Source organism: Bombyx mori, chromosome 22 (assembly GCF_030269925.1).
Source record: "Bombyx mori chromosome 22, ASM3026992v2".
NCBI classification, from domain to species: Eukaryota; Metazoa; Arthropoda; class Insecta; order Lepidoptera; family Bombycidae; genus Bombyx; species Bombyx mori.
The window spans coordinates 5,380,053-5,516,310 of NC_085128.1; the positions used below are offsets into that span (position 1 = coordinate 5,380,053).

The window sequence follows — 136,258 nt, forward strand, 5'->3', positions numbered from 1 at the left end:
TTTTAGTCGTCATAAAATAAACAAACCATGCTCGAAAATTAAGATTAGTAGTATAACTAATAATTCCCGACAGAAAACAATTGACATCGCATCGAAAAAATTACATTAACCTATATTTTATGCACGGCACGCAATGTAACATGATGTGAAATCTGCTGACCCACGAGATTTACAGTCTCGCCCGAACTCGAATTATGAACACCGCCACATTGGTTTTACATTTCGGCTTAACGAAATATTAAATCACTAAAATTTTATACCAGTTTAGTAACTTCCAATCAGGTCACGTTCTTGGTGCCCGAACAGTTCACGATTATTCAATCATGACACATAATATATACAAGTTCGTTAAGGAAAAAAAAACCCAATCTATACTAATATATAAATCTACAGTGGTTTTTACGAATGTTCCATAATAACTACTGAACCATGCATCCTTTGACTTGAAACTTGGTATTCATATAGAAAATATATGTACTTAATGGATAGGCTAAATATTTATATGAGTGTTGGACTCCCTAATAATAATGAAAATATATAATAATGTTAATTTTAAATGCCCAGCGAAGCGGGCGAGTACGGCTAGTTATATTATAAAACTATATTGTTTGTTTGGCATTTTAGTGTCATTTGAATCTGAGAACAGCCTAATGAAGGTTATTTGTGTAATTATAAAGGAGCAGAAGTCCAAGGTTTCTAAAGGGTGGTAACAATGTAGTACAAACTGTCAAAGGCCTTATATCCGGCCACGTAAATGACGGCCTAACCACGATTCAAATGCGGGAATGTAGAAAGGCAGCCCGAAACTTTTGTTTGGCTTGGTTGGTTAAAAGCAAATTGACGAAATTCTGTAACTTTTTACAGTAGGTACACCCGCAAGAGAAACGCTGATTCATAGAAAGCCCTTTCGTCGGACCATTAGACACACAAAGAAACTAAACCCGCTCCTGATTTTTCAAGTGTATTTGTAAAGAGAGATTCGCGATTTGTTTTTAACTGTAGGTAGAATATTCGTTTTCTAAAGAACGGTATATTGAATTACCGAGAGCTCTTTCAGTCAGCCATAAAAGAAATAAAGCCTAGATTCGAAGTATATTAGCAGACTCAAATTATTTCTTCGTATATAAAAATCATAATCTCCCAAATTTATCAAACATGGCACCGGTCAAACGGTTTATCAAGACTTGGCTTAATATACCGGTATGACATACACCGTGGAAACTTCTTTTACATTTTCTAGTAAAAAGATTAATACTGTATGCACAGGCGATGAAAATTGATGTTATCAACATAACGTAAGGTCGTAAGTCGTATTGTTAATTTCGAAATAGCGTGGTTGGTGTCCCTGTCGAAATTGATTAGGGCAATTTGGCTAAGGTAAAGTATATTTATTTTACTTTCTCCATTTCATCGACGACAAAGTACTGAAAGTGCCTTTGTGGATGTAAAAAATAACCTGTAATAAAATATGTAAGTATTAAGTGAATCGAAGGTTCTGGGTGGGGGACGAGACTATTGGCAAACTTATGTTAAATGATTACTGGAGCCAATTGATACTTCGTGTTTGCCGCCACCTGTAGTCGTTTTTCGTCAGAGGTAACAAAAAGGTAAGGGTATATACATAAATGTCGCAAAATAATAATAATCGTGCAAAGATACCTACTGCGCATCACGAAATGATGACAGTTCCGAGTCAGTTTTCACTCTTCTTAAGTCAGGCAACGATGTTTTTCGATTTAGCCCGAGCGATGACACCTCGACTCTGCCGAAGCACAACACCCGGTGTTTGACGAGTAGTTGCGGTACACATTCACTAGGTTGCACGCTTTTGCTTCGATTATCGTGTCCAGATGCGACATACTTAGTCTGGCCATAAATACTGTTACAATTAAAAATAAACAAAATATTACATTTGAATTTGGAATCTGTCATTTTTATATGATTGTTCATTGAGTTTTCTCATTTTGGCGCCAATACATTGTACAATATTTTGCGATATTAAAATGGAGTGGGGTGATAAAGAGAACTGAATCGCTGTGATTGCATTACACAAAGTAGGTATGGAGCCAAATGCAATTTTTAAAACTCTCCATACGCTTGGTATTAGTAAAATGTTTGTGTACCGGGCTATTAATAGGTACAATGAGACCTCCTCTGTTTGTGACAGAAAAAGATCTGGCCGTCCACGTAGTGTTCATACGAAAAAGGTGGTCAAAGCAGAAGGGAAAGAATTCGAAGAATTCCTATCCGAAAGCAAAATATTTTATCTCGGGAGGTGAAGATAACACCTAGAACCATGTCGCGTATTTTAAAAGATGACTTAGGACTTGCAGCCTATAAGAGACGTACTGGTCATTTCTTAACTGATAATTTAAAAGAGAATAGGCTGGTAAAATCGAAACAACTACTGAAGCGGTACACAAAGGGAGGTCATAGAAAAAAATTGTTTACGGATAAGAAATTTTTTACAATTGAACAACATTTTAACAAACAAAATGACCTTATTTATGCTCAAAGCTCTAAGGAAGCTTTCCAATTAGTCGACAGAGTGCAACGTGAGCACTATCCGACTTCAGTGATGGTTTGGTGGGGTATTAGCTATGAAGGAGTGACTGAGCCATACTTTTGTGAAAAAGGTATCAAAACATCGGCACAAGTGTATCAAGATACCATTCTTGAGAAGGTAGTGAAGCCCCTTAACAACACCATGTTCAGTAATCAAGAATGGTCCTTCCAGCAAGACTCGGCGCCAGGTCATAAAGCTCGGTCTACGCAGTCTTGGTTGGAAACGAACGTTTCGGACTTCATCAGAGCTGAAGACTGGCTGTCATCTAGTCCCGATCTTAATCCGCTGGATTATGATTTATGGTCAGTTTTAGAGAGTACGGCTTGCTCTAAACGCCATGATAATTTGGAGTCCCTAAAACAATCCGTACGATTGGCAGTGAAAATTTTTCCCATGGAAAGAGTGCGTGCTTCTATTGATAACTGGTCTTAACGTTTAAAGGACTGTATTGCAGCCAATGGAGACCACTTCGAATAAGCTTTTTATACTTTAAATTGTTTTATATTTATGTATTAAACTAACACACTGTAAAAGTAATAAATGTTATTTGCAATAAAAAAATTTTTCTTCCTTTGTCTCAGTATTTATAGCAAGACTAGGTATAAATGCCAGCCATATCAAACTTCTGCTTCCTCCCGATCCACGAACGGTGCTTTTAGGTACCCCAAGCACTTTCGGCGCGCACCGCGGTACCGTAAGTTTCGAGTAGTCGGTGTGGTGGAGCTCGATGGGGTTTAGTCGGTAGTCGTTCTGCGGGGAAAGTGCTTCCGCGCGCCTTTTTCAAGGCGTAGTCTCCTGTGAGAAATTGGGGGAGGTGGAGGACCTCGGCCCTTCTCTTCTCCCCTTCTTCCTCTTACGAGGCGCCGGAGTCCGACATAATCCGGTCCGTTACCCCCCTCGACCGGGTATCCGTAAATGGATTCCCCAGCGTTAAAAAAAAAAGGTACCCCAAGCACCGTGCAACGTTCTCGTCGAACCCGTCGCCTGCGAAGAAGGGCTCGGCGAGTAAATTAATAGACTCTCAAGGCCAACAGAGAGAGAGAGAGAGAGAGAATACACTTTATTGCACACCAACACAATTTACATTTAAAAAAAACAGTCAAAAAGCACATATGTACAATAGGCGGTCTTATCGCTAAAAGCGATCTCTTCCAGACAACCGTTTAATTTACAGAAATTCTGTAAAATATAAAAAATATAGCAGGTATGTTGCGGTGTACCATATACAATACATTATTATAGAAAATATATACATATAATAAACAGATATATACCGTTTACATAATATAATATATACCAATATACATACTTACATACAATACATACTAATATACTTACACACACATAATAAATCAACAGTATGGAAATTATAAATGATAATGATGCAACAAACAGCACTAAGCAGATAAGTAGTGTTCCTTCACCATTCTTTTAAAACAGTTTAAAGTTGGAGCACTTCTCACTGCATCCGGCAGAGCATTCCACAATCGAACCGCCTGGACGGTGAATGAATTGTCAAAGAATGATGATGAATGCACCGGCATTAGCAACAGCTTAGGAAGGAAAAAAAAGAACTTCCCTACCTACCTCGTAGCCTCCTACCTCGCCTACGTCCTGGTCTGCGTTTCAGCCTATCTTCATATTCCAGTCCCAAGACTAGATAGATAGGCTAGTCAGTTAATTTCTCGTCGATTGATTCGTGATTTATTGTAAAGAAAACTAATTACTTGGAAATTCTTCAGTTAGTATGAAACAAGTTTGACACTTAGTTCCTTTTACTTGAGCATCTAATGTGGTTTGTGTAAGGAAAAGTTCCTCAAGATACAAAAACGTGGCGCGAAATTGTACGTTTTGATCTTGAAACAGATTGGGCCCAACATTTAGTTACTTTTATAGTGATTACCAGCGAATTTTCGTGATTCCCAACAGGGCGCTCAGCGTATTACGCGAGGCTCCCCCTCATTTTCGTGTGTTTACGTGAAACCAGACACAGTTTCCAGAAAATTCCAAAAGAAACATGTGTATGGAATGCATGCTTCGAGATCGACACTTATTTTATACCCCCAGATATAATTCGCCTAATGAAATGAGTAGTGATTAGTGAGCATATTTCACAAATTTATCAGTAACGTCGGCCCATTTTGTCCACTGGTATACATATACATATGTATATCCATCCCAATATACGATAAAATACGTATACATCATGACATGTTTCGTCTATGGCCCTATATAAATTACTAAGAACATATTATGACACATGCTCCCTACAAAAATGTACAAACAAACCTTCATCAATATAACTAGTCAGGTCATAAGTATTGTCACACAGTAAAAACTTTTCTTTTAGAATGCTGGCCACAAAAAAGGTTATTGAATTCGAATTTCGAATTATTCATGAAAATAAAAAGGTATACTTTTAGAATTTTACTCATTTTTAAATAAGGAGTGGACGCTTAAAGAAGACCGTGTTGCAGTTATTGCGTTGCATAGTTGCGGTTACGCGCCAATTCAAATCTTTAACATACTGAAAAATTTGAATATAACCAAAAGATTCGTTTATCGTACCATCAAACGATACAATGAAGACTCTAGTGTAGATGACAGGTCAAGAAGTGGTCGCCCTCGGTCTGTTAGGACTCCAGCAGTGATAAAAGCTGTGAAGGCGCGAATTCAAAGAAATCCCAAACGTAAGCAGAAACTGTTGGCCCTTCAGATGGGGTTAAGCAGAACCACGGTGAAAAGGGTGTTAAATGAAGACTTAGGGCTTCGGGCATATCGAAGAAAAACAGGATATCGTTTGAATGCTCGTCTAATGGACCTGAGACTGAAGAGATGCCGCGCTTTGTTGAAGCGGTACGCGGGAAAAAAATATCGGGAAATTCTTTTTTCGGATGAAAAAATTTCATCCGGCACGAAGACTGGCCCTCCTCTAGTCCAGATTTGAATCCGTTAGATTACAAGATATGGCAACACTTGGAGGAAAAGGCGTGCTCAAAGCCTTATCCCAATTTGGAGTCACTCAAGTCATCCTTGATTAAGGCAGCTGCCGATATTGACATGGACCTCGTTCGTGCTGCGATAGACGACTGGCCGCGCAGATTGAAGGCCTGTATTCAAAATCACGGAGGTCATTTTGAATAAACTTTAGTGTCATAAGAATCTATGTTTTGTTAAGTTCATTTTGGTATATGAATGGTTACATAATGAATAAACTTGTTTCAATTATTTTACATTACACATGTGACAGAATTTATGACCTGACTAGGTATATAATGCTCGTGAGGCGCATAACATCTACCCACAGCAATTATACTGAATGACGACCACGACTGCTCTGATAAGAGTGATATGACAAAGGAATAAAAAAAAAATATAGTAACGAGAAGCACATATAGCAAGCACAATAAAACTATTATACAATTATGTTTGCAATCATATTGTTATCACACTATTTTTCAATTATCGTATGTTAGTGAAAGCGCAAACATACTTAAAACAATAGAATAAGAGAGTTAAATAAATTCAGAGAATATTTTTATTTCATATTCGACCCTTAGGTATATTCAACAATTTTAAAGGAACATCGTCTCATCAATTTTGATTAGCACGAGTTTATTGACTTTTTAATGGATTCAGAACAAACAAGAATGAAAAATGGCGTTTATACGTATATTGTATACATTGGTACATCAGCAACATTCAGTTGTCATGTTGAAAATGTTTTTTTTAGCTCACGGCCCAGCTGGTATTATGTGGTTACCGGAACCCATAGACATATACAACGTAAATGCCACCTTGAAATATGAGTTCTAAGGTCTCAGTTTTTATAATACAATTAGGCAAAAATACATGAAAAGAATTACAAGTATTTATTTATCTATGTTTAAATTCTTACCACTTACGTGCATGTCGTAGCATCACTTGAGAACGAATCGACCAGTTCCACTGATTTATTTCTTAGTGTATTCGTAATTACCAGGACAAACTTGGTATGAATATATTTATTGGAAAACCCATCGAGAACTACACCGCAATACACTTGCTATACTTTTTTCAGAATGTCTGTAGATAAACGGTTGTCTGGAAGAAATCGCTTTTAACGATAAGACCGCCTATTGTACAAATATATTTGCCAGGTGACTGTTTTTAAATGTAAATTATGTTCTGTTTAGCAATAAAGTATATTCACTCTCTTTCGCTCTACACTCACACTGGAGCGTGGTTTTTCATTAGTTATCACAATATGCAATTTAAAATATTTATTAACACGACAGTATTGTTTATATTGAATTTATATTCGGCCAAATGGGTCAGGAATATAAATTTGCGTTAGCAAGTTGATAAACCAAAATACCTTTGTATGAGTGAAGCTCACGTCCCGAAGATTCTGGGTACAAGTTAAGGCTCTTCGTACATGGCTACCCAACCCTTTAAAATGAATGTTACTCATGTATTAGGTATAATAAAACATACATGTAAGCTCAAAACAAAAACAAAAACTTTAATAATTTAAATGTCATTACAGCGATTAAGATAGCAAAGGTTTTCAAGTGAAAGCAACTAATTATTAGTTAAATCTAATTTAAAGTACTAAATTACATTCGAACTTGATGCTTTTACCCGTTCCTGAAGAAAACAGTCTTGAGTATCGTCACGTCATTGGTCCTATGAGGGTTCCGTCTTTTCCTTTTGACAATTTGAACCTTAAAAGCAAGAAATTCTTCATAGTCGTAGTCTTCTAGTAATTTAATTAATTTAGTAATAAATTGTAATGTTATGATGTAGTACAATTTCATTTTTAAACAAAGATGAGCAGATAAACTCGTGACCTACCTGACGATAAGCAGTACTTCTAGCGCATCAAAGATGAGTTTAATTTTATTATGATATTCCACCCAAACATAATCATGGCAATAAAATCAGCTAATAATAAAGGGTAAAATAAGATGGCAGACAAATGACAGACAAAGAAATACCAATACGAAAAATCTTCATAATTATGTGATTAATAATAAATTAGACAGAACAGATTGGGATCTTACAAGGCAACCGTTGTAAGATCACAATTGAAAGCCAAGACAGAGTCCGGTTTTCTTTCAGATAGTCGTGTAAATACTAAACAATATGTTGCAGTAACAAACGTATGATTAAAAAAGAATACAGTTCAAGTATCAAAGTAAAATGTTCACTATCTTTACAGGACCAAATTTTAACACAAACCACTAATGATAAGCTTCGATATCGAGACTGTTTGACGTCATATATGGAAGTGGGCACTTTTACTGTTCGAGTAGGTACATTAAGTTCGATAAGGATTTTCGTAACCAATAAACATAACACCTCAAAATAACGCTATGCTCTTCTTCAAACTAGTTTAAAAAGTCCCTGCTCTTCTTAGCAACACTTACCGCCAGTGCAAGCCTTATGTTCATTATTCTATCGGCACAATAAATCAAAAAGTACTTATTTAACTTATAAACGTTTAAATAGTAGGTAAAACAACAAAGATTGCCAATCCAATTAAATATTGCGTCCACACGCTTATAATATTACTGGACCTGACTACAACACATACATATTCAAGTTTATGCAGGGAAGCAAGGACTACGGGTGGCTGGAAAGTCTTTCCAGTGTCAGGAGGACATGAGCTCATGTTTCAAGGTGAGTGGCAGCATATAGGTACACACATACATTATGCTCGTAGCTTCATCCATATACCCGTCTAAGCTATAAAAAACAATACAAATATTGGACACCTTCTGCACTCAAAGTTTAGGTTTTCTGGTTCAATGTCGAAGTCTTGCACCAATACCTACAAAAGACCGCCAATTGTACATTTTCTTTTGTATTTAATGCTTCGTATTGTTTCTTTTGTTGGTGTACAATATAGAATACTCTTTCTCTCTCTACAAGAAAAAATATATTAGCTTGGAACCTTCGATCAGCTATAGTACTGCTGACCGAAGCTTGGAACCGTTAAGTTTGAAAGGTTTTCATTGGTTTCTCAATTCATTTTAATTCGCCAGAGTCTATACATACATAAATACTATACTTAATAGAAGGTGATTTTCATTATTTTTATGACAAAATTAGCAAATCGTATTATTAGCGTCACTAAAAACGAAATAAACGAAATAAAATAAACAAATTAATAAAGCATTTATTCAAGATTTCACATAGAAAATTACATCATCTATACGCCCGAACAGTAATGAGATCGGAATTATGTAACTAGTCCAGAATTTCATCGTATTTCGGGCATTCTTTCACACATTTATGAGCGATAGAGTCCCTTATGAGGCCAGGCTTGCACCAGCAGTCACAGTAGTGTTTCCTGTTTGAGTGCGCGCTTCGTAATGCACAGATTGTCTCGAAGGCGCAATTTGGACCCGGATCATATTGGTCTGGTGGACATTCCGCTGCAAATGACAAACACATTAACAATAGTACAGAAACAAAAAGAATATCATCAATGTAGTCGAAGTCAATTAAATATGCTTTATTAAGAATAACCCGATAAGTACTGGTTAAAACGTGATAAAATTTTATTGGGATCTTTAAAGAAGAAGTAGACGTTTTTAAATAAGAAGAAAATCATCAAAATCTGTTCTTCTAAAAAAAACTGAGGTAACACAAACAATACAGTCCAATTGAGAACCTGCTCCTTTTTTGAAGTTGGATAAAATAGGATAAGCAAGGTGTATTGAAAACGTTGTCGAAATTGAAGTAGGAACAATCTACTACCCGAAGGTCAACGGAATGTAGCATCTGATTAAAAACTAATCATACTGGTCGTTTTAGCAGAACAGAGCACGCTACCGGCGCAGAATTCACACGTACTATCTGGAACAACTGAATTCATCCAGGGTGGGTTTCCGGAGATCTTTTTTATCATGTTTTATTTTTACCACATTTACTTCTTCAAGTCTGAGGAGAGTCATCAGTAGTAGGCAGCGGCTTTGCTGAAGTCCATGAACGATAGTGACCACTCCACATCAGCCTAAGTAAGCTCGTAAGCTCGTCTGCTGTACGACAACAAAAACTCCAAACACTACTTTAAGGGTAGGTGGTGCATAAAATAGATAACTATACGATAAGCAATTACTGAAAGTTTTGATCACTAACTATCGCAAGTTTTTTTAAGGGATTTTGTGACCTGATTACTAAGGCCTTTAAGTCATGTCTTATTTTAATTTATATAATCTTATTTTTATGGAAAATGATAATATGGAGTGAAATGAAATGAAATGAGATTAGATGATATGGGATGAAATGTAATCTCAGTAAAATGGTGGTCATTTACTGAGATTTTTTCAGTGGACTTTTTGGAGGATCTCGAGAAATTACGCCCTGCGGCTTTGTTTTGTTTTCCCACATTTGTGCACTTTCACAGATATTAAACAGTTAATAAACCACCGTTATTACACATTTAAACCTAAAGAAACACTAAATAGGCAAAATAAAACAAATCACACAACTTCACTCCTCGCGTTCCCGCCAAAAAGTCACTACCACAAGTTGATGTGTTCCTGCATTATATATTATATAATATTTCTGAAAGTGCACAAATGTGAGAAAATGAAACAAAGCCGCTAGACATACTTCACGGGATCCTCCAAAAAGTCCACTGAAAAAATGTCAGTAAATTATCACCATTTTACTGAGATTATTTATCATCACATATCATCTCATTTAATTTAATTTCATCCCAGTTGATTAATGTCTCAAATTAATCATATTCATTTCAGTTCACTCCATGTTATCATTTTTCATAAAATAAGAATATAAATTATAATAAGACATGACATAACGGGCTAAGTTACCAGGTCATAAAAATCACTTAAAAAAAATGTTAATCAAACAATTGGCTAAACGACGCGCACACACATACAGCATGCACCACAAATAAAATAATAAATATAATTTTATTATAAATTTGATATAGTGCTATGAAAGAATACCTTATTGATTGAGAAAATAAACAGAGATAATTTAAAACAATGGATGAAAAAACCTTCTTCCTTACAAAACAACAGATGTCGGTTCTTTTATCATATTGTTGATTTATCATAAAGTCTACTACTATCTTTAATCAAGTCATTTATTCGGGAAAGTTGCATGATTTTTCTTCTTTGTAGCTACATCGTGTATTTCTCCATCAAATCATTTCTCTGAGACTCGCGAATCGTATTATTTTATAATAAGTATCTACAAGTATTTTATACTCAATAATTTTCATTAACGATAATCAATTTTGTTTTTTTTGTTTTGTTTATAATTAATAATCGTTAGTTTTTTTTTATATATATTTTGTTGCCTAGATGAGTAAACGAACTCACGGCCGACCTGGTCGAAGTGAATTTTTCAGCTATAAACAGATCGGACCTTTACAGTATTCGTATTCTAGATAATATCTACTTCTAGGTAATACTGGCCATAGAAAGTACTTATATTGTGAGGCCACACGGGTAACATACACGGGGCTCCTTATCGTAATCATAAATCAGCTAACTACAAAATTATAATTAAAACAGTTTCTTAGGAGATGGACTTATCTTAATAAGTACTTCCTATATTCATAAGGTTAAGTAAAACTCAGTACGTACTTGGCACGGTCTGTTTACAAAAGAATGTCTGTTTACAAAATAATAAGTACCTAGTGAACGAATCATTACGCTCATTGGGTTGAAAAGGTACGCAATTTTATACTTTATCGTTAATTTCACATTGTCCGTTAACTACTTATATATGTTAAAGCTGTATATATTTTGTTATCAAAACTAAGTTACTGTAGTTAGGATTTATAGACCACAGGACATAGCAAATCGCGTTATTTATATACACACACAACTCAATACACAAGCCGTAAATGAATATAATATTCATAATTCTGTTAGTACCTACCTACTAATTAATCATTTTATTCCATATTATGTTAAGCTTCTTGTAAGATATGTTTTGAATTAAAATAATTGTAAATAGACATGCTTTGATAAAAACCAACTTATAAATAGAAAAAAAAAGATATTCCAAAACAAATTAATATACACTAAAAAAAATATTCATCGAAATCGGTTGGCGTGATATTGAGTTATTGAGTGATTCATCTATTTGTCGCGCACGTACTTAATGCAAATTTAAGACTTATGTGGTTTTCTCATGGATACCATTATCAGAACTTGACTAAATTGAAATGGGACCACACGGGAAGCGTCAGCTTTCTAATAAAAAAAGAATTATCAAAATCGATTCACCCAGTCAAAAGTTATGAGGTAATTAATAAACACAAAAAAATAGCATAGTCGAATTGAGAACCTTCTCCTTTTTTTAAGTCAGTTAAATACACAATAAAACATAAATTTGATTGTTTGTATTTATTGTACCAAATAAGTATACTGAATGACGTAATCATGAATACGTTAATTTTTGTAGAATACCCAGAACCCGAAACAACGCAACATTTTATTTATCACAACATATTTTGTTCTTTTTTTGTGTCGAACAAAAACTTACCAGAGCTAATTCCCAGACACGAAATAATGAATAACAAAACAAACCAAAGATTCATCTTGCCTCGTTTCACTCACAGCGATGACTACTTCGTTTATCATCGTTTGTATACATTTTATTTAACCTTCAACACTTTATCTGTCTTACAACTGTATGTATCTAGTGACATGGTTTAATTTCTTTTAGTAAATGGGCCGTCACGTCGAAAAAACATCACTGGTTTTCATGTAATTACCGAGACCCAAAAACATCGTTATGGGTATGCCTTCACTCACCTTGAAACATGAGGCCTATCTCTCAATTTTATTCGCACAATATCCTTCAATTCGAAACACATGACTGCTTAATGGTAGACATAGCTAGAGGGTGATGGTGCCTACCCGTGCTTCCAGTATTGTAAAATACGCTCTACCTACAACCAGTAACAATACAAATTAGACATGTTTTTTGTGGGTTCAACTTTTATTACAGTGATTTTTCTTCATCGTAAACAAGAGTTAATTACATTTTTTTGCGATCCTTTATATTTCTATTACAGTAGTACCTATAACATTAGTGCAATTAGGTAATTGAGGCATTAACTGTGCTCTATTTAGTAAATAGAGTACTCGTTATACCTATAATTAAAACCATTTAGTTCCAAGGAGTCTACAAGTACACATATAGGCTCACAGCCCACCTGATATTAAGCATCACCGAAGACCGTAGACATCAACAATGTAAATGCCGCCACCCGCTTTGAGTGGGGCAAAGTCTCAGTTAAAATGGCTGTCCCACTCTTAATAAACCCAACGCAGTACTGCTTGGTGGTAGAAATAGGTTGGGTAGTGCAGTGCAGTGTGCTTAGTGCGAATTTTTTAACGTTCTCGATAGCGTAAAAGTTAACTCAAATTTGTATGCAATTAGAACGCTAAGAAGATCCGGCGAGAAACTCAGTGGGCTGTGTCTATGGGTTAATTCGCTCGTCGAGCCCTTCGTCGCAAGCGACGGATTCGACGAGGACGGTGACCGGGACTCGCACTAGGCACACAGAGCTTATATGCAAAACAACGTCGTGCACCACTCACCCTGAGATATGAGATTGAAGTGTCATTGTACCCAATAACGGCCGTCCCACTCTTCAAACCGAAACTCATGATAGCTCCGCGTGAGAAATTAGAAGGATGGCGGTACCTACCCGTGCGTTCGGTCCTAAAAACACGCCTTATCACAAGCTAAAAAAACAACTTTTAAACGTAGGTATTCGAGTTGTTGTGTAAGTATAGTGGTGCTCTAAGATAAATTAAGAATAGAAATTTCTATCAATTTATGAGAATATCAACAGCAATTAAAATTTACTTCAACTTACGTAGTAGGTAGGTACTTGTTAGACACGAGATCTGATGTAAAATTCCGGTGAACTTGAAACCGTTCTGCATCAGAGCTCATGACTACACGATGAGGTATAATCAATTACCTACTGAGTATGTGTTATTTTTGCGCAGAAACGTTGTTATTCTGATAATAATCACAATTTTTCAAATCAGTTTGTAAGCTAACAGAACTAAAATGTAATTGCAGATCGGCCTAAAACATTTTTAATACGAACAAAACATTGTTGTGATTATGTAGTCATATAATATTTGTTTACGTTTAAAACTCCAGCAGTCACAGTGGCCGATAAGAATATAAATCATTACACGCGTACTCCAAGCTAAGCACAACTGACCTATGAACTATCTCGGGCATTCTCGGGTCAACCGCACTGTTGTCGGATTTCTTCAGGGGCAAACAAACTATTGACTCTCGTTATCGATGTTCATGGTTATGAATTAACCAAGGGACCAACCAAGATACGGAACATCTCAATGGTAGCTCATACTTTGATTGAATCACATGGAATGCACTTTTAATTAGGTATTATTATTTTTGGAACGAAGTTGGGAAGGGGTACCCTAACCAGGAAAAAGCGTCCGTAACGTAAGATTTTTTATTAGTAATGCACACAGTGTACGACTTAACTTTGTAATAACGTACAAAAATAACATATTTTTTTTATCATTTATTGACCACGATCTCAGAGCGTTCGTTTGCGCAATACACTAACTCTTATGCAAACAACCGTGAATGAAGTGTACCACAATAAGTTCGCACGTTACCGAATGACCGTGGGTTGTTGCGAAACCTCCAGTTTTATTTTCTTTATACCTCGAATAGAACTTAAAATTAATATTTTTATAATAAGGAACTTCGTTCCTATCCGTGTGTCCCACGACACCACACATATTTTTTTATTCGTCCAACCTTGCTGCATAAGAATGACTTCTCATCGAACAAGTCTGTAGCGTTAAACGTGGTTCACGAACACTTCGATGTCTGCCATCAGGCCTGAAACTAAATAGAATGAAAGCCCTTAAACATATCTTCAGAAGTCGTTAGAATACGATAGCACAAATAAATGTACTTGCATGTGATATAAATTTTGGATTGACCATTTTATATCTCGCTAGTTCAAGACATAAAGGTCAACTCATATCGACTTGCTGTTTTGCATTTGCACTTTGCATACAAACATTCAGATAAGGACTCTAGTTGTAAGTATGACCTATGATTTATTAAAAGATATGTTTGGAACAGAAAAGTCGCACTCGGTCAATTTTATAATTTCTGGACATCTCCTGGACTATGCTCCTGGACAACTCCGTTTGCATTTCAATTTGTGGGTGAGCATGTTTATTTTAATTTTGTGAGCAAGTCTTTTTTAAAACACAAGGTCAAATTACTATAAAAAAAATTGAAAAGTCAAATCGTTAGTTCGCTCTAGTTTCGTCATATAATTGAGTTACCGAGAATTTTAATATCGAGATCCGGTGTGCCGTTCGATGTGACTTATCGGTGGTTGTGACGAGCTTTAAGCTCATTTAGGAGGTACAGCAGAAGTCGTTCGGATTATGATGATGATAATGAAAGCAATCTTTAAAACTGTGCATAGTCGGTATCATGTATAAAAAAATGATAAACTAGAAAAGACGGCGTATGTTCATATTTGAGCTAATTCTATCACAAGTTTTCCCTCAATAAATTGAAGTGAAAAAGTAAAATTGGTTATTAAAATCTATTTTATTTAATTCCTTTGTAGTATATAGTTATAAAAACAAAATATTTCAGCTAATTTAAGAATTTTCTAAATTAACTACATATTGCGTGTCACACGATCAAAATGATTCCCTCCAAATCTGTGTAATGTATTTGTAAGTACTAGAAAATGTTTACTTGATTCCCTTTTGACGTCATAATACCATAAATAACAGTTTTTTTTTTAGTGCTTAAATGGGTCGATGAGAACACCGCCCGCCTAATGTTAGTGGTTACCTGAGCTCAGACGTCAACACAAAGAATAACATATATGCCGCCACCCAATACCGTCTTTACCATAAGGGCACACGGGGCCTGTTTTGTTTTTGCCATTTTGTTTTGATAAACAAAACGGCAGAAATAGGCAGGGTGGTAGTTCCTACCCATGCGGGCCCATATTATTTAGCAGTACTTACCATTACTTACTTCATATTATTATATATTTTATTTCTTGTATTTTGACTAAACTTTATTAACATTTTATTTATTACATATTTTTCCGGATTTGCTCACAGCTGTAGAAGGTCACTGATTTAAGTCAAACTATGCACAATAACATACAAATGTATTGATTTCTTATAAAATGATTCCAAAATTCAACTTGGTTAAACAAGCTATTTTTTTTTCTTAAATCTTATTGGTAACGGAGAAACATACAATTTAGTACATCTGGACCCTGAATACCAGAATAAATTTAGAAATATAACATTGTTTCTGACTCTTAAGCAAAGCCACAATACAAGAGTCAAATACTTTTTATGCATTGCAAACATTTTTAGTAGAATGAGTCAGGAATATACAAGTTTTATTATTAATTTTAAAGATTTTCACAAAACAGTCTTATATGACTGCTCTTTCCACTTAATTACAATTTAATCTTTATAATTACTTAAATAGACTAAGCTATCTTATCTACGAACAGAAATAATAGAATGTAAAAACTAAAATACACTGTAAATACAATAGTTATTGCTTTTCAAGGCATCACAGTTGCTAATTACTGTTAAAACTTTTACCAAGACTTAAAGCTACTAAAAATACTTGTTTACCCTATGTATTATCTATGTTTATATTGAATATATCTAAATATTCTCGTAGTCAACAGAATTAAAAATCAAATTTTATTATTAAAAAATTTAAAATTTTATAATATAGGTCAGGAAAATATCTACATTATGTAACACTGTCTATCTATACATAAAAATAATTCCTTGGCTATTTTTAAATTATTGATCACAACAAAGATGCTGTCCATTTCATCAAAAACTTGCTTAGAAAATATTGATTTGTAGGTCATTATTTCGTGTTTTGGCGAAGTTGAGCCCACGGATCTTCCAGCATTGAAGGGTGCAAATATGCATCTATACTAGGCCCATTATCTGTATTATAGCTGTTGTTGCTATCACTCTGAAAAAAGAAACAAATTTAGTGCCTGTATAGAATGTCTTAATATATAAAATGAATAAATTGACAAGACAATACACGTGAATAGATATATATGTCATTTTATTATTTAATATCATCCATATATATCACATTATCTGACTTTTACTGAATCAACTGGTGCTGTAGTTAGCACCGCTGACTTGTGCCTGACTTGTTGTGGGTTCAATTTCCAAATCACACAAATATTTGTGATGAACATGTGTTTTTGATAAAATGGTTTGTTTATTCTTTGTGTTTGGGTGTTTATTATTTATATATGTATATATAGAAATAACGATGTAGGTCAGTCAACACACAGGGAATTCTAATTTGGAGCCCGATTACCCCAAAGGTTTAACTTGGAAAAATATAGCAATCTATAGCATACCCCAAAGGTGCTGTTCCTTGAATTGTTACCCCATCGGTTATAACCACTGCGTCTATGACCGTTCTGAAAACGATTGTTCTGATAATTCCTTTGATTTTGTTGTTTTCCAGGTTGCCATTTATTTTGCACCGGAGTGCTTTGATTTAACGGAATGAAGCCGTCTGACATTGTAACAATTGCTAATATTAAATGTTAACCAATCAATCACAGTGCACAATATAGCAATACTCTAAAGTTTAAACGGTGATTTAAATGGGTAGGTGAACTGACCCCCTGTATTTGTTATTTATTGTAGATTTTCCAGAGCAATTAGTAAATGTTTTATTAAGCTGCTCAGCAACCCCAGTTACACCACGACTGCTAGCCAAACGGTTTATAATTTATAACTTTATAATTACTGCGAGTCTACTCTACCAAGAAGAAATTTATCGTGTACGAGTCTACGCCGATAAAAGTTGAGAATTTTGACATAATACGATTCATAGATACCTATATATTTTTTTTCCTTATTAGGAAAGGCAAAGGGAGAGTTCATAGATAATACACTTAAGTGACTTATGCAAATGCATTGAGTAAATAAGTACCGTACCTACTGCAAATGCTATTGTCATGAGCGTCCATGGAACTTAATTTTTTTTAAAAGGGTTTTTATGATCTGGTAACTAAGACCTTTAGGTCAATTCTTATTTTAATTTATAAATATTCTTAATTTTGTGAAATGTGAAAATATGAAGGGAAATGAAGTTTTGGGATGTTTAACGACGGAGGGGAAATCTTCCACCGAGCGGGTGATATTGCTCGATAGACCGACGGTCCGAATATTGTTATTCGGAACTTGTATATATGCGCTTTATCTTGAAAATGTCGTAAACGAGATTCAGGCATCTGTCAATTGTCTTGCTTTGTATGATGGCTACCGCCACAAAGTCGTCGTGGCCTAATTGAAGTCGTCGTGGCTTAGAGGATAAGACGTCCGGTGCATTCGTATCTAGCGATGTTCAATCTAGCGGGTACCAATTTTTCTAATGAAATACGTACTTAACAAATGTTCACGATTGACTTCCACGGTGAAGGAATAACATCGTGTAGTAAAAATCAAACCCGCAAAATTGTAATTTGCGTAATTACTGGTGGTAGAACCTCTCGTGAGTCCGCACGGGTAGGTACCACCGCCTTGCCTATTTTTGCCGTGAAGCAGTAATGCGTTTCGGTTTGAAGGGTGGGGCAGCCGTTGTATCTATACTGAGATCTTAGAACTTATATCTCAAGGAGAGTGGCGCATTTACGTTGTAGATGTCTATGGGCTCCAGTAACCACTTAGCGCCAGGTGGGCTGTGAGCTCGTCCACCCATCTAAGCAACAAAAAAAAAAAAAGATAAGACTTAAATAGCTCAGAACTTATGGCCTACCCGGTGCTAAGAGGTTGTTAAATCTCATTAACTGTTTCGTCTTCACTGAAACATCGGTTAACCTACTTTTTAAATACTTTCATAGGTAAATACCTATGATTATAATGATTGGTGGTAAGGTGTTTTGTGCACCCCCATGGGTATTACATTAATGAAAAAGTTGTTTTCCTTTTTTAAGGACCTGAATATCCTGAATTCCATACACGTAATACCGTCTACCGGCTAAGAAACTAAATGCTCCATATTTTCACACTGTTCGTGGTAGGACTGGTGTTAAGACCTCCCATCTGACAAGTAAAAAAAAACAAAAAGCTCCTTAATATTTCTCCATATTTTATGTTTCACCATTAAGGATGAAGAAATTCTTTCTTTGTAATTGTCCAAGCCCCGTTCCCACACACGAATAATATTAGTTCAGCAGACTCGAATCTTATCAGTTCTATTAGGAAGCTTGGACACCAGAATTGAAGGTCGCTACAAGCCATAAGGTATAGCAAGTACAAATAACACACCTGCCGTAATTGGAAGTTATTGGCGAAGAGAAAAAAATTTCTTCACAGGCGTACAGTATAACACACAAAAACACAAACATGAAGCTTTACGAAGATTCAGTGATTAACCTGTTTTTCTTTAAGTAATTTGATGTATCCATGGAGTTAATAAGATGGATGTATCTCTATTAGTCTGTCACAGCTCTCTCGAATCGCCTGTCAGCTGTCAAACTGAACAAATGCTAAATTTGAAGTTTTATGATTCGGGTTCCATTCAAAGTAGATTTTGTTCGGAACTGTGGGGAATTGATTATTTTTACAGAATAAAATAACACATGCTTAACAATGATTCAGTGGTAATCGTAAATTTTCTTTACATATGTGAATTATTATTCAATCCGAAATGTGGATACCATCGAAAACTCCGAAACTAGCCGTCGGTAAGTTATGATTTTAACTCGATCAACAATACAGCTTAGAACACATCCTGCCAATTACAGCGGAAACGAAATAACATGACGTGAATTTTAACTATAAAGCGCACGACAGGAATCATTTTATGATCTTTTATCAAATACTGTAAACTGTAGCATTGAATTAATAAAAAAAAAATAGATTTACTCATGGCTGTTTGGAAACAAAAGCTTTTTTGTTGTGGTTTAATTATAATGAATGAAATTAATGGATATATTATGTAAATTTTTACTATCATAATAAACTGGATAATTTCAATGTAATTGAAACTCATCTTAAGGTGTGTGACATTCATGTTTGATGTCTGTAGGCCCAAATAACCACTTAATATCAGAAAGGCAGTCATAAGGTTGTCCCATCTTGCAGCGGTAACAAAAGATGACATTAATTTTTTACCTAACATATAAAAATTATATGTTGGATTTAGTTGAAGTTTTTAGAGCATAATGTGAATGTAATTTTTCTTTTTCTTTAGCGGTCTACAACTGGAAAGGGGATGTTCGATCAGGTTTACCTTTGGAAATAGGTGAAACTGTACAGATATTGGAGGAAAATGGAGGTAACAAAACTTTAAAAATATTAAGTACACATTATTGATTGCCTTACAGTTCCATTAGAATGTATGAACATTTTGTGTATTTGGAACAATAAAGTAATAAGGAAAATCAAAATAAGAGTAAACTCCAGATTAAAAATAATTAATTAATTATACTCATTATTACTAACTATACCCAAATTAGATGCCAAACAAAAGTCACAGATATTGGTAAGATAAGATAGCTGATTTGAAATGGAGCTGACCTGAACACTTAGCAAGGCGAAATTATGATAGATAGAGCAGGACAGTGATAGAATGGTGCCAAGCTTAGGATGTAGAATTTCGAGACCCATGGGGCAGTGGTCTAATGACATATGACGGCGTGGAGATGTAGATGAGCATGATGGGCGATTGAACATTATGACATAAAAAAGGGGAGGCCTATGCCCAGCAATGGGTATTGAAGGACTGAAGATAAACTATACTAAAAACTTATATTGCCTTTGTTTCAAAATTGTAATGTTTACATAATTAATGATGCCTTGTACAAATAAAAAACACATTTAATTTTTTAAATAAAATAAATAAATTAAATTTAATAAAAATATTATAATATTTATTTATATATTTACTTATATAATAATATAAAATTTAATAAAAAATTAAATTTAAATAAATAATTTATGTAAAATCTTAATAAATTATTTTCAGCTTGGTTCCGTGGGTTCAGCACAAAAAACAGATCAACATGGGGTATTTTTCCTGCCTGTGTTGTGTCTCTCAGACCGTGCACTGTGAAAGGCTCTGGGGCAACAGCTGTTGCTGAATTGAAGGATGATCCTCTAGTTCGTGAAATTGCATGTGTATTGAGAGAATGGGCTAGGCTTTGGAAGAAATTATATGTGGTAAGTTTTACATTTTTCAAATCTAATTGTTGTTAATCAATCTGATCAAAGTATATTTTTTAAATAACTAAGTTTTCAATCAAATACACATCTGTAGGTGAAATACATATTACCTTTATATTAGAACTAAACATTAGACTGTTATTAAACAAACTATCAAAATGCTGATTAAGCTATTAATTGTCTGTTTTGCATTTCAAATGCCAATATTTTTTTTCATCTTTTCCATAATTTTTTTTTTTTGTTTTTATACTCCAATCATTGGAATGCATAGTCATCTTTTAATTACTTAAGTGTCTTATGGAGATAAATATTTTCAGCTGTAGTAAGATAACCTATGTTTTTAAACTACTTAGTCAAATCAAAATTAAATATATAGTGGCACATTATTCTTGTGTGTATTTACATTGTATTATAATTGTGGCAATCTCTTTCATTGGTACACTAGCAGAGAAGGTTTTACAAACTGCCTGCATAAAAGTATTCTAGATAGTGGAACTAATAGACTCCAATCTTTTAATGGGCTATTCAACTATTTGCATTGATTGCACACTACCTATCTATCTTGCTATCTTACCCATTGAACTAGAAACCACATTTGCATTGTTCTGAAAACAGACAAATTAAATATTGGTTTTGACCCAATAATTTAAATTTAAAAATCTTTGTTTACAGTTTAGAAATCTAGATTAAAGCTGTAAGATTCTACAATCTAGATTATGAAAACAAAGCTTTGGTTGAAGATTTAAGTGAATTGTAAACATATACCATGGCTTCCTAATGATGAGAAACAGACCCAGTAATTATGGTTGTTTTTGTCTTTAGCACAGATGAATTTACATTTAAAAAGACTGAGTTCATTTGTTTATCATTGTTTAAACTATGAATCATGTCATAGTGAGTGGATATTTTTGCAACTCCAGTTCTTAGAGATCATAAAATAGAATGAATTACATTATTTATTTATTATTATTATTTTGAAAAAAAACCTAATCAATTTCTTTTTTGCAAATGTAACGGCAAATATATTTAAATTATTTAAAACCTAAAATAAGAAAGAAAAATTTTTTAAAGTATTTTTAGGGTTAGCAAAACTTATCACAACAATATAGGCACAAAGTATTTAACGTAATTTTAGCGGTAGGCAGCGGCTTGGCTCTGCCCCTGGCATTGCTGAAGTCCATGGGCAACGGTAACCACTCACCATCAGGTGGGCCGTATGCTCGTCTCCCTACAAGGGTAATAAAAAAATAAAAAAAACGTAAATATTGATCTACAAAAATGTTGCGGATATTGAGATAGTATTGTCAATTTGCAATTTGCTGGCGTGCGTTGTAATCTTTTTGTTTAATATGTCAAAGTTGCAGTACATATTACTAGGATACCAATGTACTGTTGTACTCAAATTGTCCGAGTGTTGTTTGTTTTTTTTTTCAAATTCCCACAGTACAAATATCTGAAGAGCTTAGAGCCCGCATAGATTAACGCCATCTACTTGTTAGTAATTGTGTCCGTGTGAAGGGGACATAATCTGTGGGTGTGCTTTTTTCAACTATAGTAGAATTATTTTGTCCGTGCAGTTTGGGTCATAAAAAATCGAAGAGGTGCAACGAGTATTTCGCTCTCTCTTCCACTAACGAGCCTTATGGACCGGCATAGTGATGTGCATTATTGTTGTCGATAAGCGTTATCGATAGTGTATTTAGTTTTGTCATTTTGTAGGTTAGTGATAAAAATGAAAGAAAAAACTACTAATCGAACACTTACACCACATATCGCCGCAGCAACTTAACGAGAATGGCAGAAATTAACACTTTGCAACTTTGCGGGATCTATTCTCATTTCAGTGAAATTTTTTAACACATTGTTGATAATAACATGTGCTTTTGCTGGTATAATTTTGCCAACAAACAAAATATTTTAATAAATTCTGCCGTTTTGGTACAAAACAAAGGAGAAGCCATTGTGTCACTAAAGAAATTCAGAGAGCGAATGCACAAAATCACATTTCTCTTCGACATAATAATATGTACTATAATTTTCAGGTAGGTACAACAAATGACTCATAACATAACAATGTCTCACCACTCTTCGTATACCACCCCGTTTTTTATCGAGAATGTCGATCGATTTTTGTTTTTATCGATAATGGCGTTGCGCCCGCGCAACATGCTCACCGCCCTAGCCGGGCTATGTTTTATGACATGGACAAAATAATTCTACTATAGTAATCTAAAGTAAACGGTGCCTAAACTAATTCGAATGAGGCTTGCAGTGGTATTATACATTTATGTAGGCTTAGGACTCCCATTAATATTAATGCGCATATTTATATATAAAACACAGCAACACGTTTCATATACATTAATCTGTATATGTATTTATTCACTGTTGGCTGTTAACAAGATTATTTTTTTGGGACTACACAAACATTTATATCTTTCGTCCAGAAAAAATACGCGGTATCTTTTTGGTCATCTTAAAGCTGAATACTAAAGCAGAACTGCATCTCATCGGCGCAGTCTCACTTCAGCATCTCAACGCATTACTGAAAAATTCACATCCAAATTTTCTTGCCCTTATCCCATTATGTGGGGTCGGCACAGCATGACCACTTTCCGTTCAGGCGTATCATACGTAATTTCTGCACTAACACCCTTCTCACGCATATACTCTTTGTCGAAGTTTTTTTAGGACGAATAGAAATCTATACTATATATATAATAATATTATAAAGAGGAAAGATTTGTTTGTTTGTTTGTTTCGAATAGGCTCCGAAACTACTGGACCGATTTGAAAAATTCTTTTTCCATTAGAAGCCGACATTGTCCCTGATGAACATAGGCTACTTTTTTTAATTTTTTTTTTTTTTTTTGGTTTCGTGTGTGTTTTAATGTTTCCGAAGCGAAGCGAGGGCGGGTCGCTAGTAACCAAATAAAATAGAAAAAATCTACGTCAAAATCCTTACAAAAATTTATATAGTGTACATATTTTATGTAAACCCACGGTGAATGTAACGCAAAAAAAAATTAGAAAAAAGCTTGCTTACGATTATATTAAAAGTATAGAATACACGTAATTTACTTACTTTACTAACTTAATTTTTACGTAATTTAATTACTGGTGGTAGGACCTCTTGTGAGTCCGCACGGGTGGGTACCATCACCCCGCTTATTTCTGCCGTGAAGCAGTAATGCGTTTCGGTTTGAAGGGTGGGGCAGCCGTTGTAACTATACTTGAGACCTTAGAACTTATATCTCAGGGTCGGTGGCGCATTTGCGTCGTAAATGTCTACGGGCTTCAGTAATCACTGAACACCAGGTGGGCTGTGAGCTCGTTAACCCATCTTAGCAATAAAATAATAAAAATGAAATAAAATTGTAATTTTATAGGAACGTGAAACGTACAGATTCAGCGCAGTTGCGAAGGTAATGAGGGAACTGTTAAGTGGACGGCGTGCTCTTCTCGCGGGGACCCTAACACAAGATCAGACTAGGGCGCTAAGACTGAAGCTTGTTTCTAAACTAGATTGGGGCAATAGGTAAGTACTTAAAATAATGAGTGACAAACACTTTATATAATCTTTTAAAAAACAGGCGGATAAAAAGGTATCCTCAATAAAAGAAATTCATTGTCATCGTGAAATCTTTTTCATTGCTTAAACTGGTGGATGAGCTCACAGCCGACCTGGTGTTAAGAGGTCACTAAAGCCCATAGACATCAATAACGCAAATGCCGCTACCTACTTTGAGACATGAGTACTCAGTCATGTTTCTCAGTTTTTACAGCACAACGGCTGCCTCACCCTTCAAACCGAAACGCTTTATTGCTTCACAGCAGAAATAGACAGGGTGGTGGTACCTACCCGTGCGGACTCACAAGCTACCCTACCATCAGTAATTACGCAATTATTTTTGCGGGTTTGATTTATATTACACCGTGTTATTCCTACCCCGTGGAAGTCATTCATGAACAATTGTTAAGTACGTGTTTCATCAGAAAAATTAGTACGTGTCTGCGGGATTCCAACACCGACACAGTCGCATCCTTAGATACGAATTCACCGGGCGTCTTATCCTATAGGCTACGGCTAGTTAATTTTTTTTTAAATTTAGTTTTGCAGAAAAAAGTATTCACCAATAAAAAAGGATATTATATACATGTATAATATGTATGTATGTATGTATGTATGTATGTATGTACATGTGTAATCGTGTGACTTCTTAAACCCAATTCACCACCAAATAAACCTTGCAAAATGTAAACTTAATTTAAAAAATAAATCGTTTTCATCCTACACACAACGGGAAACTTGATAAATGCCTGTTTCTGGTCTCATCAAAACTGACGTAATATGAAGAAGCAAAATATTTTTTTTTATTCCTTAGGTGGGTGGACGAGCTCATGGTCCATCTGATGTTAAGTGGTCACCGGAGCCCATAGACATCTACAACGTAAATGTCGCCATCTACCTTGATACATGAGTTCTGAGGTCTCAGTTGTTACAGTAATTAATGACTAATATACGTACAAAAACATTGCCAAATAAAATATTGTGGTTATGTACTAGCAAAAGTTATCGTTCAATTGTCATTGCTCAATCTTAGTAGCCTTATTCAGAACTTATTTTTAATGTTTGTGACGTATTTCGAGGCCAAAATAGCCCACGAACCAACCATAGAATCGACGTTAAAACATCAATCGTCATATCATTAATATTTACAAAAACAGTCATTTGATAATCGTTTTATTTTAATTAACAATCTTTATAACGACTTTTTGATTTCTATTGTTTTCGGTTAGCGGTTGTTAATTTGATTTCGACCTTAGAATATTTTATTAATTAGGCGTGAAGTTGCGTAACGAATCTGATTTAATTTACGCAATTTTGGCGCTGTGGGCAACTACGAATGTCGCATGTTACTAAAGTTACTGACGTGGTCTATTCGACAATTGATGTCGATATTAAACTGAAATTGAATTACAGTCGAGATATATTTTTTTTTGTATGACAAGCTACTTATAAATAGGAACTTCTGCGCCGTGATTCGAACTGCTGATGGTGGTAGAAGTAATTTACGAAGGAAAATTATTTACAATTCCTTTATGTATTAGAGTCGAAGTGAATGAAGTGAGTGAAGGTCAATCCTTTCTTTAATTTTTACAAACACCAAGAAACGAATTAATTTTTTGTTGTGTTCAGAGGCGGATTATAATCCGTATAATCTAAATCTATAATAGATTATTCCTATTTGGCCTATTTCTCAGACCAGAGAGGAATCATGAATTTCGATGTTCGTTCTGTCGTCCCTCTTAATTTCTTCACAGCTATAACGTCATATTTCATTCGCGTATTAGCGTAAGTACAAGGGTCCTGGTCTACTAAAGTCGAGAGTTTTATGATACATCGTCATCGTAATTGCAAAAACAACTAGTCAAAATTTATAGTATTATGATGCCGGTACAGGGGCGCCGTTAAAGTGATTGCCTAGGGCGCTCTGGACCTTTAAGCCTTCGTCAAACAGAACGCGTACTTAACGTCGCGCTCTTCAAATTGACTAGATGAACGCTCCTTGACGCAACGCATTCGCCAAATCATAGTGCCTTTCGATAGCAGTGTGAAAATTTAAAAGTATTAAGAAATCGAGTAATTCTATCTAAGCAATAAAAAAAAAAAAATTCTGATTTGGCATTGTATAAGCATGGGTATTTTCTAATTTTTCGGGCATTATCTATTATTTTAATACACATTCACTCGGACGCTAAAATAAAATTTGTAAAAAATTACAACGCCTGGGGTAAAGCGTCCTAACGCCGCGACAGAGCGCTGCGTACTTATAGCGCTGGGGCTCTGTTTGACGGTATGTTACCATAGTAGTACCCAGATCCGATAACCTTTGCACTAGACGCCTTCAGCTCTAGGAGCAGGCTTAGGGACCTCGGTAACCGTACTCGTCGAACTCGACAAAGAGTTCGCCGTGCAACCTAACCCATGAATCAGCTCGCTGAGTTTCTCGCCGGATCTTCTCAGCGGTTCGCGATTCCGATCCGGTAGTAGATTCATTCGCGAAGCAGCTACTCTTGAGTTGTTAGGTCTCCTTCGGAGGCGCTCGGGCAGCTGTTAGCAAATCCCACCCCTTCTGGCTGAGCCTTTGCTCGCCCACCTGTCCTGGTGAAACTGGAAAGGCCTCCGGGCCACCAGTAATCCTTCAATCATAAAAAAAAAGTAGTACAACACATCTCGGCGTCCTAGCGCGGCGTCAGCTTAGCGCTCTGACGCGCGCTGATTACGCGTTGATAAAGTTAACGAGCCAACCGGTGCTAGTGGTTACCGGAGCCCATTGACAACGTGAATTCCACCACCCACCTTGACACATAAAGTCGAAGTGTCAGGTGTGTGGTACGGGTCTCTCACCTTACGAAACGTAACGCCTGACTGATTCTCTGTATAAACAAGCAGGATAATAAAGCTCATCTGTGCGCGTTTACATGTCGCCCTGTCACTGGAAAATATCGTTTGACGACCTCAATGTGCTGGTATAATACTCAGTATACACTTCTGCCTAAATTTCAGTGAATCCTTTAGTTGCATCCTTCAACCCACGAGAGATGATGAGTTGACGCTATTGTCAGCCAAAGAATGTGTAAATGTTATAAGAATATATTTTGTGGAAATATACAATTGCTTAGAAAGTAGTCCGATAGATGTGGTGTTAACGAAACCACTAACGACATCTAGTTTGTGTTTACTAATTTGAATTTACATGTGTGTGTATGTGTGTGTGTTCATTCCCTTCTCAAGCGAAGAAATACATGTTAGAACTCACTCAACAAATGCGAAGTTATTACTAAATAGTAGTACAGTTAATAGGGAATAAAAATAAATGACTAATATAATTATATCTTTAATATCGAGACAATATCGGCCAACGGCAAAGTTTTACATTTGTATTAAAAGCAGTCTTCCTGTTTGTACGTAAGCAGATCAGCGAATACAACCACTGCAGGAATGATGAATAAAAATTTTTAAAACATTATGTTTTAAATCTTAACTACATAAAAAAGAAAACTAAAAATAATTGTCACAGGGTACTGCAATGTTATTGTGTTATTTAAACTAACTCTACATAGTAAATTTTAATGGCATTTTTAAAACTAATACACAGATGTAATCCTATTATACTTGAGAATTGTAGTTTTCTTTCCCATACCAATAATTATTAGTACATATAAAAATGCAAAAACGTTGACTCCGAAAATTTTATCTATTATAATGGCACTATGAGTATAACATCACTAGTCATAAAATACACTTATACAATGTCACACTCATTCGCAACTTAGATAACTATGAAGTTAGTAAAATAAATTCATTTTTTTATTATTAAAAACGTCTTTCATTAACCGTCTGATAAGCAGTTCAACTCGAAGTTATAATTAAAATGTAGATGGTGAAGAAGAAAAATAGGGAAAAAAAGCACATAAACATTGTAGACAATATATCATAACATTAATAGATTTTATTGTCAATACATACTAATTGAAGATCACTAATGACTACTGTACTTATATACTAGGAGAGTTCAGATAATATGCATCAAATTATTAATTTAAAAAAATGGAACAAAAAGTTTTTAAAGACTTCGAATGTGAGACAATAGCCATCACGGTTCCTTGTGAAAACTTATTTAAGAAATTAATACGTCTTTTTAAAACTATGATATACATATAAGAAAAAAAAATACTTAAAAACTAGTAATTCAATGTACTCTAAAATAGTGTCTTTCAAAAAAGATTTAAAATAGTGAGAGTCTTCTGCTAAAACAATAAATTTCACTAATAAATTTTAATGACAGTCTTAGTCAAATCGTTATTAAAAATCGTATCAATTCTTTATTTACCTACCTATTTTCTTTAATTTCAATTGTGCCCGTTAGACAAATTGAATATTGTAAATCTAACAAACAAAAAAAAATATAAAGCTGAGACGAATGTTTTTTTTTTCATACTGAGATAATTATTAAAATGCGGAATGTCATGAATAGTTGCTTACATTTGAAAAAAAAATCGAACGATCGTAATTTCCAGAACCATTCACAGTAAATTACATTCAAAGTTTCGTCCTTACTATTATTTGAAAGTCAAATACATTTAGTAGTGAAATATTAACATTTAGCTGAACTGTGACGTAAATGCTGAATATAAATCTTAAAAAACTATAATATTTCATCGAGGAACATGCTAGTTTGCCATAGTCCAATATTTCTAACTAAATATATTCAAACTAATAAGTGACATAAGGTGGTATAGTTCTGATTTAGAATGTAATCTTTACAGTGGATTGCTCTGTGTGTCGATTAAAATGACAGTTACGTTTCGGTTTCCTTAGAATACTTGTCAATGTCAGGATAAATAGGAGCCATCTCGAGCGTCGACGGAGCTGACGGAGCATGGGAACCTAGATTAAGTCTTCGTGATAGCTCATCCAAAACTTCACCAAACACTCGCAACGACATATTCTGGCCCAGCAGATGTAGAAGCAAGAAATCGCCGACCTGTAAACCGTATTTTACTAAAATCCAGACGCCCAGAGATTACGTCATTCGAATAAATTAGTCTTAATGGTCTTCATAATTCCGGTCAAGACCTTTGCAATTTAGTGTTATTGATCGCTGGGATAAGTACCTGTGTCTTCCTAACGAGCGCTTCGACGCCGTTTGGTGTTCCGAACCGGAATCTTCTTTTGAGTATAGTCTCACGAGTGCTTGGCAATAAACATACCGCAGCCGAGTATACCAGTGCCAGTCCGGAAACCACTGACAGGATGATGAACCTGAAGTAACAAAAAATATAAATAACTTTTTTAATTGCTTAGATGGGTGAACGAGCTCATAGCACACCTGGTGTTAAGTGGTTACTGGAGTCCATAGACATCACCCACATTGAGATATAAGTTCTAAAGTCTCAGTATAGTTACAACGGCTGCACCGCCTTTCAGACCGAAATGCATTACTGCTTCACGGCAGAAATAGGCAGAGTGGTGGTATAAACCCGCGCGGACTCACAAGAAGGTCCTACCAAAAGTAAAAATCGCGGCGCAAACGCTGTGTATTATTATATAAGTATTGGTTTGTTGAAAGATTTTAATTAGCGCACTCGGTATTTGTAGATCTCACAATTGTCCATAACATAGACTCACCAGAACCACAGGAAGATGAAAATTTTCTCGTTAAGAATATTCAAAGCGAGGACGCAAAGCGCGTCGTGTTTTTGTATCGTTCCAGAGGCACCGAACTTATGGAATGTACATTTAGTAATTCTCGGGAAAACTTCGATCTGAAATAGGAAGATGGAATGTTGAAAATATGTTTTTTAGATGATTTTTTTTAGAGAAAAGGTTTCATTGAGCTTGGTGTAGACTCACCATTGGATCTGTTCGTTGCTCTTGATTCATATTGGAGAATCTGACTACGTCGGTGCCGTAGGTCAAGAATGCGCCGCCAAGGAATGTGTCCAAGAAAAATATGTTTCCCACCTAAAATAATGAATAGTATAAGTGTATTTTTTAAATTTCTGTCGGTAAATTATACGAAATCCATGAACGTATTCGTAAGTATAATACGATATTGTATACTTACGACATTAGCGAAATTTAACACTTCGCAGAAGAAGTAACCGAAGGAGTAAGTGTTGTGCATGTGCAACGTATCCAACAAATATTGAACGAGTCGATTCTGTAAAAGAAAATATATAATATTTTTATTAGCTCCGACGGATGGATCAGCTCCAAGTTCTACTTGAAGTAAAGTAGTTACTGAAACCATAAAATTAGGTCAGAGCAGCGTGAATGCCGCCGCTAATCTCAAGACAAGGTCTCAGATGCATTACGAAAAAGCTTTTTTATTACTTCAAGCTTAAATAGATACAAACGCTTTCTGTGTGACCACGAAAACTGTACAGTATTCGGAACGTCGGAAATAATTTAACACCTTGAGGTCCAGAGTCACACGTATTGGACATAATCTTACATTACATTCGTCTTCCGAGCGCAAAGGGTTAGTGACAATAAAAAATGCTAGATTAAACCGTCAAAGTACTTTTAAAAACGTTTACGAATCGCGAAAATGGAAGATGGTACCAGATACAAAATTGTGTTGGTGCCTACCTATGGTTTGCTCTTAAGATGCCCTACCGCCAATAAAAATACTAGTTATGTTGCTGAACTAGGAAGAATGGTATGGTAGGCACCTCAAATAGGAATTCTAAAGTAAATGGGTACGACGTTGTATTATATTAAAAATATTCCTTTTATAAATACGAAATAGATCCAGTCGTATACTTGTTAAAGACGTTAATCGAGCTTAATTAGTCCATAGATGTATCTCAGTTGTGCCACTTTATTGAGTAACAAGATATCATTGCCCATTAAAAGCATTCCAAGTTGTTGAGCAAAGCCCGCGGCGTTCAAATATGGGAAAATGTGTATTTTTATTTCACCTGACGATTGTTTTTGTCATCAGCTATACTGGCCATTGTGCCTCTCATGCCTTCTGAAATCAGACGGACTTTTCCTTCTTCCCAGTTCTTCCAAATCCAATGAGGAATGTAAAAAAGTAGGCCCTGAAAATAAAAAAAAAGGTTATATGGAACTTTAATCATAGGAGCTTAGTTCAATGAAGATTTTTTTTTACTATTTTTGGATTAAATCTTTACCTGGAAGAACAGCATGAACGGTACCCATTGATAGTAAGAGTGTATGCGTTTCTCATCATTGTCGTCGCCGAGACCAGGATGGGCTGCGGTTTTAGATGTAGTATTCGGCATGGTGAATGTGTACGTGATCCAGCAGAACGTATTGATCACGTGTCCAGGGTTAGCGCCGTCACTAATGCAAGCAATGGGTTCACCTGAAAATATAAACTGACACTTAATTATTTTCGTATTAAACAAACGACTTTCATTACTATTAGGTAAAGTTGATTGTTGCTGGTCATGACACAACCAAAAAATACTTTTGCGTCATTCAAAATTGAATATCGAAATACCTTTCACTAAGAGATTTCAAGTCAGTAAATGTTTTCATGTTCGTTGATTACGAATCCTCCAATTCGTTGATCGAGAAAAAATACTAACAATTCTCCTCGTTAAATAACTATTGCACCGTTATATCTGCGAATGACCCTAATAGTTGACATTGCATCTGTCCCTACCTACTTCAATTGTAACGGCCGTGACTCAAAATACCTTGATCGTTGTTGAGGGCTTTATTTAAATCTTTATAACCAATGCTATTCGTATTTAACTAGATTTCTAAAATATCCACAGCAGAATTGATCAACATTGTGTACATGAGTATTTATTTGTCATAGAGAAAAATGTTGTTTCATTATAGTGTTTCATTATGTCGACAGAGAATTAATTATATTGTAATTGCTATACTCCAAATGATTTTAAATTAAATTTTAATTAAAAGACTGAATCGGGTAATGTAACATTGTGCTTGTCAATTGTGGTAGCTTACAAGGTTTCATGACAATCAAAGGAGGAAGTTAACCATCGAAATTCAAAAGAAACAAACGAATAATGAGATCGATCTTAAAAAAAACCGCCATTTTTGTTTTCAAAATTCCAATCAGCAGATAATTTTAAAGCGGTATTTTCCTTAAATCCAATGTTTGTAACTTGGTTCTTAGAAATCGTTTCACAACAATATTTAAGAACGGTATATCGCGAGTCATTTATGTTCGGTTCATGTTTGCAAAGTAGCGGCCGGCGGCAGATTGCCTTAACTCGTATCTCCTTAATTTGCTGAATAGGGAGCGTCTTGTAAGTGCCGATATTAGTATCATGGAATTACTCATACCCGATCCGGTGGACCGAATGGTAAACAGTCAACGTCGCCCTAAACATGTCATTAAGGATCCTCCCGATCCATTAACGGTACTTCTAGATACCTCAAGCAACGGTCACCGTCCTCGCCGAACCCTTGCGACCTTGCTTGCGACGAAGGGCTCGACGAGTAAATTAACCCATAGATACAGCCCACTGAGTTTCTCGCCGGATCTTCTCAGTGGCCGCGTTTCCGATCCGGTGGTAGATTCTGCGAAGCACTGCTCTTGCTAGGTCCAGTGTTAGCAACTTTCCCGGTTTGAGACCCATGAGCTCACCTACTAGTTCGGTGAATCTAGAATAACCCCTTGAGGTTACTAGAATAGGTAGAGAAAAAAAATTGAATTTTAACAAAGAAATGAAAGAAATCACGTATAAGCTACATACTTTTAGTTTTCCGAAAAATAACACTGAACTTCTTCGAAATTGTTATAGGTAATATCAAAAGAACGCAGGCCGTTATCAGTTTTTTTTAAGAAGTATTACTGTGGATCTAAAAGCGTTAATATGATAATACAAGTTATGGTAATCGCTAGGAAATTATACCATAAGAGGCCGCCACGTGTCATACGGTATAACGGTACCTGCGTCTGTATTCTGTTTCGCTCATATACTTGGGACCAAGCTATACTAGGTCACGGTAAACGTCGTACTAACAGCATTTTAAAACTCTACAATATCTTTATTGAAATAAATTGCTGCATTTTTGTTGCAGGTAAATAAATGCTCCTAGTAAAATTGAGCTCTTCTAAAATTAATCCTAAAACTTCTAGAAATTTTCATTTTTGGCTTAAGTGCTGTTTAATTTATTTTCTCTATAGGTTAGTCAGTTTGCAACGTGTTTTGTGTTCTTATTTCAAAACACCTTACATATGCAATCTGATTACAAGCACCTGAGGCATAAATGTGATTGTGTTTGAAATCATGTTTATAGCATTAACATACGTACTATGCGCGGTTTTATGTCACGAATCGCATAATACAATTCAACAAAATGTTAACTTTGATTTCTAAGCTGGTTTTATCGATATTGAACGTGACACAACTCAAGCACATGCGGTTTTTTTTACGTGCCGAGGAAAGTATGAAATGTGTTCTTTGGAAAGCCACAGACAATGAAGTACAGTCTAATGACGCGTCAAGTGATATCGGCCACATAGTAATGAAAACTACATATGGTAGTTTAACCCAAGCTAACCCAAATTATTTAAAACTTTTCACTGTAATGATTACGAGTAAGATATAAGTAGCAATTAAGAAATTGTTCTGTTTATGTAAGTAGCTGACTAAATGAGGGGCACGTGATAACGTAAGCATAAACATCGGTTATGGCACAAGCTCGAACGATAGCTTCGGAGCCACTTAAAGCGCCCGGATCACGTATCTAAACATCATTACTACATCAATGATCGCGTATCGTGAGTTAAGTTATAATTTTTTTTTTAATTTCCCTATCTACTACAAAACTGTCGTCTGCATTTTTATTAAAATTCTGTATTAGAACTAAACGTGGTATGCGGTTTCATCTGTCTTGAATTTGTAATTCAGAAAAAATGTCAGTCAATTTATGATAAACTTGTGAACTTTCACAAAATACTATTTATTATAGTATAGAATTAGGTATCGAAGAACCGATCTTTATGTTATTGTAATGCATCTACAGAAGTGACGTTGAAAAGAAAAATTATAATTCAAGAATAACGATAAGAATGGCGATCTAAAAGATACGATGATTTAAATTTCCTGTTCATTTTACGAGCAAGACGCATCGGAATTTTAATCAACCCGAATAGTTGCCTTACAAAGACAGTAACTTTTATAATTACGTAAATATAAATTTTGATATTTGACATCATTAACGAGACCTAATTAAGGAACCCGTCACCCAAACACCACAACTATTTTATGGTCGGTGTTAGTTCGCTGACCCGTTTTGCTCTACTGATTTCATATTGGGCTTATCAAATGCGATACAAACGCTTGTATTTATTTGTACAATCAATTTTTCGTGACGACGTATATTTGGGTAAATGTTACGTATACGGGGTTCATACACTGAACGATGACCTGAAAATGATTCATAATTTAACAGTAGTACGAGATTTTCGTCTCGACGTACTGTTATATCTATTTAAGACCCTGTATGTTATTTGGTCTTTAGGCTAATTCTCTAAATGTGAGCGAATTTCGGTTAAAGCATCTGAAACATTTTAATGAGCTACTACTTTCGCTGATTTAGTTTCTCGGTGCACTGGAAAGAAACCGGCAGAAGATATGAAAATGCTAATTATGTATTTTTAGAAAAAAAAAGGCTCCCATGATGTGTACAGTTTAGAGCTAAGTATTTTAAAATTCAAATGAAAACGCTTCCATTGTATGGCTTAAACTAGAAAAAAAAAACATTCATTATGTGAATGTAAAATTTAAACTATCGAAGAATATGTATGTATTTCTAAAATTAGTATTCAGGATATTCAAGGTACTCACCGATCAGGTTATTAGCCGTAACGAGTATGCAACAAAGAAACAGTATGGCCGATGTGATCCGATAGTGCATACGGAACACCATGTTATCGATGACAGCCTTGTCGATCAGATAGCGGACTTTCACGAAGCCCGCTACTGATGATACCAAACCGAAAACAGCCATCCCTTATGATTTCGCTTACTATCCTCTGAAACAAAGAAAGGACCAAATTAGTCTACATAAAACAACTATCTAAGCGTGACGCGCGGTCACAATACTAAAAATAAATGAATTCGGGTAAAATAACGTGACAAGTGCCGTCTGTAGCTCATACCGAATTAGAACGTAAACGGTAAACGGTTTATTGTTGTTTTGATTTCGTCCAATAGTCCAATGTGTGTAACAGCTGTGTCTACTCCCTAGTCGGCTTTATGTCTTTATTTTCATGAGAACGTGTACCGTGACGCACTACTGATCGAGCACTCCGTCTTTAAGCTTCTTGAATTCGATAATTTAATGCACCGTTATGAAAGACTCACGGATACTAGTATCGGCGACGTGAACTGTTCAATCAATGACCTCATATGAAAGTTAACTATGCAGCTACCTCTCGCCCACGCCTCAGTTGTAACAATTTTTTTTAACTTATCTATACAACATAAGAAACGTGACTTTTCTCATTGAAAACGGAAGAAGTTATTCCAGTATTCCAGACAATTTATGATTAATGGATCCAGCCTTGACGACTTGATCCTATTCCTACGCGTGTTCCTACATGACAAGCTAGGACAATGTGGGTCACCGGCGGGGTACATGGAATTTATGGAACGTTACAATTGATAATGAATGGATCGGTAGTGTTGTAGTTGTAAATTATTCGTTTCTTTATTACAGTTCAGATAGTTTTCTTTTTAGTATTGCGCTTCACTTCAATAAGAGTTAGAGAAAACGGACAAAGAGATTCAATAAATTCGCTAGCATTACTTATATCAACCTGTGTTGGAGTAACGTTAAGCTGGCACAGGGCTGGCAGGTCATCGACCGGCGCTGCTCGTGCGCCTCCTGCGTTTTCAAACCCCCTCCCCTCTGCACCTCGCATCTTTACCTTAACCGACCCTGTTTGATGCATCGTCCGGCAACGCGAATTTTACGCGGAAACCAGTTTAGGCGACGTCAATTTTGACGGATTCACACGTCATTTCGACAATCGATTATTATTATTACAAAAAGTACTTCGACACGCTAGATTCGTTGAAAGCTTTTGATTAATCTTGGTACACTTCAGTTTTACAGTACACTCTGTAGCATAAGTCGAGCAGTGTACCGATTAATATACGACTGACTTGTAGCTAATATTCTTGAGTGAACTTAAATTCAATGCTAAGCACATTTACCCCAAATAATGATAAGACATGTGTGTGAGGTAAGCTCTGTTTGTTATGTTGACTGATAAGTATAGTGAGGAGTGGGCCGACACACGCATTCCTTCGCTTTATGGCATACTATCGTTAAGTCCAAGCGACTTGTCACTGTACCTTTTAAAGTACATTACTCCTATTTATTCTGATATTTTTTGTGAAAGGTAAAATACATTTTTCAAAATGTGGCAGTGGTATTGAGTGAGATGTTGATAGTACGCGTGGTCCGTTAGCAACGTCCTGTCTGTTTTATACTGCAAAGCAGTGATGCGTTTCGATTTAATAAGGTAAAGGATAATCGTTATTCTCATGTTATTGAAACATGTGTTCTCTGAAAGCTCCGATAACCTTTCAACATGTATGAGCTTGTTTGTCCAATCTGAAAACAAGTGAATAACATATTATAGCTTTTTCTTCTTCACGAAAGCAGACAATGACATTAGTATTAACGAATTTCTTGTTCCTAAGCGGTCTATGAATACCTTGTAATTGACGGGTCGAATACACGGTGTCGAACTCTAAACATCGTAAATTTATATACAATGCAACCTACGCTCTCGTGGGAAAGGAATCTTAAACCTGTTCTCCGAGCGGATCGATGATCCTTCAACAATATATCTTTCATCAGACGTAAAAGCGTGTCCAATGAGACGAAATAGTCGAACAGATCGTTAGGTAATCTGGTGATCTGCGGAGAAGCGATCGAGTGAATGGCCGGTTTCTGTCCTCTGTTGTAATTTACGTGTCTCGGGTAACGCTTGCGGCAACTACTGGACCCGTTTTCATATGCCGACAATGATGCTCAACAGATATAATTAATTAAGCCCCATTGAACGCTCCAACCTCCAGTAGCAACTATATAGTATTCCCGCTTGCCAGTGTACTATGGGAATCGAGAATTAGACACGCGACAAAACAAATAATCGGAAATAAGTACGCAAGGGCGATTAGTTAAGATAACAATTATTGCTCATGCATCCTGAATCGTCATCTATTTGCGGATCGTGCCATGAGGAACATTAATAAACTGTTTATTGTTGATACTATTTTTTTTGAAAATGTTAATTACTGACCCAAACTTTATTTTTATTTGTTTTATTGCTTAGATAGGTGGACGAGCTCACAGCCCACCTGATGTTAAGTGGTTACTGGAGCCCATAGACATCTACAACGTAAATGCGCCACCCACCTTGAAATATAAGTTGTAAGGTCTCAGTATAGTTACAACGGCTGCCCCACCCTTCAAACCGAAACGCATTACTGCTTCACGGCAGAAATAGGCAGGGCGGTGGTACCTACCCGCGCGGACTCACAACAGGTCTTACCACCAGTAGTAAACTGTAGACTCGTTGTTATTTTTGTCTATTACATTGTTATTAATAAGATACTTTTGAGATAAGAGCAGTTATGGCTAGAGTCTACAGTGATATACCATGAATTTGTAAACAAAAACTCTTTGTGGGCCCAATGCGGGCTAATTGATATCGCGTGTACCGCGTGCACAATGAGTACTATAATGAACCTATGAACCTTCGAACCATCGAATTGTATTGAATTGATCTCAATTAAAATTAAAGATTTAGTTTCACGTATCGCTTTGGACCTTTGTTTGTATTTCGCAAAAAAAAAAAACTTGAAACAATTGCGTAATTATAAAGTACGGTGGGAATGTATAATATATTAATACGTGAAGCGTAATACGTGGACGGAATATTATGAAATTTCCCACACTTATAGAGAATATAGAGAAGGAGTGCAGAATATTTATATTTTATTAAATTATGCGTAAAAAATGCATTAAATCAATAAAAAATACATTACACACACTACTATGTATTTGACACACACACACACACACACACACACACGCACGCATACTATTTGTTTTTTGTCAAACCTCTCTTATTGCTTTTTCTGTGGTCAAATTCAGAATAGAATAAATATTGTTTGTCTTTATTAATATTTCTAAGTCTAAAGTGTTAGCGTTAAATTTGTGATTATAGAAGGTTAATAGTCTGTGACAATAGAATCATAATAGTGTACAAACTTATAATTTCAATTAATTATAATCGAGTTTCGACTACCGGGGTACCACTGGTTGATGGTAATACGTATATAAACTAGTTTGCAAGTTCACAGTTTAATACAGAAGGTTATGGTCGACGGCGCTCGGGAACGATCGTCAATGCAGGTGGCGTCGCACGCGCTGCGTGACGGGATTTCAATGACGGACCGGTTAAAGATATGCCCCCTTTTGTGTCACCATCGAACAAGACTCTCACGGCACACACTTGGAAACTGATAAATTATTGACGCGTTATCGTCGCTGCGCTTTTTGTAATTTTAATGGGTTTATAGTAACTGTATTTTCCCGAAACGCCAATGTATATCAATTTACCGAAGTCCTATACAAGATTTTAATCGTGATACCGGAATATATGACATAACCTCTATGAGTATGGGTTGCTTATAGAATCGACAAATTGATGTTCAATGTTAAAGGGCATCGGTTTTGTGAAGCCCCCTATTTTTTTTTACGCGTTTCAACTTGTATTATTTAATTTTTTTTAAAACGTCAGAGATGTGAATAATAACCGCCTGCGATCGTAAAACGTTCACAGAAAAATTACCGACCGTATAATACAAAGCTAGCAAATATCGTTGTATCGTTGTGATGAAACAAAAAAAAATTGGAAATTTTGAGAAAAATCTGCGTAATAATGTAATGACTTTGAAGTCGTGGTATTTTAGAGGCATGGCTATAAAAACTCTTAGGCATTCTATTCAAATATGTTGTTCCCGGTAATGGAGACGCGTCCCTTCCCTTTTTCATCGCCACTCAGGTAAACGAGCCCTACTGCTACCTGCGATTTTTTAAATAATATTTCCACCATCAGTCGTTAATTTACGTAATAATTTGCAACGTTTATAGAAAAAATTTAAAATAACGCACGACGTACTCACAAGAAAGCGGGCGGAATAAAAAGAACCAAGATGACTATGCATAATGCTTTTGTTCCTGCATACGCATGCTGTCAAACAGCATTCCTCTTTTCTTCCATGGGTAAAAGTTAAACATTAAACGTTTCAATTGAATCTCAGTGACACTACTCACCTTTTCGAATCTAACAGTAATTCGGAACTTCCCCGTTCACTTGAAACTTAACAAACACAAGTGGGCAGTGTCCACAGCACCAGCAAAACGATCTCACGTTAGTTTATAATTTCGCTCCGATAGTGTATTATTTCATCGCGTTATTCAAAATGTGTCATTATAGTGAAGCGATTTGTGGTAACGAGCAGCGAATGTGTACCGGCAGCTCACGACACGCCAGCTGCCTGCGAGTCGGAAACACAAACTGGCTCCGAGTCTCTGACTGCGAGTCGGTAAGGGCAGCCGAATTGGCCTCCTGCATGCCGCGGGCTCACTACCGAACTCTTCGTCGGCGCGACGTGTGCGCATCTGTATCCGTCTCTTTCTGACACGAACAATATCACGCTTAATGTTTGCCTTCCCTTTTTTGAGAGCAAAATGCACAGTAGTCAGTAGTTAAGAGCATCCATCGCTGAACGGGTTCTGTCCAGGATCTTGACTTCGTCTGGCTTTTCTCTGTGGGCAATACCACAACGTTTCTTACGCAAATTTTTTGTCCGTTATTGAAACCTGTTTCTCATACTCATATCATCTAATTAACTAATTGACTGATTAAACTAATTAGCAAAATATCTCTCTTAATCTGTAGTGGAATAATTTAAATATTTATACATGTTGAATGATTTCAATAAACATGATATTAATGTTATGTCCCTCTTGGAACGGTAATTATTAATTTGATAGTTCGACTTTTACTATTAATGTATTTTATATTTACGCATATACGCAATGAAATTCACGGCTCACTTCGTGTTAAGCCACCGCCGACCTTAATTCATAAGATCGACGTAGACGAATTTAATTTTATATTTTATATATATTTAATAGTATATTGTAATTGACGTCCTATTCTTCACATCACATGAATATTATTTTGCGGCAAAAATAGGCAGAATGGCGATACCTGACCGTGCAGGCTTACAATATGCCCTGACACCAGTAATTAAGTTGAAGTATTCCATGTCCTAATAATTTGCGGAAAATAGTAAGTACATGAAAGATTGGTATGGATCTCTGCAGGATTTAAACATGACATGGTCATGACATGGCTTTATAGAAGTATATTGCGCGTTTTATCTTTTAGGCCATGACCACGGAATTTCCGACGATTTCAATCGGCATATTTATAAATAAATGCGATATTAAATCGTGAAAGTATAGAACGCCACGAAAAATTTTGGAAACGCTATATTTCAGGTGTATTCCTTTACAGCTCATTTAAGGATGTCAAAAAAAACATATATGCTTCATAGTTGTTTATTAGTCACCAGGGATTTTACTTTAGCAGTTGTCATCAAGAATGGTCGATACCTTTTCCGCTTACAACATTTTCGAAATGATTAGTTTTTATATAATGAAACATTGAGCCAAAAAATTTGAGATAATTCTAGAAGATAGGCTTATACCTTTTACCTAACCTTTTACCAGCCTGCCAATCGTTTACCTAATTAACCAACCAAAGCTAACCGTTTAATCATTTGCGGGATATTTTCGTGTTTCTGAGATCTCTCCCTACCTCGTTGTTACCCCATCGTTATGAGGTGACCGTGGCCCTAATGTCTTCTTACTATTCCTATCCATATTCATGAACAATAACGACTTAAAGCCGCTTGAATCTGGCCGGTCTTTGTTTGCATTAAACAAATGACTTATCTATTTTTATATTAAAAATCATACACAGTACTCACCAGACCTTGCGCTGACCGAATTCTACTTTTTCCAAAGCTTGGACAACTTCTTGGCAGGGAAAAAAATTCCATACTCCAGAGACAGTACAAAAACTTTGTTTCTGCCCGTAAATCTGATCTCTTCAAGAAGGCCATTGAAAAACTACCAATGCGCTGCCAGAGAAGCACTGTTAACGTGTGTGCATAATAATATATTGATTGATAGAAATAAAAAATGTATAAAAAAAACTTTAACTTTTTGTATACTAAGCGGCAACTTTATAAATAAAGTCCTATTATTATAGTAGATGTAAAATAGCCGGTATAACCATCTACCATGACATAACAAGTCCCAAAATAATTACGAATGTTGATTGACACTAATGTAATTTACTACGGGTACTGATTTTGTTTTTCTAAAAAAAAACTATACTAATTACCTCATTATTGACTACCGAAGATGCTCAGAGGACTTCGTGTCTTACTTTTGACTCCTAGACACAAATACAAAATAACATTGACACAATGTCGATCCCTCGAAACAGATACTCGTTATTGCTTCACGCTAGATTTAGACGGGATTGTGATACACACACATGGGTTGACAATATATCCTACCAACAATACGATACCAAGCTACGATAGGACATAGTGGGATAGGAATTAAGGAGCTGAATTTACAAAATAGCCAGGATCCTGTAGAATGGACGAATGATAGGGATATACCACATGCCCATGTCTTTGGACATATAGCAAAAGAGACTTTCTATCAGTGCGCTTTGAAGTTCTGCACAGCGACGCAAAAAAGTATCTCACATTTAGAGCTGTAGTTTCTTAGACTTAAATACTATTCAAGGCTTTGATTTTTTTAATTAATTGTAATTTATTCAGTCCTATTCAATAATAGTTTATTTCTTTTATTTATGATACGTTTCATAAAATTCATCAGGTAAAAATTATTTTATGCGTTGCCTAAATGTCTGCAAAACTTGATAAACCAGTTTCATCTGTGCGATCGTCGTCTAGGCAATTCAGGTTTGCATTTTTACTTATAGCCTACCTGGATTACATGTCTAAATTTAGTTTCAACAGTTTTCAAGTACTCTCCTATGAATATTAAAAATTAAATTAAACCATAGTGCACTAAAATTAATTTGCAATGCTCATTTTGGAATTGTCAATGTCATGGCAATCCAAGAATTTGTAAGCCATACACGTTGCCTTCTAAGCGTGTAGCAGGTTTATGTAAATCCATATAAAATAGACTATACGTAACTTTAAAACTAATATAATAAAAAGGTAAATGACCTATGAATATGTTAGTAGGCGGATACAACGATTCACGCTAGTTATGTCAATTTGACCACGTGTATATTTGAACACAAAAGATAATATTATGTACTTTTATAGACCAACAATCGATATAGAAGCATCGGTTGTTTACAACAAGAAATTGATTTTAGATAAAGTAATTATCGAATCAATTATTTCAAAAAATTTTAAAACTGGTTAAACGCATGCGTGCTCCGATCGTGTGTCTTGTTTAATTATAGGTTTTAAAATAAAATACACGCTTAACTATTGTGTTTATTTGATGGGCCGGTCATCGAAATATCCGTTACATTTAAAATGAGTATGTTTGATTTCGGTGGCCGAGCAATTCCAGACGTCAACCAGTGTCGCTTGACTAACTGGTTTGGTGACCTTTCTGTGTTGCACACGAACTTCGGTTCGGTTCCCATCACATGAATTTCTTTATTTATTGTTCGATCACAAAAACTCATACAAAAAATTCGGCGCGGAACGAGCTAACGATTCGATCGATGGCCTTACGAAACGTAATCCGTCTGTAAAAAATATATATTAATTTGGTAAGTAGCAGTGGAATGAATAATTTAATGTTTGAAATCTTATAATTTTTTTCTTAGCTGATCGCTTAAAATAAGTCGTGTAATCCGGTAGCCCAGACAGACTTATCAATGAAATATAAACTGAATTACTTGAAGTACTGCTTTCTGATGTTAATTCGTTTCATATTTGATACATTCAGTTACTTCTACTCGTTTAGGAAGTATTTAGATAAGTAACGGTAAATGAACCGTTAAATTTGTCTTCGTAAAGAAAATACTAAGTGACCAAATTTGTAGTTGTTCGCTTGACTTACTTTAACAACCCAAAGTTTTTTTTTATTTTTAGGAGAGTTAAAAGATAACTTGCAAATTTTTATTAATTACAGAAATAAACTGTGCCGAATGCTAGGATTTTCATTGTTTTAATTGCTATACAATAGATACTTAAAAACCCAAAAATTATCCAAGTTATACGCCTATGGGTCACGGTAGCTTCTGATAGGCTAGCAAAGTATATGTTAGTAGCAAGTTGACTGTCGTGTCTACCATATGCCAAAGAAAAAAGTAAGCAAAGGAGAAACAAATGGCTGATCTCAAAACATTTTTTTAGTGGATTGGTCGCATTTGGCTTGCAAACTACAATACATTTAACAAATGGCATTAGTGCTTTCTTTGAATAACAAACAATTACCTATCTACTCATCAATTACATATTTTTTTTATTTTTTTTATTGCTTAGATGGGTGGGTGGACGAGCTCACAGCCCACCTTTTTTTTATTTATTGCTCAGGTGGATGGACGAGCTCACAGCCCACCTGATGTTAAGTGGTTACTGGAGCCCATAGACATCTACAACGTAAATGCGCCACCCACCTTGAAATATAAGTTATAAGGTCTCAAGCATAGTTACAACGGCTGCCCCATCCTTCAAACCGAAACGCATTACTGCTTCACGGCAGAAATAAACAGGGTGGTGGTACCCACCCGCGCGGACTCACAAGAGGTCCTACCACCAGTAAGTGTACTTAAAATTCTAATTTCAATTATTATTGCGTCTTAAATGGAAAAATATCAAACATGCTAAATGATGCCGTAGCTCTATATTTAGTAGATTTGCCATTCTATTATATGGTCGACTCTCTCGCATATTATTTCATGTGCAATTTTCGCCAACCCGACTATTACAGATACGAAGATTGACAACAAAATTGTATGCAAATTGTATTCTAAAACTACAATCATTGTTCGGAATGTGTTTTTTTTTTACATTTTAACACCAACAGTTAATATGATAGCGTTTACAAAAGCCTTTTGTGGCTAAAGCTATCGGCGATATCCGGTTATGCGAATTCTAAGAATGCTTAAGTGATTCATAATATTCGCATGGTCAGGTAGGCATCCTCCGCAGCCCATCTGAGGTTTTAAGGACATTTTCTTTGTAGCGGTCTTCCCTCGTTTGTATTTTACGAAAGTATTTCACCTTGATTATATTATCATACAGATGTGACTGCTCCTTTAAATGGATAGTTTGTTCTTAAAAGCATATAATTAAATTCCATAACGTTCTCTTGATGCCAGGGTCAACGAAGATAACATTTTTATTATTTTTAAACCTTGAGTCAAAAAGAGTTACAACGCGCAATGTTTAGTTTTTTCCGAGGACAAAAAAAATATTGTGCGAATTTATGTTAGACAAATTGTATTTTGGATGATTTTCACTAAGCAATAAAATCGTAATGTAACGCTCACACATAGCCTTTGTTATTTGTCACTTAAACCACATAAAATTATGCAATTAGTCATTTTAGTGTTTGAGGATAAATTTAAGGTAAAAATACTCATAATCGTTAGTCAGGTTAGAAATTATTCTTCAGTTTCTTGAGAGAATATTAGTCGGCTTAAAGTAACATTGATAATTATATAATGCACATAAATTAGTTATAGATAATACACATAAATTAGTTATAGATAAGCAACTCAAGCATTTAACAAAAATGTTTACGGGCGTCGGCCACTAGATGGCCTCGCTTCGATTAGTTTCTCATTGCTCCTGTAGATGGCAGTAACATATTATTATCGTATATTTTATTTTAATGAAGGATTCTGTAAATTTCCTATAACAAGTAAAGTCTTGTATGATTTATTATTTTTTTATTTTCTTTGTTTAGTTATACAATAATTAGATGCCTTAACTTTAACAACATATAAGTTTAGGGGCATCCGCTACAAGATGTCGCTAGTTGCCATACAAAAAATATTTGTCTTAAAATATCGCATTTATAGGGCCCTGTAAAGTAATGTAATCCGATTATAGTCCGGGTAAGTTGTTAACCTCAAAGTGAATTTCAAATATGTTTTCTTAACAGGAAGCTGGGTCTGGAGTTAGTACCGCGACGAGGGGCAGAAGCAGTCGAACCCGAAGATATAAGCCTCGTTGAACTTTATCGAGTTCATGTTGAAAGCGCGGAGAGAGCGGCTGCGGTAAGATTGCGATTTTACAATTTTATTATTGATATATTACTGTAAGTTTTCTGAGAGAACGCTCAAGGATCTAGAATCTTATCAAAATGCTAGCTATGCTGACAGTTTCGCTCGTGTGCAGCACACGTGGGGTGGATGTAAGCGTCGCCGTGTTCAGTAATGGTAGAAAGAAAAGTAGCATGTGTAATTCTTGTAGATTCAGATTCTTTCCAAACCGAATTACGTAAGAAAAAAGTATTCAGATTCTGCCTTATACGTGAAGACGTAACAAAGAGAAAACAATTCCAAAAATAACAGGTTTTATGTCCTTGCCCTTACGATTTTACCATACTTCTATAATTCATCAGAAACTAATATCGAAATTTCTTTAAGAAAACTGTAACATCAACTGTAACATCAACTGTAACTGTCAACTGTGACAATAATTAGAGTAGGCTTTTAATTAAAGGGCTAAACATTATAGTGACCGTCTACAATTGCAATGGTTTGTTTGTAGCCTTGAAGTAGCAATAAAATGTATGAACGCAGGAGATTAGTATTAGATGTGCGGACGGTGGTAAATATTACATTTTTTATTTATTTATTGCCCAAGCAGGTAGACAAGCATACGGTCCTCTTGATGGTAAGTGGGTACCGTTGCTCATGGACGTCAGCAATGCCAATGCAATATTACATTAGTGATTTAGAATTAAAGAATGCTAAACGTAGACACACGAGACAGATAAATTTATACCATAAAGCTATTGTACAAGCCTCAAATAAACTTATTAGTCGAGTCATGCTATTTCAGATATGTATATATTTTTTCATAATAACATATTATTATTGTAATGTCAATAATGAAGGGTAGGCAACGCACTGGCGTAAACGCTGGTGACCGTAAGCGGCGGTGATGAATCACTTACCATCAGGTGACCCGTCTTGCTCGTTTGCCTCTTAGTTGTTATAAAAAAAAAAACATATAAACACATGTAGATAAGCCTACCGGGATAAAACTTTATACATAAGATACGGAGCGCCTATGAATTTCAAATGGGCGTATATGACATACTCAGCTAGCCATACAGCCCATACATCACTGCGTCACCAGGTTTCTCCAATAAATAAATGTTTTCATTAATTTTAGTCAAATAGTTTTTCAAAATAACAAAACAAAATAGTCTGTCGACCATAAACTGCGGCTAGAGGGCGCTCAACGGTTGAACAAGACTAAATAAATAAATAAAAAATCGCTATTTTATTTTCATGCCCTGACAAATGGACTGAAACATGTCGGTGATCATGTCAACCATCCACAGCTGTGCGGTAAACAAATAAATAAATCAAAAGTATGCATCATATTTTGAGGTTACCCTCATTCATGTACAGGATAAATACATAACAAAAAATTATTCATGCGAATAATTCTTGTAATTGTTACCCATAAGTTTGGGTTTTAATTGCAAAATGGAAAATCTGAACTTTTGCTGACGTTTAAATAGAAAGTAAGTTTAGTGTTATTGTGAATTCGCAATAAAATCTACGATATCACTAATAAAACAAGTTTATTACCACTATAACATATCAGACGCGTTATGATTTGAAGTTCAATAGAAGCCACCATTTTTTGCGCATTAGTATATATAGATTGAATTTGACCACTCCTTTTCCTTGGGTCGAGAATCCTCAATGCTGAGGGTCGTGGACTCCTTTAATAACCTTTTCCTGGATTATCCTGCGCGGGCCTTGTCTATCCTCGGCTGCGCGGCTGGCATTGTGGACTGAAGTGTTGAGAGTAGAGCGTATCTGGACCGACCTACGTATTAGACTCATGCCTCTGGGCCATCTTCCACTTTGACCACTAGCAATAGTTATATTGGTTCTATTCAAGGGGCCAAGAATTATTAAACTTAATTATGTATTATATGTAATATGTATATGTATCTTAAATATCTTTCCTTGGCGGAATTCGAACCCGCGACGCCCTTGTGTAGTGACCATGTCACCACTACACCAGACGGCCGATAGAATACACGGATGCATCGACATATTCCCGTAAAGAGGTTAAGAGCAAAATCGCATATTTTTGTACAGAAAGGAAGCTGGCACGTTTGTTTTATCTACCATTAAACTTCTGGTCCATCCAGTAACCTATTAACATCAGAGCAACATAAAGCACTCTTTTTGGCCTTGAGAAACGATAGAGAAATAGCAATTTATTTGTTATATGGAAGTTGTTGCAAGGCTAGTCGGTTCTTCTGGAATGACACAACCACTGCTCCGTCCGTTCATTGTTAAGGACCGGTTAAAATAATTAACCAGACTATTTCAAATGTGCAAGGGAAACAGGAATATCGTCTGGATGTCGTCTGCTGTGGGCATTCGGCAGAAACCGGTCATTAAATAACTGAGTCGCGTTCCGTACCCATAAATTATGTGGCCAGATTATATCTTAGTTGCAAATGTCTCAATTCAAAGACGTGGACGAAATTTAAACGAAGCTGGTACGTTTTGTTCTCAACTATTTCGGAGAGAAGTGGATATTAGTGTCTTAGCTTGATTTGAGCGTGGCTTTAGACAAATGAGATAATGTGATATGGATGTGAAGCGCTCAGTTGCAAACGTAAGCGTAAATCAAACCCGCATAATCTTTGCGTAAATACTGATAATAAGGCGCTTAGTGAATCCGCATACGTAAGTACCACCATCCTGCCTATTTTCAATATGTAAAGTAGTTTTGCGTTTTCGTTTGAAGGGTGCGTTAGTTGTTCTACCACAATACAACATTGGCCTCACATCGATAATCCCATTCTCACGGATCGTTTGGAACCTCTAGGTTTACGGAGGGACTTCAGTTTTCTCTGTTTTGCACCATATGCTCCATCTTCCATGCTCTGAGGAATAATTGATTGAGATTAAACTATCATCTTGTTTTTACCATCGCCCGCCATCGGAGCAAAGTTCATCTATCGCCTACTGCTCGAAAAAAATATATCAAATTGTAATTATGAGCTCTGTTCACAAACGAATACCAGGTGGATATTGAGTTGGTCTTAACTTCCTAGAAAGAATGTACTCGTTTTGATGAGGTCTAAACCGCAATTGTTAAAAAATACATAATACCACAAATTATTTGAAGGTCGGTAAAAACTTGCGTAACTATAAGAACCATAATATCGTAATAATTGTTAAGGGAGAGTGGGGATGATTTCCGAACGGGAATTTTAATTACTGTAAATTAACTGGAACCACTTGGTTCTAGCATCTTGAGTTTTCTTCACTGATTGAGAGTTTTTAAACTCTGCAATGATGTACCAAGAAAAAAAACGTATTAACATATTTCTTAATAATTCAGCGAGCTCCTAAAATATTCTTAAAAATCCTTGCACGTTTTGTGATTACAATTTCGGGATAATGTTCCATTACCATTGTTCAACAGAACACCCAGAGAGAACATCGTGAATACTTAATAAAATTAAATTATTCAAAATTTAAAAGTTGTGCTAACGGATAATTCACCTACATATATAGTAACAAACAGAGCTGTGCGCATTATCAAGAATGAAGAACGTGACCTTTTATCAAGTATCGACAATGTGTATTTGTTATTATATACAGATAACATATTGAATAATGTGAAAAAAATATTCCAATTCCACTTTACCGATCGGCCTATCAAAAATTACGAATTGTTCACTCGCGGCTTGGAATTAATTAAACAAATAACGCATGTGATTCGGTTTTTATTGTTCCGATAACTGATGTGTTTGTTTTTTAACATGAACTTTATAAAGATTAGTTTAAAAAGGACGTTTTTTTTTTTTAAATGTATGGACACCGTCACTCGTCGATTACCGGTTTCCAGAGCCTGACCTCAATAAGTTCGAGTTTCGTTAGCGAGTTCTAGATTTTTGGCAATTGTAATATTTTTATCCAGTAAAAAACCGGATCTGCTAAGATACAATTTAATGAATTATCGTATTCATGGCCGAGAAACGGAGTTTGCAAAGCTGATATTAACGAAGGGAGAAGTCAGGAACTCAAAGCCCTAAACCGTATGTTCAATGTATCAGTTAATTCAAAGCGGTTTTTCCGTGATAAGAATTTCGAATATTATTAACGCGTTTTTTTTTCTGTAAATTGTTTTGCTACACCCTGTATTATTTAATATTTATAATCGACAGTAAGCGTATGAGTATACATGATAAGAAACCATTTAGAGCTGTGTCAGGGCTAATAGTGGATATAGGCTGTGTTTTAAAATTACGATTTTATCGTCAACATTTAAAAGAAAATATTAGCTCACATAATTTTTTACGAACATTTTAAATATTCGTTTTTTTTTTGAAATTAAATGTATGCGGGCTATAAATAATTTATTTCTAGGTGCTAATTTCATATTGTTAATTTGTTATGGAATTCAAAACTATGAAAAACAATTCAACTTATTGTAAAAAAAAAAACTCCTCAACATTTTCTCTTTTGTTTCGTTAAATAAACATAAATATCATTGTAGGAATTAGTTGACAGTGCGATAGATGACGCTATTGTTCACTCTTTCAAAACACTTGGAAATGCAACTTTGCTGTTCAAACCATGAAATATAGTATCACGATTAAGAAAACTAATAACGCCATCTATCGAGCGCTGCTACTATTGAAGCTTCTTCAATTGCTCGTATAAATTCGCTAGGTACATTCGAGCCCAAGTGTTTCTCGCCGGATCTTTTCAGTGGGTCGCGTTTCCGATCCGGTGGTAGATTCTGCGAAGCGCGGCTCTTGCTAGGGTTCGTGTTAGCAACATCGTCAGGTTTGAGCCCCGCGAGCTCACCTACTAGCCCGGTGACGCTGACATGGTCGCTCTAGACCATCAGCATCATCATCATCATTCTTTCCTATTACCCTCTGCTGGGGTGTAGGGCTCGAATCAAATTTTTCCATTTATATCGGTCTTGGGCAGTCTGTTCTAGCTCCTCCCACGTCATGCCCAATACCCCTAGCTCCTGCTCCATAGACCATGAGCATAGGTAGGAAAAAAATGTAAGTTCGCACTTCGTTGTTTCTTTGTCGCGGTACCAAAAACCAACAAAAATCTTGAAACACTGCGCCAGCACATCGCTTCGCGTGCAATTCGCGCGGTTATGTCGAAACTAAAGTTTGCGCTCAATAAAAATATATCTGCAATGCATTTTCGAACTAGTGGTCTGCGTTTTACCTCCGAATGTATTTTTTAAATTACAACAATGTCTTTAGTCTGAAGCTACAAGATTAAATGTACTATGCGCTTACAGATTGTTGTTGCAATCAAATGCAGACAGCAAATTTTATGATTATAGGTCAACGGGAAGTCTTAAAAGTTTTATGAGTGATATAATAGGGTTTATATCCTTTAATTGCTCTGAATGTAGAAGGCTGCGACTTGGCTCTGCCCCTGGCATTGCTGAAGTCCATGGGCGACAGTAACCACTCACCGTCAGGTAGGCCGTATGCTCGTCTGCTTACAAGGGCAATAAAAAAAAGAGAAATGAGAGACTTATGTATCTTGTCCATCTTACGCCTTACACCTTAGTTGGTCCTTATTTCGAATTTATACTCTGTCCTCTCGTTAGAAAAATGGTCTTAAGTCAGACAGATACACAAGCTGACATACGATTACCAAAATGATAAGGGTTTGGTCTTCTAGAACCTAAAAACCAAAATTGGTTGACAATCAAATCGGTAGGCAGCGGTTTGGCTCTGCCACTGGCTCTAATGACGTCAATCAGCGAAGGTAACCACTCACCATCAGGTGGGCCGTATGCTCGACTGCATACGAGGGCAAATAAAAATTTGAAAAACAAGACTTCAAAACTCGCATGTGTGTTATTTCATTATAATGAATGGAAAATGCATGTATACCTAATAAGGGTACATGCACACAATTCTAAAAAAGAAGGTTCTCCAATTTTAATTCCATTCGATATACGTATTACTTATTACAAATAGAAGGCTGTTAGAAGCCCAGCAACATGTAGTCATAAATAAATAAGTACAATGATCTAAATGCACTTAATACGGCAGCCTAATTGTAAATTAATACGTATGTTTACAAGCTTACTCAACACATTCACATCTGTCTGGAACGTGGTATGTAGCATTTATCCAGATATAACGAATCAGCGTTTTTCTCTATCTGACTGGACGGGCAGGAACGGAATTCAGTTTTACTTTTTGAATATATATTTTTTTATAATTCGGAACATAATAATTTATTTTTATATGAAATACATTCATTTTTCTTGTCGGATCTCCTCAGTTGGTCCCGGTCTGGTGGTAGATTCAGCGTAGGACTGCTCTTGCTAGTACTACTGTTAGCGAGTCTTCCCAGGTTGAGCTGTGTGATCTCACCTACTGTATCATGCGTTGTTAGAATAATCCCTAGGCTACGAACCGGTCATCGTCCTCGCCTAAACCGTCGCTTGTGACGAAGGGCTCGACGAGTAAATGATTCTATGGACACAGCCTACGGAGTTCCTCGCCGGATCTTCTCAGATGGTCGCGTTTCCGATCCGGTGGTAGATTCTGCGAAGCACTGCTCTTGCTAAGGCCACTTCCGGTTTGAACCTCGAGAGCTCACCTACACGCTAGGGTAAAGCTGAAATAGCCTCTCAAGGCTATCAGCGTAGGTAGGGAAAAAAAAGCTACGAATGATTAGGAAGAAAACAAAAATCATTCATTGAAACTACTCCACCGTGCAACGACACAAACTTTTCAACTATTGTGTCACATTACCTGGTCACATAATGTAATATAGAAAATTTGTAGGTATATGATCCAGAACAACTTGGCGTCGCTCGGTGGAGCAGGAGCTAGGGGTCTTGGGCATGACGTGGGAGGAGCTAGAACAGACTGCCCAAGACCGATAGAAATGGAAAAATTTTATTCGAGCCCTACACCCCAGCAGAGGGTAATAGGAAAGAATGATGATGATGATATGATCCTTGAAGCCGCTCTGACTTATAGGCTATCTTTTTTAAGTACTCGGTTTTATTCCTGGAATTGTCGCAGTCGATAGACAGCTATAAAAACTTTATATTGTGGTCGGGATAATCTTCTGTCATCTTTAGCTTTTCAAAAAAAATAATCGATGTTTTTGTTCTGTTTTCTGCTGTTCTTATGTTGTATTCGGCATTAGTAATAAATAATATAATTCTATGACAGGCATTCTTACTGCTAAAAGCGATTTCTTCCCAGCAACCAGTACTCAACAAAAATAAAATTAGTATGCAAGAAAGGTAGGTAGGCTGAAAAAAACGTAAACATATCTTAAGAAGTAAATGCTCGTCAATTTTGCACTTACAATTATAATAGTAAGTAATATTTATCAAGAATGAACATGAAAATACAGCACTAAATTTTTGTTAGAAAACACATTTAGTCACATGTCGTTCAAAAATTTGTGAAAATAATGAAGTAATCACATTAAATGTGCAATTTCGGATTTTCCCTTGTCATACGGGAACCGGACATACAGATAACGAGAAACTCAGACCCCAAGTACGAAATATCTGTATGTTCTTGATTATAATGCGAAATGGGCTTCACCAAGCTATAAGACCAATAAATTGGGAAATTAATTAAGCTTTCTCTGAACAATATCTAAAAAAAATAGCCTTAATCCGTTCCCGTGACTAATACGAGTTGCCTTTAAAGGCGCGACACATATCGAACCTAGTAGAGGAGGTCGGATTTCATAACCATGTCTGGCTTATGCCAAAGTCATATATGTATACTTCAAAAGTGTGACCTCAGGATTGTCCTAGATTTTGTGTTTGTTATGAATTGATTTTGTCTTTGTAAATCATGTTGGAAAGAAACCTTTGGGGATTTTCAATGCCCATTTATTTGTTCATGGCCATTGGAATGAAAATCTCTTGGTCTTCAATTAATTTTGATACTTTTGATACTTTTGTTACTGTTGATAATATCTGTATACTTTTTGCAAAAACTAGCTATTCCTATACCCATTCGTTCATGGCCATTGGAATGAAAATCTGCTGGTCTTCAATTAATCTTGATGCTTTTGTTACCGTTGATAATATCTGTATACTTTTTGCAAGAACTACAAAAAGCTTTGCCTATAATTTCTTGTTAACAATACTGGTGCATCTTCATAAATATAAAGCGGCCTAGTCGTAGTATATTTTAGCAATGTGATATCTAAACGAACAATAGATAAATAGTTTTGAAAAACAGTATTGAAAAAAATTTCAAATAAGACTCAAAATATACTGATAAAGTTTTACAATTGTAAAGTCGAAAAATGTACTGGTATCAAATAAATTAAAAGGAATAGTTTTGATTAGGTACTCTAAATTTACGTTAATCTTTGAAATCTGTGTTTAAGATGTTTTGAAAATATACATTTATGTAACAACATAGATAAACAGTTTAAATATATTGGCATTCTATTATATCGTAAAAATCGTATCTAGATATAATATATTTTTTTTATTGCTTAGATGGGTGGACGAGCTCACAGCCCACCTGGTGTTAAGTGGTTACTGGAGCCCATAGACATCTACGACGTTAATGCGCCACCCACCTTGAGATATAAGTTCTAAGGTCTCAGTATAGTTACAACGGCTGCCCCGCCCTTCAAACCGAAACGCATCACTGCTTCACGGCAGAAATAGGCAGGATGGTGGTACCTACCCGCGCGGACTCACAAGAGGTCCTACCACCAGTAAGATATAATCACGTAAAGTATTATAAAATTACGAGTATATTAGTTTTAAGCAGAAATCAATTTTGTTTCCTTCAGTGGCGCGGGACCCTGCGTCGGGCTGGCGGTTCAGGCAGCAGTTTCAGCTCGGGAACGCTCACCAACAACTCGAATAATGCTCCGCCCACAACCACGGCTCAGTCCCACCACCTCATGTGCAGCATGCGAGACTTCGGTCACACTGCTGGCGGTGACGAAGCAGAGCTACTGCTGTGGCTTCATGACGCTAGACGATCGCAGCCGCTGTCGGAACGTTTCAGGATCCGTATAGCTAGAGATGGATTCTCTAATTATGTAGACCGCCTTCACGCTAACAGCACTTTATTTGCCGTAAGTATAGACTAGTATATATATAAATGTAGTTTTATTTTTATTTTTTATTGTTTAAATGGGAGGACGAGCTCACAGCCCACAGACATCTAAAACGTAAATGCGCCAAAAGGTCTCAAGTATAGTTGCAACGGCTGCTCCACCCTTCAAACCGAAACGCATTACTGTTTCATGGCAGAAATAGGCAGGGTGGTGGTACCTACCCTTGCGGACTCACAAGAGGTCCTACCACCAGGATTTTATGGTAGGCAGCGACTTGGTTCTGACCCTGTCATTGCTGACGTCCATGAGCGGCGATAACTGCTTACCACCACCAGGTGGGCCGTATGCTCGTCAGCCTGCAAAGGCAATGAAAAAGAAAAAATATCTTGAATTTTAAGTCAACCTTTTATATAGCCGACAAACAAGCCCACTTCAGAGTATATGGTCACAGTCGCTCCATGGATCACCACAGACATACTGAAATTTTTATGTTATAATCGAGTACCAAGCAAAGTAAAATGTCATAAAATTCGTTTTCTCGCATTAAAACTGTATAATCTCAAAACTTACTAATTTTGCAGGAGAATGTCTTAAAGGTTTGACAACGAATATTTTTAATATTAATCATCTTTGTAACATTTATTTTTTACCAGGGAGTTACATTATCTGTCTTTTAAAGTAAGCTAAAATTATGTATTCATTTTGTTAATAGTGGTCAAAACATAGGTAAACTAAAAAAAAAAAAACTAAAAGTAAACTACGCTCTTTTGACAGTATTTATGAGAAAAATACTGGTAATACCAAAAGTTTACGTGTTAACTCAATTTCGAATATATTTGGAAATTGTGCACTTTTAATGCGAAGAGGCGAATATCAATTATGTGAAAGTTATATGAATAAGTCTGTGGTTGCAATAAATAATTTGCAACCTATTACGAGGAATTAAAGTAAACGGTGTGTTATATCATTCCGTTTACGTTGAACGATGAATCAAACATTGCAAGCGATGAGTCAAAAATGGGATTGTCGTGCATACTACAACGAATACGTGTACTATCTGCATAACAGCATTTGAAAAACAAAAAAAACTACAAACAACAAGATTGCTACGCTTTTATTCATCAACTTGATTCATTTATAAGTTTATCGTCATACATTGGATATGAATGATAGATCTTAAGAGTTTCAAAATTGACAATCAAGTAATAGTGATTCATTATAATTATGCTTATATATAATGTTATATTCATTTCTATCACAACTTTCCCACTCGGTGCTGTGAAAGTTCTTCAATGAATACGTCTTTCTGGTTATTAACTTATTGGGTGTAGATGGACTGCAATATCATTTACCCTCATCTATAATCTTTAATGGTGGTAGGACCTCTTGTGTTGGAAGGGTGGAGCAGCCGTTGTAACTATACTGAGACCTTAGACCTTATATCTCAGGGTGGGTGGCGGCATTTAAGTTGTACATGTCTATGGTCTCCAGTAATCACTTAACACCAGGAGGGCTGTGAGCTCGTACACACATCTGCGATGCTGCTCGCTAAGCTAGCTGGTTGGACAAAGTTATATAACGCCACCCACTGGCGGCATTTTCGTTGTACATGTCTATGGTCTCCAGTAACCACTTAACACCAGGTGGGCTGTGGGCTCATCCACACATCTAAGCAATAAAAAAATTAAAAAAATTAGCAAATAAAGAATTAGGAACTTATCTTAAAACCGCCTATTGTACAAATGTATCTGCTTTTTTGACTGTTCTATCTCTCTCTCTTAATCTTTAAAACAAAAAAATGTTTTTGTATCTAAGAAATATTTGTCACTTAATATCTCGCCGTCTTTCAGGACTTGTCGACAACAGACCTGACCAGGGAACTGTGGTTGGTCGCGTGGGTGATACGGGTGGGTCGATGGGCCGGCGCTGGCAGCAGTGGCAGTGGCACAGGAGAGAGACGGGGCCCGGTAGCTAGGAGACCTCTGGGTGCCGGTGTGCTTTCCTTAGCAGATTTCCTTAGACAAACCGGGCAGCATCCTGCCGAAAAAGAGTACACCTTCAAAGTAAGATCATTTCAGATTAATTTTAGAACGAATATAAGTCGAAAATTTTAACTTTTCTGTTATTATTATTATTATTTTCTAATAAGTACATCCTTATTACATTAAAAATAGCACTTCACATAGAATACGAAAATAAAATACCAACAACAATATCGGAATAAAATTAAAATAAAACTATCTTAATTCTTGTTATTTATTATATGTATACCTATATTTTCTATAATAAGTTATTGCTAATAGAACACCGCAACAAACCTGCTATATCTTTATCCTTTCCAGAATTTCTGTAAATTAAACGGTTGTCTGGAAGAGATCGCTTTTAGCGATAAGACCGCTTATTGTACAAATACATTTGCTTGTTGACTTTTTTAAATAGTAATTGTGTTTTGGTGTGCAATAAAGTGTATTCTCTCTCTTGACCTATAGACTGGTTTGGATCTATAGTGCTCAACGTTGAGTAAGGAAAGCACATTTATTACAATCATACCGCAAATGCTTCCGAATCGAAGTCTCATCTTTGTTGATACACCTTTCGAATATTTGGGATCGGAATTCATGATTCTTTCAAGATGAAAAAACCGAATCGTAATTGCTTGGGATATAAATAAGAACGGTACGACACTGTGGCGATAACGGGTAGCTATTATTAAGGGCAGATAGCTTACTAACTGATTAATAACTTAATGGCACTATTATCATATTATGTTCTCTGATATATAAAGAGTCAAAGGTGGAATTGATCTATGATAAAAAAGAGTTACAACATATGTCACAAATAATACCAATATACAGTAAAAGCTTCTTATTCGCGCTTCCTTCATTCTCATTTTCACTATTCGCGGATTAAAAAAATACAACCCTATTCCTATATTTGCGCCCAAAGATTTATTTATTCGCAGATCTAATAGGTACACACAAACATTGATGAAAAGAATTTGTAGGTATCCAACCGAATATTGTAAACGCTTTTTCAAGTGGACTAATAAAAAAGCAAAATAGACCTTATTATAACTGTATCTAAGTTATGTTTATATTTTTTGTCACCTAGGAACGCATCCCTTATAACCCCATATATATAAATTATCATTCCATATTTACGGTTTCTGTATTCGCGGCATATTTACGGAACATACATACATATATAGCCCTATATATGTACAGCCCTGGAATATAGAGCTTTTACTGTATTCAATACGAATGCTATGTCCTAGAATAGCTCTATCCTATATCTTCCTGTCGATGACGTGAAATATGACTAATGGATATCGCATAGTGGACAGCAGTGTTCTTTTAGTATTATATTAAACTAGTGTAATGCGATCGTCAACTAGCACTTACTCGTGGTCTGAGCCCCTACCATCTCTTTCGGTTTAAAGAGCAGGCAGTGACGGTATAAATTCAATTGACCTCATTTATCAAAGCTTTCATGCTGTGATGTAACAGTATTAACAGTAGTCAGCGGCTTGGCTTTCCCTCTGGCACTGCTGAAGGCATGGGCGACGGCAACCACTCACCATCCCGCCCCCCTTAAAATCACTTGGCCCGTAAGCTCATTCTTCCATCTGCCAAAATAAGAATAGTGTAATGTTCGTTATTTTCTAGGTATACCAATGCGAGGAGAAAGAATTCCATCAGCTACATGACATGCTTATACGAAAGCAAACAAACAAGTGCAATATTTTACCCGGACAACCGAACTACGGTTAGTAATTCTTTTAATTGCTTAAACGGTGTTTCCCGAGCGCTATGACTTGTCCTTCTTCAAACGAGGCTTGTGCAGAGTACTCAACGGTAGCCAGCGGCTTGGCTCTGCCCCTGGCATTGCTGAAGTCCATGGGCGACGGTAACCACTCACCATCAGGTGGCCCGTATGCTCGTCTGCCTACAAGGGCAATAAAAAAATGTAAGGTCAGTAGACTACACACTATGCAGTATGGATTACATCTATACTAATATATAAATCTACAGTGGTTTTTACGGATGTTCCGTTATAACTACTGAACCATGCACCTGATTGACTTTAAACTTGGTATCCATGTAGAAAATACATGTCCTTAATAGATAGGCTAATATTTACATGACTGTTGGACTCCCTAATAATAATGAAAATAAATAATAATGTTAATTTTAAATGCCAAGCGAAACGGGCGAGTACGGCTAGTTTTTAATAAAACTCAATTCGTTTTTATTGCAGTTCAAAGCTCGCGTGATGTTAAGTGGTGTTCAGGATTGAACAAAATGATTAAATTATAATTTGGATACTTTTACTGTTCATTGCTTCCGCGCGATTCCATTTTCATAGTTTTTTGACAATATTTGACACTTCATTCTAGTGAGTTATAAAAATATATATTTAAATACAAAACTGAAATAATTTAATTATTTTATTTTATTTATATATTTAAATATCTTATTTTACATTTTTTGTTTTCAATATACATACCTATATATGTACGATATGTCTACCCAAACACATGCGATCCAATTAGTTTTCCAGTTAGTCCAGTTAGTTTTCCAGTTAGTTAGCCCTATTAAAATAACTTACACTGAATTTCTCGGGAACGAACGCATACAATTGAAAAATAACCGCATTCAAACCGCATTCGTGCAGATCTGACGTTCACGTATCTAATTTTCCTGTGTTTGTTGCGGTCGAAGTTACCAGTTATTCAAATGTGTGAATGACTAGCTTAGCTTACCCAATGATACATTTGTTTACCGGTTCTGTATGCCTAGTGAGCTTACGAAAGAATGGAAATGAATATAAGCGCGTTTATCGACTCAACCCGTACCTAGTTAAAGTACAAAATTGTATAGCCAAGTTTGGTTTTTAAGTAAACAAGAGCCATAGTTCATTTCCTCTAGTTCAACTATTTAGTTAACTTAATTTATTTTTTGTAAATTTCCTAATTTACTTTAGTGTTTTTTAATAATCTTATAGACCACTTATCCGTGTAAATCTGAGGTTTGTCCTAACTATGTCGGTTCTTAAACAAATTTATAAAATCCACGATTTGATACACACGAGAGTAAAGACAAAAAAATCCCTCTAGTGTGAAAAAAACTAAAACTGGTTAAAAAAAGGTTTTAAACTTAAACAGCTACTTGTATAATAATATATCGGCCTCCTTTTAAAAGTTGATACCTACGCATTTGGTAAATCTCAGTCACATCGAAAATATTTCATTTTGAAATCACTTTAAGACAACTGCTCATTTCAATTTATATTAGACTTATGTCTTTTTTTGTCTAAAATGTAAAATCGATATAATAACTGACTGACTCGGTGGTGCAGTAGTTAGCGATCATGACTGTTGCGCCGAAGGTCGTGAGTTCGATTCCCGCATCGGGCAAATATTGTGTGATGAACAGATATCTTTACTCTTTGTCTGGATGCTTATTATCTATGTATGTATATATCTATAAGTATGTTTATTAGTCTCTACACTCATAACACTGGGAATCCTAAATTGGGACCGGACAACCGTGCGTGATTTGTTCCCAGTTATCATAGTTATCGTTAAGGACGTGAATTTCTTAGGGGAGCTGGTTGCTGAGGATGGTCCATGAGAACTTGCATACATCAGAAACTAGAAACTAGTTGTATCGGAACCACGTTATGTTTCCGAAAAAAAAAAACAAGAAAACTACGAAGATAAAGTTCTTAAGACAGAAAAACGAGGAATCCGTATATAGATGAATTTTTATCATGGTTGTTCTGAATGCCCCGTGAAGGAAATTTAATGCACCATGGGCAAAATTACGAGCCATGGAAGAGGGAAATGATGTTTTAAAGGCTTTTGTCACTATCAACTTGATAGTATCAAGTGTGCAGGCGACAGCGCAGACTGACTTTTAGGGAAAAGACTATGTTCATTATCTATGAATTGTTTTTTTTAATACAAAATACAGCGTGTTGTATTTGTTCAATAAACAGGCTTAAAGAATAAAGTAATTACATTTTTAATTTCAAATTCCATTTTGTGACTTGTTTTAGTATCTTACCTATAATCGTAGTATTAAATAAAATAAAAAATCTTACGTATTAACGTAACGAAGTTTATCTACAGGTATAGTAGTTGCTCTTCGTCTTCTTGCAAATTCTGGTAGCGTGACGGAAGCTGTTGCGTCAGGCGCCACCATCACTGCGAAACGTGGATTCCCTGACGTCATCATGCCGGGAGACGTCCGCAACGACCTCTATCTGACCTTGGAGAAGGCTGAATTCGAACGCGGCGGCAAAAGCACGGCTAAAAACGTTTTAGCCACTGTCACTGTGCATGACAACACGGGACAAGTAATCAGTGTAAGTACATATACGTAATATTACTTTAGACTTGGTGTGTCCTGCGGCTATGTCTGCGTTGTATGCTAAAAATAGTAAACGGCTTTATGGAGTTTACTGCTGAAGAATAACCTCAATTTGAAGCCTACGGTACAAGAAAATGATTAGTAGTAAAATCTAGTGTTGACATAATCATTTTGTTTTTAATCCTCATAGAATAATAGGTTTCATTTTGCAGCAATTAAACATAAAAATTTATTGCATTCAGCAGTTGCGCCCCATCAAGGGTCAGCTTAGTAAATATAAATATATTACATGATATAAATATATAAATTAAATAAGTGTGTAAAAAATTTCCATATACAGCAGTCAGTTAAGATATTACATAAATAATTTATTAACTAGTGCTAAGAATATTAATTAAATTATTCAGTTTAAATAAAATTTAAATTCTGTTGGATCTATCTTGCAGAATATATCAAAATAGCTCTGTAAACTGCGTAGATAGTGGAGAACTGTGAGGGAGGCCCAAGACCGGCAGTAGACGTTTAAATTTTCTTTTTTTATATAAGACAAGCTTTTATTTGTGCTTTATACCTATTGTATATTCAATGAAAACCTAAAAAAAAACTCCAGTCGCGCATTGGATCTGACACTCTCATTTTAAATAGATATATCGTAGGTAATTACCTTATCTTGTTGTTAATTTGTAGCAAATCTTATTCTTTTTTTTATGAATGAGGTATTACTGGTGACCCAGAGGATTTTTTAGTTTCACCAAGACAGGTGAGCGAGCAAAGGCTCAGCCAGGAGAGGTGGCATTTACTAACAATTGCCCGAGCGTCCAATATTTTTTCCTTACTATTCTGATAGCTTTGAGAGGCTATATCAGCTTTACCCAAGCATGTAGGTGAGCTCTCGGGGCTCAAACCAGGAGTTGTTTCTAACACTGACCCTAGCAAGAGCAGTGCTTCGCAGAATCTACCACCGGATCGAAAACGCGACCCACTGACAAGATCCGGCGAGAAACTCAGTAAGCTGTGTCTATGAGTTAATTTACTCGATGAGCCCTTGGTCGCAAGCGACGGGTTCTGCGAGGACGGTAACCGGTGTTTGAGATACCTAAAAGCACCGTTAATGGATCGGGAGGCTTCGTAATAACGTGTTTAGGGCGACGTCGACTGCTTACCATTCGGTCCACGGGATCGAGTATGAGGAGACCTAACAACTCAAGGGAAGATCTTGCAAGAAACTCAGGGGGCTGATTCATGGGTTAGGTTGCACGTTGAACTCTTTGCCGAGTTCCACGTGTGCGGTTATTCTAAAAAAAATACTAATGAAATATTTTTTATGTCCCATTCCCAAATAGAATGTTATATTGATACCATATGATACAAATGCGAATCATTGTAGGACTGCGTGTGGGGCGCGAGCGGGAACGGCTCGACGTCCTACGAGTCACTGGTGCTGTACCACAACAACAGTCCGGCGTGGGGCGAGCAGCTGCGGCTGACCGTGCCTCTGGAGACCTTCACCCACGCGCACGTCAGGATCGAGTTCAGGCATTGTTCGAGTAAGTCGAATTTCGTATATAAATAATAATAATAAGCCAATTTTATTTTCAAAAACAAAGAAAGAATAAAAAAATCTATATGCGGGGTATTAAACTTCCGTGACCTAATAGGGAAATTCAGTAGGATGCTTCGCGATCGACTTTAACGATAAAATAATAATATTGTATAAAATAAGGACATCTAAATACTGATTTTCTTTTCAATTCGATTTCTTATTATTTAACTACTTCGATATCTCACTATTCGCTCACAATCAGAAACGGTACCTATATCTTTACTACCTAAGTCTCTCATTCCTAACCGCCTAACTTAATTACTCAGTAATAGGTTCTTATGAAGCATTAGGAACCCATAGGATTGGCACCATTATGTCTTTCTGTTTAATGTAATGATGCAGTCCGGTTTGTGAGGCGGGTCATTGATAACCTAATACGATATAATTAAAATGTAATGCTCAAAATTTTATACATGCTTAAGGCATGGCATGTTATGAGCTCTCACTGGTAAATATCACTCATCTTGCGTATTCTGGCCACGGAATATCATTCATACTTCAAAGTCGTATACGTTGATAAATAAGTTCTGGTATTAACCAACTTAATAACATAGAGTTCGATAGAGCAGTAAAATTTTTAAATTGTTTTATTATTATTTATTTAAGCGCGCGATAAGAATGAGAGGAAACTGTTCGGGTTTGCCTTCGCAAGGCTGATGGAGGCGAGTGGGGCCACACTAAGGGACGGAGCACACGAGCTGCACGTGTATAAATGCGATGACCCTTCCAAGTGAGTGAATGGTGTTATTGTCATATTTGCTCACGACTAGCGGTCCTGTCGGGCTCGAGGACTGGGGCAAAGAGACCAAAGAAAACGATGTGAGACGGCGTGCGTGCTCATACCATCGCCCATGGACGTCAGCAATTTTAGGGTGCGGGCTAAACCGCTGTCTACCTCAGTACTCTCCGTAAGCCTCGTTTGGCGCCATAGCTCTCAAAAAACATGATTAAGGATCTCCAGTTTAGTGTTAAACGGTCTATGGAGTCAAATACATACAAAAGAACCGCTGAAATTCAAACATGAGACCTAATTGTCGTATTGGATCAAGACACACACACATTTTAACCCGCCGAGATAGTGAATTATCCCAATTCCAGACTGCTAACAGCAAGTTACTTGTCGCTGCCGTCGTGCGCCAACGACGCGGCGCGCGCGGCGCCCCCCAACGGCGTCGTGCCCTCCTTCCAGAGAAGCTCCAAAGAGAATTGCACCATCAGCACTTTATTGTGTTCCACTAAGCTAACTCAAAACGGTAATTTTACATGATTACGTGCGAAGAGTTAATTGTAATACGTATTGGACAAATTGAAAGAGTCTTACAATGAGTTAAAAAACCCAACCTATCATTTCTATCGAAGATATAAGATCCGACGTAAGCAAGCTTCGTTATAAGCGGCGCAGTCAGATTAAATCAATATTTAAAACTAGTGAACAATTGAAAAATATTCCCGAATGAAGTTTCAGAACGCGATATAACGACACCCGAAAATGTACTCTATCTTTAAGCGATAAAATAAAAATATCTTTGTTTTGTACTAACAGAGGACCTATTAGCCCTCCTCCAATGGCGCGCCCACCCTGAGAAAGTTCAAGAAACATTACTGAGGGTGCTCCGGCTCGGCGACGGACTGAGCTGCGAAGAGCTCATCAAGTTCCTCAGAGACGTCTTAGATGCTTTATTCGCTTTGTTCTCGACTGAAGATGGTAACAGGTAAATAAAAATTATATTTGATTAAATTAAATTAAATTAGATTAAAATAAAATATTCTTTGAAGTTTTTAAATCCTTGATTACTCACCATGCAAATTCACTTTATATATATATTTTTTTTTTTTCATAAAATCCAACTAGAGTACTTAAATTCAAAGTATGCTTAATCCTTTTAGTACGGGACTTATTTTCACATATTTTACAGAAAATTATAAAGAATTTTTGAAAAAAAGAACCGATTACAGTATCTTAAATTCAATCAATGCTAAAGTCACAGCAAACATTTTTTAAGGTTAATACTTTTTAACTTAATAAAAACTTGATAAATGAGCGCGCAAACAGACGGCCGTACTGTTCGATAACTGAAATAAAAATGGCGCAATGAGTCGGCAATCCGACGCTCCATACTTTGTACGCATTAATACAGAGTCGTAATATCGACTGTTTGCGCGAATCGAAGGGTTAAGAAAAAAAAAAAAAGTTGTTGTAAATAATATTATTAAAATTTGTTTCAGCACTCCACACTCTGGTACCGTGTTCTTGGTGCTTATATCGATATGCAGTTTGCTTGACGAAAGCAGATTCCAACATTTTAAGCCGGTCCTTGACGTGTATATCGAAGAACACTTTTCTGCTGCCCTTGTTTACAAGTACGTATTTTATTTTCAGTATCTACCCAAATTAAAAGTATAAGGTTTATCTCCGTCTTGCCTTTGCCTCGTGCAGTGGAAACGGCACAACAAGAATCTACAACCAGCAATCTACGTGACGTTAATAATCGTTTGTAAGGTAACATAGGATAGGATATTGCTTAGATGGGTGGACGAGCTCACAGCCCACCTGATGTTAAGTGGTTACTGGAGCCCATAGACATCTACAACGTAAATGCGCCACCCACCTTGAGATATAAGTTCTAAGGTCTCAATTATAGTTACAACGGCTGCCCCACCCTTCAAACCGAAAAGCATTACTGCTTCGCGGCAGAATATGGTTGGAATATCTTGTTACTTATTAAGCAAAGCTTAATCCGATGCTCGATCGTGCACAGAGGTCTCCTGTCGTCCGTCCAACACTGCGCGGAGTGGGCCGCGGGGGCCGAGGGGCAGGAGCCGATCCGCAAGTGTCTCCGCTCGCTGGGCGCTGTGTTCAGATTGGCGGTGCAGTCCCGCAGACTGTTCGCTCGTGCGACTGGCGGACAATACGAGGACAGCTTTAGGAGGGACGTTCGAGCCGCCCTGCACGCCCTGAAGGCATTTGCTCAGCATCCGCACAGAGAACATCTGGCGCCAGCACAGGTTAGTTTTGAATTTTCTAAATTTCATCAATTGTTTTTTTTTTTATTAATAATCTAAAAAGCTATAAAAGGTAAGAATCTCAACATTCTAATGCGCTCCCCTTTGGACAGTGAAATTAGATTAATTCCCTCTTAATCAACTTATCATAGTGATCCCATCACTTACTTCGAGAAATGATGTAACACTAACTCGTGTGTGTTGACAAAATGATCTATAAAATCCATAGTAGTATTATTGTTCGTCGACTGACTCGACACGTATTCGTAGTAACTCGAGTGGTACTGTATGATTATTTTCTCACTTCCGAATTGCTACTTAGTACGTGACATACAGGAGTGCGTGTTGTTCTGTATAGATAGCGTTGATGACGTCATGGGCGAGCGTGGCGCGCGAGGTGTCGGCGGCGCTGGGCGCGGCGGAGACGGCGCGCGTGTCGGCGGCGGTGCTGGACGCGCCGGTGTCGCCGCCGCCGGCGCTGGCGCACGCACGCCTCGCCGCCGCGCACCACACGCTGCGGGGACCGCTCGGCGAGGATCCCGGTACCACAATATTTTTTTCTACCTGTTCTATTGACCTCGAGACTTTTTGGCGGGAACGCGAGGAGTGAAGTTGTGTGATTTGTTTTATTTTATCTATTTAGTGTTTCTTCAGTGTGTTATAATGGTGGTTTATTAACTGTATCTGTGAAAGTGCACAAATGTGGAAAAATGAAACAAAGTCGCTGAACGTAATTTCTCAGGATCTTCCAAAAAGTCCACTGAAAAAATCTCAGTAAATGACCACCACTTTACTGAGATTATATTTCATCCCATATCATCTAATTTCATTTAATTTCATCCCAGTTGATTAATGTCTCAAATTAATCATCTTCATTTCATTTCACTCCATATAATCATTTTTCATAAAAATAAGAATATAAATTAAAATAAAACATGACTTAAAGGTCTTGGTTACTAGGTCAAAAAGTCCCTTAAAAAAATATTGACTTCGAGGAGTCCTACTAGATTCACCGGACGAGTAGGTGAGTTCACGGGGCTCTAACTTGTAGATCTACCATCGTATCGGAAACGCGACCCACTGAGAAGATTGGGCGAGAAACTCAATGGGCTGTGTCTGTGGGTTAATTTACTCGACGAGAACGGTGACCGGTGCTTGGGGTTTCTAGTCCTAATCACCGTTAGTGTGTTGGGAGGATCCTGAAATTACGTGCTTAGAGCGACGTCGACTGTTTACTATTCGGTCCGCAGGAATGCATTCTATTCAGAATCTATTTATTCTTATTTTACTGGTGGTAGGAGCTCACGGCCAACTTGATGTTAAGTGGTTACCGGAGCCCATAGACATCTATAACGCAAATGCCGCCAACACCTTGAGATATGAGTTCTAAGGTCTCAGTAGAGTTATAACGGCTGCTCCACCCTTCAAATCGTACCGCATTACTGCTTCACGGCAGAAATAGGCAGGGTGGTGGTACCTACCCGTGTGGACTCACAAGAGGTCCTACCACCAGTAATTACATAAATTATAATTTTGCGGATTTGATTTTTATTACACGATGTTATTTCCTTCATCGTGGAAGTCAATCGTGAACATTTGTTAAGTATGTATTTCATTGGAAAAATTAGTACTCGCCTGCGGGATTCGAACACCGTTGCATCACTAGATACGAACGCACCGAACGTCTTATCCGTTAGGCCACGACGACTTAAAACAGAATACAGTCCTGACAATAACTGTTCACAGAGGCGCGCAACATAATACTGACGACGGCGTGCCACCACTTGCGCGTGCACCTGGCTCGGCGCGACGAACTGTTCCAGTGCGCAGAGATGCTGGGCGAACTCGTCACGTTGCTCTGGAAGAAGAGAGACCCGGAACTGTTGGCTGACGACGACGAGCTCGATCCGGACGTGGACGTGCTGTGTCTGAACACGCTCGATGTGCTGGTCGAGACCGTACTGCACTTGATCGGAGGCAACTCGCCCGTGCTCGTGAGTACGAAATCTACTACAGAGTGCGCTTAGTGCGAGTTTTTAACGTACTCGATAGCGTAAAAGTTAACCCAATTTTGTATGCAGTTGGAACAGCGCCCAGTAGGCAGACGTTCCAACTGCAATGTAAATTTGATTAACTTTTACGCTATTGAGCGCACTGTGTGCTTAGTGCGAGTTATTTAACGTACTCGATATCGTAAAAGTTAGCTCATATTTGTATGGAATGGGATCGTTTGCGTACGTTTGCCGCTAGGGGCGCTGTTCCAACTGCATACAAAAATGGCTTAACTTTTGCGTTATCGAGAACATTAAAAAACTCGCATTAAGCAAACAGGCCTCCAATCAAGAAGCTCTATTTGAAAAGTAAATAGATATTATATCGTTTTTAAAGAAATCTTCTATTTATCGTCTTCAAGAAAAATATTAAAATTTATTATTTATACTTGTGCATTGTGATCATTATCTTAGTAATACGAAAAAGAACATATATCAAACATACATTAATGTGAATTTTGTGTACAGGGTTCGATGGTAGCGGCTTTACTGGGCGTAATGGAACTGCTGAGGCCAATACATTATCAGCGACTGTGGAGCCATCTCGCCCCTCATCCCCACGACAGGAAACCATTAAAGGACTTCCTCATGCGAGCCTTCCTCGTATTTAGGCATCTCATTGAACAAGACGTGAGTAACAATAGAACAAAAACTTAACGTTAATTTCGGATTTTAATTAATTTAAACTAAAACAATTGAGTTCATATTACAGGTGTTTCCACCAGACTGGATGGTACTTCGCGTACAGAGTTGTAAAGTCTTATTGTCTGCCCTACAAGATCTCGCAGAGCCGTTGCTTGAAAGGTTTTTGGGAGAAGAACCACCTCAGTTCGATACACAGGTACAATTTTAAGTTTGATGCCCCAATCGTTTGATCAACATATTTTTGGTGCAGCTGTTGAAATACATCCACCGCTAAAAATCACATTTCTCTTGTTTTTTTGGTGTTATTGTATCAACTAGACAAAAATTACACATAATAGTCGTAAAAGTCTTCATTATTTTTTTGTCTTTTTCTAATAAATTGCAGTCTATGATGCACTATTAAAATTTGAATATGCAAAATAGATGAAATATGAAGGAATTTTTAACGACATTTTAAGCCTAACTTTGGTGAAACAATTTAATAATATTATTATTATTATTTTTATTTTTCAAAAGTACCTATTTATTTCTAACTAGCTGACCCGGCAGACTTCGTAGTGCTTCAATCGATAAATAAAAGACCTAAATTTTTGTATAAAATAAACTTAAAACAAATAAAAGGAATCCGTCCGACGGGAAACACATCAAAGGAAAAACAAAATTGTTATTTTTATTTAACTCTGAGCATTTTTATATTTATCTACCTTTTAAACCTTCTCTAGACTTCCACAAATAATTCAAGACCAAAATTAGCCAAATCGGTAAAGCCATTCTCGAGTTTTAGCGAGACTAACTAACAGCAATTCATTTTTATATATTGTATAGATATAGATAAAGCATGTTGTATTTTTTATAACTTGGGTTTCCCTGAATTTAGTTTGCTTTAAAGACAAATTATGTCTGAACTAAGCTGGTTTTTTATACATGGCATATAAATGATGTTTTTAATTATTTTGTTTTTTTTTTGTGTAGTATAGAGGATTATAATAATTAAGAATGGGTTTTGTTCGTGTTCCAGCTGTGGTCAGGGTACATGGAGTTGGGCGTGTCGCTGGTGACGGCGGGCGCGCTGCAGACGGAGCGGTGGCACACGCCGCGCATGCGGGCGCGCGCCGCCACGCACGTGCTCGCCGTTTGGAACATGCTCGGTTACTATATTTGAGTCGACTATTATCAAAGCCGGCAATCTGACTTTTGGACAATTATTGGTAAATCAGAAAAACGAATTATTGACTTTGTATTCCATTGGCAGTCACAAAACTCTTCGGAACGACATCTTAGATAAATAACAGGTTAACTATTAACCTTTATTTAATGCAGGTTTTGAACCGTATTCTTTGAAGGAGACGATTATATTCAAATCAATCTGTATTGACATATCAATAACATTTTTTTGTCCAAATGCACAGATTGCCACCTTTGATAATAGACGACTCATTTATACTATACTATATATTATTTCTATATATTACTACTCGTTCCCAATGTAGCAATCGTGTATGATTACCAAACTTAAATTCAAAGTTTAAGAAATTCAATGATTCCAAAATTGTCTCTCCAATGGACATGTCGGAAGATCCTGAGATCCTGACAAGTGAATTTCTTAAATTCATTCCACACTTGTGAAAAAGAAAAAAACTGAGGTTGACAAAAGAAATAATTCACATAATATGACCCTAAAATCTAATTAAAAATATAAAACTGAATATTTATTAATGCATGGTACAATGCACATGTAATGAAATTAATTTTGATCACTTCATTGATAAACCATAACTTTCCGATTTGGAAAAGATGTGGAACGTTTGTCTAATTTTGACTCGAAATTACTATGAAACACAATTTAGCTAACAAAATCATTGTTATATTATAATTATATTAAGCAAAGTTGTCTTGCTTAGTGGTGCGCACATGGTTTATGCTGGAAGCCGGATTTTGCTTTTTTTACTTGTTATTATTTTTGGAACAAAGTTCCTTAGGGGACGATGCAGAGGGGTACCTTAACCGGGAAAAAACGTCCGTAATGTAAGATTTTTATTAGTAATGCACACAGTGTACGACTTAACTTTGTAATAGCGTACAAAAAATAACATAGTTTTTTATCATTCATTGACCACGATCCAAACAACCGTGAATGAAGTGTACCACAATAAGTTCGCACGTTACCGAATGACCGTGGGTTGTTGCGAAACCTCCAGTTTTATTTTCTTTACACCCCAAATAGAACTTAAAATTAATATTTTTATAATAAGGAACTTCGTTCCCATCCGGTGTCCCACGACACCACACATCTTTTTTTATGTATCTTTTAAACTTGTGATGTGTATTGTGTGCCTAATAAATAAATAAAATAAATATTCGTCGTTAAGGCCCGGCCCAGCTCCACATGATACCGGGCGCGGTGGGGGCGCTGCTAGAGATCACCCTGATCAGCGAGCTGCGTCGCGGTGCGCTGGGCGCGCTGGTGTCGCTGATGGCCGCGGAGCGCGCCGCCACGGGCTCGGCGCGGCGCACCGAGGCGGCGCTGGTCGACAAACTGGACTCGCTCGTCGCCGAGAACAAAGCGGACGATCACTATCGACGTCTGTTCGATACTGTGTAAGTCGAGCTTCCATGTCAAATTTGTAGGACCTCTTGTGAGTCCGCGCGGGTAGGTACCACCACCCTGCCTATTTCGGCCGTGAAGCAGTAATGCGTTTCGGTTTGAAAGGCGGGGCAGCCGTTGTAACTATACTGAGACCTTAGAACTCATATCTCAAGGTGGGTGGCGCATTTACGTTGTAGATGTCTATGGGCTCCAGTAACCACTTAACACCAGGTGGGCTATGAGCTCGTCCACCCATCTAAGCAATAAAAAAAATATCGATATGTCATTGTCTAGTGTTTGACCGTAGTCGATGTCGATAATTTTTTGTCTATTCAATAAAACGAACGTAATTTTTTTTTTTCGGTTTTCCCAAGTCGTATCTGCAATAATAATTAAAACTACTCTTACGGCTTAACTTAGCATTCATGTTTTATTATCATAACATTATTTTCGACCTCAAATATTTTAGTTTTCATAGTCACCGACGTTAGTCGGAAATATCAATTTGCATAAGTCGTTTTAATTTGAATTATGATTGCCACTTATTTATTTAAAGTAATATTTTAGCTGAGGATATATCGTAACGATATTGTCCTGTAGATAAAATTCTATTATAATGTTATAAATCACTGTGCGATTAAAACGTCTACACAAAATTTTAGCCATGTTTTACGGTTTTTGATAGATTAAAAAAAAAAAAGTCGACCAGTTGTGAACTGTAGTAGGGACGTTGACAAATTTTCTTCTAATAAATCTGCAACGAATATCAAAATTATTCAATTAACACGCAAAATAGTTCAATTACAGTTCAACAACTAGACCAGTAAATAAAAATTCTCATCCCCATTGATTAAATTCAAGAAACCTTAATGTCTTATTTATCTCACTTTGTTTTAAAAGATTCGTGAAATTTTACAAATTGAGACCGGCTGTAATATGTTTATAAGTATGTATACGAAATTTACTGATATTAGACTCGTATCAAACACTTAAGGAGGAATAATTACTTATAGTTATTAATTTAACTAAAAAAATATTGTATGTAATGTGTATAATGTACTGTAAATATAATTCTGTAATATGTCTGTTTATGCTACACAAAATTAGAGAGCACTTAAGTTCAGTGTAAGTATTTTTCAACAATATGTTTACTAGTAGAGGCTTATCTATGTAATCCTATGTAAATAATAATAATTAATATTCAGATGTAGTCTGTTATTTTTGCGTTTGTTAGCCATGCCTTCTGCCATAAAACGTAGTTCAGTTTTCTTAGCACTTTATGGAATGTTTCTGTCAAAGTACCATTAACGCACAATAGATGGCGTAGGAAATGTATTTTTTCTCAACCATTTTATCATAGAGAATTACAGCTTTAAAAAATATTATTTGCATAATCTAAGTGACTAATTAATTATCTTTGAAACGAAACGATTAAATCGGCATTAATAATGACTGTTTTTACTAATACTTAATAAGCGCTTAAATATAAGATGCGAGTTCTTGTGTGTGTCAATAATGTTGACACTGTCTCTCAGGCTCATGGAGAGGGTGTCGACGGAGGGGTGGCGGGAGGCGGGCGCCGCGTTCGTGGGCTGCGTGACCCGCCTGCTGGAGCGGCTGCTGGACTACAGGGCCGTCATGCAGGGCGCCGAGCACAGGGACAAGAGGATGGCCGCCACCGTCAATCTCTTGGTAAGCTTTTTTTTTTACTGGTGTTAAGTGGTTACTGGAGCCCATGGACATCTACAACGTAAATGCGCCACTCGCCTTGATATATAAGTTCTAAGGTCTCAAGTATAGTTACAACGGTTGCCCCACCCTTCAAACCGAAACGCATTACTGCTTCACGGCAGAAGTAGGCGGGGTGGTGGTACCTACCTGTGCGCACTCACAAGAGGTCCTACCACCAGTAAGTCTTTCTACACGTCAGCCCAACACACGTTTTCCTCAACATTGTTAATTGTATGCTTATTGGTCGCGAATGGTAAGCTTCCTACACGTCAGCTTAAACACTGTCTCCTCAACATTGTTGATTGTTGGTCGCAAAAACTTATTAATACTAAAATAACAAAAAATCCTACTTTCTCCGATGAACAACGCTATTTTCAACAGTAGTAACACATTTATTTAAGTATTTGATCCATAAAACTGTCGGGACATAAAAAAAATGCTAATTCAACATAAATCAGTTTTTAATAAATATTTTTAAATTGTTGACAAAATATTTGCGTATATCATTAATTATTTTGGTTCTAGAATTTCTACAAGAACGAAATCGATCGCAAGGAGATGTATCTCCGTTACGTTTACAAGCTGCACGACTTACACATCGCCTCTGATAATTTTGTCGAAGCGGGATGTACACTATTGGTGAGTTACAGCCCTTAGGGTTATTTGATTAGGCTCATATATGTATAGAGTAGACTAGAATATTTAGTGGTAGTAGGCTGCATTGCGAGCCTTCAAGGGTACAAGGGTACGCATCACAATACCTGAATCGCCTTACCTTCCTGTTTTAGTGGCCCCTACAGTCTCCGGTAACAATCTAAGTCCGGGTGAGATGTGAACTTCTTTACTCTTTTTCTATGCGAATTAAAACAAAAAGGTGTATTGCAACACCTCAAAAAAAATAATCAGAGCTGGTACTACGAAAAATTAGAATAAAAAAAAATAGTAGAATTATTTTAGGTTAACAGCGTTAGTGTTGAATATTATGGTAGTAATTTATCGTAAAATACATTATTCCCTCAAGTATTTATAATTAATTAATGTTAAATTGACAATAGGTTTAACGACTAGTTTTGGAGAAGGAAGATGTTCTGACATAACGAATTGTGTTAAATACCTCATCTTTAAATCGCGCAATGGTATGCGTATGGTTATACATTGCCGCTCCATAAAATGTGAAATTACCAAATTTTCAAGGGTATCTTATTAAAATTAAATCCGTATTTCTGTTATATTGGCACAGTACATTATTCCCGTTTCGGATTCGTAATTTATAATTGTTTTCGTGGTGTCCACTTGTAGTTGTATGCGGAAACGTTGAGTTGGGACAGCGACCAGACCGGAGTGGACTCGGAACATCCCGACACGCCCGAGTGGAAGCGGAAGGAAGCTCTGTACAATCAAGTGCTGCAGTACTTCGATCGTGGGAAGGTTAGTTCATGAACGTTAACTGACTTAGCGTTCAATATTAGTACTTTAAGGAAATAATGGTAATGGGAGGAGGAGGCGTCGTAAAAAGTCTGAGCAAAAGTTGAATTTTACGAAGGAGCACATACGGTGAACGCCGAGAATGTGCTATTTTTTGCCTACCTATTTGCTAGGGACCATTTCAGCTATGCCCGGATGGATAGGTGAGGTCACGGACTCAACCTGAGGGAATTTGTTAACTAGCCCTAGCTCTTATAAAGAAAAGTCATTCTCATCGACGTGTTACTGCTAAAAAATTAAATTCGAATGGTTAAGCATCATAGCGGAATATTAGTTTCGTTTCTCCTGCCTATGCTGATAGCCTTGAGAGGCTATTTCAGCTTCTCCTTGACGTGTAGGTGAGTTCACGGGGCGCAAACCGGGAGTGTTGCCAACACTGACCCTAGCAAGAGCCGTGCTTCGCATTCATTCGCTTCGCAGAATCTACCACCGGATCGGAAACGTGACCCACTGAGAAGATCCGGCGAGAAACTCAGTGGGTTAAACTCGCACACTGAAATGCGACAATCGAATTGTGACGAAACGCCAATTAAAACCGGGAGTGTTGCTCACACTGGCCCAGATGGCCAGAAAGAGCATTGCTTCGCTACACCTACCACCAGATCGGAGACGCGACCCACTGAGAAGACCCGGCGAGAAACTCAGTGGGCTGTGTCTATGGGTTAGTTCTCTCGTCGAACTCTTCGTTGTAGTCGACGAGGATGGTGAATCCAATAAAACATTTTTGGACGACGACGGCTTTGTGTTGCCCCGTGGCCCGGGGCGGATTTGTAATTTGGGGAAATAGTTTGGATAATAAGGTTATCTACCACCAACCGCTCAATGGAGTCCTCATTACTTGGAATTTTGAGTCTTGAATAGCTTCCACATTTTGTATCTCTTTGTGCATAATTTTGGTGACCTTGACCAACTCGTTAAGATCCTTATTTATTGCTTCATGTTGAATTTCTACAGTGCGTCCAGTTCTTTTTAATTTTACTGTGCTTCGACAGTAGACGTTTTTTTATTCACTAAAAGCGTGAGTTGATTCTCATACTTGTTTATAAGTTCGATGTCCTTAGAGTAGTATTCTGCGAATCGTTCGTCTAATACTCCGGAGAGCGAATTTGCAACGTAGCCTATTTCAGTGATAAACTCGAGACGCTGTCTGGAAGTCATGTCATATTGCTGATTAAGTGAAAGTTAAGTAGTGTATAAATTCCTGGTATTCTTGATTTTATTGTATAACTAGCTGACCCGGCAGACTTCGTAGTGCCTTAATCGATAAATAAAAATTCAAAATTTTTATATAAAATAAACTTAAAACAAACAAAGGTATCCGTCCGACGGGGAACACATCAAAGGAAAAACAAAATTGTTACTTTTATTTAATTCCGAGCATTTTCATATTTATCTACTTTTTAAACCTTCTCTGGACTTCCACAAATAATTCAAGACCAAAATTAGCCAAATCGGTCCAGCCGTTCTCGAGTTTTAGCGAGACTAACGAACAGCAATTCATTTATATATATATAGATTAAGTACTGCATTGTTTTTGATTTTTAGGAGTTATTTTGGCAGTGGTCAATAATGGTTCAGGGCGTTATCGGAAGTGAGATAATTAAATAACACAACTGGTTAATCAGAGCGTTTATTCGCGACTGAACTTAAAAAGTTATAAGCAACGGAGCTTGCGGGCACAGCCGCATGTTATGACTACGCACAATTTTTGTTTACATAACAATCTGTGTCCCTACAGATTCGATAGACACCCACAAGGTTTCTCTAAATAGCTTATAATTTTTTTACGGGTGCTTTGGCTTGCCAATGTGGAGACGTTTGATATGATGTTACTACAATATGGTTTTTACCTATTAATGTTTTCTGATTTGGGATCTTTGTCTGACTCTGTTAGTTTTTTCCTTCTGCTTGATCAAGATAGATTCTTATAACTCTAAGTTAGATTATTCTGAATGGTTGCCAAAAATAAATCCTTAAATGACGTCCATGGACGTGGACGCACCACATGAGATAAAAGAAAAATATGCTCGTATTCCGAATTTTCTTCGGCTAGCTCACTATCATTTTCCTAATAATGTAGTGAATGTAGGTACATGCGACCAACGTGTTTGTAATGTTTTGATTGCTTCCTTTGACTCTCTTAATTATAGGCTTTAATTTTTTTTGTAAACAACGAATGCGCAAGTCTTGTCAATAATACAAAAACGATGTGTACGTAGCCTGTTTTTTTAAGGGAGGCAATTAATGTAAAGTTTTACGTTAAAACAGTATCTTATTTGAGGGACCAGCCAAGTATTTGGCTGATTCTTCGATCCTTGAGAATCTTTTGTATCATTACCCTACTTCTATACCATCTGCCTTTTTTATCTCCAACTACAACTTGAATTTGTTTCGTGGTGTTTTAATAAATTAAAACCGTTTGAAAGTGTCATCGTGTCATCCACTTCCTGGATTCCGATATCCGTCACCGGACCTTGTTTGACTGACACAGTATCTGTAACTAGACAGCTTAATTAAAAAACTTGAATAGGAAGAACGTGGTAAATACCCCGTTTACTGAATTGTGACACAGTTATATTAAGATTGTATGCATGTATTCATATGCATTTTCTGCATACTAAGTCTTAAAAATAATTTTTAATAATAAAATATAATAAAATCTATTGTAATCACTGAATAACGCAGACGACACTTGCGTAATACTTAATAATAAATAATCATATTATAATATGTATAGAATTAAATTTTAATATATTAATAGTTGGTTGTTTGTCATTTCAATTCACTAATTCAATCATACGTCTATAATAATATTATTTAAATATAAGAGAAATATAAATATACTGTATTCATTTTCTAGTGCTGGGAAAAAGGATTGCCCCTCCTCCGCGAATTGGCAACCCTATACGAAATAAAGCTGTGCGACTACGCGCGCTTAGCGTACTGCTTACGTATGAACGCGACGTTCTTAGACTCGGTAATGGAACAGCTGAGGCCGGAACCAGAGTACTTCAGGGTTGGTTTTTACGGGAAAGGATGCCCGTTGTTTGTCAGGGTGAGTTGTCTTAAAGCGTTTGTTTAGTCAGTGTGCTTTTGAATAATTTGGTAAGGAATATTGTTCGTATGATCTACATGTTTTTTTTTAATGCTTAGATGGGTGGATCAGCTCACAGCCCTCCTGATGTTAAGTGGTTACTGGAGCCCATAGACTCACCTTGAGATATAAGTTCTAAAGTCTCAAGTATAGTTATAACGGCTGCCCCACCCTTCAAACCGAAACGCATTACTGCTTCACGACAGAAATGGGCAGGGTGGTGGTACCTACCCGCGCGAACTTACAAGAGGTCCTACCACCTTCCCGCCTGTTCCTGTGTTCAAGCTTCATGCGTTTCAATTTCAAGGGCTGGACAGTTTGACAAATGTGATTCAATAATCACTTAACACTAGGTGGGCCGTGACCTCGTTCACCGTGAGCGTCCTCCGGCTGTCTTCGCTCCATATTCCGATTTCCCTAAACGTAAACATAAATAAAAAGTTAATTAACGAAGTGGCTCCAGTTCTTTTTTGCTTTACTAATGTTACGCGCTCGGGTTCGGGATTAATAAAAATTCTACCGAAGTGTAAATTACAACTGTATTTATCGCTGAGAACACTTAACAACCACATTAAAATTCTCAATTCAATTCTTCGGGTGATCAGTTCACTACTTCGCTTCGAGTAGATATTCGATTACTGATTGACTTCGTGCCATCTCTGCAACGCTTTTATAGTCAATACAACATCCCTTGAATTATCGAGAACATTCCTCACAAGTCGAGTATTTTTAATGTGTGTTTCCGCTATCTGACAATAGATGGCGTTGTAATTCGCGAGCGTTCTAGATGTTACTAGATCCTTTGATATTCGATTCGGCTATATGGCGATACGTGGCGTTACTCTTACCGGCGTAACACTAATATTCATAATTGGAATGTATAACATTAAGGAGTTTCAATTTTACTATTTTCAGAACAAGCAGTTTGTGTACCGCGGTCACGAGTACGAACGTATCGGCGCGTTCACTCAGCGACTGCAGGCGGAGTACGTGTCGGCTCACATACTCATGCGGAACACGCCGCCGGACGAGTCGGTCATAGCCAACGACGGACAATGTTAGTTTCAATATACATCACACACTAATTACATATTCTTATTCTCAGTCGTTTGCACTTTTCAGAGCTTCAGAGCACTCTTCTGGCAGAGCAGTCGTGGTTATCAAATTACATATAAGCAAATTAAAATTAATTGCCCAAACACCTTGATGTATACATTGCACAATCACTCATTCGAAACCCATGTAATTTATTAATATAGTACTAGTGGTCCCCCGGTAGTCGAAATTCAACTATATTTAACTGAAATTATAAGTTTGAACATTATTAAGGTTCTATTGTCAAATACTATTATTATACTTCTTTAATCACAGACTTTGTCAAGACTACACTATAAGCAAATAATATTAAAGATAAACAATATTAACCTATTCTCTATTTGATCACAGACTTTGAGCAATAACAAAAGTTTGACAATAAACATAGAGTCTATATGTGTGTGTGTGTCAAATACATGGTAGTGTGTGTAATGTTTTTTTTACTGATTTAATGTATTATTAATGCATAATTTTAAAACCATATAGCATTCTGTACTCCTCTATATTATCTATAAGTGTGGGAAATTTTATACTCCTCCGTCCGCATAAGATATGAGTTTTCAAGTCTCAGTATAGTTACAACGACTGCCTCGCCCTTCAAACCGAAACACATTACTGCTTTACGGCAGATATAGGCGGGGTGGTGGTATCTATCCGCGCGGACTCACAAGAGGTCCTACCACCAGTGAAACGTTCCAATTTCAATTCGCAGATATTCAGATCTGCAACGTGAAGCCGGTGCCGGCGCGTCGCAGCTGGCCGAGCGGCGCGCCCGACCAGGTCAAGCGGTACTACGCCTGCAACGACGTCGACACGTTCCTCTGCGACCGCCCGCTGCAGAAACCTCCCATTGACAAGGACAACGAGTTCAAGGTAACCGGTTTTAACGGTACGCAGCGGCTTGGCTGTGCCCCTGGCATTGCTGACGTCCAGGGGCAGCCAGCAGACGGCAGCCACTCAGATGGGCCGTACGCTCGTCTGCCCACAAGTGCAATAAGAAAAGCCAATCATTAGTCTTGTTTTTAGAAGACTAAAAGAGCTCACGGCACACCTGCAGGTGTTAAGTGACAATCGGAGCCCATAAAACATTAATGAGGCCATCCAACTTGAGACGCGAGTCCCAAGTCGAACTGGAATTCATTACCAATTCGCGGTATATATGGGCGGGATGATGATAGATGGTTACTACATGTATCTCATCTCATTTCAATTATTTCCATTTTATACCGTAGCATATATACATGTTCGTACAATTTTATTATTATGTTTTTGTTTTTAATGTATTTTATAAATTCTTCAGAGTCTCTGGATCGAAAGAACAACGTTAGTGACCGAGAGTCCCCTGCCGGGTATACTGCGCTGGTCGGAAGTAGTATCACGGTCGGTCGAGGAAATACCACCAGTGGAGGTTAGTAGCCATTTTTGGATACGTTAAAGTACACATATATTTTTAAAGTGGTGACAATCAACCTAATATAAACTAGACGTTTCGACAAATATCTCTTAATTAAAATTGTGTCACTTGAGCTGAATATAGTATTGCGATATAAAAAATTATGCTCAAATATATTAGTAACTCAAAAATAATTAAATTTGAAAGTTTTTCGAAATTTATTATTATTTGAGCACATCTTTATTTCTATACTAATATTATAAAGAGGAAAAATTTGTTTGTTTATTTGTATTGAATAGGCTCCGAAACTACTGAACCGATTTGAAAAATGATTTCACTGTTTGGAAGCTACACTATTCCCAAGTGACATAGATATAATCTTTTTTGAAAAAAATTAGGGATCGTTCCTAAAACTCCAATAATGTAACCCAAGGTGTAAAAAAATCACCTAAAATATTGTATACATCGCGTGCCCTGCGAAAACTATTCATGATAGAATAAAATAATGTACTGCGACTTTGTAGAACATATTTTCATATTTGTGTAGTGTTTGTGAATAAGCGCGTGGCGTGACGTCACACTGCATGCGCGTCATGAAAAGTCTGCTCATCTCTCTCTCGCGCGGTCTAGCTTATGAGTGTGAAGGGGACAATTAAGGTTTTGCTTTTATTAATGTTTAATATAGCGTGGTCATGTTTTATTATGGTTTTAATATTAAATTATCATTGTCTAATTATAATTGCATAAATAAGTTGATCAAAAATGCTTGCAATAGCTTTACCGCGGCAGTTCCCGAGTGCCACACGTATTTTTTTATTTAAAAAAATATAACGATGTTAAATATCGTTGTAATTTTTGTTAAAGACCCGAGCGGAGCCGGAGCGGGCTGCTAGTTATGAATAAAAAAATAACTGGAAACAAATAACGCATGGTCATCTGTCCCTAAATTAGGATTCCTTGTTTTATTAAAATTTGTACCAGAGACTGACGTACATATGTTTAACAACATACATATATAGATAATTAACGCCCATACAAAAAGCAAACAAACCACGGTTACGAAATCGGGGAGCCCTAACTGCTGCACCACCGAGTCAATCAGAATAATATCATCTATCTTCTTCTTCTATATAAATAAAAATGAATTGGTGTTCGTTAGTCTCGCTAAAACTCTAGAACGGCTTGACCGATTTGGCTAATTTTGGTCTTGAATTATTTGTGAAGTCTAGAAAAAGGTTTAAAAGGTAGATAAATATGAAAATGCTCGGAATTGAATAAAAATAACAATTTTGTTTTTCCTTCGATGTGTCCCCCGTCGGATGGATTCCTTTTGTTTGTTTTGTTTGTTTTGTGTTTATATTATCCAAAAGTTAAGGTCTTTATCTATCGATCGAGGCACTACAAAGTCTGCCGGGTCAGTTAATAGTAAATATCTATATTTTCAGTTCGCATGCGAAACTATGGAAGCGACCGAGCGCGAGCTGCGCAGTCTGATATCCCAGTACACCGCGGACCCGATGCGCAACATCAACCCGTTCTCGATGCGGCTGCAGGGCACTATAGACGCGAACGTGCAGGGCGGCATCAGCAAGTACGAGCAGGCGTTCCTGACGTCGGAGTTCGCCCGCAGCGCCGCGCCCCGCGAGGCCGCCGCCGCCGCCAAGCTGCGCCGCCTCGTGGGCTCGCAGCTCGCCGTGGTGGACGCCGGCCTGGCGCTGCACGGCCGCCTCGCGCCCGACGAGGTCAAGCCGCTGCACAGGTGCCTGGCCCTCTACTCAAACCATCGAGATGTTTTACTTTTCTCCTTTTTTTGAAGTGAAACTTTATTAGAGTCTTTGTGATGTGATTTCAAACTCGATGAAACGAAAAAATGAAACGTGAAGTTAAAATATCAATTCACAGAGAGCGCTACCTAATACTATAAAAGATGATTTACAATTATTTCTATTTAGTTTGTTATCAACTGATGTCGCTGCACGTAAATTCAACAATTCCTAAATCGCGATGACGAGATGTTACACAGTTGATAGACGTTCCCGTATTCCTCTTGATAAATCGTACTTACGTGGCGTAGAGATTTCGTGATTATGCAGGCGCTTCCCCCAGGGTGCGGCTGCTCCATTGCACTGCGGAGTGGTTCGTTGTTGACCCTTGCGATTATTCTTATATTTTATAAGGTTCACTTCTACCGTGAGTGACTTGCAGTGACTTGCACAAGACACACACATATTTTTTTCCTACCTTGCTGAGAGCCTTGAGAGGCTATTTCAGCGTAACCTTAACTAGTAGGTGAGCTCACGGGGCTCAAACCTGACGATGTTGCTAACACGAACCCTAGCAAGAGCCGTGCTTGGCAGAATCTACCGCCTAATGTCGATTTATTGTTGTCTAACCTTAATAGGTGTCTCATATGCATCGGGCCGATGGTGAAAATCGTGTCCAAAAATTTCGTTACATAGACATAAATCAAACTAACAAGAGCGTTTTAAAATATAAATAATTATGTTTCTGTATTGTACTTCGTGTGTTGCTCCGTATGTAATGCTGTAATAATCGGTTTGAAAGTTTCGGACATTGAAGTTTTTTAGTGGGGGCTGAAGAGGGGTATTTAGTAAATTCGAGAAAAGCAACTTTTGATATAGAATTTATAATGAGGATGTGAACACTGTTGTCACCGCGGTGAGCACTCTGTATTCCGTAAAAACATTTTAAAATTTACTTATGCCTAAAAAATAATCGTTTCAATCGAGTGCTTGTTTTGTGAAAAAAAAAGACTGGTTTACGGGCAGCGGTAGGCCGCGCATATATTTTCGTATTATTTATTTTAACCGCAAAGTAATTACATTTAATATCAGTACATAGTATAAAACAAAACCGCTGTCTCTGTCCCTATATCCATATGTATGCTTAAATCTTTAAAACTACGCAACGGATTTTGATGCGGTTTTTTTAATAGATAGAGCGATTGAAGAGGAAGGTTTATATGTATAATAACATTCATTAAATAGTGGAGAAATCAATAATAAATTACAGTTTCCGAAGCGAAGCGAGGGCGGGTCGCTAGTTATTTTATAAACAATAAAATCGGAGCCTCCAATGAACACCTCTAAATTAAAATTTTGCAATTTTCGTTTTTCACGCAAATTGCTTCACTATTTTAAAAGTATTACAAATCATTATTGATGGGGTTCGAAGCAAGAGTAAATCAGATAGTTACACAAAAAAAAAACATAAATATATCCGGAATAATAAAGATTTTATCAACTTTTTTTCGTTTATACGCTACGAATTTGGAGTTAGCGTTCATTGGAGGCATCGAAATATTCTCGAAGCATACATTTCAATTTGATATACATTTTCAGACGTCTTGTGGAGAGGTTCAACCAACTACGTCAGAATTTGGGTCCCGGCCTGGCCCGAGCTCGGCGCCAGCTGTCCGAGAGCATTGTCAAGTGAGTGCAATATACATACATATATAACAGTCATAGATTTATATTTGATCCTACAATTATGTGATTGACACAACCGCATAGATTTAATTTTTTTAGCCATAATAATAATGATCATGATTATAATGAAATTATGACGAAATAAGATGTAGATGGAAGAGGTATTTTGAAAGGTTGATGAATGAAGATTACTGGTGGCAGGACGTCTTGTGAGTCCGCACGGGTAGGTACCACCGCCCCGCCTATTTCTACCGTGAAGCAGTAATGCGTTCCGGTTTGAAGGGTGGGGCAGCCGTTGTAACTATACGTGAGACCTAAGAACTTATATCTCAAGGTGGGTGGCGCATTTACGTTGTGGGTGTCTATGGGCTCCAGTAACCACTTAACACCAGGTGGGCTGTGAGCTCGTCCACCCATCTAAGCAATAAAAAAAAAACATGCATCACATGTCCATACCACGCTAATCGTTCGCTCTTTAATTTCTCAATCACTTCACACTTTCTCTGATATACTCATTCTTTATCTTGTCCATTCTTGTCAGTTCACACATCCATCTCAACATTCGCATCTCTGCCGCATTCACTCCTCTTTCATGCTTTACTTTCGTCGCCCTGAATCCAGATCCATACAGTACGACAGGTCTCTTGATCGTTTTGTAAATTGTCCCCTTGGGCATAAGAGGCAGTCTACAATCGCATGCTGTTGCAGAGACCTGCCGATTTTCCATTCTTATGTGACTAGGAGATGTATGGAAATAGTAGTGCAAGGAAATAGGTAAAGGTAAAAGGAAATAGTAGTGGAAGAGGTGGACCAAAGAAGACATGGATAGAGTGTGTGAATGACGATATGAGAGAAAGAAGAGTGAGTGTTAAGATGTCGGCTGATAGAGGAGAAGTCTTCTTTGTGACAAAGAAGATAATTTATGACAAAGAAGATAATTTATAGTAGAATTAATTTTTTATTTTACATTAGAAAATTTCACATTCAAAATTTCACAAGTGAATTCCGCTGGTCCGGCGTCCCGAGGTCCCGGGTGATGGGAGAGTTGTGCTCTGCACTAAACGCTTCACTTTCCCCTTTTGCTTTTTCATGAGTCATGCGAGGTTCGGACGTGAATTGTTGAGCGACAGGAGATTTTAGTCGGTTCGACTCCGACATACCCCGCCCACTATCCCCAGTGTCCGGAAGTCCGGCAATTTCCCCCTGACAAAAAAAAAACTAAGTGAATTGATTAATCATTGATATTGTTTTCAGTACGCCGCTACCTCCGGTGCCTGCCCTTGATAAGAGATCTCAAAGTATTCAACAGACCGAAAATTACTACGAAGAGGGACATTTCTATGATAAACCGGTAAGCGTTTTAGGGTTGTGTAACACTGAACGCCTGGGGACGCCTGGCGTGCTGCCGTACCGAAACCGCCCACATAGAGTTGCCGACCTTCGCCTCGACGACCTCTCGGTCGGGGGTCCTAGGGGTGGCGCCGTGAATCTGGTTGTAGTGTTAACCGCGGGAAGCCCCCTACTCTGACCGGGTTCTAAGCTCGGGCGGATTTCGGACGTCGGGTGAGAGATTGCAAGGGGAGTTGTTTGGTGGGTACGGCCCTAAAACATCCTGCGACCTGCAGTCTTCTCGCAGCATCTGCAGACTATCAAACCCCACATATAGTAACCGGCAAACATCGTGAGCAAATGACCTTGACTGCGCAGAACCGAATTTTAGATCACTTTGGTGGTGAGGGTGAGGCGCGACGGCAGGGGAAATCATATCGAGCGCGTTATTGGTAGATCAGTCGAACCTTGCGTCCCGCACCGCGCCTTCGTTCCGCTTGCTCCCAAAAGTACGCTTGCGTACAGTGAAAAGTCTATCGTTATTAATCGTTAAGTTATATTTTGTTATAATTGCTTGTTGACTTTGTTGCCATTGCTATTTGTTGAGTGTTTGTTGATTTTTTATAAAAAATACACTATGCCGCGACAAACTGGTGTAGTATTCAAAAGAAAGGGTAGAAAAATTGTGTACGACGTATATTGCTTCATTATAAAACAGGGGAAGAATGATATTATGGAAAAAGTAAAACAGACTTCGGAAGCAACAAAAACATCAGTGAGTACTGTTAGGTGCATTATTAACGAAGCTAAAGGCTCTGGCTTGCTCATCGTGCTTGGGACTCCGGGTAAGAAAAGATCAGCGAAGAAGAAAGTTACCGGAATGGATAGTTTCGTTCAATCTGTAATAAAAAGATGTAATCATAATAACTACATAACAAGCAGCGAAACTCCGTACCGTAGAAAGGCTTCGAAAATTTTAAAGAAGATATACATTTTAATGGCTCGGAATGAAGTTTACGACGAATTATGAAAGAGCTAGGCTTCAGATGGAAAAAAAAAAACAGAAAATAATCGGAAGCTGGTAATTGAAAAAAGTAACATTCGATTACTACGAATCGAATATCTTCAAAAAATAATTAATTATAGACAAAAAAGAAGATCGAACCGACCGAGTCGTAAACTACACCGATGAGCCTTATGTCGACTTATCACGATGATGGCGACTCGGGTGATGAAAACAGTGATGATGATAATGGTCAAGATTATGATAACGAAAAAAAAAAATACAAATACCAGCTTCGCTTCAAGTGAACGAAGACCTGGCAACAGCTCTAGTTTTGACTTAATAGAAGGAATATCTATTTTACCCCAAGATTAAATTATTACAATTATTAACCTATATTTTTTGTTGATGTTCTAATAAATATATAAATAAATACATATGTTGATTTTAATAATTTAATTGCATTATGACGCAGAGTAAATAATGTTTTTGCACGTGAGTGTACCATGCGCAAACTTACCCCCACTACGTCAACAAATGCTCAAGAAGTTTGCCGGCTATTATACCTCGCTTGCCCCTTAGGCGTGGAAAGTTAGTATGATGTTCGGCGCCCTGCGCGAAAAAAAACTGTGTAACGCTAGTTTTAGATAATAATATAAGATGATACACGAACTTTTCAACCTAATTCAAGGTTGGTGGCGCATTTACGATGTAGATGTCTGTGGGCTCCAGTAACCACTTAACACCAGGTGGGCTGTGAGCTCGTCCACCCATATAAGCAATAAGAAAAAAATCAAAAAATAAACAGTTATGGTCTCAACACACTCGTTGTGTTCTACAGTTGTCAGTTGAAGACCCACTAGAGCAGACCACGATGTCGGCCAGTTTACCCGTGTGCGACAATCGCGACTGCAACGACGACGGTTCGATGGTGAAGTCGGCGCCGCCCTTACCTACCAGGCCCAAGTCCGGGGATCCGCGGAGCCCTACGCGCCCGTCCACGGATAAATATCGGTAAGTTAACTTTCTTAATTTACATACCTAGTCAGGTCATAAATTCTGTCACATGTTTAATGTAAAATAATTGAAACAAGTTTATTCATTATGTAACCATTCATATACCAAAATGAACTTAACAAAACGTAGATTCTTATGACACTAAAGTTTATTCAAAATGACTTCCGTGATTTTGAATACAGGCCTTCAATCTGCGCGGCCAGTCGTCTATCGCAGCACGAACGAGGTCCATGTCAATATCGGCGGCTGCCTTAAACAAGGATGTCTTGAGTGACTCCAAATTGAAATGAGGCTTTGAGCACGCCTTTTCCTCCAAGTGTTGCCATATCTTGTAATCTAACGGATTCAAATTTGGACTGGAGGAGGGCGAGTCTTCCTGCCGGATGAAGTCGATTTCACGCGCCGCCAGCCAGTCTTGTGTGCTCTTCGCTCTATGAGCTGGCGCCGAATCATGTTGGAATACCCAGTGCCTGTTATTGAACATGGTATGAGAAACAGGTTCCACAAGGTTCGTCAGGACTGTATTTTGATACACAACTGCATTCGTTTTTACACCTTTCTCACAAAAATGTACCTCTGTTAAGCCCCAATAAGAAACTCCCACCATACCATGAGCGAGGATGGACAATGACCTCGTTGGACACGCGGAATACGGTTGCTGGCTTCTTCACTACTGTGTGCGTACACCTTATCATTTTGTTTGTTGTAGCTCTCTTCTACCGATATTTTTTTCCCGCGTACCGCTTCAACAAAGCGCGGCATCTCTTCAGTCTCAGGTCCATTAGACGAGCATTCAAACGATGTCCTGTTTTTCTTCGATATGCCCGAAGCCCTAAGTCTTCATTTAACACCCTTTTCACCGTGGTTCTGCTTAACCCCATCTGAAGGGCCAACAGTTTCTGCTTACGTTTGGGATTTCTTTGAATTCGCGCCTTCACAGCTTTTATCACTGCTGGAGTCCTAACAGACCGAGGGCGACCACTTCTTGACCTGTCTGTTCTTGACTAGAGTCTTCATTGTATCGTTTGATGGTACGATAAATGAATTTCTGGTTATATTCAAATTTTTCAGTATGTTAAAAATTTGAATTGGCGCGTAACCGCAACGATGCAACGCAATAACTGCAACACGGTCTTCTTTAAGCGTCCTCTCCATATTTAAAAATGAGTAAAATTCTAAAAGTATACATTTTTATTTTCATGAACAATTCGAAATTCGAATTCAATAAACTTTTTGTGGCCAGCATTCTAAAAGAAAAGTTTTTACTGTGTGACAATACTTATGACCTGACTAGTTATGTAAATACTGAAATTAGAACCCTTCAAAGTAGAGCATAACTTGACATATAGAGGGGGAAATTAGTACATACATATGTATATGCGTGCTGACAGCCCACCGAGTCGTGGACTTCACAACGAAATAATAAATTCTAGAACATACATACAGTAAGTACATTTAATGCAAATTAAGTGCCTCTTAGGCTATCAACGATTAGGTAGGGTTTTATTTTATTTTGTTAAGAGACGATGTTCCTTCATCATGATAGTCGATCGTGAACTTGTTCTAAATACATTATTGTTAAGAATAATTTGTAGCTGTCTGCGGCGATTGAATAACCGCATCATTTCTAGCGTCCTAAAATCTTGATCCCAAATCCATCAGATTGGTACTACTTTTTGTAAAAATGACTTCAAAACGAATCTGTTTTTAGTTTTTTTCTTAAGATTCATAGGTCAATTATTTAGAGAAATATTGTCTACAACAGCTCGCATACATATCTGCCTTTTGTAATATTTATCTAGTATAAAAAAAGGCTTATCGATATTTTTATAATTTTTATAGTATTTTTTTTTCAAAGATTTGCCTTCATCTAAATATTTGTACAGTCTCGAATGGTGAATTTCTTCGGACACGTTTTGCAACGAGTTTGATGGTACAAGACCGCGCGGGAGGTCACAAATGCGCTGGACCGTCCAATTTAAAGCTGACGTGGGGGGTCCCCTAAATGAGTGCATTAGAATGGCCTCGAGCAGGGAGAGATGGCGGGACATCGTGAGACACATCAAGTCTGTCCCTTCCAACACTACATGACGATCACGACCACTCTGTCAAGAGTGACACGATTGAGAAGAAATATGTCAATAATTCGAGTACTTATTTCATTGGTTTTGTTTCAGCGACTCGATCGATATTGATTTCGTCGAAACCCGTCGTCACAGTAGAACGTCGTGGAGCGAACCGACCGATGCCCCGCCGCTGCCCCCTCGCGTGTCCGGTAAACAACAAACGACAGAATTGACTATAGTTTCATGTCCATTGCGTGGTATCATTGAAATCTTCCATAATACCCTTTTCGTTTTTTTTTTTGCATTTGATTACTCTCAATAATCAACTCCAATCTTAAGTGCTTCCTGCCCTAAACACATCATTACGGATCCTCCCGATCCATTAGCGGTGCTTTGAGGGATCTCAAGCACCGGTCACCGTCCTCGCCGAACCCGTCGCTTGCGATGAAGGACTCGACGAGTAAATTAACCCATAGACATAGCCCACTGAGTTTCTCGCCGCATCTTCTCAGTGGGTCGCGTTTCCGATCCGGTGGTAGATTCTGCGAAGCACTGCTCTTGCTAGGGCCAGTGTTAGCAACACACCCAGTTTGAGCCCCGTGAGCTCACCTACACGTCAAGGAGAAGCTGAAATATTTCAAGGCTATCAGCTTAGATTGGAAAAAAAACATAGCACTATCACAAATCCTTATCGATGTTGAAGGGCAGGTCCCTCTCTGATTTTACATAGTTACTAAAATCTCTACTCAGTCTCAATAACATTGCTTAAGAGCCTTACTTACCAGATACTCCAAGTCCGACGTCATCCGTTGTGTAATGTCAATGAACTTAAAAATGTACGTAGGGGGAGGTGTCCGGTCGTGGTGCGACGCGCCCCCCGCGCCCCCGCGCCGCGCCCGCTCCGACCCCGCAGACGACGCGCGCGACTCCGGCGTCAGTGTGGACGCGCACGCCTACACCAACGCGGACGAACACCGCATGCATAAAGGTACGCGTGCGCTATCTCTACAGTAGGTAGGCAAGTGCTTGGCTCTGCCCCTGGTATTACTGAAGTCCATGGGAGACGGTAATCACTCACCATCAGGTGGGCGTATGCTCGTCTGCCTACGGGGTACAGAGGCAATAAAAAATAAATAAATTAAAAACCATCAGATGCTTAATTTTTGAAAATACTGGTGGTAGGACCTCTTGTGATTCCGCACGGGTAAGTACCACCACCCCGCCTATTTCTGCCGTGAAGCAGTAATACGTTTCGATTTGAAGGGTAGGCCAGCCATTGTAACTATACTGAGATCTTAGAACTTATATCTCAAGGTGGTTGGCGCATTTACGCTGTAGATGTCTATGGGCTCCAGTAAGCACTTAAGACCAGGTGGGCTATGAACTCGTCTGCCCATCTAAGCAATAAAAAAAATTAGTCGAATTTACTATTCAAAAATCTTATTAATTTGTTACCCGTATTATTAATAGATCTCGACCTAACAGTCGAATCCCTTCGCTACGAAGAAATCATCTCGATGATGTCGGAGCCTCTTCGGGTGGGAGATGACGAGATACCCCCACCGATACCTCCGAAGGGGCTCGGACATATCAGCAGCTTCGATTCCGGCCATCACGAAAACGGTGAATCGCATTGTTAATATCGTAAAATTTCTCTCGGTTGAGATTACCAAAGAAGGAGGCTATGTACCAATGTTGAGGTCGATATTCGGTGGATCTTGGAGTCAGTTCTATCTTCTACCTCGTTCGCAGCCAGCAAGGAACTCATTTAAATAGACTTTAATGAGATTAAGATTGAAGAACGGGCAGATCTCAAATAAATAATCAAGTGATGACTATTGAGGTATCTGCAGAGAGAAAAAAATCTGCGCCAGAATAATTAATGAAAATAATTTCAACGTAGTCGTTACAAATGTTTTCTGTTTAGTAAATTTTTCTTCTCATTTCTAATATCCGGTGTTCATATTGCTCCATGTTTAATATAGAATTAATTTTACTTTGTAGGTTATAAATATTATTATGAATTACGTATCGCCTGACGTAAATTTTTAGCAATGTTTTTAACTACAATTTACCAAGTTCTTCCAATAGGCAGTTGTTACATTACAGGATGAATTTTTATATCTACAAATCATTTAGCAGTTAATCTAAGCAATAGACATCGCTAAAATTAGATGCGATTTTTATGAAGAAAATGAATTTTTGTATACTTTTTTTTTTAAATCTATATATAGGTACATTTTATATTTTTTAAATATAATGCTTCGATCAATAATGCTACTAGATTCGCGATTAGCGCTTCAAAAACGGCCCGAAAAATAAGACCACAAATAAATTTGTGGTCTTATTTCAAATTAGTATGGTCCAATCATAGCCAACATTAAGACGTCAAAACGCTGCACTGCGCGTTCAAAAACTGAGTAAAAAACTACCGTAACACCAAGGTTTTGGAAGGAATATCTTTTTTTGGTAAGTTTATATTATAAAACGAATTTCATAAAATAATAAAAAGAATTATATAGTAAATAAAATTCAATTTACGAATATTGTCATTGTTTGGCCAATGCTTGCAACAAGGCACCAACTATTGTAACAAACATCACCTATTCTTGAACAGGGAATGCATAGAGTAGTTTTGTTATTTTATAATGTTATTTTTGTTTGTAGATTTCCTAGTAGCCCCTTTTCGCTGTGCACAATGGATATATATTGTCGCGAAAGAAAGAGGATAAGAAATATAGAACCCTTATAAAAATTCTAGAATTGTTCAATGGTGGTGGCAAATCAATGCAAAAAAGTATTATAAAAACTTTATATGTATGTATAAATATTTTAAGCGTATATGCTGAAAAGGATTTGTTTTCTAGGGGAAACGAACACAGCTATAAAATAAGCCTAAATTAAACTGATTATAGAAAAATTCTTTGATATAAGATTAAATTATATTTGTAAATAATTAGATTATAAATTTTACAGTGTGTTAGTTTAATACATAAATTTTGTATAGTATATTTGTAAAAAAGAGGTAATTAAACCTACATTATTGTTTTAATTACTTCTGTATAAAGAATACGTGGAAAACATGTTTCTTGTTTCCTTTCATATTTTTTTACTTCAATTTTATTATTTATTACCTATTTGTTGTAATAGCGGCCATGTAAAATATTATCTACTACTTTTTTGAATCGGTCAAAAATAGTTGCGACCATACAAAACAAACCTAAAACAAATATATTCTGCAACTCTACGTCTTTCAATACTTACTGTGTTCTGAGCATTGAAATGTAATACCAAGAACTACATCTAGTTCCACAATACAATAAGTACGAAATTTTAAACAAATATTTTAAACCTTATAAATTAGTCTTTATGTATCATTTTAGAATAAATATTTTTGTACTGATGACTTTTTATGTTCAAGTGACATTTTAAATTTATTCCATAATATTCTTTCCCTGACGAAAGGACCTAAATAAATATATTTTGCAATGGTAATTAAACTTTATGTTTAAGCATTAAGGTTTATAATTAGCTGAAGTCGTTAACATTATTAAACTTTTTTCTAAGAAATGAAGATGTTTTCGTGTCTCCAAACGTGGCCACTCGAGCGTCTTATTTTTGTTCCTGATCCTTTATCTAGTACTATTATTGATCGAAGATATAATGTCTACTAAATGAATTGCTTTCCAAGATTTATTCGTCTAGTTTCTAAGGGTCGATGTCGTTTGATGTGTTTCTTGTCGGACCGCGTGCGAGATTAAAGATTTGTCAATATTTATTTGACGAGGCCATAACTTGGTGATATCTAATTGAATGTAAATAAAAATACACCAAAGTACAATAATATATCTGATCATTTATTTTTATCATTTTATAATCTGTGCTTCTTTTTACGAATACAATAGCTATACGCCATTTAAAAAAAATGGCGTCTTAATTTATTCCTAGGAAAAATTATCGGAATTCTATCTTTTTAAAATTAAATACAACAAGTAAGCTACAATAAATTTGAGTCAACAAAAAACGTGTCCACGTCGGATCGATGGTTTTAGTGATGTTCTGTATACAGCTTCCAGTGTCCAATCGATTGGGTCTATTATTGGATTAACTTCTTGAAAAAATTGGCGTAACAAAAAAGTAATAAACTAAAATTTCGTTCCATTCAACATATTGTATTAGTTAATTGCTCAATTTAAAAATGCAATAATGCAATTTAGGTTTGCGTTGTGTAACCATTTAACTTAAACATGAAGTTAAATGGTTTAACTTTAATACTATATAAATTGAAAATGTGATCTTTGAAAAATTTTTTTTGGCGTCTTATATTTTATTTAACTAAATTTTATTTAATTATTACTTATATTGAAAAGACAAACTAATGACAATGCGAATATTATTATATTGATTAATTTTGAACTTTTTTAATGTTCGATCTCTTAATAAACGAATTGTTTTTAAACTGTTTTTAAACTTTAATACTATATAAATTGAAAATGTGATCTTTGAAAAATTTTTTTTGGCGTCTTATATTTTATTTAACTAAATTTTATTTAATTATTACTTATATTGAAAAGACAAACTAATGACAATGCGAATATTATTATATTGATTAATTTTGAACTTTTTTAATGTTCGATCTCTTAATAAACGAATTGTTTTGAGGTAAAGTAAATAAATAATTACAAAAAAAAAATGACAACGTTTTTCTACGCTTGAGTATTTTAGTAAATTTAAATTAGCGACAAAAAAGAGAGTACGCTAGAATATATTAAGCTATAGTCTGTATCAGTATTTAAATGTTTTCGAACATATTATTAAATCAGCTATACATTTTGGTACAAAGTTAAGATCTTTATACTATATACCGTGTTCTTTACAAGAGCCTTTTCTATAATCAAGTGATATTTTGTTTTATTATATTATAGCTTTTCACACCGAAATCTAGTTTATAAGTTTTAGTACAATAAGACCTAACTTCCAACGAATAATTTCGTAATTTATTTACTTCATTCTGGATTGAAAAATTCTAACAAAGGAGTTTACGTACGCTCGCATTGCTACGTACAATTATTTAGTGTATGATAATATATATTCTAATATGAAAAATAAGTCCAACTTTATTAATTATACGACCAAATTGCATTACGTAATATTACTTTCGGTAGGCAGCGGTTTGGCTCTGCCCCTGGCATTGCTGAAGTCCATGGGCGACGGTAACCACTCACCATCAGGTGGGCCGTATGCTCGTCTGCCTACAAGGGCAATAAAAAAAACGTATATCGTATAGGAATGAAAGGCAATTTGGTTTAAGCGACATTTCGCTTAGTACACGACATTTATCTTGATAATTAAAGGTCCGTTTTACTTGGTATTAGTATCAACAATTCGATATTTTTAATTGAACTTCAATTAAGTATACCCCACTCAAATAGTCGAAGAAACTTTTTTTTTGTATTGATATTTTTTCCAATTTTGAAAATTTAAATGGCTCTCATGTAAAGTTGTAAACATCTCCGTTTAACTAAATAGCCTTTCACCGTCTATATTAATTGCTTTAGACACTCGCAATTCCTCGAAGTCAGTCACCCAGACTAACATGCGCGTGCTATTTTCTATTACAGAAATCATTTACATAAATATTATGTATATTTTTATTTATGTCAAATTTGAAGTAGCTATTTTTTAATTAAAATCAAATATTTGTCTAAAATGTCCACTAAAAATATTTTTTATGTATATTATGAAATAATATTGTCGATATGTCTTCATTATTAACATAAGGAATTGTCAATTGTTGGTATTATGCAGATTATCGTAGCTGCTATAATAAAACTGCTTGTACGAGTTTTTTCAATTTGACTGTATTCTATTCATTTCCGAACAATGCGATATAGTATGTACATTATTTCATTTACATATATGATTATTGTCACAAACAATAATGTAGTCAATAAATGTTGCTTGCAAAAAAATTTTTTAATATACATATTTTAAATGTTCATGAACTAAAAAAGTCGACATAGCAACGACCATCTTTTTTACATTCTTCAGTGATATTTTGATTTTGAATTTACTGTATGAATTATGCGTAACATACAAATAAGTGATATTTTATTTTAAACATTATATTATGATATATTTTTATATTTTTCTTTTCTTTTATAAGATAAGTGATAATTTTTTTTTATATTAACTTTGAAACGAGTATTGAGTTTTTTTATAGTTTTATTTTACATTTAACAATGCAATACTTTCTCGCATATTTTACAGCAAACTTATAATAGGTGATTTTTTAAATACGCATTTACACCTCGACAGGTATTAATAAGCCATTAGCATGCCATTTTTGTTTGTACATTTAGAATATTGACAGGTCATTCAACATATAATAAAAGTTTTATGTACCTACTGTTATTTTAATTTTTTTTCTAGAAATACTTTTATTTCTCAAACATTTACCGTAATTTCAATCTTAAAAGCCACTGTTTTCTTTTTCAACGATAAATCTTATTTATATCAAACAAGTAATTTACATGATAAAATATAAAGAATAAATTCGTATTATTGTTAACACAATTTGTGAAATGCAACTATATTAAGTTACCTAAGATTGAATTGTATTGGACTGAGCGTTTGTAAGTTTTTTTTTGCAATATATGTATATCACATTTGTACGTGGAAAAAAATTTATGTGTAATAATTATATTCATAATATTAGTTTTATAAATCGTACCAAAAAGGTAGGCCATTTTTGATAAACTAATCGATCGATATCTTTCTGTCCTATTGAATGTTGTAAAAGAACAAAAAAATGACCAAAATTTTAATTCGATGTTATGTTATATAAAATTACAATATTATATTTTCATGAAATTTGTATATTTTTGATTGAGAAAATAAATTTTTAATGATAATTAAAGTAAATAAAAAATAAAATTATCACCAATATGTACCGATTTGATATGATAATTTTGTGAAATATTAGACATGCTCTTTTTTTAAATTGCAATAAATTATTTTTTTGTCAAAATAACAGTTCGCGTTACGTCTGATGCATGTATGTACGTATGCGAGAGAGCAAATTGGTCGCAAAATGATATTATTCAGTACAAAACGTAGGCTCTTGTTATTAAGGAGACTAGTGATTTGTAGCCATTTTTAAAATTTTATGTATTACGGAGCGAAATAAATTTAGCTGTCAATATATTGAATTTGTTTTATTTTGTATCTTTTTTTTTTTTTTTTTTTTTTATGATTGAAGGATTACTGGTGGCCCGGAGGCCTTTCCAGTTTCACCAGGACAGGTGGGCGAGCAAAGGCTCAGCCAGGAGGGGTGGGATTTGCTAACAGCTGCCCCGAGCGCCTCCGAAGGAGACCTAACAACTCAAGAGTAGCTGCTTCGCGAATGAATCTACTACCGGATCGGAATCGCGACCCGCTGAGAAGATCCGGCGAGAAACTCAGCGAGCTGATTCATGGGTTAGGTTGCACGGCGAACTCTTTGTCGAGTTCGACGAGTACGGTTACCGAGGTCCCTAAGCCTGCTCCTAGAGCTGAAGGCGTCTAGTGCAAAGGTTATTGGATCTGATGGATCCGTAAGGACGTGTCTAGGGCGTCGACGGTGACTGGCTCCTGCATGATCAGGATTCGGGGAGTAGTCAGCGGCGGCTACGATAAGGCGATTATCATGACGATCTTGTGTTACTAGGCCATCAAACGTATGAAGGAGATAATAAGTTTAATTAATGAGAGTATACACGTTAACTTAAACCATCTGTTATAGGTTGTTGGATGGGAGAAGTTTTTCTTCAAGTGTGAATATAGGTACTCAAAGTTTCATCTATGGAGGGTAGAGGTAAGGAGTACTTTATATAGGGGACAAGTTAAAAAGTTCACCTGTAAACAACAAATTATTGTTGGAAGACTCACCGAGATAGCGCGCTAGTGTAGGGAGTGGAAATTATATTAATATAGCAGTTTTGAACAGACTGAAGTGTGCTGGATTGAAGTTTTTATTTAATTATTGCCCGTGTAGGCAGACAATCATACGGTCCACCTGATGGTGATTGGTTGAGTGGTGGAAATACGACAGTTATAAGTAATTTGTAACTATTAATAATGTTAACTAATGTTTTGCGGGAATGCTAAAAACGGAAGCAATAATAGAACCTTCACACTCTTAGAAGGGTTCTAATTGTAATAAAATATTTAGAAAAAACTATAGGTATGTCATTATGGCAGCCGTTGTCGATATATATTGTATGCGTGAAAATATTTGTTCTAATGATTTTATCCACGAAGAAAAATTGCCAAAACATTTTTAGTAGTACCTACTTACCTCACCCCGTTGTTTAGTATTTACTAAAAAGCGTGTAACTAGTGTTTCAATTAAATCAAAATCAGGCAAAGTCAAAACAATTTGGTAGCAGTCTAAGTCTAATTAAAAAAAAAACATTTAAGTAGTACCTATCAGTCTAAATTTTGAGGTTCACTGATTATGCTCATATCTTTAATTAGTACCTAAGCAAACACAACTTATATTAATTGTACCTATTTCTATCATACATCATTCTTAAGTTAAAGATAGATTATCCAATAATTTCATACTTGCTTGCAATGTTTACTGTATGTCTATTTGTGATAAACACTAAAACATTGAGATTCAGAACCTTAATAAGGTTTCTGTGATTTTCGAGATACTACTACAACTAAGCTTTTGTCTCGCTTTTTATAAATCAACATTTACAACCGTCTCGCTGACCTGGTTAAATGATTAATGAACTCATATATGTAAGCTTGAGGGTAGACATTATCTTGTTGAACACCAAGTAAAACGATGTCACTTTTTGATTCCTGATTTAATCAACAACATGTTATCTTAACAATTCACTTTAACACTTGTCCAACTTTAACCAGTACGTACAACAGTCACTGAATCACACAACGTAACAAGGATATAGTAAGTGCACCAGGCAAGCGCAGTCCAACGAATGTTTTTTCGCAAGGCACGCACCGCCTTTTTATACTAGCCGGCGCAGCTGGCTTATGAGTCACTTCTGTTGCACGAGTGGAACGACACGGCCGGCGCACCCGGCTTGTGTGAGTCACGCCTGTTGCACGTGATGTTTATTAGAAATATTGTTAACGCCGTCACGGCCATACTGACATGCGCTCGTCCTCGTGCGCCTTTTTATGGTTGTTCTGTAGACAATAAGCGTATTCGTTCATCCTGACATTAACGGATGCAACTTAAAACGTGGTCTATGATATTAACAATCTAATACGGTTCGGTTCGCATAATTCTTCAGAAAATCCTATACTGGCTATAAATACTGACTGCTTACATACCTGGGCCAGTTCATTTAAATCTCTTCAGGTATGTAAGTATGTCCCTTTTAACTTAAATCGGAATTGTTATCCCTTCAGTTTTTCGAACTGGACCGGATAATGCTAGACCGGATCGCAATCCCTGTAGCTAATTGTTGTGGCTAGTCCGGATGAAAATCCCTATAGCCAAGCCATTGGACCGGACAGACCCTTCAATGACTTCACACATTTTTTTTTCTTTTTTTTTTTTTTTCTTTTTTTTTTTTTTTTGCTAGTCCGGATTAACATCCCTTTAGCCAAGTCATTGGACCGGATACACCCTTCAATGACTTACAATTTCTTTTTTTTTTCTCTTTTTTTTTTTTTTTTTTGCTAGTCCGGATTAACATCTCTCTAGCCACATACAATTCTCTTTTTTTTTTTTTTTAATCTGCGTGTACGGTAGCGTTTGTTAAAACATCTCTTAAACCAGAACATTTATACGGAATTTCTTCAGAAATAGTGCGAGACCGACCATCGTTTTCTACATTTCCAACACCTGCACCTGAGGTGCCTGAGCTTACAGACATTGTATCACTACCCACAGACTATGTTTGCTGTATCGCTATTTGCGGACAAAAATGTCGCTTCTATTGTCAGTGATAGAGTCGTCATCATTAAGATCAGTTTCATGAACAAGATTAATTAACCCATCTGTGTACGCCGTCACGTCATCGTCACTATAATTTTTAGAAATTTCTAGTAGGCCTGACGAGCCTCGAGGTATTTCACGTAAGTTTTCATGGGGAAATTTGTACACTCTATTAGAACTATTTACATGTCTCAATTTATACCTATCGTTTTCCAAAACTGCAGTAATGTTGAAGGGACCTTTACATTTTCGGTCAACTTACGAAAACAAAATCCCCAGCGGAAAAGAGTTTGACTTTAGCTTTGCCTCGACTAAACCAAGCTTCTGTTTGTGCCCTTTTTTTATGTTTTCGCCGGTCTTCGACCGTGCTAAATCAAGATCTAATCTAGAGGGATTATCACTCTGTTGAAACTTTAAGATATTTCAAGTGAACTACCCTGAACGGCAAACGTCTATTCTATTGGAGTAAACCCTGTTACTCGACAACGTGCACTATTAAGGACGAGTTGAATATCCCCTAAGTGCTCTTGCCATCATGATTGGTCTAGGTTACTTTCAGATCAAAGAGTGACTTGTTCATGAAACCGCTTACCATTGAATAAATTACTATGACTTTGTTTTATAAGACTACATTCTGACCCTGAATGGAACATAAAGGGGAAGCCAAAACCACTTATCTGTAACACACTGAAGCTCTGGAACACACGTTGACGTCTCTGGTTGGACCTGCCACAGCACCTGGAGCAGTGTTGTTTTTCTTCTTGTAGCGCATGGAACACCCAGAAGCTACATGGCTCGCATCACCGCACACGTAACAGCAGACTTGCAGGCGAGAGCCGGGCGCCCACGGATGAGGAGGTTGTTCAGGTTTTGCAGGCTGTATTTTTGTGAGGCAAGTAGTAGCTCGAGCCTTAAGCGAATGTGTGAGAGTCAAAATTAAATCGACACCATCCAATACTTCAACTACTTTAAACGGCCCTTTAAACTTCGTATCTAATTTCGTTTGATTATGCTCTTCGTATTAATGTGTGGGCGAGCTCACAGCCCACCTTGTGTTAAGTGGTTACTGGAATCCATAGACATCCACAGCGTAAACGCACCACACACCTTGAGATAGAAGTCCTAAGGTCTCAGTCTAGTTACAACCGCTGCCCCACCCTTCAAACCGAAATACACCACTGCTTCACGGCAGAAATAGGCAGGGTGATGGTACCCGTGCGGTCGATGGCACTATACGGAGCACCCGTCTGGTGCCACGTCCTTACCCACGAGAACGTCGCCGCGCTGCGACGCCGGCAGCGCGCGATCGCAGTTATTCAATGATACCTCACAGTCTCCTACGAGGCGGCGCGCCCTAGCGCAAGTGCAGCCGGAGCGCGGGGGCTCCAATATCGGCAGTCCGTGCTGGAGGCGTGGTCTCGTCGTTTGGCGGACTCGTCAGCCGGCCTCCGTACCGTCGAGGCGATCTGCCCGGTTCTCGCGGACTGGGTGGGCCGCGACCGCGGAAGTCTCACCTCCGGCTACCTGTGCAGACTCACAAGACATTTTACCACCATGCAAACTTCTTACCGCAACAAATCTTACCAGCCACCACGCAAACTACAATTTTACGGGTTCCACCTCTCTTACACGATGTTACTCCCACACTGAGGAAGCCAACCGCGAACACTTGTCAAGCACGCACAAGCACGCACTTCACCGGAAAAACCTGCATCCGCCAGCCGGAACCCGAACATCGCCGCATCGCCAGACACGAACGCACCGGACGTCTTATCTTACAGGTCACGACGACTTCAGATGTGTCAATTTTTCTTCCCCACGGAAACTTGCTTGCTTTCTTGTTTGCTTGCTTGCTGGAGCCCGAAGTCATCGAACGTGTAGTGTTATTGGTATTGAATCGAGTAGATTCTAAAATTTCAGCGACAATTCACAGTCTCATGTCCTGGTTTACTGTACTAGTGCCATGTAACTCTAGCAGTAGTCATTGGCTTAAAAACGATTCGTGTCGGAACTACCCACTCGTCATGACAGATCCATTATTGCGATCGAAGTTTCACTTGAGATTTGCACTTGCCTTAATTTCTTGCAATAGCTTGTTACGTGTTGTATTTCCGTTAGTAAATGCCATGTGATGAAGTCGACAGTCAAACTGGGCAACATGAGCCAGAACGTAAGATGTGACGATTTCTTCGTGGCTCAGATCTTCCATCGAGGTAACAGAGACGTTATTACACGACTTACGTATGCTGCATTCACGCTCTTGTGGCGTACCACTACTAGTATTCTGATCTGCATCATGTTTTTTTTGCTGTACTTCGAACATGTTCAAACACGTCACGCCAGTGAGAGTAGGGTCCTGATCCCACTTCTGATGTAAGCTTGAGGGTAGACATTATCTTGTTGAACACCAAGTAAAACGATGTCACTTTTTGATTCCTGATTTAATCAACAACATGTTATCTTAACAATTCACTTTAACACTTGTCCAACTTTAACCAGTACGTACAACAGTCACTGAATCACACAACGTAACAAGGATATAGTAAGTGCACCAGGCAAGCGCAGTCCAACGAATGTTTTTTCGCATTTTTTTTTTTTTTTTTTTTTTCCCTACCTATGCTGATAGCCTTGAGAGGCTATTTCAGCTTCACCCTAACGTTAGTAGGTGAGCTCGCGGGGCTCAACCGGAGATTTGCTAACACTGACCCTAGCAAGAGCAGTGTTTCGCAGAATCTACCACCGGATCGGAAACGCGACCCACTGAGAAGATCCGGCGAGAAACTCAGTGGGCTGTGTCTATGGGTTAGTTCGCTCGTCGAGCCCTTCGTCGCAAGCGACGGGTTCGACGAGGACGGTGACCGGTGCTTGTGGTGCCTAAAAGCACCGTTAATGGATCAGGAGGATCCGTAATGACGTGCTTTGGGCGACGTCGACGGTTTACCATTCGGTCTACTGGGTCGGGTATGTAATTTCCAGCGGCTACGATGAGAGGGTTCTCATGTCGTGCCGCCTTCTCAAAATGGCGCAGCGATGCCGACTGTAGATACTTACTAAAAGAGTCGAGCTCCAGGTCGTCGTGGAGATCCACATTCCTAAGGAACCAAGGCGCTCCGACGGCTATCCTGCAGAATCGTGATTGAATAACCTGAAGGGATTTCAAGTTGGTGCGGGCTGCGTGAGCGAACACTACGCTTGCATACGTCATGACGGGGCGTATACAAGTTTTGTAGAGAGTTACCTTATTACGGAGGGACAGTTTGCTTCGACTACAAAGCATTGGATAGAGTCGTCCTAGAATAAACGCGGCGCGGTCGCGTACCGTTTTTATATGGGGACGGAATGTCATCCCTCTGTCGAGGGTGACGCCTAGATATTTGACCTTCGAGACCCACGGAATGGGCTGGCCAAAGAGAGTGATGGGACTAACGGCGGAGGTGTTTGCGCGCCTACTACGGAGTGGGATGCTCGAAGTGATGTTCGGAGGGCGACCCCTTTTGAAGAGCACCGCTGCGCTTTTCGTGGGGTTGATGTCTATTCGCCACTTCCGGAACCACTGTCCCAGGGTGGCTACTGCGATCTGGAGTCGCCGATGAAGCAGCGACATCTTCCTACACGAGTAGTAGATAGCCGTGTCATCGGCGAAGAGCGCTAGATGGGTCTCCGGAGACCGGGGTATATCATTGATATACAAACTAAATAATAACGGGGAGAGCGCGGAGCCTTGCGGGACTCCGGCGGTCAGTTGACGGGGACGGGAACGAGTTCCCTCTACTCGATATCGAAACGAACGGTTCGACAAGAAGTCTCGTATGATGAGCACGAGTCTGTCTGGCACTCCCATGTTGTACAGTTTATAAATTAAACCGTTGTGCCAGACTTTGTCGAACGCCTTCGCGATGTCGAAGAAGAGGGCGCCGGTCGGGATTTGTTTACGCCTATTTAGTCCTATCAGAATGTGCTCCGTGAGGCGGTGCACTTGTTGTACGCACGAGTGTTTTGAGCGGAATCCGAACTGTTCGTCTATGAGAATTTTGTTCGCGGTAACAAAATCCCAGAGGCGTTTCCTAAGGAGCCGTTCGTAAATTTTTCCTATCGTCGAGAGGAGACTAATCGGACGGTAACTAGAAGTTTCGTTTGTCGGTTTGCCCGGTTTATGTATACCGATAACGTCCGCTTCTTTCCACACCGCGGGAAAGATGCAGTGCGTCATAGCGGCATTTAAAATTGTAGCCAACATTGCTATCAGTTGGACTGGCAAGAGTTTAAGCGCGCGGTTGTGGATGCCGTCGGAGCCGGGTGCCTTCCTAGGTTGTAGGTTGTGGATCGCGTCTCTAACTTCGTCAGTGGTAATGGGGGGTAACGCGTCCGAGGGCGGCAGGGAAGCTCTGCGCTCGACCTCCCTGTCGACTAACTCGGTGTGTTCGGGGGCCGCGTGTTGAGTGCTGGTGGTGCATTGCTCTTGCAGTGCATCGGCCAGCAGCTCAGCCTTGTCATTTTTTTCGCAAGGCACGCACCGCCTTTTTATACTAGCCGGCGCAGCTGGCTTATGAGTCACTTCTGTTGCACGAGTGGAACGACACGGCCGGCGCACCCGGCTTGTGTGAGTCACGCCTGTTGCACGTGATGTTTATTAGAAATATTGTTAACGCCGTCATATATATCAAAACTAGAATGCACCCTATCAGAAGAGGTGAAGTCTCAACTTTATTTAACTGCCCCATCCTTCTATGTAGAATTATAAAAGAATAGTGATACTTAATTTTACTGACCCACAATACGCCTTACCAATAGATTTTAACTAATTTTAGTAGATAAGATTTAATTTAGTGTTTACAAAAGACTAAATGAATATCCCAATGAATCAATTGACCCCTAAAAAAATTGAAAGTGTGCCTTCGCCCACGGCACGAGTATCGGCAGCGCTACGTCATACAAAATCGATTATTGTATTTACATGAAGAATTTCTATATAATAAGCGCTCTTAGCACTATAATTGAAGGTAATCACATCGGACATTTGACCACGCCCTTAGTGGATACATACGGGACATGCTTAGTTGAAACTAGTCTCAAGATTTTTTCGTCTTTGAGTCTAGTATAAGACTGTCTTATTGAGGAAATTCCCTTTTTCATAACTGTTTGGGCATGTCGGATCTGATTGATCAATAGTGCTTCATCAAATTGCTCGATATAACATGGTCCTGTTTGCACGAAAATCTTTTTAGTTTTTCAAATACTTTTTGGTTTAACAAGGCATTGTACTTGAAGTACTCTTGCTCGTCATTATCAACGCCAAAGTCATAGCCATCTAGATACTGTCTTGTTTCAAGCCTGATTTAAAAAATGTAATAAAGTGTCATAGTGTTTAGAAATGCCGAAGATAGGCTCTGTTACAGGGCATAATTGTACCTTTTATTTATTTATTTATTTAATGTATTGCATTACTTTTTTTTTTGGTGTACAACAAAGAATACTCTCTCTCTCATAATTGTACATGGTAAAAATATCACGCCGCTATCCACAAATGCCGTGGTTTCACGTAGTACAAATGAACTTTGCCCCGACGACGATAATACGATACTAAATACCTTTCTCTTTCTCATTAGTTCCTCGTAAATATGACTATCTAAAACTTGCCTATATATTTACATCCAGCTCACTGAAATAACTTGTATGAAATCTCGCAGTCGGAAACCAAGGCACATCTTATATCACAATATCTAATAACGTCTTGAGACATGTTTTGCAGACGAACGTGACGCTTACGAAACTGATAATTTCTCATTGTTCCACCCACTTCGATGCCCTTAATGGATGCAGTGAATATGTTTGACAAAATTTGACGCCATAATGAGAGGGAAGCGCCCCGTAGCGTAGTGAGCGACCTTAAAATAAAGTGAATTGCAAATACTTCACAAGATATGTTTGCCTTTGCTAGTTACTTGCGAAATTGGGTACCGATGCACAGGAGCTCACAACGGTTCATCAGATTTGAATTTTTTTGCGGATGACCATATCGAAGAGGTGAAAAGCTATTTCATTTAAATGACATTTTTGCAACGTTATAGTAAAGCCATTTAATTGCAAAACTTGCAAAAAATATTGTACCAAAAAAAAAATTCTTCATCTATTATAATGGGGTAAACTTAAATGAAGTTCAATTATAAACATCGAATTGTTGATGCTGATACCAAATAAAACGGACCTTTAATTACAAATTATATTAATGTCGCGCTTTAAGCGAAATGTCCCTTAAATCAAATGGCCATTCGCTCCTCGGTATGTACTATAAATGGTCCAAAGACTTAAGAAATTAATTTATTAATCATATGCAATTGCATCGGCATAACTATCATTGAAACCGGAAAACATGAATACCCAACAACGCAAACACGCAGCATGTTGTACCTAGTAGATAATTGGCAAATTTATAAAACATTGGACGAACGCATATATTATGTAACCTAACCCCAACATTGACCCACCACATTACAACACCAGTCATCGTCCTATCATATAAATCACTTCATTAACAAAAAATTTATAAACGTTAATATAATAAGTGAGTAGTTTATATTATTAAAGATATCTAGCAAAACCTTGTTAAGGTGTTAAATTTAAAAACTAAAACTTCAATTGCGTTCGAAAAATACACTTAGGTAATGAAAATCTATGTTTATTCTGCATAATAAATCATGGATAATGAAACAAATGTATCTTCAGGTCGTACGGCGCTGTTTGGAGGCGTCACGCGATCCTTTAATATCGCAAACGAAAAATAGCATTCATTAATTCTCTTCATTAGCGAGCACCGACAGAATCTTTAAATGTACATACCTTCGCCTTAAACGTCGATTAAGACTTTATTTCATAATTAATCTCCGAGTATTTAACAAATCGCAAGTCTCGACTCGCAACGGTGCGTTCGCTACACAATTAAGTGATCTGTGCGTCGGCGACACGGCTCCCGCATTCCTCCTTAAAATTCTCTATCTTCGGAAACTAATTAAAAATTCGCCTCGCCCGCGCCGCCCGGTGTTCAATCGGGACGATATAACTTCATTTAAAAACGAGCAATCTTGTCGAAGATAAGGGCTGGTGAGAAAACAACAAAGAGCAGAGCTCGCCACACGCGGCAACGACGCGACGCAATAAAAAGACAAACCAAAGAAAGAACTCCAAACTTTTAAATGGAACGCGAGAGAATTTACCACGTTAACTATGTCGATACTGGGAAGGACGCGACATCGGTAAGTCACGTCATCAAATAAATGATGCAGAGTCTCAAATAAATATATAAATATTGTGTAAATAAAGAAAATAATACGACGAGGACCCGAAATGCTTTAAATATTCAAATGAAGCGAGACGAGGTGAAATACGAAGGTGCGCTCGCTCGAGTTGAGCCCAATTAAATCGGTGCCACTGAGGTAGAAATTAAAAACAAAAGGAGGATGACGGGGGTCCGGCGCGCATTTTTCTCATGAGTATTATTAGCGCGATGTCAACCAACAAAAAACTGAACTTAGAGGGATGTCGTGGCCGCGATCATTATCGATAACATCCCGCGTTTTGTATTGTTTTGATAAGTGTGATGCTGCCGGGGCACGATGGCTTGTTGACGTTTAACATTCACCATACACAGGTGATTGATAAGGGGCCACGCGAACCAATTACGGCATTCTTTCCGAGCTGCATTCGTGTGGAGTTTCGTTGCATTAAAATTATGCGTCAATCACCAGCTGACAAGTGCTCACGTACTTAGAATAAATGGGAGAAAAACAAAACCTCAAACAGCATCGAACGCGGTCATTAGTCATCGTGAGGCCTGGTGAGAACAGATTTAATATTTGCCTATAAATCAATTACGGCCGTGTGGGGAGTCGCTTACTATTTAACGCTCCATTATTGAACTCCTTTCTTAAACACAATGATAAATTAGGATCACTTTTAACGCCTCGTTACAACGTCAGACAAGTTCCATAGACTTTTATATTGTTTTTAAATAATCAATTCAGTGGAAAATCAAATTTAGAATTAAGTAAGAATCAATAAATTCAAACATTTTTGGTGACGTGAAACCATCGGCAATTTTGTAACTTAATCGACCTGTTTACAAAAAGTTAACCAATAATTTATATATTTACGGAACGTTATTATATATATACATATATGTATACACACAAATTGCTTTTATTGAAAAGTAATAAATACCACATACGATATAAGGTTTTTTTTTAATGAAGCCGGAAAGATACGTTGCTGGGTCGAGCTTCCCTGCAGGGGTCCGTCCAGGCTCTACCAGCGCTCATCACTATTCAATAAGCTGTATTTATTGAAATTACATAATTTGTGTGTGAATAATGACGACTGTGATGTATCTTCGTGGGCGATGCTAGTGACTTAAACCCGATTAACTTTTGACTGTAGAACGATATTAATAAACTGTCTATTGGACAATCGTTTATAGACATGGAAATGGTACGGGATGTTTTCGTATTCAACGCTGGCCTGTTTGAATGTTATTGTGTTTTGTTTGATCTTTATAAAAATTTAAGATGTGTTTTTATACAAAGGCTTCCTTGTTGAAAAAGGAATGAGGAAAATAAATTATAATAGTTCAAGTTGTTATTCAATTTACTGCCGATGATTGAAGTAACTAATAAAGAGTATTTATAAAAACGAACTTCGGCCACATCGCTCGTAGAGGCCCCGATAACTTAGAGAAACTGATGGTAGTTGGTCAGGTTGACGGGAGAAGATAACGCGGATGCTCACCTACCGGCTGGTCTGGTGTGGTTAAGACGCTCACCGGCCTGCCAATAATCGAGGCTATAAAGACTGCCGAGGACAGGAAGACGTGGGGAAGCATTGTGCATCCAGTGGTCCACATCTCAGATTAGACACGACATTCAGCAATGAAGAGACCGACTTAGAAGAAGAAGAAGAAGACAAAAACGAACCCAATTTTTTTTAGCTCAGATAGACTATTTCACGTCCCACGTTATGCTATGCGGTTACCGGTTGGGTTAAAAAACAGCTATATACCTACCTATAACCATTATGAACTGCTCTACGAGATATTTGAATGATTACCGGATCTCATAAATACTACAACGTTAATGCCGATAACGATCGCTAAAATTCGTAAATGGACAATAAACAACAACAAAAAAATAGATTAGTAAAGCGCTAGAGAACCTACACACTCAGATGTTTCGTTTTTGTCAATTTATGTACGTACAGATTATGGAGGGTAGATGTAAAGAGGATCGTCTAGTAGGTAGGTATAGGGGACAAGTTGGAAATATGTCTGGGTTGAAAAATTTAAAATTTTTCGTGACTTGTGTAGTTAAAAAATATTTCGGTATTTAAAATATTTCCAATTAAAATCTTTCTATTGATAATCTTTCTTTGTAATTTAGTATCATATATTAATGGTACCTACTTAATTAAATGTTCACGATTGACTTCCACGGTGAAGGAATATCATCGTGTAATAAAATCAAACCCGCAAAATTATAATTTGCGTAATCACTGGTAGTCTCTTGTGAGTCCGCACGGGTAGGTACCACCACCCTGCCTATCTCTGCCGTGAAGCAGGAATGCATTGTTTGAAGGGTGGGGCAGCCGTTGTAACTATACCGAAACCTTAGAACTTATCTTGCGGCGGACACTTTTTAATATTTTAAGCTGGACCTCCTTACTTCTAGCCTCCACTATACCGCACCGTAATACAAATGAAGTAACATAAATACATATATTTATCTCGGTCTTGAAACCCGGCTAGTGTGACAAAATTCAATACAGTCCGGATTGACCTTCTCCTTATCAGCCCATAGACGTCCACTGGTGGACATAGGCCTCGCCCAAGCCTCGCCACAAAGACCGGTCCTGCGCTGCCTGCATCCAGCGGATCCCCGCGAACCCCGATTGATCGTCGGTCCATCTTGTGGGAGGCCTATCCACGCTACGTCTTCCGGTACGCGGTCGCCACTCAAGAACTTTCTGGCCCCAACGGCCATCCGTTCTACGAGCAATGTGCCCTGCCCACTGCCACTTCAATGTCGCAATCCTTTGGGCTATGTCGTTTACCGTGGTTTTCCTGCGAATCTCCGCATTTCTGATTTGATCTCGCAGGGAAACTCCGAGCATAGTCCTTTCCAATGCTCTTTGGGTGATCTCGAGCCTTCTCATAAGACCCATTGTGAGCGACCACGTCTCGGTGCCATATGTCATCGCTGGCAACACACACTGGTCAAAGACTTTCGCCTTAAAACACTGTGGTATTTGTGCTGAGATTTTACGTATTTGATTGATTTGACCTTATATGGACTAAATAAAAATACATAAATATATTATGTATATCGGCGCAGTACTGCTATTTATTTAACTAAGAATGGTAATAATTTACTGTACTGATTCCGTAATGTTAAAATGATTAATTAAGTGTTATAAGTCCAACGCATGTATTCAGAAAATTCTTGAAGAAACAACCCCCACTGTTCTACTATAAATAAATACCAATGGCTATTGTCACGCAACACGTGTACGGAGCCATCAGATCCAATAACCCTTGCATTAGACGCCTTCAGCTCTAACACTAGGGGCAGCCTTAGGGACCTCGGTAACCGTACTCGTCGAGCTCGGCAAAGAGTTCGACGTGCAACCTAACCTAAGCATCAGCCCGCTGAGTTTCACGCTGGACCTTTTCAGCGGGTCGCGATTCCGATCCGGTAGTAGATTCATTCGCGAAGCAGCTACTCTTGATAAAACAATATTGAGTTGTTAGATCTCCTGTGGAGGTGCTCGGATAGCTGTTAGCAAATACCACCCCTTCTAGCTAGGCCTTGCTCTTCCACCTGTCCTGGTGAAACTGGAAAGGCCTCGCGGTCACCAGTAATCCCTCAATTATAAAATAAAGTGCCACACATTCCGGCTCCAGCAGCCGAACAGTGTGAAGGTCTTTGTTGTTATTGTAGTAAAGTTGAAATTCAATAATAGGAATTGTTTGGAAAAGTTAGTTTTATTTACTGTCACTGTGGAAGGAAATCATAATAATGAAGAGAATCAAGTCAGCCAAGCTGATGTCATCATTTTTAAAATCAACATGGCTCCAGATTCTCCGTCATATATATAGTATAAAAACAACAACAAAAAAAACACTCTTAAATAGCAAACCGAACGGACAATTAATTTCCTCATTTTTATGCAGTTGAATATTAGAGCGAAATTGTATTGTCATCGAACCTTGATGCGTATGCAAATTTTCAAGTTAATCAAGCGGCTTGAAGTCGATGAAAATTACGTTCAAAAATTTCGTACAGACATACAAACAAACAGACAAGCCAAACTAATAAAAACGTTTAAAAAAAAAACAAATATTAACTTATGCTTTTATTAGCTTCAAACGTATGTATGTATGTTTGTAACGGAATTTTGAACATGTTTTTGACCCCCTTCAAAACATCGGATTAACTTGAAATTTGGTATACTTATTAAGGACCGATAACAATTCAATATCAAAAAAATTAAAAAATTATAATAGTTTAAAAAAACTAACAGAATACGCTTTTATATAAAATTCAACTAAAAAATAGAAAATAAATTTGAATTAAAAATAGTGTAAGAAAAAGTAATGTAAGAAAAAATTATGTTATTGTAAAAAAAGCGTGGGGTGCTTTTCAGGATATTATCTAAATACCCTTCTACTCATATCTGTTCAAAAAATATTTATAACTACTGATACCATGCACCCCACGCTTTTTATACTAAACATCTAGTGTATTCGTTTGTGGCCATTTCAAAAACGTTTACCTTATACCGTATAACTATGATTTGATTATACAACAAATGGCTGCAGCATCATATTAACAACTTCAACCACAAGATTCTATGTTGTAAGAAACTGCAAAACACACACGATCACAAAATACATGCATTACCGCTTATGAATAAAACATAAACTCTTATATCCGAGTATTGCGGATCTGTAGTAGACAAACAGTAAAACAGGATAACATTAAAAGTGACTTTTCGTTTAAAAAAAACATTTAAAATTTAATTATCTGATGGATTTTTGTTTTGCAATACACCATAAAACATTATAATCGCCAAGGCTTAATGTATTCCTTTGTAATAAAATCTAATGGCTTAAACGTAATTTAATAGTGGCGTGGAATTTAAGAATATTAGTTAGTAATCTTTGAATTATTTTTTTAGCATTGACAGGTGAACGAACTCACCAACCTCACGGTGCTGAGATAATGGAGTCTATGGGCTATCTGTCCTTGAGATGTGAGGCCTAATGAAGGGGACTAATGAGGACTTATTAAAAATAAGTCTGAATGGTATAATACAATGAACGTTTCATCCATCAGACCGTAACACGTGACAGCTTTCCAGCAATAAATTCACACCACACTCACTGATAGAGTAATTTCAATAATTACTTTTTTTTTCCATTTGACTTTTATGACGCGACGTTCATTCCTTCATAGTGGAGTAAGTAATTCATGAGTCAAGTACTCCAACAAATAAATCGGTACAGAATTAGAATATCGCTAACATACTATACCGGATCTCTTAAACATTAGATTACGACGACTTTTGACATTTAAAAAGCAATCAAACTTGACCCTACGACTATACTATTTGACCCACTTTATGGTATGCGATCACTCCTTTTAATGGGATATAACTTAACTCATGGCTTAAGATTGGCCATAACCACTTAGCATCAGATCGATCGTGAGCTCGTCCAGCTATCTACAGCCAAAATTAAAAAAATCTGTTTCATATGACTTTAAAAACCTAGCATGACCTTGTCACAAAACAATAAATAAGCACTGTGATTTAAAAAAATCTAAACCTTTTTGACCGATAAAACGTTTTAAATTCCCGTAACACATAAGCATAGTAATGTAGAAAGCTGGATGATACGTACAAACGATGCGCCCGCGCACCGCCGCGCCGAGAAACATTTACGATTTCTCAGAACAAGATACAGAGGTAACACGGAACACGACATCACTGAAAACGGTAAAAGTAAATTAAATTAAATAGATGACCAGTCGTGATTTGATTCCGTAATTAATGTTTACGATGTAATATTATGTATTTAGTATCGCCGCGAACTCGTAAAATTCTTTTACTGTCATCCGGTCAACTGGTATGCTAACAATTCAGAACGGGTGCCATTTTATTATACATACTATGGTCTTATTTATTTCGTGTCATTATCTACAAAAACAATAAACCGATTCGCGTAAACAGTTAATGGGCTAGAATCGAAAAGTGTCGTATTTCCCAGCGTGTGTGTTTTCATAATAAATTATTATAACTCAGTCGTTAATATATTTTTAATAACGGCACGAATATTCATAAATTTTGGGGGATCGGTAGTCAGCAAAGGACATAAAAACAGTTGTAGGCCTTAAATTCGGCAGCGGCCGCCCGCGGCGAGCCTTACTCCCTCAATTATACTCCGAATGAATACCATTAAACAAACGCTACGTTTTACTGCTGAAGCATAAAAGCGACAGTACTCGTAAACTTGCCTCTTGATTGATAAATTCTCGTCAGTAATGACAGAAGCGACGCCCGCGTTATGTTTGCCACCAAACGTTATTTAAAACGCAAACTCTCGGGTGTAATGTTCTTGCATAGTAATAAAGCAGGTCGCATAATGGCCGTATGATATCAAATATAGCGTTGAGTTCGCATTCTCGACGTTCATACTCATTACTTTAAAGATTGTAAGATGAGAAAACTAACTTTGGTCATTCCGGGAACAAATGAAAAACAGTTAGGCCGGTGTTGAAATGTTTCTCCCAAATGTGACATATGCGATATTAACCTTGGCATTCTGAGTTTTTTTTTGTTTGTACTCTGATTTGTAAGTAATGTAAATTTGTGTTAAATGTATTTTCGTCGAGGCTAGATAGCTTAAAGGACATAATAAATTAGTATAATATCAGGTTGATGTGTCTTAAATGTCCAATACATAAAAATAGCGCTTTACATATAAATTAGGTTATAATCAATACCTACAACATAATTAATTAAAATATGTGACTTTAAATTATGATACTTTTCTTGTTAGGGCTAAAACTTTAAAATAGTTTTTAATCGATGACAAATTCAAAGAGGTGTTATAGAAATAGAAACTTTTTGAATTTAGCTTTGCATTATCTACTTATACCATTGATAACAGTAATCGGTACAGTTATGTGTATTCTAAATATGTGCACCTATGTATCATGTCCGGTTAATTGGTAAAGTGGTGGTATGGTGGGGAGTGGGTAGATTAATGAGCGGCTACCGCTGGCTTATCTGGCAGCATCTGGTCCATGACTGATCATCTGTCGTGTGCCTGCGCCTCGGTTGCTAGTGTTGCACTTCTACGTTGCATTGATTTTATCGATTGAGTTTCGATTTATTAGAATTAGAAAAATATTCAAACTCTTCGTGGGTGGTTCAACGACCTTTGTGACACTGCACTGAGTCATTCTTTAATGTTCTAGTATTTCGACAGTTTAAATAAGTTTAACAGTTGTCACACAAGTCGCGATCATTACTTTAATTTATTAAGCGAATTGTTAAGTTAATGGTTTTATTGACCAATATAATTTTAAATGATGAGAACATCAATCGCAATAACAAATAAAATTAACATTTCCACATAGCACAACACTTTATAAGTACCTAATAAAGGAACGTTCCGGTTTTTTCGACATAACCGTCGTGTCGTTATGAATTCAAATGACAGACAAGCAACCCGTACGTTTGATCTTATTATCATAAATATCGAGATGATGGTTTTATCGACATCTGATGTGATTCGGACGACTAAGGAGCATCACTAGAGCCGTGATATGACAGTAGATCGCATTGCTTCCGAGAAAAACTCATTGAATATCTTACGAGGACCATCCGAGTTTTTTTTTTCTTTTCTCCTCGCCATAGTTTTATTGGGCGCATTGAAATATTTTTGTTTAGATTAAACGTCGTTTAGCCTGTAGATCGGTGCATTAGGATTAATGTTGTACATCAGTTAGTTTGTCTCAGCGTGTCTTTACCGAGAACTGGTATGGGAATCGAGCTTTGAATGGTTATGTTAGATTGTTTTCTGGTTGTGATCCTATGATAAAATTCTTACCTACTGTATTACGAAAGCGCTCGTTACGATTTCCGCTTATATTGTGCTGGGTGTTTCACCATTGTTTACGTTAGCCAGATCTCTAGATATCGGTTATTCGAATACGTATTACGTGACCACGGAAACTGTAAGATATTCGGAACTTTACAAATTTTAACAGTAGTTTTAATTATAATTTGATAACTTAATTAAACCTCTCATAAGTTTATGGTGTTTGATAATAAAGTACGACACGAATTTTGCAAAATTCTTCTTTTGAAACCGACTGTAGTTTTTTTTATGGTCTCGAACTACTAATTCAGGGCTAATTATTCAAAAACACTTATCCGAAACTTAATCGCATCTATCCGTTAAAATCGTAATGAAATTCCTCTGCATCTCCCTGGCGTTTTCCCGGTCTAATACTAGGGTCTGCTTTCCTACTTAATCTCCTCCACTTTACCAAGTCTAAGGCATCCTTCTGGGTGAGGTTATTCTTCTCCATTATTGCCATGTTAATATTTGTGTTAAATGTGTTATTAGTTATTAAATTTTAACTGCATTTTAGATTACAGCCATAGTGCCCTATTGTTAGGTAGGTATGCATCAATAAACGACCTTTTTTTTCTGAATAACAAGTCGATACAAAGGATATGAACAAACTAGATAACATGGCGGAGTAAGTGACGTAAATATGTATAATAACATTATGTTTATTTTGTATCAATGTCATGTGAGTGGAAAGAAACTAAGTTTAAATCGGTAAAAAATATGAATTTATCCAAAAAAATTTTTCCTACCTATGCTGATAGCCTTGAGAGGCTATTTCAGCTTCACCCCAACGTGTGTAGGTGAGCTTACAGGGCTCAAACCGGAGTGTTGCTAACACTGACCCTAGCAAGAGCAGTGCTTCGCTCAATCTACCACCTGAACGGAAACGCGACCCACTGAGAAGATCCGGCGAGAAACTCCGTGGGCTGATTTATCCAATGTTTTTGATAGGGCCTATTGAGAACCCATACATGTAGGTATTCTGCCTATTTCTCTGAATAGTGAAATAGCCAGTATATAGCTGAGAATTCGACTTCTTATCTCAAGGTGACACTTTGTGGGACATTGTGTCCTAAGATAACCACTTTTTACCAGGGGGGCTGTGAGTTCATTCACCTATCTAAGCAATAAAAATGTATATTATGGTTGTTCTAAGTCTGGAGCAAAAGACTCGGATATCCATTCCTTCAGATTTCAAATTAAGTTATTCGAGATTAAAGTAATTGTAGTTGGTTGTATGTATTGAAATACATATGTGAATTCACATAAAAATCTAAAATATAGATCCTTAGACAAACACGAAAAACTACTTATGAATCAATACAGAAATGCCTTTTTAGACCGCAAACTTATGTTTTGTTTACTAACATGTAAAATGAGAACACATAAATCGTTTACGAATACAAAATTTATGTTTTCGTTAAGCATATTAATGTCGAATCGCCTTTAAATTATCATAACGGCATTTAGAATTTAACTGCATATCATAGGTTGGGGAAAAAGTTTCTTCGCATTTTTTAAGAAAACTCACAACATTTTTTAATATATTTTATTTACATTTAACTAAAGTATGTAGGTAAGATTTTGTTCGATAACTTTTTGTCATCTTGTAGGTAGGGACATGATTCCATTGCTATAGAAATTTTGGGGCTTCTGATTAAAATACCGTGACAATTGGTTTTAGCAGTCCTCTCGTGATGTTAACCTGACACTGCCTAAAGAATTCCGAAGAGACCGAAACAGGTGGAAATCTGAAGGCGCAAGGTCAGGACTATACGGCGGATGCATTAACACCTCCCTGCCAATCTCTCTTAATTTTTGCTGAGTGGCTAAAGATGTGTGAGGTCTAGCGTTATCATGATGAAAAACCACACCCCTTCTGTTGATTAATTCCAGCCGCTTTCTTTCAACTTCTTGCTTTAATCTCATCAGTTGTTCGCATTAGAGTTCAGAATCGATGGTCCTGCCTTGTGGTAACAGCTCATAATGAATAATGCCCTTCCAATCCCACCACACACACAGCATCACCGTGTTGCGAGTTAACCCGGGCTTCGCCAGTCTGTGAAGCCTGACCGGCTTTTGACCACGATCTTTTTCGCACGTTCTTGTCGTACATGATCCACTTTTCACCACCAGTTATCAGCATATTCAAAAATGGTTCGGTTTTATTACGTCGTAATAAAGATTCACAAACGAGTACACGGTTCATTAGGTTTCTTTCAGTGAGCTCGTGAGGTACCCAAATATCGAGCTTTTTTGTGTACCCAGTTTTTTTCAAATGCGCTAAAACTGTTTTGTACTCAATTCTTAGTTCTTCAGCTACATCGTAACTACAGATATGCCGATCTTGCTCCAATTTTTCAAAAATGGCATCAGTTTTATCCATATAAGGCGACCAGAGCGACATGCATCTTTGACATCAAAATTTCCGGATTGAAAACGCTTAAACCAAATTTTTGCTACTCTCAGAGACACTGCACTAGGTCCATAAACATCGTAAAGTTATTGCGCGGCTTGCGTTGCATTTTTACCTTTTTTTAACAATGAGCTTTCTCATTCTCTATCATGCTCATTGAGCTTTCTCGTCTTTACGACGCGAAGAGCAGGAGCGATTAAGATTATGAACTACCTATATATGCAAATCTCCACGGTGCATACGACTATAGTAAGCGTCTCCGTCATAATTTATAATTGAAGTAAAAAGTTAGTACAACCGTCGGGAGGCCAGCAAATTTGTTTAAATAAATGCTTTTACTTCTAAGGTCAGTTACAATGATAACCTGAGGTCAAGACATTCGTAGCTTGAAAACTTCATATTTCGAGTAATTCGAGATCTCAGACTTGATGAAACCGTCATCTTCATTGTAAATCTGTTCTTTTGTTTTAATGCAAACAATGGACGACAACACACTTCTTTCTTCTTTAGAATTATTTTAATAAAATTCATTTACTTTCGTGAGATTGTTATCTGCTTTTCAAATTTCTATTATTTTTATGCAACGTTAAATCATCAAATTGTCAACGAAAACAGCATGCTATCAGAAATAACGAAAGTGTTATTTCGATTTATTAATCCCACATTTGATGTAAATCAACTTTTTTTTATAAGATATTTGAAATGAATATGTTATATTCTCAAGACTGAGGCGGATAAATATATTATAAATTATATAATAATAAAATTATACAAAAATAATAAATTATACGTAATTTATTCAAAACTTTATTTAAAGAAAAGCCACAGTTAATAACATTATGCGTTCATTTGTTAACCCAAAATGATAAAAGATACTTAAAAATTATATTCGTTTAGCTGACACCCGCGGTAACGGCCATCGAGCTATAGGCCTATCGCGATAACTTTCTTGCTTTCCAAGATCATGGAGCGAATAATAGGGCATAGGGCACTTCTGTCGAAGCTACTATCTTACGGAATCCCCGAAAGACTCAAGTGGATCATTAGCTTTTTGGATGGGCAGAGCATCGTAGACGGTATGACGATGGACGGGCTGTCGTCGTAGACGGTTGCTGCTCCGATACCATGACCGTATTAACATTGAGGTTTCACAAGGTTTGTTGCTCTCTCCCATGCTTTTCATCATGTATATCAATAATATGCTATCTATTGATTTCATTCATTGCTATACGGGTGACAGCATAGGGGATACGCGATTTATCGGCCATCAGGGTCTTTCTCAGAAAGTAATGCAGGAGGACGATCTAAGCTTGTGTCTGAAGTGGAAAACTCTCTGGGGCGAGTCCCCGAGTGCGGTGAATTTGGTTCAATCCAAACCGTCGAAGACACAAGTTTGCATGTTCACTGTGAAGAAAGACCCATTTGTCATGGTGCCGCAATTCCAAGGAATATCCCTGAAACCGTATTAGGATATTTGGGGTCGACATTTTGAGCAATGCCCAATTTCAGAGTCATTTGGAGAGCAAAGCCAAGTTGACGTCCAAAATGCTGGGAGCCCTCAACAGAGCGAAGCGGTACTTCACACTTGGACAAAGATTATTGCTTTAGAAAGCATACAACCCCTCGCGTGGAGTACTGCTCCCACCTCTGGGCCGGGACTCCCAAGCACCAGCTACTTCCATTTGACTACATTCAGAAGAGGGCCGTTGGCATTGTCAATAATCCTATTCTCATGGATCCTTTGGACCTCTGGGTATGCGGAGGGACTTCGTTTCTCACTGTAATATGTACCGTATGTTACTTGGGGGGTGCTCTGAGGAATTGTTTGAGATGATTCTATCATCTCGTTTTTATCGCACCGCCCGCCACCAAAGTAGAGTTCATCGATAATACCTAGAACCACTGCGTTCATCCACATTACGTTCATCCACAGAGGCCTTTTTTGCCCCGTATCATCGGGCTTTGGAATGAACTCCCCTCTACGATGTGTCCCGAGCGCTATGACATGTCCTTCTTCAAACGAGGCTTGTGGAGCAATACTAAGCGGTACGCAGGGGCTGGGCTCCGCCGCTGGCATTGCTGACGTCCATGAGCAACGGTAACCAATCACCATCAGGTGGGCCGTATGCTTGTCTGCCCAGAAGGGCAATAAAAAAAGTACTCGTTATAACGCGTATAAAACGGTGTTTTGAGTTGTGGCTTTTTTCATTAAGTTTCCACTCATTCAATTTATAAGCTATTAACCATATAAACGATATTCAAACTTGGGTTTAGTAGCAACTCAACTTCCAGACTCGTCGCCAAATCAATTCAATGAACAAAAAAAATTAATATACCTATATAGTTTCTTCTTCGGTACTGTAATTTGGCGAAATATTAAAAAAAAGATTTCGCTACGTGCTTTCAAATACACATCGATACGAATAAAACTATTACTGGTGGTTGGACCTCTTGTGAGTCCGCACGGGTAGGTACCACCGCCCTGCCTATTTCTGCCGTGAAGCAGTAATGCGTTTCGGTTTGAAGGGTGGGGTAGCCGTTGTAACTATACTGAGACCTTAGAACTCATATCTCAAGGTAGGTGGCGGCATTTATGTTGTAGATGTCTATGGGCTCCGGTAACCACTTAACATCAGGTGGGCCGTGAGCTCGTCCATCCATCTTTTTATCCAGCAATAAAAAAATATAAAAAATTTAAAATCTTTTCTTGGATTTTTATTTTTTTACCGTTAAATTATATGCTTTCGATTCTTATTACTGTTTATGTTTTCTCTGCACTGCTGCGCTCGGTCATACTGTTTATGATGATGCACTAGTCTTTAAATGCCACTATCGTGTCCTGGTGAAACTGGAAAGGCCTCCGGGCCAACAGTAATCTTTCAATCATAAAAAAAAAAAAAAAAAAATGCCACTAAAACAGTGTTATTATCCGACGCCTATTAGTAACAATGTATACGTAATTACAGTGTACAAAAAACGTTGTTAGCTGATATTAATTTTATAGCGAACATAAATAGGATAAATCTTCAGAAACAAAAAAAAAGAAGTAACTAAGTGATCGCAATCTCTGTACATCCATTGTCCCGATCAATAATCCAAAAGCGCACGCGGATAATTAATTGTGAATTTAAATACAAAGACTAATTTAATAAGTGGTCCGACTTCCAAAATGTCAAAGCGCTGCGTATAAAAAACGACAATGAAATATTTGAAGAAGGACGCGCGCGGAGCTTGGGCCGGACAGAACGCCCAGACTTGTGTCATGGGAAATGTGACTTTTTATACAACAAATAAATTGGGAGTCATTTTTTAAAACACCGTCTCCTCTTAGGGTTCTTTCAATAAATTTTCGTGTTCTCTGTATTTTTACAGCTGCGTTCTAAACATTTTTTTTCCACTTTTACGTATTTAAATTACTTACATGCTACAATTACACACTCAAATATAGTACACAACAAAATTATAATGTCATATAGTGTTTATAATATACTAGCGGCCCGCTCCGGATCCGCTCGGGTCTTTAACAAAAATTTCAACGATATTTGACGTTGTTTTATTTTTTTAAATAAAAGAACACTTATTGCGGCACAACTATAATATTTAGACATATGCTGTCGCGACACTTTTTGTAAATAATAATGTGTTCTACAAAGTCGTAGTACATTCTGCACGCCTTCTGCACGCCATGTAATGATTAGAAAGAATATTTTAGGTAATATTTTTACACCTTGGGTTACATTACATATTGGAGTTTTAGTAAGGATCCCTAATTTTTTTCAAAAAATATTATAGCCTGTGTCACTCGGGAATAGTGTAGCTTCCAAACAGTGAAATAATTTTTCAAATCGGTTCAGTAGTTTCGGAGCCTATCAATACAAACAAACAAATCTTTCCTCTTTATAATATTAGTATAGACATATCTATTAGTCATTCATAACTTAAAAGATGTTGTAAATGTCTTGTATTCATATTATTATGCCTATGAGCTACTTAAGCAGATGGGACGTGAGCTCATTTCTATATGACTATAAAATATTCAAGCTAGTTCCAATAGCCGTGTAACTGGTTTGATAAAACAATAAAATTAGTGTCGTGAAATGAACATAATTGTTGAATGCCTCACAAGAGAGCAACTTCATTCAACTTTTCTCGTTATAGATATATAGCGCGATACTAGTTACATTTTGAGCTTTTTTTATGTGCTATGATGGGCATATTGGGCGGCCAGTAGCTGTCCTTCAATGAGACAAGACAATTGCTTCGGGCAAATAGAGGCAAAATGATGGCATACGAGCTTGTGGCTCTAGTACTGAGCAGATTACTTCGATTTTTATAAAAAATCATTATCCTCAAAGATTACGCAAAATAACATTGGTTTTAGGTAATTAGTTTAAGTAGATATTTATTTTTTATTAATTTAATAATCTCAAGTTCACTTTACGTTTTATCAAATTAATAAATGACGCACATCCCATAAATTGATGTACAGAACCCGCTGCTTACCGACACTTCAAAGGTAACCATTATTTTTTGTTGGAGTGCAGTGCAGTGGTACAATGGGTGGACAAGATGGTCTGTTAGGTAGAATTTTAACATCATTATAAGTGAAAAGCTGTGAGTGATGGCGTTCCACGACCACAAGTGCCCATGGCAGTGAATTCTTAGAAGTTCAATGGATAAATGAAATTGATTGACTTAGCTGACGCAATCCGGATAGACCTGAAGACACAAATATAATAACAATATTGTAGCTAATACATTTGTGAAGACAAAGTAAGTAAGACGGTATTTTCTTCAGCTTTCGGGTCTCGTAGACATAATTAGAATTGGTGGTAGGACCTCTTGTGAGGTACAACCACCCTGCCTATTTCAGTCGTGAAGCAGTAATGCGTTTCGGTTTGAAGGGTAGGGCCGCTGTTGTAACTATACTGAGACCTTAGAACTCATATCTCAAGGTGGGTGGCGGCGTTATAGATGTCCATGGGCTCTGTTAACAGGTGGGCTATGAGCTCGTCCACTCATAGATGAACAAAAAATAAAATATTTTTTTACAGTTTTGTCTGTTATCACTAGAGGCTATTTGATTGAACAGTGTAACGAATTAGAAACATCAGAAATAAGATATAAAGACAATAAAAACTACGACATTAAAACTTAAAAGTAGTTGACAGTACAACAACTAACCAGGTCGAGGTATATCAATTTATTAAAATTATTATTGTAATTCATTTTTTAAAACTCCTCTTAATAAAGAGTTTTTACATAATGCTTTTTTCTCGGCCGCTAAGCGCATCAACACCGAAACGTGATAAGGACCTTTCCCGAACTTCTTTTTTTCATAACAAATAAATAAATAACGTTTAAAATCATCTGTGTAGTCAGTTGAAAAAACTTTAAACGTGGGAATGTATGGGCGCCTCCCGAGACCAGTTCCGACGGTAGCCACGTCCCAGACCCCTGCAGACTTTCGAACTATGGATCATGTTAGCTTAAAATTAACATTTACCTGTCTATTTTTTTATTGTTTTTCGAAAATATATTTATTCGTTTCTGTTCTTCTCAAAAGATCGAATTAAAAGTTTGACCTAAAATGAGAATTTTTCGAAAATATATATTTCGTTTCTGTTCTTCTCAAAAAATCGAATTAAAAGTTTGACCTAAAATGAGAATTTTTCGAAAATATATTTTTTCGTTTCTGTTCCTCTTAAAAAATCTAATTAAAAGTTTGACCTAAAATGAGAATTTTTCGAAAACATATTTTTTTGTTTCTGTTCTTTTCAAAAAATCGAATTAAAAGTTTGACCTAAAATGAGAATTTTTCGAAAATATATTTTTTCGTTTCTGTTCTTCTCAAAAAATCGAATTTAACAATTTGACCTAAAATCAAATGTAAATCATAATGTAAATTAAAGTTGCTATAGCTGACTGATGTTTTTATGAGCTATTGTTTGTTTACAGATTTTGCTTACTTAGACTCAAAAACGTATGCACATTGAAACATGTAAATTAATAGATTTTCTATTAAAAACAACTGAAATTTTGTACTTCGATTTCAATTGTATAAAATAATATTGTCATAATAAGAGCTAATTTTATTTCCACCGTTTCGAATACTCTACAGTTTTTATGTTCGCAGATAATAAAAATGAAAGACAATAAAATGATAAATAAAAAAGCGAAATTAAACCATGCACGGTTTGATTGTCTAGCGAAAACCACAAAGAAAATACCAATAGTTGTAAATGCATTAACATTATAATAAATTTAGTATCTTCTTCGTAAAATTACGGATATATTTCACATTATTAATTTCTAATTAGATTATAAAGTTGTATTTAAAGACTGTAAGCCGTCAAAAATCCACCTTCACAATCAAATAAAAAAAACCTTCGAAATTCACTACACAATCGTATCTCAAATGAAATATGCAAAGCATTTCTTTAACGACCTCTTTTTTTTTTAAATTGGAATTTTCGAATCCTATCCGCTAGTTGCGGTCGTACCGATTGTTAAGATAACGAAACATTAAGATTTTTTGTTTCATACTTAAACTTTGATATTTAAGCATCGACAGATATATCTGTCTGACTTATCTACTTGTAGACAAGACGAAAAACCCGACTTTGTTCCCTAAAAAAGGAACCTCCGTGAACAAAATATACGCGTGTTGTATTTTCAGTTTGGTTAAGGGTGTGGTTCGGGAATATTGTTTTGGTGTGTATGGGAAATCTTTACATACATACAAATGGAGATGAGTCAGTTGGTCCTTAATTTTCTTGATAGAAGAAGTATTGGAAGTAAAAATATGTTAATTTTTTTTCCGTACTTAAGCGAATGCAAATCAAAAAGGAGTAGGAAGGGGTTTCTTATTTTGCAATTTTACCTATTCTCCTCTTCATCTACAATACATAATAAAAAATCTTATTTTAATTTTTTTAAATACTAATACAATTATATTAATATGCTAATCGAAAAGAGATGCTAGCATCGAATAGAGATGCTAGATGGAAGGAACACGTAGTATTTTTGTAATAACCACACACACGTCAGTAATATTATTAATTGTAACTTGTCGCTACATTATAAAATATTGACATAGGAACCAAACGACAGTATTCATAGTATTGCTTACATTTAATAGTCAACTACAGCGTTTGACCTCGAATAGTAAAACTATGTACTAACTAAATCAATGTACTGGAAGAGTAAGGGCCTTATTGCATGGAGGAAATGAGTCGATTCCTTAATTTCGCTTTATGATCGCATTGCCCTTTTTTTCAGGAAAAAATCGCCGGACTTCCGCCCTCCACTGCGGACGGAGGGCGGGGTATGTCAGAGTCGAACTAACTAAAACCTCCTGTCGCTCAATAACCAACATCCAAACCTCGCATGAGACAGAGCTCATGAAAAGGCAAAAGGTGGAAAGTGAAGCGTTTAGTGCGGAGCACATCTCTCCCATCACCCTCCCCCTCGGGACGTCGGACCGGCGGTCGGCGGCGCCACGACCACCAGCCCCCTCGGATCGCATCGCCCTAACACCACTTCTTTCATCCAGAGCGCGTTTTCATAAAACATGTTCTATACGATCCGGGTCTGCATTGAAATCTTGATCCTACTTGGTATTTCCTGAGCGTTGTACATCCTCCTTCTTCTTATGAGTTATGTTAAAGAAGTGGCTTGATTTGGCAGACTTGTATAATACATCACAAACAAACAAACATACTTAGAAATAGTTTCATCGAACTTTGATCAGGAATCTCTGGTAATTTGAAAGATTGACAAAGCATAGACATTTCTTCGAAGTTTGAAGGCTTATTTTTTTCCTACCTAAGCTGATAGCCTTGAGAGGCTATGTCAGCGTAACCCTAAAGTGTAGGTGAGCTCTCGGGGTTCAAACCAGGAGGCGTTGCTAACACTGGCCCTAGCAAGAGCAGTGCTTTGCAGAATCTACCACCGGATCGGAAACGCGACCCACTGAGAAGATCCGGCGAGAAACTCAGTGGGCTGGGTCTGTAATTTATCTTGAAGGCTTGCCTTTTTTTTATTGCTTAGATGTGTGGACGAGCTCACAGCCCATCTGGTGTTAAGTGGTTACTGGAGCCCATAGACATCTACGACGTAAATGCCTCACCCATCTTGAGATATAAATTCTAAGGTCTCAAGTATAGTTACAACGGCTGCCCCACCCTTGTTGTTCCGTTATTGGTCAAATAAGTGTTAACAAACGTCAAGTGACACCAAACTCAACCACAAAAATCAAAAGCGTGCACAAATTTCTTGTTCTCATCGTTTGACTATTAATACTACATATTATATATATGTATGTATTCATGAAGTATATAAAAAGGATACGATAAACTAATGATCGATATAAGCCGCTACCGAACTGCCACTGTAGTTCGAACGATCGGGCGTACGTCATTTAGTTTATTGAATTCCATTCTAATAAGCATTAGATTGACATCTCGGGCGCTTGGTTTAATTTACCAGACGTTATATTTAGCTTTTGTCAATACGAAGCCCCGTTGTATTTTAAATGTGGCTTTTTATTTTATTGTTCAGGATCAAGTTTCATATCGATAAATAATTGATTGGGGAAGATCTTTCGATGGACAATCAAACAAAAACGTGGCTGTGTGATCAATAGCAAATCGTGATAATTCCAAAATGGGAGAAATATCTGAAACCGACCATACTATGATAACCTAACAAAATAGAATTAACGTTTACACAGAGGTACTGAAATATACATATGAAGGTTATAGTACTGAGCATTTACTGTTTTGGAGTTAACGTACAAAGCAAGTTGATTTAGGTTGAGCTTCAAATAAGACCGACTATATTCAAATCACAATATAACAATCCCTATTGAAATCGTTGTTAAAAGTTTCTCTGCCACGTTGCTTAAAAGTCCCTATTATATTATTACGTAGATAGGTCGACAAGCTCGAGAACCTAATGACTAAGTGGTACGATAACTTGACATCACAAAGTGAGCGTCACCTAAGGCTTTTTTTTGTCAGGAGGAAATCGCCGGACTTTCGCCCTTCACTGGAGACGGAGGGCGGGTCATGTCACCTAAGGCTAGACAGAATTATCCTGCCTATACGTACCACTAAGCAGTGGTAGGACCTTCTGTGAGTCCGCGCGGGTGGGTACCACCACCCTGCCTATTTCTGACGTGAAGCAGTAATGCGTTTCGGTTTGAAGGGTGGGGCAGCCGTTGTAACTATAATTGAGACCTTAGAACTTATATCTCAAGGTGGGTGGCGCATTTACGTTGTAGATGTCTATGGGCTCCAGTAACCACTTAACACCAGGTGGGCTGTGAGCTCGTCCACCCATCTAAGCAATAAAAAAAAAAGTTATGCGTTCCAGTTTCAAGAGTGGAACAGTTATTTGTTTGTTTAACCTCATGTTTCAAGGCGTAGGTGGCAGAATTCACGTGATCATCTCTATAGGCTGTTGTAGCTATTAAATTCCAGACCGTCAGCTCGTCCATACGTGTATGCAATTAAAAACTGTTTAATGTTTGGTACCGATCACAGAATAGAAAGCAATCGGCATAGACTTAAATCGCGCTAACGGTAATTTCAATAAATTCTGAAGAACATTTAGAGCATTGGTCTACCAAATAAAGAGAGTGCTTGCTTGTTTGTAGGTACCTATGTATATCATACGACTTTTCGTATATGCTGCTTAATAATCCTACCGATGCAAAATGCTGTGTCAAATTGTTTCCAACATTAACAGCACGACTTTACTAAAATAGTTATGTAGATTTTCGACAAATTGAAGTTCCTAAACGCAAAGGCATATCACATCAGCTAAAGTACTAATATAATGTGCGTAATTTATGTACATATAAGGAACATGAACCAAAATCAACCAGTAAATGAGCTCACTTAAAATGACTTGATTGACTTCCATGGTGAAGGAATAACATCGTGTAATAAAAATTAAACCCGCAAAATTATAATTTGCGTAATCACTGGTGGTAGGACCTTTTGTGAGTCCGCACGGGTAGGTACCACCACCCCGCCTCTTTCCGCCGTGAAGCAGTAATTCGTTTCGGTTCGAAGGGTGGCGCAGCCGTTGTAACTATACTGAGACCTTAGAACTTATATCTCGAAGTGGTTGGCGCATTTACGTTGTAGATGTTTGTGGGCTCCAGTAATCATTTAACATCAGGTGGGCTGTGAGCTCCTCCACCCAACTAAGCAGCAAAAAAAAATTAGAGGATTTTGTAATGTTATTGTAGACTTCGTTTTAGCGAACTTTCTTTTCATTTAATTAAAACTACTTTTTCGTTTTGATTTTTGTTTTGTTTTGATTGTTTGTTTTGTTTTAACTTAATAAGTGACGTATTTTATAAAAAAAACGTTTTACAACTGTATGTTGTTAAAACATAAACATTGGATATAACGTGGTATATAATTATAGGAAACTTTTAACAGCGAGATTAATTTTTTTTTTGGCCAAATTACGTCTATTCTATTATAGTTACAACTGCACAATGAGTACTGCCCGGCATAAAGTTTCCGTGTCGGAAATTCCTTGTAATCGAATGCACAAAATTCTTCGTTAGCTTCATTATTAAGGATCGTGACTCCTTTGTAGTCTTCTCACTGTTTCTTAATAATAATAATAAATGGAAACTAATCCCGCAAGGTCATCCGGTCCCAACTTAGGATTCCCTCTGTACATAAATATAAGGCACCAGTAATCCTTCATTCCAAAAACAATAGTACATTGTGCGCCAAGGGAGAGAAGTTAGACATTTCCTCCCGCGTGTAAAATTGCCAAATGAGCCGAAGCCTCATAAAAAAAACAATTTAATGGTTTTTTAATTTTTAAATAAACTACTACTAATTGAATAAGAACTGTCTGATGAACATCTTTGTTTAATACTTCACTATTAAATTTTATTGCCTTTTGTTTATTTCACTTTTACCCTAAACACAATATTGCAAATTACCCGAGCACAACAATGGCGGAGAATTTTCGGTGCGTGAGAGCAGACGTAGACACTAACGCGCATGCGCACTTGTCAGTACCCAGGGCGGAAAAGTTAGACTTTCTTCCCTGTACATCGGGACGAAAACCGAACTTTCGGCGTAGGTAGGAGAAAAAATACATATATTGCTCAACGTCATAACCGTCAAAATGCGTCTCGACCCTAATCCAATTTCAACAGCTACCTAATAGAAATCAGGTGCATCAATCGTTTAACTAACAACAGCTAATCTAAAATACAGGTGGCATATCGAATCGAATTTATTATCCACGTCCCACCAATACATTCTGGTTATTAATGAAAGCGTAACGTTTTCGAAGTTCGATGTCGCATCGCTAACTTATTGACAGCTGTTTATTTATCAATGTCCAAGTTCAGCTGAAGCAGAGGCACAATGATCAGTATTCAGAAGGCGGCCACGCTTTCATAACGTGCTCTCGGATCCACTCCGCGTCCCATAATATAGAACGAAACAATAATCAAACGAAAACCCGCTTTTTATCATTTTACCGCTCTTTGAGTTTTTCTCGGCGATACATCGATCGCATTAAAAATTCATAACAAACCTGTCGGCAACTATGAGAATTCACGTTTAATATGTCGACCACGGCGAGGCGGCAGTCAAATAAAAACCCGCAAAGGCGCTTTTAGTGGAAAAACAAATCGAGCGTACCATGGTCCGGTGCCGACGTACTACGTTTTAATTGATGTTAATTAATAAATTAATTATCCATGTTAATACTACGCTTCAGTGGACCGAGTTTTTCCCGTGCCACGGTTGTGTTTGTCCGGGCCACATTTTTATCGCAGACCGCGGCATTCCACGTTTTTGCCGACAGTCTTCGATATGGCTCCGTGCATGATCATAATTCGAAATTAAATTATTACTGATATTAAATTATTAAGAACGATGACATTCGCTTCGTAATATAACGACTGAATCAACAACGCGTCCCAATTAAATTTATAACATAATTTTGATTCAAAAGCTTTGTCGCGTTATAATAATAAATAATAGTGTATTTATATAATAATATGTCAATGTTATTATTAAACTAGATATATTGGGTATTAGTATTCACTTATTTGGACGTGTTAAATTCATATGTATATCTTCTTTTACAGCTGTAGTTATCACTTCTGAAACGGCTCCTCGCACGGTTCAACAAATAATGGTGATTCATTGGCATCGATAGATACAATGAAGCATAGCCAGACGCAACTACTGTAAAATAAGCTTTAGTTTTTTTTTGTGCCTTAGTCGTAAAACTGTAATGCCTTGTAACACGGTAGGTATTTAATCGCGATTGTAGGACAACTGGAAAAACGTTGCGGGCACGCGCGGGCCGTATTGAAGTCGCCGCGGCGCAGACCGCCGTCACGTATGGGACACTTCACCAAGATTCTTAGAAATGCATACGGTTTCAAGAGCACGACATAACCCGTTCCTTTCGAAATCTAGATTTGGAAATTGCGCTACGTGATTCAGCGACAGCGTGGGCGTACGATACTATTCTGATACGGGCCCGTCTTCTCGGAACGACACAGGGCTGATAAGTGGAATGACCGAGGCCTTAGTTAAGCATTCACTTATCTCTCGCATGACCGTCGATGCTTGGCCAGTTTCACTCCTTTTTACAGAGGAGTTTAGCAGAAATTTTGTGTTGTTTAGAAACGGGTTTCCGCGTTGTCGAGATACAACAAATTTGATAGGAATTTTGCCATCATTATTATGTAATACCAAGAATGTGGCTTTGATACCACACTCATATCGCAACGGAAATTTATCTTAAATAGATAAATAGTTCATTTTTTTTTAGAAATACCTCATACGCTTGAAATTCAATACAAAGTATTACAATTAAAGGAAACCTTATCGCTTCTGATTTTTTCCCAAGCAAACGCTGTACGGAGAAAAACTAAATTAAAAAGAGCATGGCGGCTTACAATATTGTTACATAGCTATAAAGCAAATGTGACACCAAATATCAAACTGTAAATATGTAGAAAATAAAATACATATAAATTAAAGAAGGTAATCCTACGATCACGAATAACTGAGACTTGTCACGAAAGGGAGATAAAGCCGTAAAAATAACTTTAATTATGTCTCTAAGCCGCGAAAACCGAGTGTACACAAATAGCACGCATATATATATATATAGTATTATACATATACCAATATATTATATAAATCATATATATTATATTATACATATAGCCCCCTGGCTAGGTGGTCCAAACGGTGACCGGCAAGACGTGGATGAGGAGAGCTGAAGACCGGGCTCAGTGGTGTGGATTAATATCCGTAATGTGAGGAGTGGGCGTCCTAAAAAGACTTGGATGGACTTTTTTTATTGCCCTTTTAGGCAGACGAGCGCACTGCCCACCTGATGGTGAGTGGTTACCGTCGCCCGTGGACTTCAGCAATGCCAGGGGCGGAGTCAAGCCGCTGCCTACCGCTTAATAATCTCTACAAGCCTCGTTTGAAGAAGGATATGTCATAGCGCTCGGGAAACACCGTGGAGCTCATTCCATAGCCGGATGGTACATGGCAAAAAAACCTCTGGAAACGCGCTGTGGATGACCGCAGTGGCTCCAGGTAGTATGGATGAACTCTACTCCGGTGGCGGGCGGTGCGATGATAAAAACGAGATGACGGTATCATCTCGAATAATTCCTCAGAGCACTCCCCATGGAACATACGGTACAAAATACAGAGGGAACCGAAATCGCTCCGCAGACCCAGAGGTTCCAAACGATCCGTGAGAAAATAATATGCACGAGAAAGGTGTGGAAGGAGAAATGACGTAAGATAGGCCTGAATGAAAAAGAAGCTATCCCGTGGAATAAGGGCAAAATGAAGAAGACTCCAACTTGCATACATTTATTACTGTAACACTTAAGAGTTTTATAATATAAGCTTGCGCACTTGAGTACCACCATCCTGCCTATTTCAACCGTTTTGCAGTATAATTGAAACTGTGGCCTCATATCTCAAGGTTAGAGGTATTCAAATTGTACTGTCTGTCATCTCAGATGGAGTCTGGTAACCGCTTTGCACTAGTTGGTCCTTGAGCTCTTTCACCCATCTATGCGCATCTAATAAACAATATTTTGTATAATATTATGCGAAATAGATTTAGAAATGAATTTTAGCATGAGAAGTGATTTTTTTTACAGTAGTGGTTTTATTTTTCCAACTGGAAAGGCAAAGGTATCCTACCATACAGCCTAATCTTTTTTATATTTTTTTTATGAAAAATGATAATAATTAAGAAGTGAAATGAAATGAAGTTGATTAATTTGGAACATTTATCAATTGGCAGGAAATTAAATAAAATGAGATGAGATGATATGGGATGAAATATAATCTCAGTAAAATGCTGGTTATTTACTGAGTTTTTAGTGGACTTTTGGAAGATCCCGAGCGATGAACGACCAGCGGCTTTGTTTCATTTTCCCATATTTGTGAACTTTTACAGATACTAAACAGTTAATAAACCACCGTTATTACACATTTAAACTTGAATAAACTTTAAATAGACAAAATAAAACAATTCATACAACTTCGCTCCTCGCGTTCCCGCCAAAAAGTGAGTGACACTCTAATAGGCAAAGGTTTCTTGAAGTGTACGGCTTTGACACTAAAATAACAATCACGATCATTTAATATAATCTTTGATTTTATAGCAGACAACGAAGCGGTAACCCAAAACTCGAGAGCCAAAACCTCGTGATTTCAAAAACGAATCTTTGAAAGAATTTATAAGAACGTACGGGCACGCACCCGACAGACATAAATACAAACACACAAACAAGTATAGGAGACCAATTTAACAGACTTATTGTCTCCGATCTGGCTACAATGCGAGACACGGGGAGACAAAAACGAACACGACTCAGGGGAGTCCGCTCGGCCGATACAAAACAATGGTATTTAATCAACGATGATAAATGCTGTATTCATGCACGTTTTTTAACGATACCGCCATATTGTTTTGGCGGGAGCTTACCGTGGAATACGGAGATAAGTCGCCGCTGAGAGTGGCTCTCCTGACAAATTGGAATAAAAGGAATATTTATTCGTGTCGGACGTCGCGTCGTGCCCTCGTGGATTTTCGTTTCGTTTCACTCACGTATTCTTGTGGACACGAACGATGCCTTTTGTTTTTTTTTTTTCGCTGTCGTTTCCGCACACTCAACTTAAGATAGCTAGAAAATACCTTCATTTAACACGGAGAACGCGAACTTGACAATACAACTTGCAAAACAAACATAGCAAGTTCCGCCTTTTTCGAATCAAATCTTGTACAATTGCTGAAAATAATTCTTGACAAAAGTTATTTATGCTCGGCTCCATAAAAAAAGAACAAAGTCAAAAGATTTTCAGTAAATTTTTACCATTAATATATAAATATGAATGTTTGTTTGTTCGTCTTCAGTGTGATCCTAAATGATTCATTTGATTTTGAAGATATGTACTTGGCATTTGAAATGTAGATAATTAAAACTACTCTCTGTGACTTCAAACGCAAATTAATATGACGACTATAAGAAATGCCCGACTAAAATTTAAAACGACTTTTAAATTATAATATTGTTAAATCCACTTTGAATGGGAATTATTTCGGTTTAGCTAATTAATGCAGAATTTTGTATTATCTTTAATTCTAAAACCGAGATCATGATGATGATAATTATTATGCAAACACATGTCAATCGTGAATCACATTTCATTAAAGAAGTTTAAGCAATTAACCTGATCATTAAAATCTGTTACGGGACAGCTGAACGTCTTAATAACATAAAATCAAATGTAATAAGCGACTCTTGTGTTTTTTTTAAACTTTAATTCATTTATTATTTAAATTAAACTTTATATCGTCAAAGTTGCACAAAACCAAAGCGTAAACACAAAAAAAAATGATTAAACTAAAAATCCAATTGTTTATGTATGCGTAGATATGTTTAAAGAAACAATGAGAGAGAGAGAGAGATGCATGTATGATTGATGTATTTTTTGTCTGTTTCTGCAGAAAAGCATCGTGATTTACGGTGTGAAGGGTAAACAAACGTTACACACAATATATTTGAGACTTCGAGCCCTTCGAGTAGGTGGAATTCGCACGACTTACACTTACAACTTACACACAACACAGAATGTATTAATGTTTAATAATAAAAATGAATTGCTGTTCGGTAGTCTCGCTAAAACTCGAGAACGGCTGGACCGATTTGGCTAATTTTGGCCTTGAATTATTTGTGGAAGTCCAGAGAAGGTTTAAAAGGAAGATAAATATGAAAATGCTCGGAATGAAATAAAAATAACAATTTTGTTTTTCTTTGGTGTGTCCCCCGTCGGACGGATTCCTTTTGTTTGTTTTAAGTTTATTTTATAGAAAAGTTTAGGTATTTTATTTATCGATTGAGGCACTACGAAGTCTGCCAGATCAGCTAGTATTAAATAAAGAATAGATTTGTACATAACACAAAGACACAGTATCGTCAGAGCAAAATTACTAATTACTAATTTAAAAAGGTGCTGTAAATAATTACGGAAGAATATAAACAAGTCAAATCCCTGCTGTAGCTGAAGCTTTTTGGAACCAGTTTATTTCATTTTATTTTGCTTTTTAACAAAATCAAATGTATAGAATTTAATGATAATGCAATGTTGATAATACAATTGAAGATATGAAAATCCCCGGTCACCGTCCTCGTCGAACCCGTCGGTTGCGACGAAGGGCTCGACGAACGAATTAACCCACACAGCGTTAACACACCACACAGAACGAATTAACAAACACAGCCCACTGAGTTTCTCGCCGGATCTTCTCAATGGGTCACGTTTCCGATCCGGTGGTAGATTCTGCGAAGCACTGCTCTTGCTAGGGCCAGTGTTTGCAACACTCCGGTTTGAGCCCCGTGAGCTCACCTACACGTTAGGGTGAAGCTGAAATAGTCTCTCAAGGCTATCGGCATAGGTAGGAAGAAAAAAAATTTATTAAAGTCCTTCAAAACCAAATTTTCAAGTGAATACAAATAAGTTCCTTAATTGCTTTTAATACACTTTGTGATCTATTGAAAAGCAGCGATCACAAACCACATCATAGGTTTTCACGAAGCCAAAACAAACACAACGAAAAACAGCAATGATAAATCAAATTTTCCGCGTAAGCCCTACTACGCTCCAAGCAAGAAACGCGAGTTTTACCCATAAATCACGACATTTTGTTGAAATGACGCTGCGAGAACGATCGGCATCTCGTGTTGTGCGAAGGTATCGTTCAGAGGTGCTCGTAAATTTGTGGACGGGAACAGCAGGACGCCCGTATTGGAACCGACGACAGCGACGGATAGAGCAATGCTTTGATTTACGAGTGGTCGGCCGTCGTGAGCGCACTTCGAATTTCGCAGATGCGTTTCGTGTAGCGAATGGCTTCACGGATGCTTCGAGTATGTTATGAAGATCGTAAGAAGATGAAAAGTGTTTGATGTCCACAAATTGGATATAACTGGCTAAGGGCATCAGTGTCGCTTTTGAATGTATAGACACATTCTAACTGGAACTCATAAATGTCTAGCGTACAGCATCAGTGGTTTTGGAGGGTTTACGACAAAGGGAAGATATTCCATCAAGCGGGTGCAAATGCTCGGTTGATCCAAGGTCCGAATGTTGTTTGAGGAGGCAGTCTCCTCCCGGTGATGGTCACGGGGCAACCTAAGGGGGTTAAGACTGCGCCGCACGCTACCGTCACTCTAGCGCGCTGGCACCAGGAGGACGGGACGACGCGTCGGCGACTGCGGACTACGATGCGATCCGCATTTTCGTCGTCGCTGTCGTCGCCGAACATACTGTGGAAGAGCAACCCGGTCGGCGGTGTTTCGCGTTCCGACCCAGCAGGCTGGTTCTGGCCCAGCGGGGTATCCCGGAACACCAGCTTCGTCCGGGCGGCCTGGTAGGGCTGCCGTACCGCGGAGACCGTCGTCCACCTTGCAGATCGTCAAGTCCCACATACCCCGCGCGCCCCCTAGGCGCGGGGACCTCGTAGGAGGTTCGGCCCCCGGCCCGAAACCGACTTTGCGAACTGCGACAAAAAAAATCATTTAACTCACTTACTTATCGTTTTTTTTTTTATTAATTTTTTTTTTGATTAGTTTACTTACATTAAATAGATGTTCAAAGAACATTCATTAGGCTAATATATCTAATAATAAAGCTAATAAAGCTTTCCTCAAAATTCATTTAAATCCCATTTGTTCGGTTGCTTACTACATGAGATCACGTTGGTCGTGCACTAGTTAGCATAAAGTCGGCTGGATTTGTGAAATGCTATTAGATAAGAATCTGGACGTCTCAAAAATGGCACTAACGGTGTCCCGGATAAGATGGCCGACCAATCAACAAAAACAATTATGTTCGTTGGGAATGTTGTTTTTAGTTTTTTAAAACGTTTTGGATCCTAAACGCCGGTCTGCAGTTGCGGTGGCATAATGCGTGCTAATAAATATTTATGCAATTTATTCATAAATCCAGTTCAGTGGTTTGTTTAACAGAAATCGGATAAGGTGGGGCCTAGAGTTCAATTATTGGAAGGTATTGTTTTTTTAATGTATCTATTCAATGAAGTTTTGATATGCAAATCTTGTGATAATTTACGCTTGTGAGTACAAAAAAAATGTCAGAAATAAAGATGTGAGACTATGTAAACAAGGCAGTGGAAATATATAGAATATCTTACTATTATCTTTGAATTGCTCTCCAAGAAAACCATTGATCCTAAATAAAATTTACAGATATAAGGAAACCAAACACAACCCAATTAATGATAGGTTTCCCTGAGGTAAATGAAATGTAGTAAAAAGTAAGAAACGAAGTTGTACAATTCACAACATAATCTATATATATAAAAAGGAATTGCTGTGCTTTAGTCTCGCTAAAACTCAAGAACGGCTGGACCGATTTGGATAATTTTGGTCTTAATTATTTGTGGATGTCCAGAGAAGGTTTAAAAGGTAGATAAATATGAAAATGCTCGGAATTAAATAAAAATTACAATTTTGTTTTTCCTTTGATGTGTCCCCCGACGGACGGATATTCCTTTTGTTTGCTTTTAATTTTATTTTACTAAAAAGTTTAGGTCTTTTATTTATCGATTGAGACACTACGAAGTCTGCCGGGTCAGCTAGTCTAAAAAAAATAAACATTGATCAAAATCATATTTTCTAATACTATGATGCTACTACTACTACAGTAATTGATTAATAATTGTTGTTTCAAAAATACAAAACTTCTTCGGGATAGATTTTAAAAGGCAAAGAGTGAAGCTACCGCGTATGAATTCTGGCGCGATCGAATATCAAAGACAACTAAGAAAAACAACGGCAGATACAATAGGTGGTTCGGTATCGAAGTTGAGAGGATCGTTGTCGAATCTGGTATCTTTTGGGCTTCGATCGCGCATCAGTGTTGCAATAAATACGTCTCGAGTGACAGGCAAAAAGGCGGGAATGCCAGCGCGCCCGGCGGTCTCCGCGCCAAAACATCGTGACGCTTTTTCGCTCAAATTCATAATATTAATTCTGCCATATTTTTGCTATGCCATTGTTACAAATCGCAAGATTTATGCTTTATGCATTCGATGTTTGTACTTGTTTTTGTGTTCGGCAATATGCGAAACGGCTATGACATGCATATTTTTGAAAAGTCTGATATCATGTCATAATTAAGAATTACATACAATACAAAAAAATCTGTGTTACTAAAGCCTGGTGACGAAAGCATGATTGATTTTACATTTTCAGCTCTGCGGTGTCAAGAATATCTTTAATTCTTTAGTACCACCAGAGTGGCTTTCTCAAAAAGCGGACTAAGGATTCAGCGGAGAATAAGCAACAGCATATCAATAATATATTCCTTTAACGCTATCGGGCCTAGTTTTCACT

The 136,258-nt window shown here is 37.3% G+C and overlaps 2 protein-coding genes, 2 long non-coding RNA genes and 1 other non-coding gene across 5 annotated transcripts; 1 reads left to right on the top strand and 4 right to left on the bottom strand.

Annotated features, from left to right (window-relative positions):
• Positions 1-8,709: 8,709 nt before the first annotated feature.
• On the bottom strand, positions 8,710-12,348 carry LOC105842409 (uncharacterized). Its single transcript, XR_001140059.4, has 2 exons — positions 12,083-12,348; positions 8,710-8,988 (listed from the first exon to the last, which is right to left on the bottom strand). It is a non-coding gene; the product is annotated as an uncharacterized LOC105842409 (long non-coding RNA).
• A 2,811-nt stretch (positions 12,349-15,159) lies between these two features.
• LOC101744673 (uncharacterized) lies at positions 15,160-17,476 on the bottom strand. Its single transcript, XR_009976087.1, has 3 exons — positions 17,277-17,476; positions 17,007-17,069; positions 15,160-16,600 (listed from the first exon to the last, which is right to left on the bottom strand). It is a non-coding gene; the product is annotated as an uncharacterized LOC101744673 (transcript).
• Positions 17,477-19,136: 1,660 nt separating this feature from the next.
• Positions 19,137-95,934, top strand: LOC101744579 (dedicator of cytokinesis protein 3). Its single transcript, XM_004931995.5, has 35 exons — positions 19,137-19,346; positions 19,856-19,939; positions 20,630-20,823; positions 24,216-24,364; positions 45,635-45,749; positions 54,531-54,821; positions 56,654-56,866; positions 58,469-58,568; positions 60,937-61,172; positions 62,565-62,724; positions 63,387-63,510; positions 63,879-64,033; positions 64,324-64,492; positions 65,007-65,141; positions 65,540-65,786; positions 66,142-66,325; positions 67,530-67,777; positions 68,303-68,464; positions 68,547-68,675; positions 69,498-69,627; positions 70,849-71,077; positions 72,602-72,758; positions 73,323-73,436; positions 74,097-74,225; positions 77,143-77,337; positions 78,292-78,433; positions 79,184-79,344; positions 79,772-79,879; positions 81,310-81,623; positions 83,227-83,316; positions 84,568-84,664; positions 86,487-86,659; positions 88,840-88,937; positions 89,573-89,716; positions 90,199-95,934. The coding sequence occupies exons 1-35, from the start codon at positions 19,310-19,312 to the stop codon at positions 90,366-90,368; spliced, it is 5,583 nt and encodes a 1,860-aa protein (XP_004932052.2). The 5' UTR covers positions 19,137-19,309; the 3' UTR covers positions 90,369-95,934.
• On the bottom strand, positions 28,818-39,958 carry Inx3 (innexin 3). Its single transcript, NM_001142970.1, is given in 9 exon segments — positions 28,818-29,378; positions 29,509-29,656; positions 30,023-30,159; positions 30,248-30,358; positions 30,462-30,557; positions 31,321-31,443; positions 31,537-31,730; positions 35,200-35,387; positions 39,713-39,958. Coding segments are annotated over 8 exon segments (1,158 nt in total). The 5' UTR covers positions 35,363-35,387; positions 39,713-39,958; the 3' UTR covers positions 28,818-29,192.
• A 2,457-nt stretch (positions 95,935-98,391) lies between the features above and the next one.
• Positions 98,392-101,257, bottom strand: LOC134200955 (uncharacterized). The gene is made up of 2 exons (XR_009976088.1): positions 100,013-101,257; positions 98,392-99,424 (listed from the first exon to the last, which is right to left on the bottom strand). It is a non-coding gene; the product is annotated as an uncharacterized LOC134200955 (long non-coding RNA).
• Positions 101,258-136,258: the final 35,001 nt, after the last annotated feature.

Bases quoted from the DNA above. Each gene is read 5' to 3' on its own strand.
- LOC101744579 (XM_004931995.5), top strand. From the start codon at position 19,310: ATGTGGATACCATCGAAAACTCCGAAACTAGCCGTCG. The intron at 81,624-83,226 runs GTGCCTGGCCCT...ATACATTTTCAG, and splicing joins GAGGTCAAGCCGCTGCACAG to ACGTCTTGTGGAGAGGTTCA. The intron at 83,317-84,567 runs GTGAGTGCAATA...TATTGTTTTCAG, and splicing joins CTGTCCGAGAGCATTGTCAA to TACGCCGCTACCTCCGGTGC.